We start from the raw sequence: 107,442 nt of genomic DNA on the forward strand, positions 1-107,442 counted from the left end.
TCAGGCAGCAATTCAAATGGCCACAAATATTGGAGTAAAAACAAAGATACAAGCATACAGATCTAAGATACCTAAACGTGAGACAATCTGTAAGAAGTAAGATGATTCAGCTAGAGTACTGTATGTCGGAGGACAATTTAGCTGATAATTTTACTAAAGCCCAAGGTGCCAGTAAGCACCAGGAGAGTTGTGAAAAATATGGGATAAGATTGTAAAGGTATTATATATTTATTTCACCCAAAAGGGGAGTATGTTAGGTATAACATTGATACCAAATATGGTTTGGGTGAATAAATATATAAAACTTAGATATCATGGTTTAAGTGCTTATCACTTTAAGCACAATGCAGCAGGCAATTAGCCGATTAAGGGTGCGGTTAGAAGTTACAATATAAGGAAGCATTAGAAGCAGGAAAGCTTACTGCGATCTACTGTGAGCTGGCTGTAACTGTGTGCTACTGTAACTGTGTGCTGCTGCGACTAACTGTGATTACTGACTGTGAGTGCCTGAGACTGAACTGTTATTGTTTGCTACTGTTTGCTGAATATCCAGCGTTTGTTTCTCTGGAGAGTGAAACCGGAGGAGGAGAAGATATCTTTATCGGCTGATAAAGATATTGCAAGGACTCTTAACTTGGACTATACTAGTGAGTCTTACTGGATGGAAATACTGTGAATGACTTAATGGACTGAATGACAATGCTTAAACTCTAACTGGATTAAAAACTATTTAAACTACAAACAGTGTTTGTGTTCAGTGTGTGTATACTCATTGGGCCCTTCCTGGCTTGACTACTGCTGCAATACTCTGCTAGGGGTTAATTCCCAAACCCTAACACTGGTTGAGCAGGGGGTTGGACTAGAAGACCTCCAAGGTCCCTTCCAACTCTGGTATTCTGTATTCTCTTAGCTCCTCCCCACGCCCGAGATAAGCCGGCTCCCCTCCTAGAACCTTCCCCCTGAGCTAAACCTGAGGAACATCTTCTCTCCTGCTCCAGGTGGGATGGAAAAGTGTCCATATTTCGGGGCTGGCTCCCCTTGCGAACACCGATGCCAATTCTCCCCTCCCCGTCTTCAGTGGCTCTTGGTGACCGAGGCAGGAATGCAAGGGAGGCTTCGGAGGGAGGGAGGGGGCGGCCAGCTGAAGCCGGCTTTGTTCCAGGCAAGAATAGGTCCTTTGAGACCAGCCATCTCTCTCTCTGGCATCCATTGTGCGGAGTTAATAGGATGTCCAGCCCAGCTGGTGGAGAGTTGGCTGCTGACCGGTTGCTGCCTTCTGGCTGGGCAGCGGCACGCCAAGGAATGTTCTCCTTGGAGCAAAGAAAGGCCTTTTCAGCGAATGCCTCACGACTGCCTGCCCACCGATCGGTCTTGTTAGGTTTCTTTGGTTTATTTATCTCCTGCTTGATGACTTAGATGAGGGAATAGAAAGGGGAACTGGCCAAATTCGCTGGCGATATTAAGCTGGCAGGAAGAGCCAACACCCTAGAAGATAGGCTCAAGATCCAGATGGATCTTGAGGGACTCGAACACTGGATCGTATCTCACAAAATGAAATTCAATGTAGAGAAAAGTAAAGTCCTACACTTAGGGAAGAAAAGGGGCGTGCATAAGTGTACCATAATGCCTCCCGTCCCTGTCCTATTGTCCCCTTTTAATCGTACCTATTTTCTGTATTCTTACTCATGTTTATACTTATGCCTATTATTTTGTAAGCGATTGACAAATCAAATAAATAACTAAATAACAAACAAACAAACAAATAAATAAATAAATAAATAAATAAATATCAAAAGTACCCATATAGACTGGATGAAACCAGGTTCAATAGCAGTAACTGGGAGAGGGATCTTGGAGTCTTAGTGGACAATCAGCTAAATAGGAGCCAGCCGTGTGTAGCAGCAGCAGCAGCCAAAAAAGTTAATGCAATCCTAAATTGCATTAACAGAGGGATACAATCCAGATCAAGGGAGGTACTAATACCACTCTATAAAGCCTTAGTAAGGCCACACCTAGAGGACTGCCTCCAGTTTTGGTCACCACACTATAAAAAGATGTTGAGACTCTAGAAAGAGTGCAGAGAAGAGCAACCAGGTTGATTAGGGGACTAGAGACTAAAACATATGATGAACGATTGCAGGAACTGGGCCTGGCTAGTCTAGTGAAGAGAAGGACCAGGGGAGACAGGAGAGCTGTCTTCCAGTATCTGAGGGGCTGCCCCAGAGAGGAGGGAGGGGTCAATCTGTTTTCCAAGGCACCTGAAGGCCAGACAAGGAATAATAGATGGAAATTGACCAAGGAGAAATTCAACCTGCAAATAAGAAGAAACTTTCTGACAGTGAGAACAATCCACCCATGGAACAGAATTTGCCTTCAGAAGTTGTGGAAGTTTCATCACTGGAAACTTTCCAGAAGAGTTGGACTGCCATCTGTCAGAAATGGTGTAGGGTCTCCTGCTTGGGCGGGGGGGTTGGACTAGATGACCTACAAGGACCCTTCCAACTCTGTTAATCTTTATCTGCCTATATTTATTATTACTTTTGTTGACATAAATTTCTGAGTAGCCCCTCTCAGTCCATGACTTTGGGCGCCTTACAGTTCAAATATATGTATATATTCCGGTTAAAAATGCTACAAACCAGGGGTGGGATTCTACCAGTTTGCACCTATTCGCTAGAACTGGTTGTTAACATTCTAAGCAGTTCGGAGAACCGTTTGTTAGAAGAAATTACTGGGCTAATCTTGTAAGGAAGGCAGGAAGGAAACATTCTGGTGTTGCTTACAGAAACTGCCTCTCCGTTGACCGTTATTACATTCTTGGCAGGACTGGACTTCCTATCTCAGGAACTTCTGTGGAGTCTTTTTCCCTCCTTTGCTGGTACTTTGCTTGTGTGGAGTGACCATTCAAAGTTACAATGGCACTGAAAAAAGTGACTTATGACCATTTTTCACACTTATGACTGTTGCAGCATCCCCACAGTCATGAGAGGCCAGGCGAGGAGATGCGTGCCTTGATGTTAGGGATATTGAGTTGGCCACACCCAGCCAATAACATGACCACCTAAGCCATGCCCACAGAACCGGTTGTTAAAAATTTCGAATCCCACCCCTGCTACAAACAGTTTAAAACAATAAAAACCCTTTATTCCCTTTATGAGCAACTCAAGGAAGCGAACATTGGTAATCTTTTTTCCTCCTCCTTTTTCCTCTTTAACAACAACCCTGTGTAATGGATTGGGCCGGGAGAGGGAGGGAGAGACTGGCCCAAAGTCAGTTAGCCTAAAGGTCAGCTGGTTTTAATGTGGAAGACAGAACTAGAACTCACCATCTCCTGGTGATACTCAGCTGGCTTCCATGCCTAACCCAGAACTAGAACTCCCAGTCTCCTGGCGATTGGCCCAAAAGTCTCCTAGCCGGCTTTGATGCATAAGGCAGGACTAGAACTCACCATCTCTCAGTTTCTACCTGGTGCCTTAACCACTAGTACAAACTGGATTTCATAGAATTGTCGAGTGATACCCAGCTGCATACTGTTTCCCATCTTAGCTAATTTTTCTTAATATGTTAACATTTTATATTGTTGATTTTGTCATCCTGTAATCCTCCCAGAGTCACTTGACAGCTAAAATGGGCGGCATATGAATTTAATAAATAAGTAAAATACATAAGGATCGTTCTAGCCCAATGTTTTTCAACCTTGGCAATTTTAAGATGTCTGGACTTCAATTTCCGTAATTCCCTGGTCAGCACCAACTACCTTGCTGGCTAGGGAATTCTGGGAGTTGAAGTCCACATACCTTTAAAAAAAAAATGAGGTTGAGAAACACTGTCTTTAATCCAAAGCAAGATAATTCTAGATGTTTGCTTCCAGATTTGCTGATATCCTGCAATCCTAAACTCCAAATCGAAAGCTGTTGACAAACACGCATCCTGGAGTGCTAGGAATATTTCATCACACACACACCTACCCACACACAGTTTGTGGAATTGTCACACAGAGCCAGGAATTCAGTGCGAAATACATTCTGGCTTGCCACCAGCTTTAACATCAGAAGGGCTTGCCAGAAAATAAAATTCATTTCATTTCCCCAGAATTTCGGAAAGTTGGGTGCTGGCCATGGTTTTGGCCTCTCGATGGACCTAGTTGATGTGCAGAGTCAGATTAGATTAGATTAACAGAGTTGGAAGGGACCTTGTAGGTCATCTAGTCCTACCCTCCAACCCAAGCAGGAAGCCCTACACCATTTCTGACAGATCCAGGGATGAAGCTCCCACAACTTCTGAAAGCAACTTCTGTTCCATTGATTGATTGTTCTCACTGTCAGAAACTTTCTCATTTCCAGGTTGAATCTCTCCTCGATCAGTTTCTATCCATTATTCCTTGTCTGGCCTTCAGGTGCTTTAGAAAATAGATTGACCCCTTCCTCCTCTCTGGGGCAGCCCCTCAGATATTGGAAGGCTGCTATCATGTCTCGCCTGGTCCTTCTCTTCACCAGACCAGCCATGCCCAGTTCCTGCAACCATTCATTGTATGTTTTAGTCTCCAGTCCCCTCATCATCCTGGTGGCTCTTCTCTGCACTTTTTCTGGAGTCTCAAGATCTTTTTTATAGTGTGGTGACCAAAATTGGATGCAGGACTCTCAGTGTGGTCTAAGGCTTTATAGACTGGGTATTAGTACTTCACTTGATCTCGAGTGAATCCCTCTGTTAATGCAATTTAGGACTGCATTAGTTTTTTTGGCTCAGTCAATGTTTCCAGTACTGTGGTAAGCTAGAATAGAATAGAATAGAATAGAATAGAATAGAATAGAATAGAATAGAATAGAATAGAATAGAATAGAATAGAATAGAATATACAAAATACAGAGAATATGCAATGCAATGGAATAGAATGGAATAGAATATAGAATAGAGGATTCAGAATGAATAGAATAGAGAATAGAATAGAATAGAATAGAACATACAAACTACAGAGAATAAAATAGAATAGAATATACAAAATACAGAGAATAGAATAGAATAGAATAGAATAGAATAGAATAGAATAGAATAGAATATTCTTTATTGGCCAAGTGTGATTGGACACATAAGGAATTTGTCTTTGGTGCAAATGCTCTCAGTGGACATAAAAGAAAAGATACATTTGTCAAGAATCATCAGGTACAACACTTAATAATAGTCACAGGGTACAATAAGCCATCAGATCATACTAGGAAACAGTCAATATAGATCGTAAGGATAAAAGCGACAAAGTGACAGTCATACAGTCACAAGTGGGAGGGGATGGGTGATAAGGAGTGATGAGAAGTTTAATAGTGATAGTAATGTGGATTTGTAAATAGTTGAACAGTGTTGAGGGAATTATTTGTTTAGCAGAGTGATGGCTTTCGGGTAAAACTGTCCTTGTGTCTAGTTGTTCTGGTGTGCAGTGCTCTGTATAGCTTCGTTTTGAGGGTAGGAGTTGAAACAGTTTGTGTCCAGGATGTGAGGGGTCTGTAGATATTTTCACAGCCCTCTTTTTGACTTGTGCAGGATATACAGGTCCTCCATGGAAGGCAGGTTGGTAGTAATTGTCTTTTGTGCAGTCCTAATTACTCTCTGGAGTCTGTGTCTGTCCTGTTGGGTTGCAGAACCGAATCAGACCATTATAGAGGTGCAGATGACAGACTCAATCATTCCTCTCTAGCAGGGGCCTCCAACCTTGGTAACTTGAAGCCTGGCGGACTTCAACTCCCAAAGCAAAGCTGGTTGGGGAATTCTGGGGGTTGAAGTCCGCCAGGCTTCAAGTTACCAAGGCTGGAGACCCCTGCTCTGTAGAACTGTATCAGCAGCTCCTTGGGCGGTCACTAAACAAACTGTTGTAAGTCAAGGACTACCTGTAGCCAGGCGGGAGGCTTGGAGAGGCAACTTTGGGTTGTGGACTCCAACTCCCAGAATGCCTCAGCCAACCTTGGCCACTTTAAGGCAAGTGGACTTCAACTCCCAGGATTCCTCAGCCAGCAAAACGCCGCCCCTCCCCCATTCATCCCTGGAATCTGCAACCCCCCCCAGCCCCCCCACCTGCCCTCCCAGTCAGGGTCGCCTTTGCAAATCCCTGGAGAAACCCCCTCCCCAAAACTCCCCCTGCGGGTCCGCGCCGGAGAAGACAAAAAACATGCAAATCACAGAAAGAATAAACGATGCCCGGGCTGCGGACTTCAACTCCCAGAAGTCCCATCAAAGCGTCGCCCGGCCGAGGCATGCCGGGAGGTGAAGTCCACGTGGACCAGGAAGCGGTTGATCGAGACAAGGAAATCTGCGAAGGAAAGCGAAGGGCTCCGCCGCGGTCCTGGGAACTCAAAAAGAGTTACGTGTTAGGCAAAGGTGGTCGTCTGGATGGAGGGCTGGTGGGGAAGGGGGAGGCTGGGGTCGGGCTGTTGGGAAAAAAAAGGTGGGGAAAGCTGTTTCTGAACCCCCCCCTCCCTCCCTCCCACCCCCAGATCCTGATGCCTTTGAGGCGTAAGCGTGGGTGGGTGGTCTACCTTGCAGGGTCGTTGTGCAGGAGCAATCGGGAGGCAGGGAGAGCTTCCCGCTCTTCCCTTGGTCAGAAGGGATTAAAATGCAATGAAAGAAAGAGGGGGGTATTTGGGGGGGAGGGGCGCAGGGAGGGGGTTGCTTAACTGTTGCCAGGAGCAAAATTAGGGGTTAGAAATGATTCCTGCACTTGAACAATCGGGGTTAGGCTGGCTGGTGACTCGGTGGTTGGTGTGAGTTCTGTAAACCAGGGTTCCTTGAGGGTGTTGGGGGGGAAATTCGCCCTTTCGTGACCCCCCCCTCCCTTCCCAATGCCCCCCCACCCACCCATTTGATCTCCTGGTTAGAAGGATAATTGAACATGCCCAGAGCGCTAGGAGGGGCTGGTTACCTCCACTCCTCCACCCCATCAGAAGCAGCTGTGCAACCTTGGTTTAGAAAGAAACTTCCATTCTGGTTTCTTCTTAGCCAGCGTCTGCTGAAGACCAACCTGCCTTTTGGGCAATGGCTTAATGATGATTGGTCTTGGCTTGATTTAATCCTATGGAGCCATCGATTGAGGGCAGAAGATCCCCAAAACTGAACCCCCTTTTAAAAATCTCCCTCCCTCCCTCATCTGTCTGTCTATCTATCTATCTACCTACCTATCTACCTATCTACTGTATGTATCTGTATCTCTCTCTCTAACTATAAATCACTTCTATCTACCTACCTACCATCTATCTATCATCTCTTTTATCTCTATCATCTCTTTCATCTCTACCTACCTACCTACCTACCTATCCATCATCTATCATTTCTATCATCTCTACCTACCTACCTATCATCTATCTGTCTGTCTGTCTATCTATCGTATGTATCTCTCTCTCTCTCTATAAATCACCTCTACCTACCTACCTACATACCATCTATCTATCATCTCTTTCATCTCTATCATCTCTACCTACCTACCTATCTTTTATCTATCATCTCTATCATCTCTACCTACCTACCTACCTACCTATTGTCTGTCTGTCTGTCTGTCTGTCTTGTCTGTCTGTCTTGTCTGTCTATCTATCTATCTATCTATCTATCTATCTATCTATCTATCTATCTATCTATCTATCTATCTATCTATCATCTATCTCTATATGTCTGTCTGTCTGTCTGTCTGTCTCTCTCTCTCTCTCTCTCTCTGTATTATATATATATATATGTCTGTCTGTCTGTCTGTCTGTCTGTCTCTCTGTCTGTCTGTCTGTCTATCTATCTATCTATCTATCTATCTATTTATCTATGTGTCTGTCTGTCTGTATGTCTGTCTGTCTAGAAATCATCTATATATCTCTCATCTATCTATCATCTCTAACATATCTATCTACTTTCCTACCTACCTACCTACCTACCTATCTCCTCTGTGCAGAACTCGTATTGATGGCTGAGCCAGAAAAGCAGAAACGGATCCTGGTGACCGGAGGCTCCGGCCTGGTGGGAAAGGCCATTCAGAAGGTGATTGCCGACGGAGAACAGCGGCCGGACGAGAAGTGGATATTTGTGTCCTCCAAAGAGGCTGACTTAACGTGAGTGCGTGGGGACGAGGAGTCGGCTCCATGATCTTGGGAATGTGTGTCCTCTGCCCTCCATCCTCTCTTCCCTTCCCTCCTCCAGAAATGCTGCGGAGACCTCGGCCCTCTTCGAGAAACACAAGCCCACCCACGTCATCCACCTGGCGGCCACAGTCGGGGGGCTCTTCAGGAACCTCAACCACAACCTGGAATTCTGGGTGAGGACAGCGTGGACCCAAACAGCTCTCCTTAAACAGAGAACCCCAAATAAGCTACCGGAGGTTTTGGCCCGGCCATTTCTGACTGGCTGGGGGTTTTTGACCGAAAGGAAACAACCTGCTTTCATCCCTAATCCCTGGACTCTTTCCAAACGGAAGAAATGACCCAGGAAAGATCACTGCAAGAGGGCGTGATGACCCGGGGGGTGTGGCACCCAAAGGCAACACGGTCAGATAACTTCTGCACAACTTCTGGAGGCAGGTCATTCCACTGGTTCATTGTCCACCCTGTCAGGAAATGTCTTATTTCTTTCTTCAGAGTTGATGTGATGACCCAAAGGGGCGTGGCACAAAGGCAACACAGTCAGATAATCAGTTGAAGTCCCTTTATTAGCTCCAACTTTGCCCCCCCGTGTCCAGGTTAACCTTCTGGCTGGAGAAAAAATTCTCCCAGGAACAGCCTGTGGCTGCAGAGAATCAAGTCCAAAACATGGTCAACACAAACTGCAACTATAAGTCCACAATCAAGGCAAAATGAGGTAATTTTAGTTTGGCAGGGCAGGAGCAAGAATTCCAGATGTTGAAGGCACAGCAATAACTCAACACGATTGGGAAGACACCAGGAACACAGATAAGCAAAGTCAACACAAGATAAACCATGGTTGTTTCAGGTTTGGGCCAAAACAAAATGTGGGGGTGGTTTTGCAAGGCAGGTGGGCAGGGATCCTGGACCGGGCACCGGTACCCACCCCTTGTCCCCCCCAGGAAGGCCCTTGGCTTGGTTCATGTAACACTCCATGCTCCCAAACCATCTTTGCTTGGAAGAACCAGGTTTTGGTCTAAATCCAGAACCAAACAGCTTCTTTTCATTCAGTACAATGACAAAACAGGCGTTAATATGACAGGCTCCCTCGTTATATTATTGTACAATTGATCAGCAAAGGAAAACCATGGGAAGCTGATTTTTATCTTCCTTCCTTCCTTCCTTCCCTCCCTCCCTCCCTCCCTCCCTCCCTCCCTCCCTCCTTTCTTTCTTTCTTTCTTTCTTTCTTTCTTTCTTTCTTTCTTTCTTTGTTCCTTTCTTCATTTTTTTCTATTCCTTCCCTCCTTCCTTCCTCCCTCCCTCCCTCCCTTCTTTCCTTCTTTCTTTTTCTTTGTTTTTATATTCCTTCCTTCTCTTTCTTTTTCCTTCTTTTTATATTTATCCCTCCCTTCTCTCCCTCCTTTTTCCTTCTTTTTATGTGCCTCCCTCCCTTCCTGTCCTCCCTCCCTTCCTTCTTCCTTCCTTTCTTCCTTCTTCCTTCCACCTCCTTCATCCCTTCCTTCTTCCTCCCTCCCTCCCTCCTTTCCTTCCCTTCCTCCCTTCTTTCCTTCTTCTTCCTTCTTTCCTTCCTCCTTCCTTCCTTCCTTCAATCCTTCCTACCTACCTACCTACTACATTTAAAAATTATTCTGCAAAAGAAAACTTCCAAAAAGATGGAACTGGAATGGGAGTCTGATGAATTTGCTCAACCTAAAAAGGTTGAATCTGATAGGTGACATATTTGCTTGTTCTTTGCTTGCATTTATATTTTTTTAGGAACTCTCTGGATGAAAATCCCTCCTTTTTTAAAAAGTCCTCTTTGAGACCTCTGGAGGACAGTTATCCGGGCTTCTTGCCTTTTCTCTGTCCCATCTCCTCCTGGGTGGCTGACTTTAATTGTAATTCACATCAATTAAATACCATCAAGAGGGTATCTTCAGGAAATATTTTTTTAAAAAAAACAAGATATTGACTATGACTGCTTGACTTTTGGAAGCTCTGCCCTTCCCTCCCCAAAAAAACTTTCAATCTCATAGTCATGGCCGTTATCGCAACTTTTTTGACCCCCTGTGGACCAGGTTAACCAGCATCCTGTCTTTAAAAAACTTGGTTGAGATTGCGAGTGCGATGCCCTCCTCAACTCCTAGCCGAACTTACTCACAAGGTGCCGGCTTGTGAATCCTTTAAGCCCCGTGGTTTTCCTCTTGGGGGAACAGCCGCCCGGAGCACATGCAGACAATCTCTTAGTCTTCTCCCAAAGGTGCTTTATTTTTTTTCTCCAAGAGGCAACTGGACTTTCTTGTTTTTTTCTTTGAAGACGTTTCTCTCCTCATCCAAGAAGCTTCTTCAGTTCTGACAGGATGGGTGGGGAAGGGAAGGATTGATACTCCTTGCAGACAGCTGGTCATTTGCATCCTTTTTAGAGGGTCTTTGAGGCCACCTGGAAGTTTATTGATATCTTCAGTTGTCCCAGAGGTGCTTTTTTCAAGGGGCAACTGGACTTTCTGCTTTTTCTTTTGAAGACGTTTCGCTTCTCGTCCAAGAAGCTTCTTCGGCTCTGATTGGATGGTGGGGAACGGAAGGATTTATATTCCTTGCAGACAGCTGGTCATTGCATCTTTTTAGAGAGCCATTGAGGCCACTTGGAGGTTTATCTGTGTCTTCAAAGAAAAATACAAGTCCAGTTGCCTCCTGAAAAAGTACCTTTGGGACAACCATGACCCGGAAGACTGAGACTCTCCATAGACTCTTAGTCTTCCCCTTTCTCCAGAGAAGCCCCCGCGAAACCCCACCCAATCACGATTCTAGTCTCCACGTCTTGTCCACATTTTCGGAGGCGTTCAGTCTGCCGTTTCCTCCTACTGGCAACAAACTACAACCACATTTGAGGCCTGCATTTCACCGTCGTAAACACGAGTCTATTGCCAAGCGTCTGAATTTTGACTATAAAGGTGCTGCAACCGTCGTAAGTGTGAAAATGAGCCTGTTTGAGTGCCGTCGTAACTTCGAATTGTTGTAAGTCGAGAACTAGCTTCTTCCTATTGCAGCAGACCACAAAACCCCAGTCCCTGAGCAGCAGATTTCTGCTGGCTGGGGATGATGGGAGTTCCATTCCTGCCCCAATTTGGGTAAGTAATTGCTTCAAGAAAATCTGAGCTGCCGAGAAGCTGTGGAGCCCGTCAGCCCTTGTTAGTTCTGCAAAATCCCTTTCTTTGAACGCTGATCGTTCTCCTATACTTTTTTTAAAATTTATGGAAGGCTAAACAAATCGTCCTGGCAAGGAGAGAGGCATGGAATAATCAGCAGTGGACCTGTGTGACGGAGATAACATTTGAGCTGTTCCTTCCAGCGAGCTGCATAATTTACGGCGTGCATAAAGAGCAATTCTTTTTTGGGTTTAGTTTTATCCATTTCCGGGGCTGAATTTTTTTTTGCCTGTCAGAAAATGGTGGACGAGGAGAAGAATGAAAAGCAGACGCTTCAAAACTCCTGTGTGGTCCGCAGGCTGCCTGCAGAGCTGGCAGCAGAATCGGACGGTGGAGAAGAACATGGGCCAGTCCTGGAATCTGGGGAGGAGGACTCGGACGATGGTCATGCGTCCGATACAGAGATGGAGCCAGGGCCATCTGGGAGTTATATACCAGATTCCGGAGCCTCCAGAATCTGACATCAGCGAGGCAGAGGAGCAGGGGGAGCCTGTTCCCAGTGCGCACATGCGCAGAGCTGCCAGAAGGCAAAAACAGTTAAGACAAAAGGGGCGACTCAGGAATAAGGCTTGGAGGTGATTGGCCCCTCCCATAAGACCTGAAGGAGGAGCAAAGGGACAGGAGCCTTTGCAGGAAGCAACTTTGTTCGTTTGCAGGATGCAAATGACCAGCTGGGTCTGCAAGGAGTATAAATCCTTCCCTTCCACACCATCCAGTCAGAGCTGAAGAAGCTTCTTGGATGCGAAATAAGCAAAATGTCTTCAAAATAAGCAAAGTATCTTCCCTTTCCGTTGGCGACTCTAAAAAAGACCATAGACCTAATTTATGAGTTGACATTCAGCCTTGATAACATTTTGCAACACTTAATTGTGGGCCTCTTCCCCCTTTGTGTGTCCTCAGAGGAAGAACATCCACATCAACGACAATGTCTTGCAAGCAGCATTCGAATCCGGCGTCCAGAAAGCTGTTTCCTGCTTATCCACCTGCATATTTCCAGACAAGACCACCTACCCTATTGATGAGACCATGGTAAGGGCGATAAATCAAATCCCCTTTTCTCCATTTACAGGTAGTCCCCGGCTTACAGCCACCGTGGAGCCTGATATTTCCATTGCTAAGTGAGGCAGTTCTTCAGTGAGTCTTGCCCCCCATTTTACCACCTTTCTTTTCCCCGGTCGTTAAGTGAATCGCTGCAGTTTTTAAAGGTAGGGATGCGGTTGTTAAATTAATCTTGCTTCCCCCGTTGACTTGGCTTGTCAGAAGGTCGCAAAAGGGGATACGTACGTCCCCGGGGCACTACGGCCATCATAAATATGAGCTGGTTGACCATAGGGATGCTGCAGTGGTTGTAAGTCTGAAACGTTCAGATTTTCATCCCCTGGAGACGTGCTGTGGGATATTATGAGTTGCAAGCAACCAAGATATATGGGAGTTTTTCTTCTCCTATTTCTCACCATTTGGCTGAAGTGGTATAGAGCCAGAGCAGGGGGTTGGACTAGAGGACCTCCATAGTCCCTTCCAAATCTGTTTCTCTGTTAATTAGTGTAACGACTTGCCTCCGGAAGTTGTGGCTGCTCCATCGCTAGAGCTTTTCCAGAAGAGAGTGGGCAGCCAGGATGGTATTGAGCCGGAACAAGAGGTTGGACTAGAACAGGGGTCGCCAAACCTTTGGACCTCAGGGACCACCAAACTCATAATTTTAAATCCCGGGGACCACTAATATGAATTTTGACTGACGGTGGCTTGCTGACATTGGTGGGAGAGAGAGAGAGAGAGAGAGAGAGAGAGAGAGAGAGAGAGAGAGAGAGATCTTATCTAACCTCCCTCCCTCCCTCCCTCTCTCTCTTTCTCTCTCTCTCTCCCTCCCTCCCTCACACAAACACACACACACACACAGGCAGGGTGGGATTCAAATTTCTTAACCGGTTCTGTGGGCATGGCCCTAATTTGTGGGTGTGGCTTGGTGGTCATGTGACTGGCTGGACATGGCTGGTATGTAAATATTATAAATATTTATGGAAATATTGATTTTTTTTTATTTAAAAAAAGAGCAAATTTTACCCCAAATCAGGCAAAGTAGGCAGGCAGATTGAGTTGCTCACAGAAGCACAGATTCACTCAGAGATCTATCTTTCTGCCATCGGCTACCCGAGTCTGCACTGAATAGAAGCTTCAGGCTCAGCTCTGCTTTTGGATTAGTTAGAAAGCAAGAAATCCAACAATTTCCTGCTTTCTAGCTAATCTAAATCTCCCGGCACAGCAGAACAGCTGATGGTTGGGAAGAAGATTAATTGCTTTTGTGGGGGTGCTCTGGGGTGACCATTTCTCTGCAGACCACCAAAATTTTCTCGTGGACCGCAGCCCACCAGTTGGCGACCCCTGGACTAGATGACCTCCAAGACCCTTTCCCAGTCTTTGTTATTCTGGGGGCAGAGTCGGCTGGAACCGTATCCTTTTTAGATGTATCTCTAGGGCAGTTTTTCTTGATCTCAGCAACTTTAAGACAGGTGGACCTCAAGTCCCAGAATCCCCCAGCGAAGCAGGGGAATTCTGGGATTTGAAGGGCTGGCTGGGGAATTCTGGGAATTGAAGTCCACCTATCTTAAAGTTGCTGAGATAGAGACGCCCTGCTCTAAACGACCCTTAATGTTTCTCTGTGTCATAGAATATATGCAGGTATATGCCTAATTTTTTTATTTATTTGTTTGTTTATATTTTTGTCACGTTCATATAGCATCTATTGGAAGTGGTGACCCTTGGAGAGCTGCGTGCAACAAAACTTCATGTCAATGCATGCCGCTTAATGTGCATTTAAAGTGACAACCAAGTTATTCTAAGTCTAATTTCTTTCTCCCATGTTCCTTCTAACCCTAAATTTGGAGTTTGGCCCAGGTCTCACTCTTCTCCATCATCTTTGGTCTTTCTGCTGGAACCTGGAGCTCTCTATGTCCTGCCCAGAGGTGGCCTTCAGAGGAGAACCGGAATGCTCCATTTTCAGAACTTCCGCGTGTCGCTTGGGCTTCCTAACGTGCAAAAATTTCCCTTCCAGATTCACAACGGCCCTCCGCACAGCTCCAACTTCGGGTATGCGTACGCCAAAAGAATGATCGATGTGCAGAACAGGTAATCCTGATCATCCCCTAAGAGTTCTAGGACCGGTCAGGAAATTGTAGTGGCATAACTGAAAGTTAGAACTGGGATGGAATCGGAGAAGGGGAAAATAATGGAATACACTTCTTTAATAATAAGATGATGTAAGAAAAAGAAAGGAAAGTAGAAGTTGAATGAAGGTGATATTAAGTATATTTGAATAACATCAGGATTGGCATAAAAGAACTAATACAATGAAGTTGTCAGGATTCCCGCAGTTGCCCCCATTTGAATCCTGACTCTTGAGCCAAACTTCCAAAACTTCAAAAGGATTTATTGGGAGTTAACATGCCGGCACTGCCTGGGTGTAGCTGACTCTGAGGCACATCATTCACTGTCAACCTTGACCCTGGTTTTCCCTCCACCCCCTGCGTGTATCGTAATTCATATTCTCCAATGGGACACCTCCATAGCCCAGAGTCATCAATCGTGCTCTCCAGTTAGAATTTTGCACAGCAGAAACTTCAGTGACCTAGTTACTATCTTTGAAAACATTTATGGAATGCGCGTTCGGTTTGCAAGCTGCCACACTGCTCCCCCTCCCTTTCTGTTATGGCCACTCTAAAAAGACCAGAGAAATATCTTAGGAGTTGACACCCAATTCCTTTTCTTCTCCCAGGGCATACTTCGAACAGCACGGCTGCCACTTCACGGCTGCCATCCCCACGAACATCTTCGGGCCCCACGACAACTTCAGCATCGAGAACGGCCACGTCCTGCCGGGCCTGATCCACAAAGTGTACCTGGCCAAGAGTGAGTGACAGGTGGGGGGATGGGGTGGGGGGGGCGAGCGTCCCTTGTCCTAACCCTCGAACACAAAATAATTTGTGACAGTCAGTTTCATGTAGTGGTTCAAGCTCAGAGGTAAAACCCAGGAGGTGGTGAGTTTTAGTCCCACTTTAAGCCTGAAAGATGGCTATGGAGACTCTGGGCCAGTCACCAGGAGACAGTGAGTTCTAGTCCTGCCTTAGGCATGGAAGCCATCAAGGTGACTTTGGGCCAATCACCAGGTGACTGTGAGTTCTAGTTCCATCTTAGGCATGAAAACCTGCCGGGTGACTTTGAGCCAATCAGCGGGAAATTCTGAGTTCTAGTCACTCCTTCAGCATGAAAACTAATTGGGTGACTTTAAGCCAGTCTCTCTCTTTTTCTCTCTCACCCCAACCCACCTAACGGGGTTGTCGTTTTTGGCAAAAATAGCAAAAGGAAGGTGTGTTGGCTATGTTCGCCACATTGAGTTATTTGTAAAAAAGGTGAGATGCCAATAAAAATAATAATAGAATAGAATAGAGTAGAATTCTTTATTGTCCAAGTGTGATTGGACACACAAGGGATTTGTCTTGGTGCAAATGCTCTCAGTGCACATAAAAGAAAGACATTCGTCAAGAGTCATCAGGTGCAACACTTAATGATAGTCATAGGGTACAATAAGCAATCAAATGATACTAGGAAACAGTCAATAAAAATTGTTAGGATAAAAGTGACAAAGTTACAGTGATACAGTCACAAGTGGAAGAGGATGGGCGATAAGGAGTGAGGAGAAGATGAATAGTAATAGTGCAGACTTTGTAAATAGTTGGACAGTGTTGAGGGAATTATTTGTTTAGCAGAGTGATGGCGTTGGGGAAAAACTGTTCTTGTGTCTAATTGTTCTGGTGTGCAGTGCTCTATAAAGAGAAGAAGAGAACAGAAGAGACAAAGAGAAGAAGAGAAAAGAATAATAAGAGAAGAATAGAATAGAATGGAATGGAATAATAAAATACAGAATGGAATGGAGTGGAGTAGAATAGAAATAAGAATTAGGAAGAGGAGAGGAGAGGAGAGGAGAGGAGGAGAGAAGAGAAGAGAAGAGAAGAATGGAATAGAATAAGGAAAGAATAGAATAGAATGGAATTGAATGGAATGGAATGGAATGGAATGGAATAATAAAATACAGAATGGAATGGATTGGAATGGAGTAGAATAGAAATAAGAATTAGGAAGAGAATAGAAGAATAGAATGGAATAGAATAAGGAAAGAATAGAAATAGAAATAGAAATAGAAATAGAATAGAATAGAATAGAATAGAATAGAACAGAATAGAATAGAATAGAATAGAATAGAATATTGTTTATTGGCCAAGTGTGATTGGACACAGAAGGAATTTGTCTTGGTGCATATGCTTTCAGTGTACATAAAAGAAAAGATACATTCGTCAAGAGTCAAGAATCACAAGGTACAATACTTAATAATAGTCATAGGGTACAATAAGCAATCAAATCCTACTAGGAAACAGTCAATATAAATCGTAAGGAGACAAGTGACAAAGTTACAGCCATACAGTCACAAGTGGGAGGAGATGATGGGTGATAAGGAGGGATGAGAAGGTTAATAGCGATAGTAGTGCAGACTTTGTAAATAGTTAGACAGTGTTGAGGGAATTGCAGAATAATAACAGAATAACTGAGTGGGAAGGGCCCTTGGAGGCCTTCTAGTCCAACCCCTGCTCAGGCAATAAAGAAAAATAAATAAACAGAGAGCTCCTGCGATTTGGCTGAACGGGAGACGTGGCAGGGGAGGGGGTGCCTTTTAACAGAGGGGCTCCCGGGGCATTCCCCACCACCTCTGCGGCTTAAGGGAAGGAAAGCGATCGATCCGAAGAGAGCAGCTCTCCAAGATTCCTGGCTCCGTCTGTCTTCCTCCCTCCTCCCCCTTCGGGCAATCAAGAATCATCAATAAATCAGTGGCTGCCTTGGAGACGTGGCTGGTGCAGACGGGGGTCCTGGCGGACGCTCTGTCTGAGCGAGCAGCCCGGCTTAAGCGCTGAGCCCTCCCCTCTGCTCCCGTCGGGGCCGAAGCTGACACAGACGCTGCCAAAGGCCTCCTTGCGCTCTCGGAGGCCAAGTTGGGCTATATGCAGGCTTTGGAATTGGGGCAGGGGGAGAGCGACCCCTCTCTGCTGTCCCTAGAAGGGCCCAGCCTTCCAGGGGGGCTCTGGCGGGGGGGGCTGGAGGAGAGAAACAAGACCTCTCAGAAATACAGGTGGTTAGTTCTGGGCTTACAGCCCTTCGCTTAGCGACGGTCAAGAGTTACAGCAGCACTGAAAGAAAAATGACTTGTGACTGGTTTCATTTCGTTTTGTTTTACTTTATGTTATTGTTTTATTTTTATCTTTATCTTTATTTTTATTTTATCATTATTATTTTATTTATTTTATTATTTTATTTTATTTTATTTATTTATTTTATTTTATTTTATTTTATTTTATTTTATTATTTATTTTATTTATTTTATTTTAATTCTATTTTAATTCTTTTATTTTAATTCTATTTTAATTCTTTTATTTTATTATTATATTTTATTTATATTATTATCTTATGTTTCTATTTATTTTATTTTATTATTTTATTTATATTATTTTAATTCTATTTTAATTATTTAATTATTATAATTTATTTTATTATTTTAATTATTTTAATTCTTTTATTTAATTATTATATTTTATTTATATTGTTACGATTTATTTTATTTTATTTTATTATTTTATTTTATTTATTTTATTTTAATTCTATTTTAATTATTTTGCTTTATTATTATATTTTATTTATATTATTATCTTATGTTTCTATTTATTTTATTTTATTATTTTATTTATATTATTTTAATTCTATTTTAATTAGTTTATTTTATTATTATATTTTATTTATATTATTTTAATTCTTTTATTTAATTATATTTTATATATATTATCTTGTTACGATTTATTTTATTTTATTATTTTATTTTATTTATTTTAATTCTATTTTAATTAGTTTATTTTATTATTATATTTTATTTATATTATCTTATGTTTCTATTTATTTTATGTTATTATTTTATTTTATTTATTTTATTTTAATTCTATTTTAATTATCTTATTTTATTATTATATTTTATTTATATTTAATTCTTTTATTTAATTATTATATTTTATTTATATTATTATCTTATGTTACTATTTATTTTATTTTAATTCTATTTTAATTAGTTTATTTTATTACATTTTATTTATACTATTATCTTATGTTACTATTTATTTTATTTTATTATTTTATTTATTTACAGGTAGTTCTCAACTTACAACCACTTGTTTAGTGACCACTTGCAGTTACAGCAGCACTTAATGACCTTTGCAGCATCCCCATGATCACATGATCAAAATCCAGAGGCTTGGCAGCTGACTCATATTTATGACGGTCACAATGTCCCGGAGTCACATGATCCCCTTTCGGCTCGTTCTGACCAGCCATGTGGAAGCCAGATTCACTTAACAACCATGTGAAAAATTTAACAATTGGGGTGATTAATTTACTTCATCACTGTGGCAGGAAAGTTCATAAGTTGCATTTTTCAGCGCCACTGAAACTTAGAACGGTCACTAAAAGGAATGTCGTAAGTTGAGGACTAGTTGTGCTAAATCTATCTATATAAAAGCAAAATGCAACTCACACATCATCGCAAAATCTCCAGAACCGTAAAGCCTACAAACTTGAAATTTGGCCCGTGTGTTCCTCTTGGCTTTTAGGGGCTCACTAAGAAAAGATTTTTCCAAATGACCATCAGAGCATTTCTTATATTATTATTATTATTATTATTAACACGCTCTGAGGCTAAGGAGTTCTACTCCCCCTCCCCTTCTGAAAAGAAATCTGCTCCAAATGCAAAACACAAGCAGAGGAGAGGAGTTTCGGTTTCAGTTTAGCAAGCAGCTTTAGTACAGAACAGTTGAGCTAAGCCACGCCCAGGCTCCTTGCTGTCTCCTTGCTCGCACAGCAAATACTGCTTCAATTTCCAAACAGCCCTCAACTCTCTCACACACTGACAGGACACTAGCCAGATGAATACCGATGGATGCTGGTAGGCAGAGGCAGAAATATTTTCTCCTTATTTTCCTCCCCCAAAACTAAGCCCAACCACATAGTTTCGTAGCGAAGCATAGGCATCGCACTAGTGAGAAAATAAAATCACACCTCCAAGGAGGTTTATGGAAATGACCTGCAAAGGTGGAAATTTCTTGTAGGGAGAATCGAGGAAGGCAGGAGATGATGTATCTAACGGCCAAATTTCTCCGTGCTTTTCCTCCAGAAAACGGCACCAATGTCACCGTCTGGGGCACGGGAAAACCTCGGAGGCAGTTCATTTACTCTCTGGTAAGCCTAATCACCACACTGCATGTCAAGGAAAGGAGGGAGAAGCTCAAGTATGTTCAGTCTGGGGGTGACCAGTGCGAAACGTGGCTTTAAAGGGTCCCACAAAAGTTTGAGGTACAGCTTCTCCTCCCACCAATGACTAATGGAGGCTCTCCATTACTGACGTGTTGACAAGCGCCTGGGAAATTGGGAGTTTAAATGGGTATAAAGATAAACGTACGATGGACGGTTGCAGGACCTGGGCCTGGCTAGTCTAGAGAAGAGAAGGACCAGGGGAGACAGGAGAGCAGCCTTCCAATATTTGAGGGGCTGCCCCAGAGAGGAGGAGGAAGGGGTCAAGCTATTCTCCAAAGCACCCGAAGGCCAGACAAGGTATAATGGCAACTGTTGGCAACTCTAAAAAGACCAGAGAGATATTTTATGAGTTAACTGAGAATCAGAGGTGGAAGGGACCTTGTAGGTCAGGGGTCTAAAACTCGCGGCCCGGCGGCCAATTTGCGGCCCGCAGGACAATATCCTGTGGCCCCCACCGTGATATGAAAGTATAATATTAGTGCGGCCCGCAGGGGGAATGGACCTCTGAAGGAAGTCCCGCCCACCGTTCCTCGTCGTGGCTTCTTCTCCACCCTGAACTTTAACAAGTCCAAGAACAGGTCCAGATCATCTTCAAGCCATAACTGAGGGTCTCAAGTGCCGCCTCTCTCAAGCCAAATGTGGCTCAGATATGTGAGAGGAAGCGTTGTCAAGTCTCTGGCAGCAAGGAGTAAGCTGGAGAAGCCATGTTCTGAGGAACTGTTCATGATCTTCATTCAATGTTCCATTCATGTGTTCAGGACAGTTCATGTATTGGAGAAATCATTAACTGTTGATGACATTTGAGGATATTTTTTTAACAACGTTTTTTGTGGAATCCCTTATGCGGCCCAGCCTCAACCAGACTCTGCCTCCAGCGGCCCCCAGGTAAATTGAGTTTGAGACCCCTGTTGTAGGTCATCTAGTCCAACCCCCCACCCAAGCAGGAGACCCTTCCCCATTTCTGACAGATGGCAGTCAAATCTCCCCTTAAAAGCCTCCAGTGAAGAAGCTCCCACAACTTCCGAAGGCAACTTCTGTTTCCTGGGTTGATTGCTCTCACTGTCAGAAAGTTTCTCCTTATTTCCAGGTTGAATCTCTCCTTGTCCAGTTTCCATCCATTATTCCTTGTCTGGCCTTCGGGTGCTTTGGAGAATAGCTTGACCCCTTCCTCCTCCTCTCTGGGGCAGCCCCTCAAATATTGGAAGATGCTCTCCTGTCTCCCCTGGTCCTTCTCTTCAGTAGACTAGCCAGGCCCAGTTCCTGCAACCATCCATCATATGTTTCAAGCAGATTGTACTGGCACAAAGCAGAAAGCACCAGCCTGAGGATGGTGAGCGGTACCTCGCCGAAACGTCACCAAGATACTCTTAATCTTACATGGGAAAATACCCGAACACACCTAGACTTACATACCTGTACCCGTGAAAATCTACAAAAAGAAATATATATATGTATGTATGTATGTATGTATGGCATTCAGCTTTGTTCGGGTATTTTCCACGTCATTGTAGTTGTGCTTTTAAAGTTAGGCGCGTTTGGCAGAATCTCATCTGCCATCATCAGGCTTCTGTGCGATGATGGCAGATGAGATTCTGCGAAACGTCGCTACAACTTTAAAAGCACAACTACAATGACGTGGAAAATACTCCGAACAAAGCTGAATGCCATACATGTAAGTACCGCGAAAACTTAAGAAAACATACACACACACACACACACACATTTACACAAATATTTACAACACATGACCACCAAGCCACACCCACCCAGTCACATGACCACCAAGCCACACCCACAAATTAGGCCATGCCCACAGAACTGGTTGTTAAGAAATTTGAATCCCACCCCTGCAGAGAACCCCTTGCTAAAATTTTTGAAACCCAGCCCTGCTTAGATCTCTTCCAGGAGCGCAAGGACTCATGACTGATGACACATTTCACTCCCCTCCCTCGGGCTCAGCTAGGTCACCTCGTACATGTATGTTTGTAATGGGTTTTAAACAGGCCGGTCATGTGACCGACCCAATTTAAATGCTGTTTTTTGCGGTGGCTAAGCTAAGATGGCGAGTGTGAAGCTTTTCCATGGATGCGTTTTTGCTGAAAACTGGTACTGTGTTTCTCACAAAATAAGGCCAGGCCTTTTTTTTTGACCCCCAAAAATGGCTAGGCTGTCTTTTCGGGGGTGACTTAATTCCCCCCTTGCATCCTCGGGCAGGTGGGTGGTGATGGCTTGGATGTTGACCTCGGCGTTGGTGGGGCACTTCATATCAGGAAACCTTCCGCCACTGTTGCTTTCCCTTCTCCCCGTGCTGCCATGGCATTTAAAGCAACGCCACGGCGTTTGGCGCAGCCATGCGTGGGCAGCCAGGGCTCCTCCCTGCAACCGGAGCCTGGCGGAGACACTCAGCTTCAGGTGCTCCTGTCGTCGCCTTCCCTTCGCCTTCGAAGGCAAAGCCCATTCTTTTAAAAACGACGTCCTACTACCGGTACGACAAAGACTCCCCTGCCCGAGAGGACAGCCCAACCCCACGTGGGGAGGGGAATCTCCCGGGGCTGCAGCGCAGGATCGGCCCACCCCGGGAGAAGCGCCCAGCCGCCATCCCTGCCTGGTGCTGGGCAGAGCGCGAAGAGCTTCGCTTGGGGCGCCAGCGCAGCTGACAGGCGGGTCCTCCTGCCCAGCGGCGGAGCTCTCACCAAGGCAGCGAGCGCCTCCCTGCCGGACCCTCCGCTCATCCCGCCAGAGCTGTGCAGGCTGGGCAGAGCTGGGAAAGCGAGCCACGGGTGCGCGCCTGCCTGCCAAGCAAAAGAGCCGGGCCGACCCGAGCTTGGCTTCCTTCCCAAGTCCCTCCAGCCCGAACCCGAAGGGGGCCACCGGGAGAGGCCGCCCGAGGCAGTGATAGCGCCCACCCATCTGTGGACAGGAGGCAAGGCAACGGCCTGCGCCGCGTCCTCCTCCAGCTGAGCCCCACCGAGTGAGTGCCTCTGCCCGATGCCCATGCTGCTGCAGCGTTTGGAGCTGCCGGCGCGTTTGGAGATGCGTGGGGACAGGGACGGGCTGGGTGAAGGGTGGAAAGGATGGGCGGCTTCAGGCTCTCTCCACTGGACCCGCCGGCCAGAGAAGCAGTGCTGCTGTCGCCTCGCCTCCCTGTCTGTGGACGGGTGGTCGCTATCATTGCCTCGGGCAGCCTCTCCCAGGGGCCCTTCGGGTTCGGGCTTTGAGGGACTTGGGAAGGAAGCCAAGCTCAGGTTGGCCCGGCTCTTTTGGTTGGCAGGCGGGCGCGCACCCACGGCTCGCTTTCCCAGCTCTGCCCATCCCGCACGGCTCTGGCGGGATGAGCAGAGGGTCCGGCGGGGAGGCGCTCGCTGCCTTGGTGAGAGCTCCGCCGCCGGGCAGGATGGCCCGCCTGTCAGCTGCGCAGGGCGCCCCAGGCAAAGCTCTTCGCGCTCAGCCCGGAGCCAGGCAGGGATGGCGGCTGGGCGCTTCTCCCGGGGTGGGCCGATCCTGTGCTGCGGCCCCGGGAGATTCGCCTCCCCACGTGGGGTTGGGCTGCCCTCTCGGGCAGGGGAGTCTTTGTCGTACCGGTAGTAGGACATCGTTTTTAAAAGAACGGGCTTTGCCTTCGAAGGCGAAGGGAAGGCGACGACAGGAGCACCTGAAGCCGAGTGTCTCCGCCGGGCTCCGGTTGCAGAGAGGAGCCCTGGCTGGCCGCGCATGGCTGCGCCAAACGCCGTGGCGTTTCTTTAAACGCCACGGCAGCACGGGGAGAAGGGAAAGCAACGGCGGAAGGTCTCCCGATACGAAGTGCCCCACCAACGCCGAGGTCAACGCAGGCAGCACCATATCCGGGTATGCAACAAAAGTACTTCCTAACGGCCAGCCCCCCACTGCCATTCCCTCCCATTTCGCATGTTTAATATAGGCCTTAATTTGGGGGGAGGGGCTTAATTTGATTTTATGCCTATAAAGCATGCTGGGACTTCCTATTGGGGGAGGCCGTATTGTTGGAGAAACACGGTAGTAGGTGCCAGTTTTCCTCAAAGCTATCGTAAAACACGATATTGTGATCACAGGAGGCTGCGAACAGCGGTAAATTCATCTGTGTTGCTATAATTGTCTGAACTTTGATCACAGGGGTGCAGAGGGGTCCCAGCTGTATATGAACCTGGGACATAAGTGCTCTTTTTTCAGGTCGGTCGTAACTTGGAATGGTTACTAAGGAATGTCTAGGACTATCTGTATTACAAATTTTGTATGTCTAGGACAGGGGTCCCCAACCACCGGTCCGCGGACCGGTACCGGTCCGCGGAACAAGTCCTACCGGGCCGCTGGCTTTCTGGGCGCCGCCATCTTTTTGATGAAAAAGTGCTTCCGGTGAGCTTTTCTGGGTAGAAAGCTCACCGGAAGCACGCTTCCATCAAAAAGATGGCGGCGCAGCGCTTCTGGTGAGCTTTTCCGGGTGAAAGCTCACCGGAAGCACGTTTCATCAAAAGATGGCGGCACAGCGCTTCGGTGAGCTTTTCCGGTAGAAACCATTTCTACCCGGAAAAGCTCACCGAGCGTGATGCCGCTATCTTTGATGAAAAAGTGCTTCCAGTGAGGTCACCGGAAGCACTTTTTCATCAAAAAAGATGGCGGCGCCCAGCTGATGCCGGTCCGGGCGGCGCCCAGCTGATGCCGGTACCGGGCCGCGGCGTAAAAAAGGTTGGGGATCACTGGTCTAGGACTATCTGTCTTACAAATTTCTTCTCTTAATGTCTTTCAGGACCTGGCTCGGCTGTTTGTTTGGGTGTTAAGGGAGTACAGTGAAATAGAACCCATCATCTTGTCAGGTAGGTGCCGTCCGTCACAAACACCGGAGTTTGGATCTGAAATCCTTTTTTTAAAAAAAAAAAAAATATCCGATTGTTTGTGATGATGCATCTACTTAAATGCTTCTCACCCAAGTTTGGAAGTTTCAGAAGAACGTAAAGGAGAATAAAGAGGGAGACTATCGGGTTCCAAAAACCAAGAAGGACCCACGGAGTTGTTTCTAAGCAAGTTCCTTTATTGTTCCTGACCTCTAGACAGAATCTTGCCAAACTAACGCAGTCTGTTTGCATTATCAAAGATGTCCTCTGAGAACTTCTATGGGAGGAGCTGTGTTACCTCTCTTCCTCCCAACCATACAATCTAGGAGGAGGAGGACAATCACTGTGAGGTCCTTGGTGGTCTCTGAGCTTGGCTGTTGTCTTGCAGGCGTTTCATTATCCAACTAGGTAACATCATCAGTGCTAATAAGGAGTGGCTCTCTATTTAGTTTCTGTCGTCTCCTCCTCCTCCTCCTCCTCCTCCTCCTCCTCCTCCTCCTCCTCCTCCTCCTCCTCCTCCTCTGTTTATATTCTCCTCCTCTTCCTCTTTTTCCTGCTGCTGTCCCCACCACACTCTCTCCTAACACTGATGACATTACCTGCTTGGGTAATAAAACGTCTGCAAGAAAACAACCAAGCTCAGAGAGCGCCAGAAACCCCCACAGTTGTCCACCTCTTCCTTCTATCTTCCTCCCCCTCCACTCCTCCCCCTCTTCTTCTTCTTCTTCCTCCTCATCCCTTCTGCAAACACCCCTCTTTTCCAGCACTGATGATGTTCCCTAGTTGGGTACTGAAACATCTGAAAGAAAACAGTTGAGAGATCATCCAGGACTCCATATTCCTCCTCCTCCTCCTCCTCCTCCCTCCCTTCTCCTCCCCCCCTCCTGCTGCTGTCCACAAAGCTCACTCCCTTTTAGCACTGATGATGTTACCTACTTGGGTAATAAAACGTGTGCAAGTAAACAGCCAAGCTCAGAGAGCACCGGGGATCCCTCCACCCAGCCCACATATTCCACCCCAAAGACCAGCCCACATTCCTTCCCATGTCAAGGAGAGGTTGAGGGAAAGGGAGCTCGGTGGACAGCCTAATGACAGGATGGATCCAAGGAATGATGGGGCATCTCTGGACGTGGCCTCACCGTCTTATTCTGCTTCTTCTGTCCCAGTGGGAGAAGAAGAAGAGGTGTCCATACGAGAAGCCGCTGAATGCATCGCGAAAGCCATGGACTTCAAGGGACAACTCCTGGTATCCTTTGTCAATGATTCCCCAGGCATCGGAGCTGTTAGGGATATATCCTAGCAGAATGTGCACAGCAGTCAGGCAGTCAGGCGAATATGAGAGAAAACGTTTTTTTAGTTTACACACTCAGTAAAAACGGATACACTGTCTTAGTTGAATAGTTTATTCCATTAAGAGTTTAGCAGGGTCAAACAGTCCAAATATCATTTACTAGTGTTCAGTCAGTTCAGTCTGGAGATTGTTCAATTGCAAAAATCCAGTGTCAAAAAAAACCAGTTAACTTACAATGTCAATCCATAAATCAGTCCAGTAAATATCTTCTCACAGTAGATTAGATGTGCAGCATTCAAAACTCTTTCCTCCTTCGACGTCAGCAACAGGGAACACGCAGAACAATCAACCATCAATCCAGTAGCAATCCAGGTTCTCTAGCTCCCTCTTATGGCAGTTTCTCAACCGCACCCAAATTATATCATTTAGAGTTTAAAGTGAAAAACACATTTAAACTTTGTTATCATGGTTTATATATTATTTACCCAAACAACGTTAGGTAACTATGGTTATTCCTAACAGGAGCAGACCAAAATCTCAGGTCCTTTCTACAGTACGGATACTCCTTGATTTACGACATAATTTCCATTGCTAAGCAATGGAAAGTCTATGGAGATTCTCAGTCATCCAAGTCATAGATATCCTGCGGATGCTTTTTTCCAAGAGGCAACTGGACTTCCTTGTTTTTTTCTTTGAAGATGTTTCACTTCTCCTCCAAGAAGCTTCTTCAGCTCTGCCTGGATGGTGGGGAAGGGAAGGATTTATACTCCTTGCAGACCCAGCTGGTCATTTGCATCCTTTGAGAGGGTCGTTGAGGCCAATTGGAGGTTTGCCTGAGTCCTCAGGGTCACCTGAGTGGTGCAAATGGTTCTTGTAGTCTGCAATTACTAAAAAATTAGGAGCGCTACTCAGCTGACCCTGAGGACACAGATAAACCTCCAAGTTCTTTGAAGATGTTTCACTTCTCATCCAAGAAGGCTTCTGCATGCTTCTACAAGCTTTGTAGGCCGAAAACTAGCCCTGTTTAGTCACTTCCGGTATTTTCAGAAAAACAGGAAGTGACGAAACGGGGCTAGTTTTCGGCCTGCAAAGCTTGCAGAAGCCTTCCTCAAGCCTTTGGGAGGCCGAAAAAGGCCTCAAACCCGCCGAAAATCAGGTGTGAGGCGTAGTGCAGGTAAGGGGGCAGCGGGGGAGGGGGGTGGGGATTGCATGCACATGCATAAAGGGCGTGGGGGGCATGCATTGCCTTCTTGCCAGCCCAAGCATGCCAGTGTGAACACAATTTTTGACACAGGAACCCCAAAAGGTTAGCCACCACTGCTGTAGGGTTCCTGTCTGAGCGGAGGGGCTGGACTAGAAGACCTCCACTCTGGTTCTGACTCATCAAATTTGAGTTTCTGGGATGGATCAAGAACAGCCACTTCTTGGCCCTAACATAATCAGCAAGAATAAATCCTTCCATTCCTCACCATCCAGTCAGAGCTGAAGAAGCTTCTTGGATGAGAAGTGAAACATCTTTAAAGAAAAAAACGAGAAAGTCCAGGTGAAAAAGCACCTTTAGGACCTGGATGGCCGAGAATCACCATAGACACCATAGACTTTTAGCTATACAATTTGGGATGAAGACCTTTGGAATGGTGTGGGGGTAGGAATGGATTTCCAGAAGGAAAAAAAGAAACCAGGATCATCACTCAGGTGACCCTGAGAGGACACAGATAAACCTCCAAGTGGCCTCAATGACTCTCTAAAAAGATGCAAATGACCGGCTGTCTGCAAGGAGCATCAATCCGTCCATCCCCCACCATCCAGGCAGAGCTGAAGAAGCTTCTTGGAGGAGAAACAAAACTTCTTTAAAGAAAAAAAACCAGAAAATCCAATTGCCCCCTGAAAAATAGCACCTTTGGGACACACATCAAGTTCTCAGGATTTGGAAACACAAGTTGTCAGTTGTTTCTGTAGACATCTGTCACATGTTCCCAAAAGCTCCCGTTCTCTCTATGAACCACAGCCCTGCAAGGTGGCCACCTAGTCCCACCTTCCAAAAATCTGGGTGAAGTTTTTAATCCTACAAACTTGCCTGTGATGACCTGGGGCGCGGCATAGAGATAACACAGGCAGCTGGCAGTTCAAACCGCCCCTTTATTGCTCCAAATTTTGCCAAACGCTCCCAAATTTCTGGCAAGTCCCAGAGGAAAGTGAGGATTAATTCCTACACATATCTCAAGCAGACTCTGGCTGCAAATAGTCCAGCCCAATGCTGTGTACGCCAAGGCTGCACAGCAATAAATCCAGCAGGGCAAATCTAGGAGTTCAGGAAGCAAAGGATCCAGGTGATTAGTCCAGAAAGCCAGAAAGAATGCAAGGACCCTTGGAAAGTTGAGACATTGGCACTCAACACTTCAGGGACTCAGCGTTTTTTCCCCGACAAATGTGTTGTGGTCTGTGGGACAGTGGGAAGGAACATGGGCCAGTCCAGGAGTCTGGGGAGAGCTCGGACGAGGGATCTGAGTTCGACACAGAGATGGGGCCAGGGCCAACCAAGAGTTATGTGCCAACTCCGGAGCCTCCAGAATCTGAGAGCAGCGAGGCAGAGGAACAGGGGGAGCCTGTTGCCAGTGTGTGCTTGCACAGAGCTGCCAGAAGGCAAGAACAGCTAAGACAAAAGGAGCGACTGGGGAGTAAGGCTTGGAGATGATTGGCCTCTCCCATAAGACATAAAGGAGGAGCAAAGGGACAGGAGCCTTTGCAGGAAGCAACTTTGTTCGTTCTGGTCAGTTTAAACTCTGAAGCTCCGTGTCGACTTTGTGCTCCGTTTAGCCTTGTAGTACAGCTAATGGGCAATTTAGTCATTGGCAGCATTTCAAGGGAGATAAAGGTGGGTGCTTATCAGCCTTATCCCGAAGGACTGTGGCAGAACTTCTATTGGACGATTCATCAACTGTTTGGGACACATTACGGGCTGGGAATGCATATAATTCACAGCCGTTGAAATAAAAACAAAGGTTTTGGGGAACAGTGTGTGATTGTTACTGTTTCAGGAAGCCTTGGTAAAAACAAAATGCCCCTCCCTACAGTGTATCCTTAAGCCTCATTCCCCAGATGTGCCTTGTGAAGAGGGGCGTTCTCCAGAGTAGCTGGCTCAGTCTGCACTGTTCTCGCCTTCTCTCCACTCTCCAAGCTCTCGGATCAGGAGGGGATGGTCCCTGTTCCTCACCTGAGCTCTTGTGTCTCCTGTTCCTCCCTGACTACAAGCTGTCCTAATCCTGAAAGGCCCTTCCCCATTTTCCTCCAACGCCAACAAAGCCGCCCCCTCAATCTCTTGTCGGCTCAAGTTCCAGCTATGATCTGTCTTAAGATTGATCTTAGGGTCCTTTTCTTTAACCTCATCCCCTACTTTGAGTTTGACGAATCCAAATCAGATGGTCAGTTCAAGAAAACGGCCAGCAACGCCAAGCTGAGGAAATATCTGCCTGACTTCCAGTTCACACCGTTCAATCAAGGTAAGATAACCACGTCCGATGAGGCCTCTTGGGTCATGAGGCCTTGGGAGATTTGGCCAAATTGGGAGTGGATCTCCTTCACCCAATGAAGGTGTCCCGATCATGTTGAAGACAACCCAAACACAACAGCCCTGAGAATTACAATTGGATGTCACATTGGTCCATGGCTGCCTAGTCCTCCTTTGTGCATTGGTTACAACGGGCTGTACAATTGTGCAAAGCTGACATTACCAGGAAAATCCTATATCATCTATATCTATCATCTTATCTATCTATCTATCTATCTATCTATCTAATCATCTCTCTCTCATCTATATCTCTATCCATCCTCTATTCTCTTCCCTTTTACTCCACTCCATTCTGTATTTTATTGTATTGTATTGTATTCCAATTTGTATTCCAATTTCTATTGCAAGTTTTATTGTTCTGTTCTATTCCAATTTCTATTCTATTCTATTCTTTTCCTATTCTATTCTATTCTTTTCCTATTCTATTCTATTCTATTCTATTCTATTCTATTCTATTCTATTCTATATTCTGTTCTATTCTACTCTACTCCAATTTTTATCCTATTCTACTCCAATTTCTATTCTATTCTTTCCCTATTCTATTATACTCTATTCCAATTTCTATTCTATTCCAATTTCTATTCTATTTGAATTTCTATTCCAATTTCTATTCCATTTCTATTCCATTCCATTCCATACTCTACTCTACTCTATCCCATATTTTATTCATTCTTTTCCATTCCATTCAGCAAATCAGAACATATTTTTCTCCAGCTGGAGTCTTCCCAAATCCCACTTGTAAAACTCGTGACAAAATTCCAAATTAGCCAAAAATTCACCCCTGCGGAAGGCTGCCCCTCAACTTTTCCTGCTCAGGGAGGGGAAAATATGGTTCTGTCCCTTCTTTGGATTTCATTGCCTCCGTGTCGTCTTCTCTCTCCCCTGCAGCGGTGAAGGAAATGTGCGACTGGTTCTCCGCTAATTACGACCGCGCCCGGAAATGATCGAAGGGCGCCCACGATGGTAGTACCTTAAATAGGGGCGGCTGCACCCTCATCTCAATCTCAGGTAGCTTTTTGGTGAAGGAGGAGAAGAAAAAAATAAAAGAAAACCCGCGTAGAGTACCAAAACCGGATCTGTTTCTGTTTCTTTTTTTAACAAAGCAAAAAACTCGGCTTCACTTTGGCCATTTAAAGGCGGACATTGTATAGTTAAGCAAAAAACTGGGCGTGTCAGCAAAACCCATCTCCAGGAAGTCCTCGACTTACAGCTGTGCATTTAGGGACCGTTCAAACCTATAACAGCACTGACGTACACCCGTGATTGTAGCATTCCCAACGATCATCGTGTGGTTCAAGTTCAGACGCTTGGCGATTGATTCATACTTACGACCGTTACTGTGTCCTGGGGTGGGGGCTGGTGGCTTTGGCAACACTCGCTGTATAAGATGTACAGACATTTCCACCCACTTTTGGGGGTGGAAAAAGTGCATCTTATACTCTGGAAAATACGGTAAATCAAACTTATCAGGAATAAGCTGGCAATTAGCATTATCCCAAGCTCAAGAGACCTGCCAGATGTTGCTAAGGGACTTTCCTGCATCAAACAGCTGCTGTTGATGCTTCCAGCAAGAACAGCTGGAGGGCTGGGAACAAAGCTTGTGTTTTGCTCATGGTGCCACAAAAATACAGTGGTGCCACAATCCTTTTCAGAGGACTGATAGAATCGAGCTGGAAGGGACCTTGGAGGTCTTCTAGTCCAGCCCCCTGCTCAAGCAGCAGACCCTACATCATTTCAGACAAGTAGTTGTCAAATCTCTGGTTCATTGTCCATGTTGTTAGGAAATTTCTCCTTAATTCCAAGTTGCTTCTCTCCTTGATTAGTTTCCATCCCTTGTTTCTTGTCCTGCCTTCCTGGTGTTTTGGAAAATAAGTTGACCCCCTTCTTCTTTGTGACAGCCCCTTAAATATGGGAACCCCACTATCATGTCACCCCAATCCTTCTTTCCTATAGACTAACCAAGCCCAAATCCTGCAGCTGTTCTTCGTATGTTTTAGTATCCGGGCCTTTAATCATCCTAGTTGCTCTTTGCACTTTTTCCAAAGTCTCAACATCTTTTTTTTGTAACGTGGTAACCAAAACTGGATGCAGCGCTCCAGGTGTGGCCAAACTAAGGCTTTACAAAGCGGTACTAATACTCCATCTGATTTTAATTCTATGCCTCTATTTATACAACCAAGAATCGCATTGGCTTTTTTGGCTGCTGCTGCACACGGCTGGCTTGTGCTTAAATGATCGTCCATTAAGAGTCCCAGATCCTAGATTTTAAATCTGTCACCCAGAGATCTTTTATTCAGAAGTGGCATTTCCTAGTTAAGGAAGAGGAGAAAAACCAAAAGGACACATATAGACTGGGTGAAACCAGGCTCAACAGCAGTCACTGGGAGAGGGATCTTGGAGTCCTCGTGGACAATTACTTAAATATGAGCCAGCCGTGTGCAGCAGCAGCCAAAAAAGCTAACGCAATCCTAAGTTGCATTAACAGAGGGAAACAATCGAGATCAAGGGAGGTACTAATACCACTCTATAAAGCCTTAGTAAGACCACACCTAGAGTACTGCATCCAGTTTTGGTCACTACACCATAAAAAAGATGTTGAGACACTAGAAAAAGTGCAGAGAAGAGCAACCAGGATGATGAGGGGACTGGAGATTAAAACATACAATGAATGGTTGCAGGAACTGGGCTAGTCTAGTGAAGAGAAGGACCAGGGGAGACATGATAGCGGTCTTCCAATATTTGAGGGGCTGCCACAGGGAGGAGGAAGGGGTCAAGCTATTTTCTAAAGCACCTGTAGGCCAGACAAGGAATAATGGGTGGAAACTGAAGGAGAGATTCAACCTGGAAATAAGGAGAAACTTTCTGACAATGAGAACAATCAACCAATGGAACAGAAGTTGCCCTCGGAAGTTGTGGGAGCGCCATCACTTGAGACTTTCAAGAAGAGAATGGACTACCATTTGTCAGTAATGGTGTAGGGTCTCCCGCTTGGGCGGAGGGTTGGACTAGATGACCTATAAGCTCCCTTCCAACTCCGATTACCTGTTTTCTGTTCGGAGGAGTCAGTCTTGGGAGAGAAAATCTGAAACGACCTTTGGATGTGCGATTGGTAGGTAGCACTGAAGTCCTACAAGGAAGGTACAGATGATCTGAATTCAAAATAGAGACAATTTGTTTAGTGACCAGTCAAAGTTGCAACACAGCACTGAAAAAAGTGACTTAGGACTGGTGTTTTTCACTTACGACCGTTGCAGCCTCCCCAGGGTCATGTGATCAAACTTCAGACACTTGACGGCTGACTCACATTTTTGACAGCTGCAGTGTCTTGAGTGTCAACTCATTAAAATATTTCTCTGGTCTTTTCAGAGTTGCCAACAGAAAGGGAGGGGGGAAGCAGTGCAGCAGTTTGCAAAGCGAAAGCGCATTCCATAAATGTTTTCAAAGATAGTCACTAGGTGACTGAAGTTTCTGCCGGGCAAAATTCTAACTGGAGAGCATGATTGATGACTCTTGGCTATGGATTCTTCCCATTGGAGAATATGAATTATGATACACCCAGGGGGTGGAGGGAAAACCAGGGTCAAGGGTGACAATGAATGATGTGTCTCAGAGTCGTCTACACCCAGGAAGCGCCGGCATGTTTACTTCTAATAAATGTTTTAAGTTTTGGAAATTCAGCTAGAGATTTATGATTGAAATGGGGGTAACTGCCAGAGCCCTGACAGCTAGCCGACACCGGAGTTGTGTGGTCCCCTTTTGCGACCTTCTGACAACCAAAATCCAAGGGGAAGCCAGATTTCACTTAACAACCGTGTCACTCCCTAACCATCGCTTAACCATTGGGGCAAGAAAGGTGTTGTGACTCGGAGGTTTGAGCCTGCTCTGTTAGAAGACACAGGCTCGAGTAATGAGGAAGAGGAGGATTTGGCTCTGAGGTTTGAGCCTGCTTTGCTGGAGGATTCGGAATTGCCTTCCTCCCCAGGACCTTCCTCCCTGGTTGTGCCTCAGGTGTCGGCAGTTAATCAGGAGAGAGTGCCGGAGTCCTTGGCTGAGGATCAAGCCGAGGAATGCTGGTTTGATGCAAGGCAAAGACGCAGGCAGAAGCGTGAAATGCAACGTAAAAGGAAATGTCAAATCAGGGACTGACTTGAGAGACTGACACGCCCCTCAGGAAATAAAAGAGGGCGTGTTAGCTCGGAATACTCGTTCCGGGACAATTTGTTTATTTGGAATAGAAGCTTTGACAAATTCTCTGTGTGGCGTTTGCCTTTGATTTATGGTCTTGTCTTGTTATCGGACTTGGCAGGCAGCTTTTGGAAGACTGCCAAGGACTTCTCCAGCCAAAGGAATTTAACTCTGTCGTTCCTGGTCCTGTTTATTTATATTCCTTTGGAAATTTGGACTCTCACCTCGTGATCACAGGTAAGACAGAACAAAAGGTCATTAAATGGGACCAAAATTCACTTAACAAATGTCTCTTAGCAATTTTAAATTCTGGGCTCAATTGGGGTCCATACGTCAAGGGCTGTATTAATTTAACCGCAGTGATTCACTTAACGACAGTGGGAAGAAAGGTCGTAAAGTGGGGCAAAACTCACTCCACAAACGTCTCACCGGACAGCGGAAATGTGGGTTTCAATTGTGGCCGTTTAATTTTATTTTTCACGAATTTTATTTGTAATTTTATTTTTCACACGAGTTTCACGAATGAAGGCGAATAGATTTTTTTAAAAAATTTTGCTTATTGCCTTGGCTGCATTATTATTTATTTTTTAAAAAACATGTTTATTCAGCATACACACACACACAGCAATTATCAAATTTTAAAAAAGAAGGCACTATAGACTTGTTAGCCAAGCATTTTTTGGGGTGGGTCAGCGGTAAAAATTTCCCCGTCAGCTAAAACTGTCATTGGAGCAGGATTCCAACCAGACTTGAATTTGGATTTTCTTTCTGCTGTTCTTCTTTTTTTTTTGGGGTGGGGGGGAGGATATCCAAAAGTGGAAAGTTATATCTTCAAGGGGGGAAAGGGTTTAGGTTTAGGGTTTTTTAAACATTTAAAACTAAATGTTTAAATGGGACAGCTGCCATGTCGCCTCTTAAGAAAAACTGTCGCTTTTTGAAAAGTGCCTTCAGTTTAAACGTAGGCATGAAAAACTGGAGCAGAATGTTCATTGTCCTTAACCCCAATACATCAGGGCATTATTTGAAACTAGATTCTTCAGCAGGGTACAAATGTTGAACCAAGAGGGATCGATGTTATTCCCCTGAAAATGGGCTTTGGGTCTTGGCCTGGAAGCCCTTAAGCTTTTGAGTCCACCAGAATTCCAACAAGTAGGAAAGGCAGAGATCCTTGCTGGATCAAGCCAGGTGGCTCTGTCCGGCCACGTGTAAGTGGCAGAAGAGGTGGTCGGTGAGGGCTTTTTTCCGGCATGGGTGACCACTCCTGGTGACCCCTTGGCAGAAAGGCCTAGGAGAAGCTGAGCAGCTGGACCTGCAGTGGAGAAAAATGGGACGTGAGAATTGCACCTGGGTATCTGCTCAGGAATTAAGCAAGCATTAGCTTGATTTCTCAAAGTCTTCCCAAAGTCACCCAGCTGCCTTTCATGCCTAAGGCGAAACTAGAACTCCCTGTCTCTTGGTGATTAGCCCAAAGTCACCCAGCTGGCTTCTGTGACTAAGGTGAAACTAGAACTCCCAGTCTCCTGGTGATTGGCCCAAAGTCACCCAGCTGGCTTCTGTGACTAAGGTGAAACTAGAACTCCCAGTCTCCTGGTGATTGGCCCAAAGTCACCCAGCTGGCTTCCATGCCTAAGGTGAAACTAGAACTCCCAGTCTCCTGGTGATTGGCCCAAAGTCACCCAGCTGGCTTCCATGCCTAAGGTGAAACTAGAACTCACTGTCTCCGGATGATTAGTCCAAAGTCACCCAGCTGGCTTCCGTGACTAAGGTGAAACTAGAACTCCCAGTTTCCTGGTGATTGGCCCAAAGTCACCCAGCTGGCTTCTGTGAGTAAGGTGAAACTAGAACTCCCAGTCTCCTGGTGATTGGCCCAAAGTCACCCAGCTGGCTTCCATGCCTAAGGTGAAACTAGAACTCCCAGTCTCCAGCTTTCTCACCAGGTGCCTTAGCCACTAGACAAAACTGGTTGAACAGCTACCGTGCAAACAGGAATGCAGCCGTGTGGAGATTAAGAGGATGGGGATAAACAGGTATACTGTGTGAGCCCATCTATCTGTTAGTTCAGTGATGGCGAACCTTTTTGTTGTGGTGTGCCGAATGCAATGTGCCCCGGCTCCCTCCTGCCCATGCGCACACAACACCCCCGCCCTGCCCCCTTACCTGCACTGCACATGCGCGCACCTCCCAGCTGATTTTGAGCCCGTTTTCGTCTTCCTGGAGGTTCGAGGGAAGCCTCTGCAGCCTCAGGAGGCCGAAAAACGGGCCTTCCGGAAATACCTGAAGTGCCCGTTTTCAGCCTCCAGAGGGCCTCTGGAGCGCAGGGAAGGCTGTTTCCGGGAGGCTGAAAATGGGCCCGTTTTGGCACTTCCGGTATTTCCGAGAGGCCCATTTTTCAGCCTCCCGAGGCTGCAGAGGCTTCCTTCGAACCTCCAGAAGGGCGAAAATGGCCTCAAACGGGTCCAAAATCAGCTGGGAGGCGCACGCATGCGCAGTGCAGGTACATTTGGCTGGGGCTCGCGTGCCCGCACAAATGGCTCTGCATGCCACCTGTGGCCCACGTGCCATAGATTCGCCACCACGGTGTTCGATCTTGGCTTAATACGATGTACGGATGCAGAGAGAACATTGGTCGAGAGATTGCTTTGACTCACACACTGGTCACTGCCTGCTCCCATACTTACACGTCGCTGAGCAAGGAATCGTTTACCAAGGAGACTTGTGGGTTGGTGAATGAGCTGAACACTGATCCCAGGTGAGGCCTGGATAGTTTCTCCAAGGTGGCCTGTTGGGGAATGAAGAAGGACACGTGATGCCATGCTCCGTCTCAGCTTATCACTGGCCCGTGGGGGGCAGAACTCAAGAGAAGCAGAGGCAGGTTAGGGGGCACTGAAAGACGGAAAGACCCCTCTGAGCTCCATGGACACCAGGGAGGGTCACGCAACAGGCAGCAGCCCAGGACACGAACCCTGGTTTGATAGGATGGCCTGGTTCCCAGGGGCTTCTCCAAGCAGGCTTAAGCATGAGCTGCCCACGTGAGTCTCCAAGATAGCACTAGCCCTCTTAGACTTATCTACCGCTTCCCAGTGCTTTACATCCCTCTCTAAGCGTTTTACAGAGTCAGCCTCTGGCCCCCAACAATCTGGGTCCTCATTTTATCCACCTCGGAAGGACGGGAGGCTGAGTCAACCTTGAGCCGGTCAGGATCGAACTGCTGACAGTGGGCAGAATTAGCCTGCAATACTGCTTTCTAACTATTGCACCACTATGGTTCCTTCCTTCCTTCCTTCCTTCCTTCCTTCCCTCCTTCCTTCCTTCCCTCCCTCCTTCCTTCCTTCCTTCTCTCCCTCCCTCTTTCTCTCTTCCCATCCCTCCCTCCCTCCAATATTCATCCATCTTCCTTCTTTCCCTTCCTTCCTTCACTCCCTCCCTCTTTCTCTCTTCCCATCCCTCCCTCTCTCCAATATTCATCCATCTTCCTTCCTTCCCTTCCTTCTCTCCCTCCCTCTTTCTCTTCCCATCCCTCCCTCCCTCCAATATTCATCCATCTTCCTTCCTTCCTTCCCTTTTCTTCCATGCTATTCTCCCTCCCTCCTTTTCCTCTCTTCCCATCCCTCCCTCTCTCCAATATTCATCCATCTTCCTTCCTTCCTTCCTTCCCTTCCTTCTCTCCCTCCCTCTTTCTCTCTTCCCATCCCTCCCTCTCTCCAATATTCATCCATCTTCCTTCCTTCCTTCCCTTCCTTCTCTCCCTCCCTCTTTCTCTCTTCCCAACCCTCCCTCCCTCCAATATTCATCCATCTTCCTTCCTATCTTTCCTTTTCCTCCTTCCTATTCTCCCTCCCTCCTTTTCCTCTCTTCCCATCCCTCCCTCTCTCCAATATTCATCCATCTTCCTTCCTTCCTTTCCTTTTCCCCCTTCCTATTCTCCCTCCCTCCTTTTCCTCTCTTCCCATCCCTCCCTCCCTCCAATATTCATCCATCTTCCTTCTTTCCCTTCCTTCCTTCACTCCCTCCCTCTTTCTCTCTTCCCATCCCTCCCTCCCTCCAATATTCATCCATCTTCCTTCCTTCCTTTCCTTTTCCTCCTTCCTATTCTCCCTCCTTCCTTTTCCTCTCTTCCCATCCCTCCCTCTCTCCAATATTCATCCATCTTCCTTCCTTCCTTTCCTTTTCCTCCTTCCTATTCTCCCTCCCTCCTTTTCCTCTCTTCCCATCCCTCTGCCCTCCAATATTCATCCATCTTCCTTCTTTCCCTTCCTTCTCTCCCTCCCTCTTTCTCTCTTCCCATCCCTCCTCCCTCCAATATTCATCCATCTTCCTTCCTTCCCTTCCTTCTCTCCCTCCCTTTCTCTTCCCATCCCTCCCTCCCTCCAATATTCATCCATCTTCCTTCTTTCCCTTCCTTCCTTCACTCCCTCCCTCTTTCTCTCTTCCCATCCCTCCCTCTCTCCAATATTCATCCATCTTCCTTCCTTCCCTTCCTTCTCTCCCTCCCTCTTTCTCTTCCCATCCCTCCCCTCCCTCCAATATTCATCCATCTTCCTTCCTTCCTTCCTTTTCTTCCATGCTATTCTCCCTCCCTCCTTTTCCTCTCTTCCCATCCCTCCCTCCCTCCAATATTCATCCATCTTCCTTCCTTCCTTCCTTCTCTTCCTTCTCTCCCTCCCTCTTTCTCTCTTCCCATCCCTCCCTCCCTCCAATATTCATCCATCTTCCTTCCTTCCTTCCTTCTCTCCCTCCCTCTTTCTCTCTTCCCATCCCTCCCTCCCTCCAATATTCATCCATCTTCCTTCCTTCCTTTCCTTTTCCTCCTTCCTATTCTCCCTCCCTCCTTTTCCTCTCTTCCCATCCCTCCCTCTCTCCAATATTCATCCATCTTCCTTCCTTCCTTGCAATAGCACTTAAGACTTATATACCGCTTTCCAGCCCTCTCTAAGCGGTTTACAAAGCCAGCCTCTTGCTCTCAACAAACTGGCTCCTCGTTTTATCCACCTTGGAAGGACGGAAGGTTGAGTCAACCTCGAGCCAGTCAGGATCGAACTGCTGGCCGTGGGCAGAGTCAGCCTGCAATACGGCATTCTTGCCACTGGGCCACCGCAGCTCTTGCTTTTCCAAAAGGGCTTTCATCGACTTTTTCCCTTGGAAACATGTCGCTTCTCATCCAAGGAGCTTCTTTGGTTCTTCTTCAGCTTTTTGGAGGAGAAGCAAAACGCAAACCCAAGAAAGTCCAGTTGCCTTTTTGGGGGAAAAAAAAAACATCTTTGGGACAACATCTTTGGATGATGGAGCGTTTCCATGGAGCTGTGTCTAAGGTGACTTTAGCTTTTGCAAGCGCAATCTTTTTCAGATTTGCAAGATTTTGTTCCTGTGACCTTAACAATAAAATAGAACGGATCTACCCGCTTGGATTTGGTTGCTGGGCTTGACAAAAACCCCACACACAAGAGATATCCCTCGGGCTGCATTGTAAAGTCATCCCAATTGGGATGACTTCTTTTTTAGCACCACGACGCCTGAGAACCTGGCCTGCATCCCCCCCAAAAAAACCTCAATGAAGAGCGACCCTTCTCAGACGCTCCATGCTCCAACCGCTGGGTTACCTCTGGTTTGTTGCCACGGCTCAAATTCAGACGGCGCAAAGCCGAGCCAGGGGAGGAGAGGCCGGGTGCTCTGGTCTCCTGTCCGCTTCCCTGGGTGGAAGTAAGGAGGTGCCCGTCTTTGGGCAGGTCGTCTTTTTTCAGTGGGAACCCATCTGCAAAAGACAAACGGAGGGGGGATTCTTTTCCTTGGCGTTCCAGGAACCGAACGAGTTTCTTGCAGACGTTTCATTACCCAGTTCGGTAACGTCATCCGTGCTAGAGGGAGAGGGGTGTGCGGAGAGGAGGAGGAGGAGGAGAACTGTGGGGTCCTTGCGGCTCTCTGAGTTGGGTGGTTTTTGTTGCAGACGTTTCATTACCCAGCTAGGTAACATCAGTTAGTCACCTGGTTGTAAAGTGAATCTGGCCTCCCCAAGGACTTTGCTTGCCCAAGGGTCGCAAAAGGGGATCGGTTCATCCCGGGACGCTGCAACCGTCATACATATGAGTCAGTTGCCAAGCGTCGGAATTTTGATCAAGTGATCCTGTTGAGAAGCTACGATGGTGAAAAATGGACCTTCCTTCCTTCCTTTCTTTCCTTCTTTTCTTTCCTTCTTTCCTTCCTTCCTTTCTTTCCAACTTTCCTTCCTTTCCCTTCCCTTCCCTTCCCTTCCTTCAAACCTAGCAATAAATCTTATACACAGCTTCAAAGTCTCTTGCCCCCAACCATCTGGGTCCTCATTTTACCCACCTGGGGAAGGACGGAAGGCTGAGTCGACCTTGAGCCCATCAGGATCAAATAAGAGTAAGCCCATCAGTAAGAGACTATCATGTTTACCGATCAGATCGTGAAATCCGTAGAGGAGGTGGTGTAGCTATCTTCTATAAAAAGTCCTTACATCTAAAACACATCCAAGTTACCCAGGAGCTTGCTCTTCCTGAGACCATCATCTGTGAACTATCCTTAAATATCACAATTCGATTCTTACTATGTTACAGAGCCCCTGATTATGACATCGAACATATAAACAAGCTAAATACACTACGAACATGGGCAGCATCCTGCCCACATGCTTTTATCTTTCTTGGAGATTTCAATCTACCTCATATTGACTGGACCCTAAATGAATGTACAACTGAACCCATACACACAATCTTCTACAATGCTGTTACAAATCTGGGACTGGAACAACTAGTAACCAACAACACTAGACTAAACAACTGCCTCGATCTCATCTTCTGCAATAGTTTGAATTTAATTTACGGAATACAAACTAAAGAACCCTTTTCCAGCAGTGACCACAATATGATTGACTTTTGTCTCAACACACGCCCACACAAAAATCATCACAATGACGTAATCCCCAATTATAACTTCAAGAAAGGCAACTATGATCTTATAGACAACAATCTCTCATCCCTTGATTGGCAATCTCTATTCGCTGGATGCAATACTGTTGAAGACCATTACAACATATTTTTACTTGAAGTCAAAAGAGTCATCAAACTATATGTTCCAACAACAACTCCCAAAACAAAACAAAAAAGCAGATTACCCATAACAATAAGGAAACTTCAATCCAAAAAGAGATCATTCTGGCGGAAAAACAAATCTGGTCACATTGCCAATTTCAAAAGCCAATACAAAAATTTATGCCACCAGATAAAGACCGAATGCACCAATTATCACATTAAACAAGAGGAAAACCTTCTAAGCACCAATTCCACCCGTGCTTTTTACAATTTTGTAAACAACAAACTAAAAGACTCAAGGTCCATCCCTCCCTTGATAGGACCTGATGGTAAAGATTGCAACGACAACACCATTAAAGCCAACATCTTTAACACATTCTTTGGCTCAGTATTTGTAAACAGCAATGGATCAAGCCCAGTACTTCCTAGTCAAACCACAGACAACTACAATGATCTAATACATATTGATTTTACAGAAGACAGTGTTGAAAAAGCACTACGCAATCTAAAACCATCTCTATCTATTGGACCGGACGGAATATGTGCCTACTTCTTAAAAATGCTATCCACTGCCATAGCCAAACCTCTAAGCATAATCTTTGAAAAATCTTTCAGGACCAGCTCCTTGCCTAACCTATGGTCACAAGCCACAGTCATCCCCATCTTCAAAAAGGGAGACCCCAGCCTAGTTGAAAATTACAGACCAATCTCCATATGCTGCGTCACCTGTAAAGTCATGGAATCAATTATTAACCAATTCATTATCCTCCACTTAGAGACAAACAAGCTACTCTCTAGTAAACAATTTGGTTTCAGGAAAAAACTATCCTGTAATTTGCAACTCTTACACTGCAAAAACATATGGATTACACAACTCGATCAGGGCAAAACAATAGACGCAATCTACATAGACTTCTGTAAAGCCTTTGATTCAGTGGTACACGACAAACTACTCCTAAAACTAAAATCTTATGGTATATCTGGACAACTGCATAACTGGATAGAAGCATTCCTGTCAAACAGACAACAAATGGTCAAAATTGGGAGTGTCCTATCAAATTCTGTACCTGTCAATAGTGGTGTCCTCCAAGGCAGTGTTCTAGGACCAACTCTCTTCATACTCTACATAAATGACCTCTGTGATCATATTAAGAGCAATTGCGTTCTTTTCGCTGATGATGTAATGCTATTCAACACCACAGACAATACTGCTACCCTTCAAAAAGACTTTGACTATGCATCAGAATGGTCAAACAAATGGCAACTTCAAATCTCAACAAATAAATGCTCTGTCTTACATATTGGCAAAGAAAATCAGAAAATAAAATACAAGCTGAATAGTCAAGACCTTGTTGATGATCCAAACTCTGTCAAGGATCTTGGAGTACTCATCTCAAATGATCTAAGTGCTAGAGCCCACTGTAACTACATAGCCAAAAAGGCATTAAGTTAACCTAATCCTACGTAGCTTTTTCTCTGGTAATATCACACTACTAACTAGAGCATACAAAACGTTTGCTAGACCAATACTCGAATACAGCTCATCAGTCTGGAACCCTCATTACGTATCTGATATTAGCACAATTGAGAAAGTCCAGAAATATTTCACAAGAAGAGTTCTCCACTCCTCTACTCGTTGTAGAATACCTTATGCCACCAGACTTGAAATTCTAGACCTAGAAAACCTTGAATTACACCGTCTTCGGTTTGATCTAAGTATGGTATATAAAATCATACATACTTACCTGTCAATGAATACTTCAGCTTCAACCATAACAACACAAGAGCACACAATAGATACAAACTCAAGGTTAACCGAACCAAACTTGATTGCAGGAAATGTGACTTCAGCAACAGAGTGGTCAATGTCTGGAATACTCTACCTGACTCTGTGGTTTCTTCCCCAAACCCCAAAAACTTTAACCTTAAACTATCTACTATTGACCTCACCCCTTTCCTAAGAGGTCTGTAAGGGGCGTGCATAAGCGCACCAACATGCCTACCGTCCCTGTCCTATTGTTTCTTTTATTTTTCTTATATGTACCCATTTCATGTATTCATAAATATGTTTATACTTATACCTATTATCTTGTAAGCGATTGACAAATCAAATAAATCAAATCAAATCAAATCAAGGATCGAACTCCTGCCAATAGGCAGAATTAGCCTGCAATACTGCATTCTAACCACTAAGCCACCACCAGCTCTATGAAAGTAACAATAGTTCTGCACGAATCACTAAAATGCCATTTTGCATGTCAAACCTTTGCGGCTAACTTGCTGGTCACAACTGTCCTGAGAGCACCTCTCAGCCCCCCCCCTACCCCACCCCAACCCCCTAAAGACCCTCAGTCCGCACCTCCATCCCAGCAGACTTGCTCACCTGACAGGTAGCTCACCTCTTCCAGCTTCTCCAGTTCATCCAGGAGGCCCACCTCATCTTCTCTGCAAAGAGGAACAAAGACAAAGGGGAACTAAGAACGGGTTTCGGTTGCTGCATTTCCAGGATTTTTGCAAGCAGCTTGGAAAATATCACCCATCGTTTTAAGTGGCAGACCAATTTTTCAGAAGCTTGCAGTAGAATTGTCCCAAAGATGCTTTTTCAAAAGACAACAGGACTTTGTTTTTCCTTGAAGGTGTTTTCCTCATCTAAGAAGCTTCTTCTGAAAAAGAACTGAATCTATTATCTATTATCTATTATCTATCTATCTATCTATCTATCTATCTATCTATCTATCATCTATCTATCTATCATATCATTTAGCTATCATCTATCTATCCATCTATCTATCATCCATTCATTTCTATTTAGCTGTCTATTTGTATAATCTATGAATCATTTATTTAGTCTGTCTATGCCTTTCATCTATCTATATCATCTATATCTATGTGTGTGTGTGGGGGGGGGGGGGGAGGATGGTGTGTGTGTAAAAAAAAAAAAAAAAAAAAAAAAAAAAAAAAAAAAAAGAAAAAAAAAAAAAAAAAAAAAAAAAAAAAAAAAAAAAAAAAAAAAAAAAAAAAAAAAAAAAAAAAAAAGGGGGGAAAGAGAAAAAGAAGGGAAAAGGGAGTGAAAAAAAAAAAAAAAAAAAAAAAAAAAAAAAAAAAAAAAAAAATTATAAAAAAAAAAAATAAATTTATATTTATATTTATATATATTAATAATATTTATTATTGTTATTTTTTTTTATTTTTTTTGGGTTTTGAAGTTTTTTGGGGGGTTGGGTTTATTGGGGTTTTGTTTAAGGGAGGGGGGGGGTTGGAATTGGGGGGGGGTGGAGGGGGGTGGGTGGGGGGGGGGGAGGGAATGAAGAAGGAAAATAAAAACTATTAAAGGGAGAAAACAACAAAACAAAAATAAACATATATATAAAAAAATTCTATCTATCTAATCTATGTATCTCTTATTTCATCTATCTGTCCATCATTCATTTACCCATCTCATCTGTCTTTCCTATCCATCTTTTATCTATCACTCTGTCTATCACTTTCTATCACTCTATCTCTATCATTTATCTCTCTCTCCCTATCATATATCAACTCTCTCCCTATCATCTCTCTCTCTCTCTCTCTCTCATCCATCTACCTACCTACCTATCTAGCTGTTCTCTCTACCTATCTCTCTCTCTCTCTATCTCTATCTCTATCCATCATCATCCATCCATCCATCCATCCATCCATCCATCCTATCAATCAAATTTATTTGTCACCCATCTCATATCCAAGGACTCTAATGGACACCCAACAACTGAAACAAACCAGCCTTCCCAGGGCAGCATGGAGAGCCCTGGCTTGTAAAATCTCCCAAGAGTCGGACGCAAACTGAACGGTTACAACCACAAGGCCATAGAATTCTTTCAGTGCCAATGCTAAGGCTGACTTATACGGGCGACGGAGCAGGCAGTTCAGCAACAAACTCTAGAAGTTTACGAAAATTACAACCGGTGCATTCTCGCCTCCCGTTTTCCTACCTATCCGGAGTGGAGGTAACTCGGCAGCGCTTGGCTGGCTTAAGCCCCCCTTTGCAAGCGGGGGTCTCTGGAGCCTTGTGGGGAAGCGCCCGGAGGGGTCTCCGTTGCCTGTCTTTCAGCGCATGGCGGCAGATTCTTTCTAGGAGTAGGTTGACTGCAAGGAAGGAGGACATGAAAAATGTTGTTCCTTCGATTTCCAGCCCATCTGGAATTCACTTTTCAAACTTCTAGTTTTTGGTTCTAATCCTGCTTTTGGACATGAAAGCCAGCTGGGTGCCTTTGGGCCAATCACCAGGAGACGGGGAGTTCTAGTCCCGCCTTAGGCACAAAATCAACTGGGTGACTTTGGGCCAATCACCAGGAGACGGTGAGTTCTAGTCCCGCCTTAGGCACAAAATCAACTGGGTGACTTTGGGCCAATCACCAGGAGACGGGAGTTCTAGTCCGCCTTAGGCACAAAATCAACTGGGTGACTTTGGGCCAATCACCAGAGACGGGAGTTCTAGTCCCGCTTAGGCACAAAATCAACTGGGTGACTTTGGGCCAATCACCAGGAGACGGTGAGTTCTAGTCCTGCCTTAGGCACAAAATCAACTGGGTGACTTTGGGCCAATCACCAGGAGACGGTGAGTTCTAGTCCTGCCTTAGGCACAAAATCAACTGGGTGACTTTGGGCCAATCACCAGGAGACGGGGAGTTCTAGTCCTGCCTTAGGCACAAAATCAACTGGGTGACTTTGGGCCAATCACCAGGAGACGGTGAGTTCTAGTCCTGCCTTAGGCACAAAATCAACTGGGTGACTTTGGGCCAATCACCTGGAGACAGTGAATTCTAGACCAACCTTAAACATGAAAATTGGCTGGGTGACCTCAGGCCATTCACCAGGTGACTGTGAGTTCTAATTCGGCCTTAGCCATGAAGTCCAACTGGGTGACTTTGGACCAGTCTCCCTCTCTTAAAGCCCAGCCCACCTTAACAAGGTTGTTATCATCGTTGTGGGGAAAATAGGGAGGAGTATTAAATATGTTTGCAGCCTTGAGTTATTTATAAAAACAATCGAGGCCAGATTTTTTTAAAAAAATATAATTAAAAAAATCAAATGTGTCTATGTAGATAGCTAAAGAAATCTAACACTGATTTATTAGCCTTCTTAAAATGTTGAGTCTGTAAACCCACAGTCAACCATGGATGAAAACCTAGCACGGGGGCTTTAACTGCTCTGAGAACATCAGATCAATTTCCCACCCACTCACCTGAGGTCTCTGGAAGACGTAACCAGGTATGCCCCACTGCCAAACTCTTGGCTCAAGCCCAAGAGCCCAGCAAAGATTGATTAACAGGATCCCAAAAAGGTTAGCCACCCCTGGGCTAGGCCGAAACCAAACCAACCCTGTCTCGAAACCCTGCCAACTTGCCTGCCACGGACAACGCCAAGAGGCTGGTGAGTGACTTGAACCCCAAGGAGACAGTGTGGTGGAGCTCCGAGAGGGCGTTCGCCACCACCACGACCAGCAGAAAGGCACGGGAGGCCCCAGGGACCTGCAGGAAAGTCATGAGGAGGGCAGCCAGGAGGAAGTAGACCAGGTGCAGGAGACAGGTACAGACAGCGCTCAAGCTGAACCCTGCAAAACACAGGAGACACACAACGTGTTTTTTTTTCATCAGGGGTTGCCGTGTGGGGTTTTGGTGTAGTATCTCAGAGCCACACATAAACTTTGGGAGGTCAGGAAACTAAGCCAGCAGGATTGAGAAGGTCTTAAATAATATTTCCCCACCTGCAAAGCCTCTTCGTTCTCGTGGTTTTTTGCTTGCAGACGTTTCATGACCCTACTAGGTAACATCATCAGTGCTCGAAGGGGGTATGGTTTGCAAAGAAGAGGAGGAGGAGGAGGAGGAGGAGGAGGAGGAGGAGGAGGAGGAGGAGGAGGAGGAGGAGGAGGAGGAGGAGAACTGTGGAGTCCCTGGTGCTTTCTGAGCTTGGCTGTTTTCCTACAGATGTTTCATTACCGAACTAGGTAACATCATCAGTGTTCGAAGGGGGTAGGATTTGCAAAAGGAGGAGGAGGAAGAGGAGGAGGACAAGGAGGAAAGGGGGAGGAGGAGGAGGAAGAGGATTGTGGAGTCTCTCATTCTCATGGAGTTTGGTTGTTTTTCGGCAGACATTTCATTACCGAACTAGGTAACATCATCAGTGTTCGCAAGGGGTAGGATTTGCAAAAGGAGGAGGAGGAAGAGGAGGAGGACAAGGAGGAAAGGGGGAAGGAGCACGAGTCCCTGGTTCTCTTTGAGTTTGGTGGTTTTCCTGCAGACGTTTCATGACCCTACTAGGTAACATCATCAGTGCTGAAAGGGGTTAGGGTTTGCAAAGAGGAGGACAACCACAACAGCTGTGGGTCCTTGGTGTTCTCTGAGCTAGATCGTTTTCTTGTAAACATTAGCAAATTTGGCAACGTTATCTGTGCTAGTGCTGTGTAATATAGCTAGAGTAGTTTACACTACACCAGGGTATCTGTGTGCAGTGTAGCTAGCTACAAACGGCTTGTGTGTTTGTCCACATTGTACACGGGCCTTTTTTTTCATGGAACCTTAGAATCTGGAAAGATGGTTTGGTGATGATGTATTCCTTCTTGTTCCTTTGAGAATATTTGAACAATGTTGGATTATAAAGCATTTTTTTTGGCGGGGGGTCTAACTTCCCTTATTAATTCAACTCTTTTGTTTTTGAATCCAAGGCGGATTTTCAGCAAACCAACCAAAATTGTAGATCAGTGATTTCCCCTCCATGGCAGCTGAGGAAATTTTGGGAGTTAAAATCCAAACACCTCCAAGTTGCTAAGGTGGAGGGGGAAAAAATGATGTAGGAGAGAGATAACTTTCCTTTTTTTTTTTTTTCAAATTTTAAAATATATTTTATTTACAAAAAAAATAGAAAAAACACAAACATACAATTATACAGAAATAAAAAAATGTGTAAATAGAACGCTATACCTATTTCTTTCTATTACATTCAATAATAGATTGGGTATTTCATAATAAACTGTTAGGGATAACATTGTTTACTCTAACTGGTTTGGGTAAAAAATAATAAATAAGTTATCATGGTTTGTTGGTTAAAGTGTGTGTAACTTTAACTACAAGAATGTAATTAAGGGTGTGGTTGTAAAAGCACCATAAAAGAAGCAAGTCAATTGCAGCTCACTCTCTCTGGCTTAATGATCCCTAATTACTGGATGGATTGATGACTGCGTTTTTCCTTACTGGAACAGAGGTGAGAAAGGAGTGTTTATTTCTCAACGGAGAGAAGAGAAAATACGGACTGATTTATTGTAAGTGAACTGACATTGGCTATTCAACACGGACTTTGCAAATTGAGTATCCCCGACTGGACTGACTGAAATGATACATGACTAATGGACCGTATATTTTGACTATGCTATAATTCCTAATGGAATAAACTATATTTTTGATAGCACAAGCGTATCTGTTTTTTACTGCGTGTTAACTAAAATACAAACTTATCTCACACATTTACCTGTCTGCCTATCTGCCTACGCTACACATTCTGTTTAGTTTGTTTTCCTTAACACTCGTTGGGGAATTCAGGCTTAACACAAACAATAATAAATAATAATTGGCAAGTATTCCTTATCTCTTGTAGATTACATATTAATTAATAAGTAACAATAAGATAACTTTCCTTTCAGTGAGGTTGTCACCACACACATAAACCCAGGCGGAGCTTCAGTTGTGCCCGTGGTAGCGGCCATGTTGTCTTCTATGACATATCCTGTGGTTTCTGTGCCTCTTTTCAACTGATTGCAGGCCTGTTGCTCACAGGTAACCTTACCTGCCCAGGTTATGAATCTTTGGATGTGTTGTAAACGCCCTTCCACCTTGGTCTCCATCTTCTCCATGGTTTGAAGGACCAGCCCAAAAGTCTCGTTCATCTTCCTCAGTTTCTCCAGTAACTCATCATGGTACAAGGCGGTTTGTTTCTGATAGGCCAGGAACAAGCCCACGTTAGTATCTGGAAGAAGAGAAAGGAGGTGTCAGGCCCGGTGGAAAGGCAAGCGGGCCTCAACTCAGCTGAGTGTTCTCCGACCTTAAGGTTCTTGCAAGCATGGTAGACTTCCATCCTTACCACCACACTGTGTAGGAATGAGAGCGACTGTGGGGTCCTTGGTGCTCTCTGAGCTTGGTGGTTTTCTTGCAGATGTTTTATTACCCAACTAGGTAACATCTTTAGAACGAGAAGGGAGTAGGATTGGCAGAGAAGAGGAAGAGGAGGAGGTGTACACAGCCCTCGGTGCTGTCTAATCTCGGTTATTTTCTTGCAGATGTTTGATGACCAACCTAGGTAACACCAGCAGTGGTAGAAGGGAAGAGGGCTTGTGGAGGGATGAGGAGGGGGAAAAGTATGGGGTGCTTGATGTGTCATTACCCAACTAAACATCATCGGTGCTAGGAGGGAGAGGGGTTTGTGGAGAAGGAGGAGGAGGAGTAGAACTGTAGGGCCTTGGTGCTGTCTAAGCTTGGTGGTTTCCTTGCAGATGTTAGTAGGTAACATCTTTAGAACTAGAAGGGAGTAGGATTGGCAGAGAAGAGGAAGAGGAGGAGGAGATGGATGGAGTCCTTGGTGCTCTCTAATCTTGGTTATTTTCTTGCAGATGTTTGATTATCAACCTAGGTAACATCATCAGGAGGAGGAGGAGGAGGAGGAGGAAGAGGAGGAGGAGGAGAAGTATAGGGTGCTTGATGTTTCATTACCCAACTAAACTTCATCAGTGCTAGGAGGGAGTGGAGGAGGAGGAGGAGGAGGAGGAGGAGGAGGAGGAGGAGGAGGAGGAGGAGGAGGAGGTGGAAAAGTACTGTAGGGCCTTGGTGCTTCTGAGCTTGGTGGTTTTCTTGCAGACGTTTCATTACCAAACTAGGTAGCATCATCAGTGCTAAGCTTGAGAGGAATGGATTTTGAACTGCTCCTACCACAAACCTATTTTGGAGTAGACGTCTTGAGCCCGTTTTTGGACTTGACCCAGGTCCCTCAGGATGGACTGGTGCCCTTCTTGAAGCTCCACATCCTGCTGGTTCAGATGACTGCTGACATTTTCTGCGAGAAGAGAAACAGAGGCAGGGTTGTTCCAACGGTCGGTGGCAACACATTGGGGCTACAGAACACACAAGGTCCAGTTGGCCCAAGGTAAGTTGAGAGTCATTGCTCTTGGGTCATCCTGAAAAGCTTCTCCAACCAGTGTTTGAAGACACCTAACTTATCCCCTTGGTCACCTTTCATCCTGCAAACAACTTTTCTTCCCTGGATTCCAATTCCAGGGTTGCCCAATAGAAAAATATTGCTAGCTCAGGGTTCTCTGAGCTTGGTTGTTTTGTAGATCTTTCATTACCTGACCAGGTAATATTGGTGCTAGAAGGGAGGGGGTTTCTGGAGAGGAGGAGGAAGACCATGGAGGTAATCTCCGAGGTTGGTTGTTGTTGTTTTTGCAGATGTTTCATGACCCAACTAGGTAACATCATCAGTGCTAGCAGGAAGTGGGATTTGTGGAGTGGAGGAAAAGGGGGAAAAAGAAGGGAGGAAGAGTAGGACGACTGTGGGGTCCATAATGCTCCCTGATCTTGGCTGTTTTGTTAGAGACCTTTCATGACCCAACTAGGTAACATCATCAGTGCTAGAAAGTGCAAATTGCCCATGCTTCTAACGCTAATAATGCTACCTGACTGAAACCCTCAAACATCTGCAAGAAAACAACCAAGCCCAGAAAGCACCAAGGATCCTACAGCCCTCCTCCTCCTCCTCTTCCTCCTGCTCTCTCCAAACCCCTGTCTCTTCTAAGCACTGATGAAGTTCCTGAGTTGGGTCATGAAAGGTCTGCAAGAAAACAACCAAGCTCAGAAAGCACCAAGGATCCTACAGCCCTCCTCCTCCTCCTCTTCCTCCTGCTCTCTCCAAACCCCTGTCCCTTCTAAGCACTGATGAAGTTCCTGAGTTGGGTCATGGAAGGTCTGCAAGAAAACAACCAAGCCCAGAAAGCATGTGTGCGCATGCGTTGTGCAGTAGGGCTCTTCTGGGCAACCTCCCGCCTGCTGGGGAAAATGGTTCGGCGTGCCACTTCCGGCACGCCTGCCATAGGTTCGCCAACACAGACCCAGCCGATCCGCTGGGATTCAATGGGAGGCGGAGAAGAGATGGGGTTGGCGGGGCCAGTCAGAGGTGGCATTGGCCGGTTCTCTGAACTACTCGAAATTCCAGCTACCGGTTCTCTAGAACCGGTCAGAACCGTCTGAATATACCACCTCTGAACTACCAGTATATATATACCACCCTCTGAACCACCAGCATCCCTTCCCTCCAGCCTTCTCCCAAAGCCCTGCCCCGAGAGATTGAAGCAGACCCAAAGTTCTGGAAGTTCTGCCCCCAATTCACCCTGCATAACCCCCCCTTTCCCCCCAAAAAAGAGGGAAAACTCTCTGCAGCCACACAAACGTTCGTTGCAGGATTCCGGCCCAGGGGGCCCTAAATATAAAGAGAAATTGCAAATAAAGAATAAATGCAAATAAAAATGCAATATAAAGAAAAAGGCAAATAATTTCTCTGCAAAGTTTTCCCGCGGGACCACCGGTTGGCGACCGCTGGCTTAGCCAATGGACGTCCTGAGGCCGAATCGTGGTCGTAAGCTGAGGACTCCCCCGGAGGAAGGCCGGAGGTGCCCGGGGATGGGTGGGAGGAAATCCTCGCTGCTCGCTCTCTCACCCATCCTGCGCGTGATGCCCTCCAGCAGATCGGCCACCTGCTGCTGCCCGCTGGCAATCAGGGCCTTCTCCTGCACCAGGTGCTCCAGGTTGCTGGACAGGGAGTCCTCCATCTGCGCCTGGCCGTCTCGCAGCGTCTCTTGCCGGGTGAGCAGCTCCTCCTGGGCGCTAACGACGCGTTGCAGGGACTCCGAGGTGAGCAGCTTCAGCTCCTCCTGGCTCCTCTGTCGTGGGAGGGGAAAAAAAAATACAACAACATAGGAACAAAACTGAAAAAAACACACCAAAAAAAAGGCTCACGAGACAAGTTCGAACTTCCTTTTCGTCGTACACAATTTAATTTTATTCAGCGCTAGCTCGGGACCCGTGCTTCGCTACGAAACTATGTGGTCGGGCTTAGTTTTAGTGTGTGTGTATGGGGGGGGAATTCCGCCTCTGCCTACCAGCATCCATAGGTATTCATCTGGCTAGCGTCCTGTCAGTGTGTGAGAGAGTTGAGGGCTGTTTGGAAACTGAAAGAGTATTTGCTGTGTGAGCAAGGAGACAGCAAGGAGCCTGGGAGTGGCTTAGCTCAACTGTTCTGGACTAAAGCTACTTGGGGCTGGGAAACTGGAACTCCTCTGCTTGTGTTTTGCATTGGGAAGATATTTCTTTTCAGGTGGGGAGGGGGAGTAGAACTCCTTAGCGTCTGTAACGACCCAGGTCGTGGCACAAAGGCAACGCAGTCACATAAGTTAGAAAAGTCCCTTTAATACCTCCAACTTTGCCCCCAATGTCCAGTTACCTTCGGCTGGGGAAAAAAACTCTCCCAAGAACAGCCTTTAAGTGGAAAAAAATCAGTCCGAAAATAAAGTACATATAAACTGTAACTAAAAATCCACACAAACCACGCTGCAGCGATTAACTGGACAGGGACAGGAGAAGGAACTGCAGACATGAAAGGACAGCAAAACACGCACAGTTGGGAAGACGCCAGGAACCCAGATAAGCCTCGACAAAAAAAGACAACTCACGGTTTGCTTCCAGCAACTTTGCTGCACTCAGCTTCCCTTTTTAAACACTGAGTTCCCAGCTGCAGCTAATGAAGGGAATCAGGGCCCTTTCCTCCCCTGTAAGCCATGGAACTCACGTTGCTCCCTTCTCCCTTCCTCCCTGCGTGCCCTAGGATGAAGAAGGGGTGGGCCTGGGTCTTCCTCTGAACTCCCTCTTCCTTCTTCTACCTCTCTCCTGCTCTGCCCAGCTGGACTTTGCCCTTCCCCAATTTCTTCCACAGCCAACGGAGCCACACTCCCTGTCAGCTGCTCGGCCTCCCCCTCCGAATCAGATTCCAACAGGGAATTGTACGTGGTTGTTGTTGTTTCACAATTACGACATTGGCAGCATCCCCATGGTCACGTGACCAAAATTTAGATGCTTGGCAACCGACGCTTGGGGACTGACTCATATTTATGGCGATTGCAGTATTCCAGGGGTCACGTGATCCCCTTTTGCGACCTTCTGACCAGCGAAGTCAGCGAGGAAGCCAGATTCACCTAACAACCGGGTTGCTAACTTATCCACTGCAGTGACATGACAAAAAGCAATAAAACTCACTTAAGAAATGTCCCACTTAACGGCAGAAATTGTGGGCTCAATTGTGGTCGTAAGTCGAGGACTACCTGTATATATTTTGAAATCGTTGTGAAATTGACTGTGGAGATTCTCAGTCATGGTTGTCCCAAAGGTGCTGTTTTTTTTTTCAAGAGGCAACTGGACTTTCTTGTCATTCCATAAGTCGCTGGAATACCGGAAAAGCTCAGGAGGATCTTCAGCTGACACAACACACGTGCAAATTTCAAACCCAAGAATACAACTAAGCCAGCAGCTTGTCCACCCCAGGGATAAAACACCCAGACACAAACTGAGCAATGTGGTATGAGCAGTACAGTGCAGCGAGCTATGCGCAGATCTGTACATTGGGGAAACAAAACAGCCACCTCACAATCGCATGGTGTAACATAGAACAAACCCACCAGGACAAGGGTAATGACCCAGGGCATGACACAAAAATAAAAAAAGTCACAAAAGTAGAATAAATTCCCTTTAATGCCTCCAACTTGGGTGTCAATGTCCAATTATCCTTGGCTGGAGATCAAACTCTTCCAAAAACAGTCTACAAATGGAGTAAATGCAGTCCGAACCCAAAATAAAGATAATTAGAAATAAATAAAAAAACCAACCATGCTGAAGTCATTAACCTGGCAGGCCAGGATGATAAATTGCAGACTTCCACAAGATAACGCAGCAACCACAGTTGGGAGGACGCCAAAACTCAGATAAGCCTCGACCTAGATAATGCACGCTTTGCTTCCAGCAAGGAGTCGTGTGCAAATGCCCCTTTTATATCCTCTTCTCCCAGCTGCAACTAATGAAAGGGATCAGGGCCCTTTTCTCTCCCGTAAGCCATGTTGCTCCCTTCTCCGTTCCTCCCTGCGTGCCTTAGGATGAAGAGGGGGTGGGCCTGGGTCTTCCTCTGAATGCCCAGCCGGACTGTGCCCTTCCCCTGTTTCCTCCACAGCCACCGGAGCCACACTCCCACTCCCTGTCAGCTGCTCAATCTCCCCCTCAGAATCGGACTCCAACAAGGGCAGACAACAAGATTCAGCACTTCCATCTGCATTTCAAAGACAAAGGCCACTCTTTGGAAGACAGCAAAGTCCACCTTTTGGACAGAGAGGACTGCTGGTTTGAAAGAGGGATCCAAGAGGCCATCTGTGTCCACATTGAAGGGCCCTCCCTCAACAGATGGGGCGGGATGCGACATCATCTATCTCCAGTCTACAACATACGATTTGCACCAATCATGTGGACAGGAACACTGTTCTCTTCCCACCGAAGTGGTACCTATTTATCTACTTGCATTCGCATGCTTTTCGAACTGCTAGATGGGCAGGAGCTGAGGCAACAAATGGGAGCTCGCCCGGTCGCGTGGAGCTCGGGTCTCGAACCTGGGCTGGTAAAGGCTGCCCAGAAAACTCAACGTTAGCTTGGAATAAAAGTCTATAGAGATTCTCGGTTATCCAGGTCATGGTTGTCCCAAAAGTGCTTTTTTCAGGAGGCAACTGGACTTTCTGAGTTTTTTTTCTTTGAAGACGTTTCGCTTCTCATCTGAGAAGCTTCTTCAGCTCTGATTGGATGGTGGGGAATGGAAGGATTTATACTCCTTGCAGGCAGCTGGTCATTTGCATCCTTTTAGAGGGTCATTGAGGCCACTTGGAGGTTTATCTGTGTCCTCAGAGTCACCTGAGTGGTGTTCCTAGTTCTTTAGTAATTGCAGACCACAGGAACCATTTGCATTACTCAGGTGATCCTGAGGACCCAGATAAACCTCCAGGCGGCCTCAACGGCTCTCTAAAAGAACGCAAATGATCAGCTTTGTCTGCAAGGAGTACAAATCCTTCCATTCCCTGTCATCCAGTTAGAGCTGAAGAAGCTTCTCGGATGAGAAGTGAAACGTCTTCAAAAAGAAAAACAAGAAAGTCCAGTTGAAAAAAAAAAAAAGCACCTTAAGTTGTGAAATTGAACGCCGCCAGTTTCGACATTCACCCCAGCACACGCACACACACACATACCAATCTCCAGACTAAAACTGAGGAACACAACAGTTGGTCCAATCCGAACCTTGAGCGTTTTCATCGCCTCCAGCTGGCCGACTGCGGTGGAGACCAGGGTGTTCACTGTATGCTCCGCCCGGCGCTTGAACTGCATCTGGCGGGTGGCGTAGCAGATGGCCCGGGCTCGGTTGCTGACGATGTGATAAGCGTTCCAGGTATCCGGATCCATCCCGGATGTGCACTCCGCCAGGGCCTTTTAGAAAAGAATAGAAATTGGAATAGAATAGAAATTGGAATGGAATGGAATAAAAAATATGGAACAGAGTGGAGTAGAGTAGAGTAGAGTAGAGTAGAGTAGAGTAGAGTAGAGTAGAATGGAATAGTGGAATAAAGAATAGAATAGAATAGTGGAATAAAGAATAGAATAGAATAGAATAGAATAGAATAGAATAGAATAGAATAGAATAGAATAGAATAGAATAGAATAGAATAGAATAGAATAGAATAGAAAATATGGAATAGAATAGATTCGAATAGAATAGAAAATATGGAATGGAATAGAGTGGAGTGGAGTGGAATGGAATAGAATAGAATATTCTTTATTGGCCAAGTGTGATTGAACACACAAGGAATTTGTCTTGGTGCAAATACTCTCAGTATAAGTGAAGGGTAGGGAGAATGGAATGGAATAGAATAGAAATTGGAATAGAAATTAGAATAGAATAGAAATTGGATGGGATTGGAATTGAATGGAATGGAATAGAACAGAATTCTTTATTGGCCAAGTGTGATTGGACATACAAGGAATTTGTCTTTGGTGCAAATGCTCTCAGTGTCCATAAAGAAAAAATAAAATACATTCATCAAGAATCATAAGATACAACACTTAGTGATAGTCATAGGTTACTAAACAAGCAGTCAAATCATACTAGGAAACAAAACAATATAAATTGTAAAGATACAAACAACACACTTATAGTCATAAGTGGGAAGAGATAGGTACTAGGAAGGATAAGAGGAATAATAGTAATACAGTATTAGTAAATAAGTTGACAGTGTTATTTGTTTAGCAGAGTGATGGTGTTTGGGGGAAAACTGTCCCTGTGTGTAGTTGTTCTGGTGTGCAGTGCCCCATAGTGTCGTTTTGAGGGAAGGAGTTGAAACACTTTATGTCCGGGATGTGAGGGGTCTGTAGATATTTTCACAGCCCTCTTTGTGACTCGTGCAGGATATACAAGTCCTCAATGGAAGGCAGGTTGGTAGTAATTGTCTTTTCTGCAGTCTTAATTACACTCTGGAGTCTGTGTCTGTCCTGCTGGGTTGCAGAACCAAACCAGACAGACGACAGACTGAATAATTCCTCTGTAGAACTGGATCAGCAGCTCCTTGGGCAGTTTGAGCTTTCTGAGTTGGCGCAGAAAGAACATTCTTTGTTGTGCTTTTTTGATGACGTTTTTGATGTTAGGTGTTAGGTGTCCATTTTAGGTCATGTGATATAGTACAACCTATAAATTTGAAGGTTTCTACTGTTGATACTGTGTTGTCTAGTATTGTAAGAGGTGGACGTATGGGAGGGTTTCTCCTAAAATCTACCACCATTTTTACAGTTTTGAGTGTATTTAATTCAAGATTGTTCTGTTGCACCACAAGGCTAGTTGTTCAATCTCCTGTCTACATGCAGATTAATCGTTGTCTCAGATGAGACCAATCAGAGTTGTATCATCTACAAAACTTCCGTACTTTAACAGAGGGATCCTTTGAGATGCAGTCATTGGTGTCTAGAGAGGAGAGAACACACAGCCCTGGAGGGCTCCTGTGTTAATTGTACAGGTATCAGGTGTGATTCTATTTATTTTATTTATTTATTTATTTATTTATTTGATTTGCCAATTGTTTACAAGATAATAAGTATAAGTGTATACATAGTTGTGAATACATGAAATGGGTACATATAAGAAAAATAAAAGAAAAATAAAAAGAAACGATAGGACAGGGACGGTAGACACGTTGGTGCGCTTATGCACGCCCCCTACAGACCTCTTAGGAAAGGGGTGAGGTCAATAGTAGACAGTCTAAGGTTAAAGTTTTTGGGGTTTGGGGAAGAGACTACAGAGTCGGGTAGAGTATTCCAGACATTGACCACTCTATTGCTGAAGTCGTATTTCCTGCAATCAAGTTTGGTGCGGTTTACTTTGAGTTTGTATCTATTGTGTGCTCTTGTGTTGTTATGGTTGAAGCTGAAGTATTCATTGACAGGTAGGACATTGCAATGTATGATTTTATATACCATGCTTAAGTCAGACCGAAGACGGCGTAATTCAAGGTTTTCTAGGTCTAGAATTTCAAGTCTGGTGGCATAAGGTATTCTACAACGAGTAGAGGAGTGGAGAACTCTTCTTGTGAAATATTTCTGGACTTTCTCAATTGTGCTAATATCAGATACGTAATGAGGGTTCCAGACTGATGAACTGTATTCGAGTATTGGTCTAGCAAATGTTTTGTATGCTCTGGTTAGTAGTGTGATATTACCAGAGAAAAAGCTACGTAGGATTAGGTTAACAACTCTTAATGCCTTTTTGGCTATGTAGTTGCAGTGGGCTCTAGCACTCAGATCATTAGATCTTGACTATTCAGTTTGTATTTTATTTTCTGATTTTTTTTTGCCAATATGTAAGACAGAGCATTTATTTGTTGAGATTTGAAGTTGCCATTTGTTTGACCATTCGGATACATAGTCAAGATCTTTTTTGTAGGGTAGCAGTATTGTCTGTGGTATTGAACAGCTTTACATAATCAGCGAAGAGAACGCAATTGCTCTTAATATGATCACAGAGGTCGTTTATGTAGAGTATGAAGAGATTTGGTTCTAGAACACTGCCTTGGGGGACACCACTATTGACAGATACTGGATTTGATAGGACGCTCCCGATTTTGACCATTTGTTGTCTGTTTGACAGGAATGCTTCTATCCAGTTATTCAGTTGTCCAGAGATACCATAGGATTTTATTTTTTAGGAGTAGTTTGTCGTGTACCACTGAATCAAAGGCTTTACAGAAGTCTATGTAGATTGCGTCTATTGCTTTGCCCTGGTCGAGTTGTGTCGTCCATATGTTTTTGCAGTGTAAGAGTTGCAGATTACAGGATAGTTTTTTTCTGAAACCAAATTGTTTATTGGAGAGTAGGTTGTTTGTCTCTAAGTGGAGGATGATGGATTGGTTAATAATTGATTCCATGACTTTGCAGGTGACGCAGCATAAGGAGATTGGCCTGTAATTTTCGACTAGGCTTGGGTCTCCCTTTTTGAAGATGGGGATGACTGTGGCTTGTGACCATAGGTTAGGCAAGGAGCTGGTCCTGAAAGATTTTTCAAAGATTATGCTTAGAGGTTTGGCTATGGCAGTGGATAGCTTTCTTAAGAAGTAGGCACATATTCCATCCGGTCCAATAGATAGAGATGGTTTTAGATTGCGTAGTGATTTTTCAACATTGTGTTCTGTGAAATCGATATGTATTAGGTCATTGTTGTTATCTGTGGTACGGCTAGGAAATACTGGGCATGATCCATTGCTGTTTACAAATACTGAGCCGAAGAATGTGTTAAAGATGTTGGCTTTAATGGTGTCATCGTTGCAGTCTTTACCATCAGGTCCTATCAAGGGAGGGATGGACCTTGAGTCTTTTAGTTTGTTGTTTACAAAATTGTAAAAAGCACGGGTGGAATTGGTGCTTAGAAGGTTTTCCTCTTGTTTAATGTGATAATTGGTGCATTCGGTCTTTATCTGGTGGCATAAATTTTTGTATCGGTTTTTGAAATTGGCAACGTGACCAGATTTGTTTTTCCGCCAGAGTGATCTCTTTTTGGATTGAAGTTTCCTTATTGATATGGGTAATCTTCTTTTTTGTTTTGTTTTGGGAGTTGTTGTTGGAACATATAGTTTGATGACTCTTTTGATTTCAAGTAAGAATATGTTGTAATGGACTTCAACGGTATTGCATCCAGAGAATAGAGATTGCCAATCAAGGGATGAGAGGTCGTTGTCTATAAGATCATAGTTGCCTTTTTTGAAGTTACAATTGGGGATTACATCATTGTGGTGATTTTTGTGTGGACGTATGTTGAGATAAAAGTCAATCATATTGTGGTCACTGCTGGAAAAGGGTTCTTTAGTTTGTATTCCGTAAATTAAATTCAAGCTATTGCAGAAGATGAGATCGAGGCAGTTTTTTAGTCTAGTGTTGTTGGTTACTAGTTGTTCCAGTCCCAGATTTGTAATAGCATTGTAGAAGGTTGTGTGTATGATTTCAGTTGTACATTCATTTAGGGTCCAGTCGATATGAGGTAGATTGAAATCACCAAGAAAGATAAAAGGGTATGGGCAGGATGCAGCCCATGTTAGTAATGTATTTAGCTTGTTTACATGTTCGATGTCATAATCAGGTGCTCTGTAACATAGTAAGAATCGAATTGTGATATTTGAGGATAGTTCACAGATGATGGTTTCAGGAAGGGCAAGCTCCTGGGTAACTTGGATATTTTTTAGATGTAAGGATTTTTTATAGAATATAGCAACACCACCTCCTCGACGATTTTCACGATCTGATCGGTAAACATGATAGTCTCTTACTGTGGTAATGGAGTCGGGGAGAGATGCATTGAGCCATGTTTCACAGACAGAAATCAGAGCCATGTTTCACAGACAGAAATCAAAACACAATCAGAGTTGTATCATCTACAAAACTTCAGTACTTTAACAGAGGGATCCTTTGAGATGCAGTCATTGGTGTCTAGAGAGGAGAGAACACACAGCCCTGGAGGGCTCCTGTGTTAATTGTACAGGTATCAGGTGTGATTCTGCCTACCTTCACCTGCTGCTTCCTGTCTGTTAGGAAGCTTATGATCGACTTACAAGTGTGGTCAGGTACAGCTAGGAAAGGAATGCAGGAAAGAGATGCGTTTGAGAATCCGGCGTTGTGATTAACAATTTTCTATTAGTTTATATTGTAGCATGCAAAGAAAATACAAAAGCAAATAGTAGGAAAAATGGGGAAGGGAAGAGTGTGGAAAAGAAGAGAAAAAAAAAGGCATTGATTTCTGACTCCTTTCGGTGCATTAGAATAAGGCATTAACATCAAGCCACAACGTTTTACTTTTACATAATAGTTTAAACGAGCCCTTTTTAATAACAAGAAGTCTATCTAATCGGTAAAAAACAAAGTCAAAGTTTCATTTTTTCTCCCACCTCAAGCACAAAGTCCAGAAGCGGTTTCCAGGAAGAAATAAAAGTTTTTGGTTTTTTATCAGTGTTATGGCCGTCAGCGGTCAGCGGAGCTGGCAGCAGATTCAAACAGTAAGGAGGTTGGGGAGGACCATGGGCAGGTCCTGGAGTCTGGGGAAGGCTCGGACGAGGGCTCTGCGTTGGAGGCAGAGATGGGGCCAGTGCCGTCCGATAGTTATCAGCTGCCTTCAGAGTCGGAGATCAGTAGGGAAGAAGAACAACTGGAGCCTGTTCCCAGTGCAAAGCTGCCAGAAGAAGGGAACAGCTGAGGAACAAGAGGCAGAGATGGGGCCAGAGCCGTCCAACAGTTATCAGCTGCCTTCAGAGTCGGAGATCAGTAGGGAAGAAGAACAACTGGAGCCTGTTCCCAGTGTGCACATGCGCAAAGCTGCCAGAAGAAGGGAACAGCTGAGGAACAAGAGGCAGAGATGGGGCCAGAGCCGTCCGATAGTTATCAGCTGCCTTCAGAGTCGGAGATCAGTGAGGAAGAAGAACAGCTGGAGCCTGTTCCCAGTGTGCACATGCGCAAAGCTGCCAGAAGAAGGGAACAGCTGAGGAACAAGAGGCAGAGATGGGGCCAGAGCCGTCCGACAGTTATCAGCTGCCTTCAGAGTTGGAGATCAGTGGGGAAGAAGAACAGCTGGAGCCTGTTCCTGATGTGCACATGCACAGAGCTGCCAGGAGAAGGGAACAGCTGAGGAACAAGGGTCAACTCGGGAGTAAAGGCACAGGTGGATGGTGAATGGCTCCTCCCATAGGGAATAAAGACGAGTGAAAGGGGAGTGGGGCCTTGCAGGAGACAATTAGTTCATTTGGGTGAAGATCTGTTCCTACATTCTTGCCAAGTAATTGCTGCTACAGCATGGCATTTGGAAGCTATTAGCCTGGCAATTCTCCAAGCCTGATAAAGGTCTGTAGTTGTGAAATCTCATGAAAGACTGTTTGCCGGGACTTTGCTGGAGAGGAATTCCCTTTAACCTTAATAAAAAGGGGTTTTATTGGGACGAGGAGTTGGCTTCATGATCTTGGAGAAGCCTAGGTCAGAACACAAAGCAGTCAATTTAGCCGACTCTGCTAACTTTATTTTACTAACCTTGGAAGGGTGGAGGGCTGAGTCGACCTTGAGCCAGTCAGGTTCAAACTGTTAACAGTTGGCAGAATTAGCCTGCAATACTGCATTCAGACCACTAACTCTACAGCTCTAGTCTTTTTCATGGGAATTAAAACAAGAATTTCAACCTGAAGTGGAACCGGTGCTGGAGCAGTCTTCCAGCCACTGGCCAAGGTGCCTGAAGCATTGCTCAAGGGTGCCCAGGTATGCCTACGTACCATGTCCTGAGTGCACAGGTAAATCCTCCGACCTTCGGCACTGGCCTGGCAGTTGAAGAGTGCCACTCCCAGCTTGGCCAGTTCCTCTTCCGTGAGATCGGTGCAAGTGGAGCGTAGTTGTGAAATGACCTGGATCGGGAAAGGACAAGAAAAAGCACCCCCCCACACACAGACCATCAATTCACAGGTGCATTGGCCAATGGTGTCAGAGCAACCCAGGAGCAAAACACAGCACACCGAGACTTAGACGTTTAACAGAAATATATGTGGTAGGCAAATACCTGACAATCAATCAATCTTCTTAACTCTGCACGGAGAATTCTACAGTGAAGACAGGACACAAGGAGAAACACGACCTCTAATGACTGCCCATATATAGATACCTCTTAAAGAGGTAAAAACTTCTGTGGACCCATTCTTCATCTTAAAAGGGCAATACCCATGCTATGCCAATTCATCTTCATTGCATCAGCCTTATATTACATCAGCTTTACATCTGGCCACCTCTTAAATCCCAATACCTGAACAAATGGGATGGGGGGAACGGCTGCAAAGGAGGAAAGGGAGAGGTAGTCCTTCCATTGCTAAGGGAGGCATTCCTTAAATTAGTTTTGTCCCATTTTACAACCTTTCTTGCCATGGTCGTTCAGTGAATCAGTGCAGTTGTTAAGTCAGTCACATGGTTGTTAAGGGAATCTGCCTTCCCCAGATCAGGTGACCAGGGGAGGCTGCAACTGTCATAAATATGAGTCATTTGCCAAGCGTCTGAATTCTGATCACGTGTTCATAGGGATGACATCGTTAGTGTGAGAACCAGTCATAAGTCATTTTTAGAATACAAAAGAATACAAAAAATTGATTAGACTAAACTAGAATAAGAAAAGAATGGAGGATTGGAACAGAATAAGAATAGGAATAAAATAGAATAAGAATAGGAATAGAATAGAAATAGAAAAGAGTACAAAAGAATTGATTAGACTAAAGTAGAATAAGAAAAGAATGGAATAGAATAGAATAAGAATAGGAATAAAACAGAATAAGAACAGGAATAGAATAGAAATAGAAAAGAATACAAAAGAATTGATTAGACTAAACTAGAATAAGAAAAGAGTAGATTAGAATATGAACAGAATAAGAATAGGAATAGAATAAAAATACAAAAGAATTGTTTAAACTAGAATAAGAAAAGAGTAGATAAAATTAGGAATAGAATAAGAATAGGAATAGAATAAGAACATGAATAGAATAAGAATAGGAATAGAATAAGAATACAAAAGAATTGATTAAACTAGGTTAGAATAAGAAAAGAATAGATTAGAATTGGTGTAGAATAAGAATAGGAATAGAAATAGAATAGAAATACAAAAGAATTGCTTAGACTAGAATAAGAGTAGATAAAATTAGGAATAGAATAAGAATAGGAATAGAATAAAAATACAAAAGAATTGATTAAACTAGAATAAGAAAACAATAGATTAGAATAGGAATAGAATAAGAACAGGAATAGAATAAGAATACAAAACAATTGATTAAACTAGAATAAGAAAAGAGTAGATTAGAATATGAATAGAATAAGAATAGGAATAGAATAAAAATACAAAAGAATTGATTAAACTAGAATAAAAAAAGAGTAGATTAGAATAGGAATAGAATAGGAATAGAATAAGAATACAAAAGAATTGATTAAACTAGACTACAATAAGAAAAGAGTAGATTAGAATTGGAGTAGAATAAGAATAGGAATAGACATAGAATAGAAATACAAAAGAATTGCTTAGACTAGAATAAAAAAAGAGTAGATTAGAATATGAATAGAATAAGAATAGGAATAGAATAGAAATACAAAAGAATTGATTAAACTAGAATAAGAAAAGAGTAGATTAGAATATGAATAGAATAAGAATAGGAATAGAATAGAAATACAAAAGAATTGATTAAACTAGAATAAGAAAAGAGTAGATTAGAATAGGAGTAGAATAAGAATAGGAATAGAATAAAAATACAAAAGAATTGCTTAGACTAGACTAGAATAAGAAAAGAATAGAATTGGAATAGGAATAGAATAGAGTTAGAAGGGACCTTGGAGGTCTTCTAGTCCAACACCCTGCTCAGGCAGGAAACGCTATATACCCTTTCAGACCAATGGTTGTTTTTTCAGTGTCGTAGTATTGGTCATTAGACAAACCGCTGTAAGCCGAGGACTTGCCTGTACACACACACACACACACACACACACACACACGTCTACAAAGCGCCAGAGACCTTGTGATGGCAGGAATCCAGAAGGGACCGATCCACTGCTTGAGCTTCAGCGAGGAAGCGCTCATCAGCCGTATCCATCTCGAAAGGCACTTTTGCGAGGCCGGCTGGGTCTAGGGCAGCAGCTGCGGGCTCAGGATTGGGAGTTGGGGAGGCCTTTTGGGTGAGCCAGCCAAAAAACCCAGAGGAAGGGGCAACGACCAGAAGCAGGGGGAGAGGGAAAATGAGGGCCCAGCTGTGAACGGGCAGCATCTTCCGAAGGCGCCTGCAAGGAAAGAAAAGAATAAAAAGCATTTTGTACCCATGAAAGAGAGTATTCGTAGCTGAGGGTTGAACCCCGGGGTCCTTGGTGCTCTCTGAGCTGGGTGGTTTCCTTGCAGATGTTTCATGACCCAACTAGGTAACACCATCAGTGCTAGAAGGAAGAGATGTTTATGGAATAGAGAAGAGGAGGAGGAAGAAGAGGAGGAGGACTGTGGGGTCCTTGGTGCTTTCTGAGCTTGGTGATTTTCTTGCGGAAGTTTCATGACCCAGCTAGGTAACATCATCAGTGCTGGCAGGCAGTGGGGTTTGCAGAGAGGAGGAAGAAAAAAGGAAAGGAAAGGAAAGGAAGGGAAGGGAAGGGAAGGAAGGGAAGGGAAAGGAAAGGAAGGAAGGGAAGGGAAGGAAGGGAAGGAAGGGAAGGAAGGAAAGGAAGGAAAGGAAAGGAAAGGAAGGGAAAGGAAAGGAAGGGAAGGAAAGGAAAGGAAAGGAAGGGGAAGGGAAAAGGAAGGGAAGGGAAGGGAAAGGAAGGGAAGGGAAAGGAGAGGAGAGGAAAGGAAGGAATGGAAAAGGAAAGGAAAGGAAAGGAAAGGAAAGGAAGGGAGAGGAGAGGAGAGGAAAGGAAAGGAAGGGAAAGAAACAAAAAAAAAAATGCATTTCTCCATGCAATTCGTTGCCCAAAAGCAAACACACATCTCCACTTCATGGGTTAACGGAAGAGATATCCCACTGGGACCTCATTGCTGTTTCATATTTTTTTTAAAAAAAATAATAAATTTAAGAAATAATAATAAAAAAAAGACCAAAGTTCTCCACCAACTTAGTCAAGCTGCAGTTCCCATCAACAGATCTCGAGGCTTCATAGCAGATGTTTCAATTTGACAACCTTGCAAAAGAAATTGTGATGCAATGCAGGGAGATCTGCCTGGGAGATTCCGCCCCCCCGCCCAGTAGTTGGAGAACCTACTTGATTACAGAAGATCCACAAATACACCCTGAAGCAAGGATGGCGACATGAATACACCTTGGTGACACGAAGACTTGTGGACTTCAACTCCCAGAGTTCCCATGGGAACTGGCTGGGGAACTCTGGGAGTTGAAGTCCGGAATTTTTTATTTTTCAACCTAAACATACATATTTTGTGGACAGTGTATTGACTGGGTCAAGTCTTTTTTAAACAACAGTAACCATAATAAGTAGAGACCTTCAAATTTCTAGGTTCTATCATATCACATGACCTAAAATGGACACCTAACATCGAAAACATCATCAAAAAAGCAGAACAAAGCTTTGTTCTTTCTGCGCCAACTCAGGAAGCTGCCCAAGGAGCTGCTGATCCAGTTCTACAGAGGAATGATGGAGTCTTGTCATTTGCACCTCTATAACTGTCTGGTTTGTGCTGCAACCCAACAGGACAGACACAGACTCCAGAGGGTAATTAGGACTGCAGAAAAGACAATTACTTACCAACCTGCCTTCCATGGAGGACCTGTATATCCTGCACGAGTCAAAAAGAGGGCTGTGAAAATATCTACAGACCCCTCACATCCTGGACATAAAGTGTTTCAACTCCTTCCCTCAAAACGACGCTATAGAGCACTGCACACCAGAACAACTAGACACAAGGACAGTTTTTTCCCCAATGCCATCCCTCTGCTAAACAAATAATTCCCTCAACACTGTCCAACCGTTTACAAAGACTGCATTACTATTCATCTTCTCATCACTCCCTATCACCCATCCCCTCCCACTTATGACTGTATGACTGTAACTTTGTCGCTTGTATCCTTACGATTTATAAGGACTGTTTCCTAGTATGATTTGATTGCTTATTTGTACCCTGTGACTATCATTAAGTGTTGTACCTGATGATTCTTGACTCTTGATGAATGTATCTTTTCTTTTATGTACACTGAGAGCATTTGCACCAAGACAAATTCCTTGTGTGTCCAATCACACTTGGCCAATAAAGAATTATATTCTATTCTATAATACAAATAAGTATCTTCCAACTTCAACAATGCTAGTCTCTTTTCATAATCCATTTATCATTTTCCCATTAATTCATTGAAACGTAAACATTTCTTTGCGACCTATATTTGTAATTCCCTAAATACTATTACTTAATATTTGTAAAGAATTACTCATTATTCCACCATAACTTCAATATTCCAAATCTGTAGGATTACTAATAAGGCCAAATATTAACAATATTTAATCATTCCCGGGAGCATATCTCAAAATCCCACACAATTTCTAGTCAATATGTTAAATACACAATATACTTTAAAACACTATTAATATATTAATAGATGGGAATTTAGGATTAGGTAATTAAACTGTATTATTATTAAAAGTCCACAGTCTTAAAATGATCAAGGTGGGACACCCATACCTTAAAGGGAACAATCTGCTCCACTTGCCACCATCAATTAGCATTCCAAGATAGACTGCCATGGAGCACAGAAGCTCTACTTTAAGGAGGTTTTAAGAACTCCAGACCCTTTCGCTGCCCGTTATTTATTTATATATTACAAGTTTGAACAAGCAAACTAAGAACAAGAAACCGTGGCAGGCACAGTAGGTGCATTAGTGCAATTACGCATGGCCCCTTAGGGATCTCTTCAAAAAGGAAGTGAGGTGCACAGAATGAAAACTGTGGAAATAAGTGGCTGAGAGAACTGAATCGGGAAAGATATTCCAAACTTTTGTTAGGAAAAAAACTCACTTCCTTTTTTGCATGGCTAACATTTTCCCTAAGCCAGTTTTTAAGAACTCCTGGTCATAAGCAATATAGCAATTATTGCTTTGCATTTTAAAACTTACAAGGACGCCTCTCTTTAACAAAGGCCTTTATCGGCCAAAGAGCCTCATTTGTGTTGTATTGTCATACATCAGCTTCTTACATTCCATGCTGTCTTCTTTGAAACCTTAAGCCCGCTTCTAGAACAGAAGAACGCAGGGGAAGGGACCCGAGAGGTCTTCTAGTCAAACCCCGCCAGGCAGGAGACCCTATACCATTTCAGACAGTAGTTCAATTCAATCAGAATAGACTTGGAAGGGACCTCAGAGATCTTCTAGTCCAACCCGCTGCTCAGGCAGGACACGCTATACCGTTTCAGACAAATGGTGGTCCAATCTCTTCTTAAAAGTTTCCGGCGTTAGAGCACCCACAACTTCGTGGGGCAAATGCTCCTTTTGGAGGGAAGTCTACTGCTCATTCTAAGCAAGGAAAACTGAAAAGGAGATCCTCAGTCATCCTAGGTTAGGCCCCCAAAGGTGGTTCCCCACCCCCCAGTTTTTAGGAAGTCCAGTTGCCTCTTGAAAAAGCCCCTTTGGGGAAAAAAAAAACTGAAAAGCTGCCTTCCTTGCTCTTGCTGACTTCGCAGAGGTCCCCAAACTTGGCACCTTTAAGACTTGTGGACTTCAACTTCCAGAATTCTCCAGCCAGCACAGTTGAAGTCCACAAGTCTTAAAGGTGCCAAGTTTGGAGACCTTTGTCCTAAAGGCCACACCTGAGACTTGCTTTTGCAACCTTTCCCCTAAATGTTTTTTTAACCACATATCTCCTTGTGGTACCCCATCCATAGACGAACTATGCTGGCTGGAGAATTCGGGGAGTCTAAGTCCAGCAGTCTTAAAGTAGCCAAGTTTGGAGGCCTCTTGTCCTAAAGGCCACACCGGAGACTGGCTTTTGCAAACTGCCATTCCCTTTTCCCTAAATGCTTTTTAACCGTTAGATCTCCTCGTGGTCCCCCATCCATAGACCAGCATAGCTCGGCTTGGCCAAACGAGCCAAAAGTCGGGCAGGTGCAAAGGGAAAAATAAAACCTCCTCGGAGAGCGGGGACCCAAGCAAGGCGACGCACCCGGAACCTACCGACCGACCCTCCAATTGCCCACAGACGAACTTCGCACACAACGCCGAGCGAAGCCCCCGCCTCCCCCCGTGGGTGGCTTTTTTAAAAACCCGCCGCGTGACGTCACGGACGTTTAGCCAATCGCCGCCGCGCCTCACCGCCGCGCCTCCGAAAAGGGGCGTGGCGGATCCGCCCTCCCCTCAGAGCGAGGTTCCCGAGCGGAGCCGAGCGGGGATTGGCCGTCGGGCGCGTCGGGGGCGTGGCCTGGGGGCGTGGCCGGTGCCAAAGGCAGGGGCCTCCAGCGGATCCGGCAGAAGAGCCATGGAGGCGCCGCTGCGGAGGTGCGCGTGGGCTTCATCGGCGCGGGGCGCATGGCCAGCGCCGTGGCCCGGGCGATGCTGCTGGCAGGTAGGAAAGGGCCCCGAGGGACGCCGCGGGGGCCGCCTTGGGCACGCACGGAGACCCCCCCACCCCTTCCCAGGTGGAAGAGCCGGCGGGGGGGCTGCACCCCACCTTGAGGGGCTCAGACGCAAGGGCGGTGGGGCGCAGGAGGGGGAGGGACTCTGGTGCCTAAGAAGGAGTCCCTTATTGGGAGGGGCCCCAAGAGGGATCCATTCTTTTGTGGCCTTCCTTCTTTAGATGGGCTCCCTTTGAAGAATGGGCTCCCTTCTTTAGAGAGATCCCTAAAATGGGTCCCTTATTTAGAGGGATCCCTAAAACGGGTTCCTTATTTAGAGGGATCCCTAAAACGGGTCCCTTATTTTATTTATTTTGTATGAAATTAAAATAAAAAAAAGATTTTAGGTTTGAAACTTTTCGCCCAAATCTAATCGAAGTACACTCTTAAAAAAAAAAATTAAACAGCACGAAATAATAGGTTTGGAGTATTTACATTCTCTTTGGACGTGCCTAAAATGCAAGTGGAATTACCAGAAGAAAAATATAGTTGGTCCTCGACTTACGACAATCATTGAGCCCCAAAATTGACATTGCTAAGTGAGAAATGTGTTCAATTTCCCTTGTTTTATGACTTTTCTCCCCACATTTGTGAAGTGAATCATTGCAGTTATTAAATTAGTAATACAGTTAAGTGAATCTGACTTTATTTATTTATTTATTACTTATGACTGATCACGTCACCATGGGGATGCTGCAACGGTTGTCGGTGTGAAACATGGTCATGTCCCCTTTTTTCAGTGCTGTTGTAACTTTTTTTAAAAAAAATTTTTTTAAAAAATTATTGAAATTCAAAATATTAAAAAGTTTACAAAAATTTCTATAATAGAAGATGTATCAATACCTTTCAACATCGTTTTCTTGACAGTACAATAAGTACAGTACATACAATTAATACTTGACATTTATAGTATTAGTAATGCTAATTTCACAGTGCCTTAATATTAATCAAAAAGTAATCAAAAAGTATATATATGTGCAGGTCTTGGCGTGTTCGGGTCTTTTCCCGTGTAAGATTGAGAGCATCTTGGCAACGTTTCGACAAGGTCCCACTCGCCATCTTCAGGCTGGTGCTTTCGGGTTCGTGCTTGTGAGAGCAAAGCGTGATTGGAGGTGCCCTCTATATATACTGGTGGGGAGGTTGGCTGTGTTGTCATTTCTTGATTGGTTGATGGAGTTGATGTTTGCAGATTGGCTGGCTTTTTCGTAAGAACATGTGTGGCTGAGGAGATTACAGCACAAGACCCAGAATGTCACAACAATAGAACTCAGAAGGTCATCACACAGCCCATTACCCAGCTCGTTACAACACAGGAGGCTGATAGACACACAGCCAATACTTCAGCCACACATGTTTTTACGAAAAAGCCAACCAATCAGCAAACATCAACTCCACCAACCAATCAAGAAATGACAACACAGCCGACCTCCCCACTGGTGTATATAGGGAGACAGCAGCTCCGATCACGCTTTGCTCGCACAAGTACAAAGCTGAAAGCACCAGCCTGAAGATGGCGAGTGGGACCTCGTCAAAACATTGCCAAGATGCTCTCAATCTTACAAGGGAAAAGACCCGAACATGCCAAGACCTGCATACCTGTACCCGTGAAAATCTTTCGGCACATTATATATATAACAGAACACACCTCCAGCCAATCAGAACACGACCAACCCCCAACCAATCAGAACACAGCCAAACCCCCAACCAATTAGAATACACCCCCACCCAATCAGAACACAGCCAAGCCCCCACCCAATCAAGTCACACCCCCACTAGCAGTTAAAAGGAAGAAGCAGCTGCAAGCTCACATCACTCTGAGAAGCACAGAGCCAAAGACACAAGCCTGAAGATGATGAATGAGACTTCATCGAAACGTTGCCTAGATACTTCCAATCTTACGCGGAGAAAACCCGAATAACCAAAGATCTATCTATCTATCTATCTATCTATCTATCTATCTATCTATCTATCTATCTATCTATCTATATACACATACATACACACACACACACACACGTGTATATATATATATACATACACGTATGTATGTATGTATGTATGTATGTATGTATGTATATGTATGTATAGATGGTTCAAAGAAGAAAAAGAATATATTAACACTAAGTACATCTTTTTATCTAAAAAAGGTCAGAGATAAATCTATATAATTATAGTCTGTACTATGCTCTATATTCCATAGCCATAAGAGGAGATACCCATGATGGCGAACCTATGGCACGCGTGCCACAGGTGGCATGCAGAGCCATTTGTGGCAGCACGTGAGCTGCAGGCAAACTTACCTCACTGCGCATGCGCGTGCCTCACAACTGATTTTTGGTTGGTTTGAGGCCGCTGCCCCCCAGAGGCTTTTGGCAGGCCGAAATTAGGCCCGTTTCGTCACTTCCAGTTTTTCCAAAAATACCAGAAGTGACAAACGGGCTAGTTTTCCGCCTGCAGAAGCCTTCCTCAAGTCTCTGGGAGGCCGAAAAAGGCCTCAAACCAGCCAAAATCAGCTGTGAGGCGCAGTGCAGGTAAGGGGCGGCGGTGGGTGGGGATTGTGCACATTGCCTCCTGGGTGCTGCCACCGAGCGTGTAAGCGCGCACATAATTTTTGGCACAGGAGCCCAGAAAGGTTAGCCACCACTGTTGTATACATTTTTAGCTATACAATATAAGTATAACTACATAAATATTACAAATCTAAACATGAATATTTATATAAATCTCCATTCTCTGACAGTTTCTCAATTTCAGCGTTTCTCGTTGATCCTACCTACATACCAATATGCCTCTTTTGGCCTATATATATCCTGTTTTACTGTCTACCCATTGATACCAAATGTTCCAGATTGAGTAATATTCTGAGTCTTCTTTGTCCTTTAATTTCATCGTGAGTCTATCCATCTCTGCACATTCCAAGATTTTACCAATGAGGACTTCATCTGATGGAGTGGAAGACATCTTCCAAGCCTGAGCTAGCGCAATTCTTGCCACCGTTATATGTATAATCAGGCATCGGATCTTTGGGGGGTATTTAGTTTTAATGATTCCCAGGAAAAATAATTCCGGCTTCCACTAAATGAACCAGTGAAACAGATGCTGATAACCCCGTATTGCTTTTAAATTAATTTTCTTTTCTTCCATAAGAAACACTGGGGGGTGTCATTGCTGTGACCCAATGACTCATGACCATTTTTCACACTTATGACAATTATACCTTCCCGTGATCATGTGAATAAAATCCAGACACTTGGCAACTGGTTCATGCTTTACGACGGTCTCAGTGTCCCGTCATCCCCTTTTGCGACTTTCTGACCAGCCAAGTCAATGGGGAGCTTCAGATTTGCTTAACAACCGGGTTACTAACTTATCAACTGCAGTGAATCACTTAACGGAGGCAAGAACGGTCGTAAATGGGACAAAACTTCACAAATTCTCACTTAGCAGTTTAAATTTGAGGCTCAGTTGTGGTTGTGGTTCTAATCCGGTCGTGAGATGACCAGGGACTGAATGACTGAGATGAGGGAATCCTGGTCCAGGAAAAGCTGTGACTGGCACGCAACATGAAATTGTGCGAAGGCCCTCCTGGCCCTGAGTGCCACCTGTTTCTCCAACAGGACTTAATCGTCTCCTTTTAATGACCCCATAATCCCTTGCATTGAGGTGGAGTCTGGGCAACTGAATGGAGTTAGCCGAGTTTTTTAATGGCCAGATGCCCTTCCTGTTTCCAGGGTGGAGTCATATTCGGCAGGTATATTCTCCTTGTGTTCAGAAAGAGAAATATCTGTCTCTACCTAGGATTGAACTCACTCTCCAATGGGAGTTAATACTTTATGCGAATGTTAATTAAGTCCAGAAGGCAAGATAGAGGGGGGGGTCTCTCGAGGAAGAGTACTATTTCTCTGGAATCTGCTCTTCAGGATCCACTGTCCTGCAGCGTCCTGAGGCCTTATCCTTGCGAGATAATCCAGAAGGACGTGGAAGCCGCTGGCACCCCAAAGTGGTGGGAATTCAAGCGGAAGGCACGAAGAGAGGCCTCCCCGGCTCGTGTCCCGATAGGAAACATCCCACCAGACAGAAAAGTCTATTTGAGTTCCAGAGACACCTTGGAAGCCAGGCTCAAGCGGAACCCGCGGATAGGTTTAATCCTGCGAATCCTAGAGATGGTTCGCCATCGCGGTCTGGAGTGCCTTGGCCAAAAACGGAATATTGGAGATCAGATGGTAACTGTCCAATCTCAAGGGTTTCGTGGGTTAGAACAGAGGTCTCCAACCTTGGCAACTTTAAGACTGATGGACTTCAACTCCCAGGATTCCCAGCGACAGAAGTCCCAGCAATGCTGGCTGGAGAATTCTGGGAGTTGAAGTCCACCATTCTTAAAATCGCCAAGGTTGCAGACCCCTGCTTTAAACCACAAGCTTCACATATTCATGTAGCCAGGATTTGCAAAGCGTGATTTAATAATGCCAGGGAGCCATTTTAAGATAGATTGACTTCAACTCCCAGAATCCCCAGCTACGGAATTCCCAGCAATGCTGGCTGGAGAATTCTGGGAGTTGAAGTCCACCAGTCCTAAAGTTGCTAAGTTTTGGGACCTCTGCTTTAAACCGCAAGCTTCACATATTCATGTAGCCAGGATTTGCAAAGCGTGATTTAATAATGCCAGGGAACCATTTTAAGATAGATTGTCTTCAACTCCCAGAATCCCCAGCTACGGAATTCCCAGCTATGCTGGCTGGAGAATTCTGGGAGTTGAAGTCCACCAGTCTTAAAGTTGCCAAGGTTGGGGATCCCTGGGTTAGAAGATTAACCACCGCAAGTTTGGAAAGCTGGAGGTTGAAGGAACCTCTTTCAGACATATTAACCTTCCTCAAGGCTAGTGTTGCTGAACCGTGGACATTTTAAGAGGTCTGGACTTCGACCCTCAGAATTTTTTAAGACTTCAGTCTTAAATTGCCATGGTTGAGAGACGACAGCTGTGCACCCTGCTGACGTCAATCAGCAGGCCCGTTTTTCTGAAGGTTTCTATTCCTAATGGTGTAGAACCAATGGATTTGCTTCTCCTCCTCCTCCTTTCTTTCTCCTTCCACCTCCACCTTCCTCCCCTTCCTCACCAAACCCCTGATGATTTTCCCTACTTGGATCATGAAACATCTGCAATAAACCAACCAAGTTCAGAGAGCACTAAGGATCTCACAACCCAAACCTTGAACTGCAAACCTTCTTCTCCTTCTTCTCCTTCTTCTCCTTCTTCTCCTTCTCCTTCTCCTCCTCCTCCTTCTTCTCCTTCTCCTCCTCCTTCCTCCTCCTCCTCCTCCTCCTTCTCCTTCTCCTCCTCCTCCTTCTCCTTCTTCTTCTCCTCCTCCTCCTTCTCCTTCTCCTTCTCCTCCTCCTCCTCCCCCTGCTTCTCCTTCTCCTTCTCTTCCTCCTCCAAAACTAAAAGAACTCAGTCCAGTTACCTTTTGAGAAAAGAACCTTTGACAATTGGAATTGGATTTTCTCACCTTGACCTTCATCCAACTTACGAGGCCTAGCAAGAAACCTGGACTCTGCTCTTCATCGGAGTTGGTGGGGCGTCCTGCCCAGCCTTATTAAATATTTAGGTTTTAGGGAATGTATAGCTTTAAAGTCAACTTCTCGTAGCTTTATTCCCCTGTTGGGAATCTTGGGAAGTTAGAACTCAACGAGTTTGCAATCCATTGACGGGTTCCCCTATCATTGTCATCTATCCTCCTCTCTCATTGCAGGAGAAGTCCAGGCCGTAAATATCCTGGCCAGTGCTCCATCCAGCAGGAATCTGGACAAATTCCAGGTAAATTTGTACAGGTAAAGTTTCCCCCTCCCCCTGATCGTTTCTGCCTCTAGGGGCAGTGCTCATCTCTTGTTTCTTGGCTGAGGGAACCAGCGTTGTTTGAAGACCTGTTCCATGGTCATGTGGATAGGAACGCTGTTTCCCTTCCCACCGAAGTGGTACCTATTTATCTACTCGCATTTGCATGCTTTCGAACTACTGGATGGGCAGGAGCTGAGGCAAGGAATGGGAGCTCGTGTGGTGCTCAGGTCTCAAACCTGGGCTGTACCAGGCGGCAAAGGCTGCCCAGAAAACTCAACGTTAGCTTGGAATAAAAGTCTGCAGAGATTCTCAGTCATCCAGATCTTGGTTGTCCCAAAAATGCTTTTTTTCAGGAAGTAACTGGATTTCCTTGTTTTTTCTTTGAAGACGTTTTGCTTCTCATCCAAGGAGCTTCTTTAGCTCTGACTGGAGAATAGAGAGGATTTATACTCCTTGCAGATAGCTGGTCATTTGCATCCTTTTAGAGAGTCGTGGAGGCCACTTGGAGGTTTATTTATGTCTTTAGTTGTCCACGAGGTGCTTTTTTCAAGAGGCAATTGGGCTTTTTGTTTTTTTCTTTGAAGAGGTTTCATTTCTCATCCAAGAAGCTTCTTCAGTTCTGACTGGATGGTGGGGAAGGGATGGATTGATACTCCTTGCAGACAGCTGGTCATTTGCATCCTTTTAGAGGGTTGTGGAGGCCACTTGGAGGTTTGCCTGTGTCCTCAGGGTCACCTGCTCCTGGTTCTTTAGTAATTGCGGACTAAAGGAACCATTTGCACCACTCAGGTGCACTCAGGACAACCATGCCACTGCAGTGATTCACTGAACCACGGTGGGCGCGAAAAGTCGTAAAATGGGGGCAAAACTCACTTAACAAATTTCTCGCTGAGCAACCTAAATTTTGGGCTCAGTTGTGGTCATAATTCGAGGACTCCCTGTCACCCAGGTTTGGAATCTTCCTTTGAACCTGCTGGAACTTGTAGAGAGGAATGAGTTCATTTGTTGGGCAGAAAAGGGGCCCCGGGAGGGTGGAGTTTGAGGATGGCAGGCAGTGGGGTTTGCAGAGAGGAGGAAGAAAAGGAAAGGAAAGGGGAAAGGAAGGGAAGGGAAGGGAAAGGAAGGGAAGGGAAAGGAAGGAAGGAAGGGAAGGAAGGAAAGGAAAGGAAGGGAAAGGAAAAGAAAGGAAAGGAGGGAGAGGAGAGGAAAGGAAAGGAAGGGAAGGAAAGGAATGGAAAAGGAAAGGAAAGGAAAGGAAAGGAAAGGAAGGGAAGGGAAGGGAAGGAAAGGAAGGGAAGGGAAAGGAAAGGAAGGGAAGGGAAGGGAAAGGAAGGGAAAGGAGAGGAGAGGAAAGGAAGGAATGGAAAAGGAAAGGAAAGGAAAGGAAAGGAAGGGAAGGGAGAGGAGAGGAGAGGAAAGGAAAGGAAGGGAAAGAAACAAAAAAAAATGCATTTCTCCATGCAATTCGTTGCCCCAAAGCAACCACACACCTCCACTTCACGGGTTAACGGAAGAGATATCCCACTGGGACCTCATCGCTGTTTCATATTTTTTTTTAAAAAAATAATAAATTTAAGAAATAATAATAAAAAAAACCCCAAAGTTCTCCACCAACTTAGTCAAGCTGCAGTTCCCATCAACAGATCTCGAGGCTTCATAGCAGATGTTTCAATTTGACAACCTTGCAAAAGAAATTGTGATGCAATGCAGGGAGATCTGCCTGGGAGATTCCGCCCCCCCGCCCAGTAGTTGGAGAACCTACTTGATTACAGAAGATCCACAAATACACCCTGAAGCAAGGATGGCGACATGAATACACCTTGGTGACACGAAGACTTGTGGACTTCAACTCCCAGAGTTCCCATGGGAACTGGCTGGGGAACTCTGGGAGTTGAAGTCCAGAATTTTTTTTTATTTTTCAACCTAAACATACATATTTTGTGGACAGTGTATTGACTGGGTCAAGTCTTTTTAAACAACAGTAACAATAATAAGTAGAGACATTCAAATTTCTAGGTTCTATCATATCACATGACCTAAAATGGACTCCTAACATCGAAAACATCATCAAAAAAGCAGAACAAAGCTTTGTTCTTTCTGTGCCAACTCAGGAAGCTGCCCAAGGAGCTGCTGATCCAGTTCTACAGAGGAATGATGGAGTCTTGTCATTTGCACCTCTATAACTGTCTGGTTTGTGCTGCAACCCAACAGGACAGACACAGACTCCAGAGGGTAATTAGGACTGCAGAAAAAACAACCTGCCTTCCATGGAGGACCTGTATATCCTGCACGAGTCAAAAAGAGGGCTGTGAAAATATCTACAGACCCCTCACATCCTGGACATAAAGTGTTTCAACTCCTTCCCTCAAAACGACGCTATAGAGCACTGCACACCAGAACAACTAGACACAAGGACAGTTTTTTCCCCAATGCCATCCCTCTGCTAAACAAATAATTCCCTCAACACTGTCCAACCGTTTACAAAGACTGCATTACTATTCATCTTCTCATCATTCCTTATCACCCATCCCCTCCCACTTATGACTGTATGACTGTAACTTTGTCGCTTGTATCCTTACGATTTATAAGGACTGTTTCCTAGTATGATTTGATTGCTTATTTGTACCCTGTGACTATCATTAAGTGTTGTACCTGATGATTCTTGACTCTTGATGAATGTATCTTTTCTTTTATGTACACTGAGAGCATTTGCACCAAGACAAATTCCTTGTGTGTCCAATCACACTTGGCCAATAAAGAATTATATTCTATTCTATAATACAAATAAGTATCTTCCAACTTCAACAATGCTAGTCTCTTTTCATAATCCATTTATCATTTTCCCATTAATTCATTGAAACGTAAACATTTCTTTGCGACCTATATTTGTAATTCCCTAAATACTATTACTTAATATTTGTAAAGAATTACTCATTATTCCACCATAACTTCAATATTCCAAATCTGTAGGATTACTAATAAGGCCAAATATTAACAATATTTAATCATTCCGGGAGCATATCTCAAAATCCCACACAATTTCTAGTCAATATGTTAAATACACAATATACTTTAAAACACTATTAATATATTAATAGATGGGAATTTAGGATTAGGTAATTAAACTGTATTATTATTAAAAGTCCACAGTCTTAAAATGATCAAGGTGGGACACCCATACCTTAAAGGGAACAATCTGCTCCACTTGCCACCATCAATTAGCATTCCAAGATAGACTGCCATGGAGCACAGAAGCTCTACTTTAAGGAGGTTTTAAGAACTCCAGACCCTTTCGCTGCCCGTTATTTATTTATATATTACAAGTTTGAACAAGCAAACTAAGAACAAGAAACGTGGCAGGCACAGTAGGTGCATTAGTGCAATTACGCATGGCCCCTTAGGGATCTCTTCAAAAAGGAAGTGAGGTGCACAGAAGTTAATTTAGAATGAAAACTGTGGAAATAAGTGGCTGAGAGAACTGAATCGGGAAAGATATTCCAAACTTTTGTTAGGAAAAAAACTCACTTCCTTTTTTGCATGGCTAACATTTTCCCTAAGCCAGTTTTTAAGAACTCCTGGTCATAAGCAATATAGCAATTATTGCTTTGCATTTTAAAACTTACAAGGACGCTCTCTTTAACAAAGGCCTTTATCGGCCAAAGAGCCTCATTTGTGTTGTATTGTCATACATCAGCTTCTTACATTCCATGCTGTCTTCTTTGAAACCTTAAGCCCGCTTCTAGAACAGAAGAACGCGGGGGAAGGGACCCAGAGGTCTTCTAGTCAAACCCCGCCAGGCAGGAGACCCTATACCATTTCAGACAGTAGTTCAATTCAATCAGAATAGACTTGGAAGGGACCTCAGAGATCTTCTAGTCCAACCCGCTGCTCAGGCAGGACACGCTATACCGTTTCAGACAAATGGTGGTCCAATCTCTTCTTAAAAGTTTCCGGCGTTAGAGCACCCACAACTTCGTGGGGCAAATGCTCCTTTGGAGGGAAGTCTACTGCTCATTCTAAGCAAGGAAAACTGAAAAGGAGATCCTCAGTCATCCTAGGTTAGGCCCCCAAAGGTGGTTCCCCACCCCCAGTTTTTAGGAAGTCCAGTTGCCTCTTGAAAAAGCCCCTTTGGGGAAAAAAAAACTGAAAAGCTGCCTTCCTTGCTCTTGCTGACTTCGCAGAGGTCCCCAAACTTGGCACCTTTAAGACTTGTGGACTTCAACTTCCAGAATTCTCCAGCCAGCACAGTTGAAGTCCACAAGTCTTAAAGGTGCCAAGATTGGAGACCTTTGTCCTAAAGGCCACACCTGAGACTTGCTTTGCAACCTTTCCCCTAAATGTTTTTTAACCACATATCTCCTTGTGGTACCCCATCCATAGACGAACTATGCTGGCTGGAGAATTCGGGGAGTCTAAGTCCAGCAGTCTTAAAGTAGCCAAGTTTGGAGGCCTCTTGTCCTAAAAGGCCACACCGGAGACTGGCTTTTGCAAACTGCCATTCCCTTTTCCCTAAATGCTTTTTAACCGTTAGATCTCCTCGTGGTCCCCCATCCATAGACCAGCAGAGCTCGGCTTCGCCAAACGAGCCAAAAGTCGGGCAGGTGCAAAGGGAAAAATAAAACCTCCTCGGAGAGCGGGAGCCCAAGCAAGGCGACGCACCCGGAACCTACCGAACGACCCTCCAATTGCCCACAGACGAACTTCGCACACAACGCCGAGCGAAGCCCCCGCCCCCACCCCGTGGGTGGCTTTTTAAAAAACCCGCCGCGTGACGTCACGGGCGTTTAGCCAATCGCCGCCGCGCCTCGCCGCCGCGCCTTCGAAAAGGGGCGCGGCGGATCCGCCCTCCCCTCAGAGCGAGGTTCCCGAGCGGAGCCGAGCGGGGATTGGCCGTCAGGCGCGTCGGGGGCGTGGCCGGGGGCGTGGCCGGTGCCAAAGGCAGGGGCCTCCGCGGAGTGGGGGGGAGCGGATCCGGCAGAAGAGCCATGGAGGCGCCGCTGCGGGAGGTGCGCGTGGGCTTCATCGGCGCGGGGCGCATGGCCAGCGCCGTGGCCCGGGCGATGCTGCTGGCAGGTAGGAAAGGGCCCCGAGGGACGCGGCGGGGGCCGCCTTGGGCACGCACGGAGACCCCCCCACCCCTTCCCAGGTGGAAGAGCCGGCGGGGGGGCTGCACCCCACCTTGAGGGGCTCAGACGCAAAGGGGGGGGCGGAGTAGAGAGGCGGTGGGGCGCAGGAGGGGAGGGACTCTGGTGCCTAAGAAGGAGTCCCTTATTGGGAGGGGTCCCTAAAACGGGTTCCTTATTTAGAGGGATCGCTAAAACGGGTCCCTTATTTAGAGAGATCCCTAAACGGGCTCCCTTATTTAGAGAGATCCCTAAAACGGGTTCCTTATTTAGAGGGATCCCTAAAACGGGTTACTTATTTAGAGAGATCCCTAAAACGGGTCCCTTATTTAGAGAGATCCCTAAAACGGGTCCCTTATTTAGAGAGATCCCTAAAACGGGTCCCTTATTTAGAGGGATCCCTAAAACGGGTCCCTTATTTAGAGAGATCCCTAAAACGGGTCCCTTATTTAGAGAGATCCCTAAAACGGGTCCCTTATTTAGAGGATCCCTAAAACGGGTCCCTTATTTAGAGAGATCCCTAAAACGGGTTCCTTATTTAGAGGGGTCCCTAAAACGGGTTCCTTATTTAGAGGGGTCCCTAAAACGGGTCCCTTATTTAGAGGGGTCCCTAAAACGGGTTCCTTATATAGAGGATCCCTAAAATGGCTCCCTTATTTAGAGGGGTCCCTAAAACGGGTTCCTTATTTAGAGGGGTCCCTAAAACGGGTTCCTTATTTAGAGGGGTCCCTAAAACGGGTCCCTTATTTAGAGGGGTCCCTAAAACGGGTTCCTTATTTAGAGGGGTCCCTAAAACGGGTCCCTTATTTAGAGGGGTCCCTAAAACGGGTCCTTTATTTAGAGGATCCCCAAAACGGGTCCCTTATTTAGAGAGATCCCTAAACGGGTCCCTTATTTAGAGAGATCCCTAAACGGGTCCCTTATTTAGAGAGATCCCAAAACGGGTCCCTTATTTAGAGAGATCCCTAAAACGGGTCCCTTATTTAGAGGATCCCTAAAACGGGTCCCTTATTTAGAGATCCCTAAAACGGGTCCCTTATTTAGAGGGATCCCTAAAATGGGTCCCTTATTTAGAGGGATTCCTAAAACGGGTCCCTTATTTAGAGAGGTCCCTAAAACGGGTTCCTTATTTAGAGGGATCCCTAAAACGGGTCCCTTATTTAGAGAGATCCCTAAAACGGGTCCCTTATTTAGAGGGATCCCTAAAACGGGTCCCTTATTTAGAGAGATCCCTAAAACGGGTTCCTTATTTAGAGGGTCCCCAAACGGGATCCTTATTTAGAGGGGTCCCTAAAACGGGTCCCTTATTTAGAGGGGTCCCTAAAACGGGTTCCTTATTTAGAGGGATCCCTAAAATGGCTCCCTTATTTAGAGGGGTCCCTAAAACGGGTTCCTTATTTAGAGGGGTCCCTAAAACGGGTCCCTTATTTAGAGGGATCCCTAAAACGGATCCCTTATTTAGAGAGATCCCTAAAACGGGTCCCTTATTTGGAGGGGTCCCTAAAATGGGTCCCTTATTTAGAGAGATTCCTAAAACGGGTCCCTTATTAAGAGGGATCCCTAAAACGGGTCCATTATTTAGAGAGATCCCTAAAATGGGTCCCTTCCCACAGCTGGAAAGGAAGGTATTTTAATTGGGCTACGTTAGGAGGGGTGGCTTCCACTCCCAGAACTCCTCATTGCTAGCTGGGGGAATTCTGGGCGTTGAAGTCCACAAGTCCTAAGTTGCCAAGGTTGGAAAAAATAACATGCTAGAACTGGAAGCTCTTGAGGTCATCTAATCCAGGGGTCCCCAACCACCGGTCCGCGGACCGGTACCGGTCCGTGGATCACTTTGCACTGGGCCGCAAAGAAAATAAAAATAAAATAAAAATGGTGGCTTTCTTCGCCTTCGGTGAATGCTGCTGGGATCGGGGATCAAGGACACAAATGAAAGAAGGGGAGGGAGGAAGCAACCAAAGCCTGTCCTGCTCTCTGGCTCAGTGGCTTCGGTTTCCTCCCGCCTCGTTCCTCTCTCAGTTGCTCTCTCGCTCCTCCACCAGCCCAGGAAGAAACTGCTTCAAAGGAGCCGGCAGGGTGGCTTTTCCTGTCGGCGCAGCTCCCCCGAAGCGCCCGTTCACCCCCACCCCCGCCGCCAATCAATCCAGGTTCAATCCAGTGCTCCGTTCTGCCTGCCTGCCTGCCTTTGTTTGTTTCGGAGCAGCTTCAGCTGAGAATAATAACTATTCGCCTTTTTACTCAGCCGAAGCTGCTCGAAAAAACCAGAAACGCAGGCAGGCAGGCAGGCAGGCAGAGCGGAGCACTGGATTGAACTGCGGCGGCGGGTGGGGGTGAACGGGCGCTCGGAGGAGATGCGTTCAGAAACCACCAGAAACGAAGGCAGGCAGGCAGAGCGGAGCACTGGATTGAACCGCGGGCGGCGGGGTGGGGGTGAACGGGCGCTTCGGAGGAGATGCGTTCAAACCACCAGAAACGAAGGCAGGCAGGCAGAATGGAGCACTGGATTGAACCGCGGACGGCGGGGTGGGGGTGAACAGGCGCTTCAGAAGAGCTGCGCCGACAAGAAAAGCCACCGTGCTGGCTTCTTTGAAGCAGTTTCTTCCTGGACTGGTGGAGGAGTGAGAGAGCGACTGAGAGAGGAACGAGGCAGACACCTGAGGGATGAGGCTGAGGGAGGGAGGCAGACACCTGAGGGATGAGGCTGAGGGAGGGAGGGAGACACCTGAGGGATGGGGCTGAGGAAGGCAGGGCCGAGAGGTGGGGCTTCTCAGCCGTCCTGTAGGGACTTGTCCTGAGCCGCGGAGACAGCCGTGGGCCGCCGCCACCCAGCGCTCAGTTTTGAAGGCGCTCCTTAGCCAGGCGCAGTTTCTGAATCTGCAGCTGAAACCCTCCGTTTTAAATGTCCCAATAGAAGAGAATATCTGTCGCTCAGGGTTGCAATGAGGAGGCATTGGCGCTCCTTGAACTTGGTGGTTTGCTGGCAGACGTTTATTACCCGACTAGGCAACAACATCAGATGTTACCTAGTCAGGTAATGAAACGCCTGCAAGCAAACCACCAAACTCAGACTTCCCCGGTCCTTGAAAAAGTGTTTCTGTGTGAAACTGGTCCCTGGCACAAAAAGGTTGGGGACCACTGATCTAATCCATCCTCTGTCCACTCAGCAGGGGGCTGATTGGGTCTACTGTCAAGTGGTTTTTATTGTTGGGAAGTGTCCCCCCCGTTGAAAACCTGCCTTTTTTTTCCCATTTAAAATTGTGCTTAAAAAAGTCAAGAGCATTTCCACCGTGTCTCCAATCCCAGAAAAATAGAAAATCCCATCTTATCCTGCCCAAAACATGAATTCACCTCTCAGTTCTGGTCTCTGGGAAGTTGGCTTTTGCAGAATAAAGCTAGTCCTCGGCTTGGGACCACAACTGGGCCCAAAATGTCCATCGCTAAGCAGTACGGTTGCTAAGTCAGTTTTGCCCCATTTTTGCCATGTGACTGCGGTTGCTACAGCGGTCAAAAGTGTGAAAAACAGTCATCCGTTACTAATTTCAGTAACGTTGCAACTTTGAACAGTCACTAAACAAATGGTTGTAAGTTGAGCTGTAACTATGCAAACTATGTTTCAGATCCCTCTTTGAAGCATCAATTGTTTCATATAATTTGCTCCAAGAAATCAGGATAACCAAGTTGGAAGGGACCTTGGAGGTCTTCTAGTCCAGCCCCCTGCTCAAGCAGGAGAATCTATACTATTTCAGATAACTGACTGTCCAGTCTCTTCTTAAAAACTTCCAGTGATGGAGCATCTACAACTTCTGGTGGCAAGCTGTTCCACTGGTTCATTGTTCTCACTGTTAGGAAGTTTCTGCTTAATTCCAGGTTGCTTCTCTCCTTGGTTAGTTTCCATCTGTCGTTTCTTGTCCTGCCCTCTGGTGCTTTGGAAAATAAGTGGACCCGCTCCTCTTTATGGCAGTCCCTCAAATACTGGAATATTCTGTCACCCCTGGTCCTTCTCTTCTGAACTTTTACAGAATATAGAAAGCAAGACTTGAAAAGACCTTGGAAGGACGTCTAGTATAGAATGAGAATTGGAATAATAAAATACAGAATAGAGTGGAGTGGAAGGGAAGGAGAGAAGACAGAAGAGAGGAGAATAGGAATAGAATTAATAAAATATGGAGTGGAATGGAAGGTAATAGAATAGAATAAATGAAATGGAAAAGAAAAGAAAAAAAATTAATGTGGAGTGGCATGGAATGTAATAGAATAAATAGAATGGAAAAGAAAGGAAAAGGAAAGAAAAGAAAATTAATAAAATATGGAGTGGCATGGAACGTAATAGAATAGAATAAATGGAATGGAAAAGAAAAGAAAAATAAAATATGGAGTGGCATGGAATAGAATTGAATTGAATTAATAAAATATGAATGGAATAGAACAGAATAGAATAATAAAATACAGAATGAAGTGGAGTGGAAGGGAAGAAGAGAAGATAGAAGAGAGGAGAATAGGAATAGAATTAATAAAATATGGAGTGGAATGGATTGTAATAGAATAGAATAAATGAAATGGAAAAGAAAAGACAAGAAAAAAAGAAAATTAATGGGGAGTGGCATGGAATGTAATAGAATAAATGGAATGGAAAAGGAAAAGGAAAGAAAAGAAAAGAAAATTAATAAAATATGGAGTGGCATGGAACATAATAGAATAGAATAAATGGAAAAGAAAAGAAAAATAAAATAAAATATGGAGTGGCATGGAATGGAATTGAATTGAATTAATAAAATATGAATGGAATAGAACAGAATAGAATAATAAAATACAGAATGACGTAGATAGTCGAGTGGAGGAAGGGAAAGAGAAGAGAAGAGAATAGGAGAATAGGAATACAATGTGGAATGGAAAGGAAAAGGAATAGAAATAGGAATAGAATAGCAGAGTTGGAAGGGACCTTGGAGGTCTTCTAGCCTAACCCCCTCCTACATCATTTCAGGCAAATGGTTGTCTAATCTCTTCTTAAAAACCTCCAGTGATGAAGTTTGGAGAAAAGTCGTTCCACTGATTAATTGTTCTCACTATGGGGAAATTTATTTTTAGTTCTAGGTTGCTTCTCTCCTTGATTAATTTTAGATTACAGGTATTCCTTGAGTTACAACAGTTCATTTCGTCACTGTTCAAAGTTACAACAGCACCGAAAAAAAGGGGACTTACAACCACTTTTCCTATTTACGATGGTTGGGGGGGCATCCTCACGGTCACGTGATCAAAATTCGGAACCTTGGCAAACTTGACTCATATTTACGACGCGATCCCCTTTTGCGACCTTCGGACAAAGAAAGTCCATGGGGAAACCAGATTCAAATAACAACCCTGTTACTAGCTGCGATCAGAAATGTAGTAAAAAGCGGCAAAAATTCACTTAACAAATGTTTCACTTGGCAACAGAAATTTTGCGCTCAGTTGTGGGTCGTAAGTGGAGGACTAACTTGTACTCAAAAGTAAATGAGGGAGAGGATATTGCTACAAAGGAAGAGGCAGGTTTGATCCTGTATGTATGCACGTTTTTACAATTTTACTGCCTTCGTGGAAATTTACTGCGGTCATGGAAAAATGTCAATTTGTTTTTTTTCCCTGCTCTGTTTTTCTCCGTGATCTCACTTACCTGAGTCTAAATCTCTGGAAATTTTGCTTTGATCTGGAGTTTAGGGCAGGAAACTTTTTTTTTTTAAGGGAACCCAAGTTTAACCTGATTCTTGACCTTTGGGCTGCTTTTCACCAAACCTTATTTTTAAACCATAGCATCAAGTCTGTTTTCTTAATATTTCCCGAATGCCCAATTTTTAACTCCAGGAAGAAACTAATTTTATTTATGGGGGTAATGTAATGCTCAGGAAAAAAAGGTGCGCGGTGCTGGGGAAACGCATGTTTGGTTAAGGAATTGACAACATGGCTTGTAAGTGTAAACTCTGAACCAAACTATTTAACAGATTTAAAAATGCACTTAAAATGTATTTTTAAAGACAGCCTATTTAAAAATGTATTTTCATCTTTCAAATTTGGTTTTACAACACAAAATGGCATCTTGCCTAAAAAAACTGCAACGTTCTTGTATTTATTTGGAGAATTTATATAAATGGATCGCCTTGAGCACATAACAAGGTTTTATCTGGACAGAGAATTAAAATTAGAATTGCACATATATATATTTTTCCCAGTTCAAAAACAAGCTGTTTCATTCTCCTGGGAAGTGTTCCAAAGGTGCTGCGATTTTATTTTGTATGAAATTAAAATCAAAAAAAGATTTTAGGTTTGAAACTTTTCGCCCAAATCTAATCGAAGTACACTGCTAAAAAAAAAAAAAAATTAAACAGCACAAAATAATAGGTTTGGAGTATTTACATTCTCTTTGGACGTGCCTAAAATGCAAGTGGAATTACCAGAAGAAAAATATAGTTGGTCTTCGACTTACGACAATCATTGAGCCCCAAAATGGACATTGCTAAGTGAGAAATGTGTTCAATTTCCCTTGTTTTATGACTTTTCTCCCCACATTTGTGAAGTGAATCACTGCAGTTATTAAATTAGTAATACAGTTGTTAAGTGAATCTGACTTTATTTATTTATTACTTATGACTGATCACGTCACCATGGGGATGCTGCAACGGTTGTTGGTGTGAAACATGGTCATGTCCCCTTTTTTCAGTGCTGTAACTTTTTTTTTAAAAAAAAGATTTTTTAAAAATTCTTTATTGAAATTCAAAATATTAAAAAGTTTACAAAAATTTCTATAATAGAAGATGTATCAATACCTTTCAACATAGTTTTCTTGACAGTACAATAAGTACAGTACATACAATTAATACTTGACATTTATAGTATTAGTAATGCTAATTTCACAGTGCCTTAATATTAATCAAAAAGTAATCAAAAAGTATATATAAGCGCAGGTCTTGGCGTGTTCGGGTCTTTTCCCGTGTAAGATTGAGAGCATCTTGGTAACGTTTTGACGAGGTCCCACTCGCCATCTTCAGGCTGGTGCTTTCGGCTTCATGCTTGTGGGAGCAAAGCATGATTGGAGCTGCCCTCTCTCTATATATACTGGTGGGGAGGTTGGCTGTGTTGTCATTTCTTGATTGGTTGATGGAGTTGATGTTTGCAGATTGGCTGGCTTTTTCGTAAGAACATGTATGGCTGAGGAAATTACAGCACAAGACCCAGAATGTCACAACAATAGAACTCAGAAGGTCATCACACAGCCCATTATCCAGGTCGTTACAACACAGGAGGCTGATAGACACACAGCCAATAACTCAACCACACATGTTTTACGAAAAAGCCAACCAATCAGCAAACAAACTAACAGAAGAATAAGTGCACACATTGAAGAACACAAGAACTCAATCAAAAAAGAACCGACCTCTGGTCCAACACCTCAAAGCCACAGGACATGAGATTAACTTTAAAAATACCAGAACTATCGCCAAAACCGAACACTTCAACAACAGAATAATCAGAGAAGCCATAGAGATAGAAAAATGCCACACAGCATGAATAAACGAGATGATACCTCCCGCCTACTAGTCATTTGGAAACCCGCCCTCATGAACAAACGAGTACCTAACATGAAGAATGACACCAGACCCATACACGAGGGCCACACAAGATGCTACCGCCACACTTCCACGTAGAAAGCAGACTCACACCCACACAGAAGATGAGACATGACCACGGACCAGAAGCCGACTCGCAGCTGCATCACTACCCACTTCAAACCCTCCGACCCATACATGAAGCCAACGGACGCCCACCATGAAGATGTGGCACTACCACGACGTGAAGCCAAACAGCAGGATCACAGCTCACCAGCTCAAATCCCCAGCAACTAAGACTAACCTGAGCACAACCAAGCCCCCACCTGAACAGAACACACCCCAGCCAATCAGAACACAGCCAACCCCCAACCAATCAGAACACAGCCAACCCCCAACCAATGAGAACACCCCCACCCAATCAGAACACAGCCAAGCCCCACCCAATCAAGTCACACTAGCAGTTAAAAGGAAGAAGCAGCTGCAAGCTCACATTCTCTCGAGAAGCACAAAGCCGAAGAGACAAGCCTGAAGATGATGAATGAGACTTCATCGAAACGTCGCCTAGATACTTCCAATTTTACGCGGGAGAAAACCCGAATAACCAAAGATCCATATATATGTGTGTGTGTATATGTATATGTATATTTATGTATGTATGTATGTATATATATATGTAGGTCGATGGTTCAAAGAAGAAAAAGAATATATTAACACTAAGTACATCTTTTTATCTAAAAAGGTCAGAGATAAATCTATATAATTATAGTCTATGTACTATGCTCTATATTCCATAGCCATAAGAGGAGATACCCATGATGGCGAACCTATGGCATGCGTGCCACAGGTGGCATGCAGAGCCATTTGTGGCAGCACGTGAGCTGCAGGCAAACTTACCTCACTGCGCATGCGCGTGCCTCACAACTGATTTTTGGCTGGTTTGAGGCAGTTTTCGGCCTCCCAGAGGCTTTTCGGCCTCCCAGAGGCTTTTGGCAGGCCAAAAACTAGGCCTGTTTTGTCACTTCCAGTTTTTCCAAAAATACCGGAAGTGACAAAACGGGGCTAGTTTTCGGCCTGCAGAAGCCTTCCTCAAGTCTCTGGGAGGCCGAAAAAGGCCTCAAACCAGCCGAAAATCAGCTGTGAGGTGCAGGTAAGGGGGCAGCGGTGGGTGGGTGGGGATTGTGCACATTGCCTCCTGGGTGCTGCCACCGAGCGTGTAAGCGCGCACATAATTTTTGGCACAAGAGCCCAGAAAGGTTAGCCACCACTGTTATATACATTTTTAGCTATACAATATAAGTATAACTACATAAATATTACAAATCTAAACATGAATATTTATATAAATCTCCATTCTCTGACAGTTTCTCAATTTCAACGTTTCTCGTTGATCCTACCTACATACCAATATGCCTCTTTTGGCCTATATATATCCTGTTTTACTGTCTACCCATTGATACCAAATGTTCCAGATTGAGTAATATTCTGAGTCTTCTTTGTCCTTTAATTTCATCGTGAGTCTATCCATCTCTGCACATTCCAAGATTTTACCAATGAGGACTTCATCTGATGGAGTGGTAGACATCTTCCAAGCCTGAGCTAGCACAATTCTTGCCACCGTTATATGTATAATCAGACATCGGATCTTTGGGGGGTATTTAGTTTTAATGATTCCCAGGAAAAATAATTCCGGCTTCCACTAAATGAACCAGTGAAACAGATGCTGATAACCCCGTATTGCTTTTAAATTAATTTTCTTTTCTTCCATAAAAAACACTGGGGGGGGGGGGTCATTACTGTGACCCAATGACTCATGACCATTTTTCACACTTATGACAATTATACCTTCCCCGTGATCATGTCAATAAAATCCAGACACTTGGCAACTGGTTCATGCTTACGACGGTCTCAGTGTCCCGTCATCCCCTTTTGCGACTTTCTGACCAGCCAAGTCAATGGGGGAGCTTCAGATTTGCTTAACAACCGGGTTACTAACTTATCAACTGCAGTGAATCACTTAACGGAGGCAAGAACGGTCGTAAAATGGGACAAAACTTCACAAATTCTCACTTAGCAGTTTAAATTTGAGGCTCAGTTGTGGTTGTGGTTCTAATCCGGTCGTGAGATGACTAGGGACTGAATGACTGAGATGAGGGAATCCTGGTCCAGGAAAAGCTGTGACTGGCACGCAACATGAAATTGTGCGAAGGCCCTCCTGGCCCTGAGTGCCACCTGTTTCTCCAACAGGACTTAATCGTCTCCTTTTAATGACCCCATAATCCCTTGCATTGAGGTGGAGTCTGGGCAACTGAATGGAGTTAGCCGAGTTTTTTTAATGGCCAGATGCCCTTCCTGTTTCCAGGGTGGAGTCATATTCGGCAGGTATATTCTCCTTGTGTTCAGAGAGAGAAATATCTGTCTCTACCTAGGATTGAACTCACTCTCCAATGGGAGTTAATACTTTATGCAGATGTTAATTAAGTCCAGAAGGCAAGATAGAGGGGGGGGGGGTCTCTCGAGGAAGAGTACTATTTCTCTGGAATCTGCTCTTCAGGATCGACTGTCCTGCAGCGTCCTGAGGCCTTATCCTTGCGAGACAATCCAGAAGGACGTGGAAGCCGCTGGCACCCCAAAGTGGTGGGCATTCAAGCGGAAGCCACGAAGAGAGGCCTCCCCGGCTCGTGTCCCGATAGAAAACATCCCACCAGACAGAAAAGTCTATTTGAGTTTCAGAGACACCTTGGAAGCCAGGCTCAAGCGGAACCCGCGGATAGGTTTAATCCTGCGAATCCTAGAGATGGTTCGCCATCGCGGTCTGGAGTGCCTTGGCCAAAAACGGAATATTGGAGATCAGATGGTAACTGTCCAATCTCAAGGGTTTCGTGGGTTAGAACAGAGGTCTCCAACCTTGGCAACTTTAAGACTGGTGGACTTCAACTCCCAGGATTCCCAGCGACAGAATTCCCAGCAATGCTGGCTGGAGAATTCTGGGAGTTGAAGTCCACCATTCTTAAAATGGCCAAGGTTGCAGACCCCTGCTTTAAACCACAAGCTTCACATATTCATGTAGCCAGGATTTGCAAAGCATGATTTAATAATGCCAGGGAGCCATTTTAAGATAGATTGACTTCAACTCCCAGAATCCCCAGCTACGGAATTCCCAGCAATGCTGGCTGGAGAATTCTGGGAGTTGAAGTCCACCAGTCCTAAAGTTGCTAAGTTTGGGGACCTCTGCTTTAAACCCGCAAGCTTCACATACTCATGTAGCCAGGATTTGCAAAGCGTGATTTAATAATGCCAGGGAACCATTTTAAGATAGATTGACTTCAACTCCCAGAATCCCCAGCTACGGAATTCCCAGCAATGCTGGCTGGAGAATTCTGGGAGTTGAAGTCCACCAGTCTTAAAGTTGCCAAGGTTGGGGATCCCTGGGTTAGAAGATTAACCACCGCAAGTTTGGAAAGCTGGAGGTTGAAGGAACCTCTTTCAGACATATTAACCTTCCTCGAGGCTAGGGTTGCTGAACCGTGGACATTTTAAGAGGTCTGGACTTCGACCCTCAGAATTTTTAAGACTTCAGTCTTAAATTGCCATGGTTGAGAGACGACAGCTGTGCACCCTGCTGACGTCAATCAGCAGGCCCGTTTTCTGAAGGTTTCTGTTCCTAATGGTGTAGAACCAATGGATTTGCTTCTCCTCCTCCTCCTTTCTTTCTCCTTCCACCTCCACCTTCCTCCCCTTCCTCACCAAACCCCTGATGATAGCACTGATGATTTTCCCTACTTGGATCATGAAACATCTGCAACACACCAACCAAGCTCAGAGAGCACTAAGGATGTCATAGCCCAAACCTTGAACTGCAAACCTTCTTCTTCTTCTTCTTCTTCTTCTTCTTCTTCTTCTTCTTCTTCTTCTTCTTCTTCTTCTTCTTCTTCTTCTTCTTCTTCTTCTTCTTCTTCTTCTTCTTCTTCTTCTTCTCCTTCTCCTTCTCCTCCTCCTCCTCCTTCTCCTTCTCCTCCTCCTCCTCCTCCCTCCTCCTCCTCCTCCTCCTCCTTCTCCTCCTCCTTCTCCTCCTCCTCCTCCTCCTCCTCTTTTCCTCCTTTTTCCTCCTCCTCCTCCTCCTCCTCCTCCTCCTTCCCTTCTCCTTCTCCTTCTCCTTCTCCTTCTCCTCCTCCTTTCTCCTCCTTCTCCTCCTCCTCCTCCTTCCCCTTCCCCTTCCCCTTCCCCTTCCCCTTCTCCTTCTCCTCCTCCTTCTCCTCCTCCTCCTCCTCTCCTCCTCCTCCTCCTTCCCCTTCCCCTTCCCCTTCCCCTTCCCCTTCTCCTTCTCCTTCTCCCCCTTCTCCTCCCCCTCCTCCTCCTCCTTCCCCTTCTCCTCCCTCCTTCTCCTTCTCCTTCTCCTCCTCCTCCTCCTCCTCCTCTTTCTTCTCCTTCTTCTCCTCCTCCTCCTCCTCCCCTCCTCCTCCCCCCTGCTTCTCCTTCTCCTCTTCCTCCTCCAAAACTAAAAGAACTCAGTCCAGTTACCTTTTGAGAAAAGAACCTTTGACAATTGGAATTGGATTTTCTCAGCTTGACCTTCATCCAACTTACGAGGCCTAGCAAGAAACCTGGACTCTGCTCTTCATCGGAGTTGGTGGGGCGTCCTGCCCAGCCTTATTAAATATTTAGGTTTTAGGGGATGTATAGCTTTAAAGTCAACTTCTCGTAGCTTTATTCCCCTGTTGGGAATCTTGGGAAGTTAGAACTCAACGAGTTTGCAATCCATTGACGGGTTCCCCTATCATTGTCATCTATCCTCCTCTCTCATTGCAGGAGAAGTCCAGGCCGTAAATATCCTGGCCAGTGCTCCATCCAACAGGAATCTGGACAAATTCCAGGTAAATATTTACAGGTAAAGTTTCCCCCTCCCCCTGATCGTTTCTGCCTCTAGGGGGCAGTGCTCATCTCTTGTTTCTTGGCTGAGGGAACCAGCGTTGTTTGAAGACCTGTTCCATGGTCATGTGGATAGGAACGCTGTTTCCCTTCCCACCGAAGTGGTACCTATTTATCTACTCGCATTTGCATGCTTTCGAACTACTGGATGGGCAGGAGCTGAGGCAAGGAATGGGAGCTCGTGTGGTGCTCAGGTCTCAAACCTGGGCTGTACCAGGCGGTAAAGGCTGCCCAGCAAAACTCAACGTTAGCTTGGAATAAAAGTCTGTAGAGATTCTCAGTCATCCAGATCTTGGTTGTCCCAAAAATGCTTTTTTTCAGGAAGTAACTGGACTTCCTTGTTTTTTCTTTGAAGACGTTTTGCTTCTCATCCAAGGAGCTTCTTCAGCTCTGACTGGAGAATAGAGAGGATTTATACTCCTTGCAGATAGCTGGTCATTTGCATCCTTTTAGAGGGTCGTGGAGGCCACTTGGGGGTTTATTTATGTCTTTAGTTGTCCACGAGGTGCTTTTTTCAAGAGGCAATTGGACTTTTTGTTTTTTTCTTTGAAGAGTTTTCATTTCTCATCCAAGAAGCTTCTTCAGTTCTGACTGGATGGTGGGGAAGGGAAGGATTGATCCTCCTTGCAGACAGCTGGTCATTTGCATCCTTTTAGAGGGTTGTGGAGGAGGCCACTTGGAGATTTGCCTGTGTCCTCAGGGTCACCTGCTCCTGGTTCTTTAGTAATTGCAGACTAAAGGAACCATTTGCACCACTCAGGTGCACTCAGGACAACCATGCCACTGCAGTGATTCACTGAACCACGGTGGGCGCGAAAAGTCGTAAAATGGCAAAACTCACTTAACAAATTTCTCACTGAGCAACCTAAATTTTGGGCTCAGTTGTGGTCATAATTCGAGGACTCCCTGTCACCCAGGTTTGGAATCTTCCTTTGAACCTGCTGGACTTGTAGAGAGGAATGAGTTCATTTGTTGGGCAGAAAAGGGTCCCAGGAGGGTGAAGTTTGAGGATGTTGCTACAGCTCCCTCCCTCCCTTCCTTCATCTTCCTTCCTTCCTTCCTTCCTTCCTTCCTTCCTTCCTTCCTTCCTTCCTTCCTTCCTTCCTTCCTTCCTTCCTTCCTTCCTTCCTTCCTTCCTTCCTTCCTTCTCAACCATAGACCTTTGCCTGCCGGACGACCCACTGCAACCTGGAGGTGCTGGAGAAATGCTCCTTCGTATTCCTGGCCACCAAACCCCACATCCTCCCGGCCGTTCTGCGAGAGATTGGCCCTGCGGTCACTGCCAGCCACGTCCTTGTTTCCATGGCCGCCGGAGTCCCACTCCGGACCCTGGAAGAGGTGAGTTCCCCGAAGAGCAAACCTGTAGGTGTCCCAAAGGTGCTTTTTTTCAGGAGGCAACTGGACTTTCTGGTTTTTTTTTTTTCTTTTGAAGACATTTCCCTTCTCATCCGAAAAGCTTTCTCAGCTCTGACTGAATGGTGGGGAATGGGAGGATTGATGCTCCTTGCAGACAACGGGGTCATTTGCATCCTTTTAGATCAGGGGTATCAAACTCAATTTCATTGAGGGCTACATCAGGGCTGTGGTTATCCACGGGGGCTGGGTGGGCGTGGCCAGGTGGATGCCACTTACTGGGTGTGGCCAGCTTGATGCCACTCCTGAAAAGAAATCTGTTCCAAATGCAAAACACAAGCAGAGGAGAGGAGTTTCAGTTTCACAGCACCAAGCAGCTTTAGTACAGAACAGTTGAGCTAAGCTACGCCCAGGCTCCTTGCTGTCTCCTCCTTGCTCACACAGCAAGTTTCAGTTTCAGTTTCCAAACAGCCCCCCACTCTCACATACTGACAGAATGCTTGCCAGATGAATACCAACGGAGGCTGGTAGGCAGAGGCAGAAAATTTTTCCCCCCTTATTTTCCTCCCCCAAAACTAAGCCCTACCATATAGTTTCGTTAGCAAAGCACGGGTATCCAGCTAGTACTATAATATATTATGAATGTATCTTAAATAGAAAACTCTCTTGAGATAGATTTTTTTTTTTACTCCAAGGGCATTTTATTAAAATAAATCTGATAATTTTTTTAAAAAAATTCAATTTAATTTTTTTTAAAAAAATTCAATTTAAATTTTTTTTAAAAAATTCAATTTAAATTTTTTAAAAAACTGATTTAAAAATTTTTTTAAAATAGATTTTTATCCATCCTGATCCAGCAGGGTGAATTTGCCGTGTGTGTGTGTGTGTGTGTGTGTCTCTCTCTCTCACCGTATGCCCCTGTCTCCTTCCTCGGCAGCTGCTCCCTGCGGGGACGCGAGTCCTGCGCATGATGCCCAACCTTCCCTGCGAGGTCCGGTCGGGGGCCATCCTGCTCTCTCGGGGGTCGTCCGTGGGAGAAGAGGAGGTCTCTGTGCTGAAAACCCTGCTGGCCGCGTGCGGCTTGTGTGAAGAGGCCCCCGAGTCCTATATCGACATCCACACAGCGTTGAGTGGCAGCGGCGTAGCTTACGTGAGTCTCCTTCTCCCCCCCCCCGCCAGTTCCTTCATCGGCCTCCTTAAAACAGTCCTCGACCTATGACAGATTAATTTAGTGACCGGCACTGGGGGGAAAAAGCGACAGAGGGATGTTTTCTTTTAATTTAGTTTAATTTATTGTCATTGCACCTCGTACAACGAAATCAAACACCATCTTCAGTGCACATCATGACCATGAAAATAAACACAAAACACACATCCTTCACACTCCACACATTGAATTGAAAACCCCTGATATTGCATTGATATTGCACTATACAGTAGAATCCAATAGAGCTACTGCCCTGGGATAGAAGCTGTTTTTCAGCCTATTTGTCCTTGTTTTTATTATTATCCTGTACCGTCTGCCAGATGGTAATAGTTCAAAGAAAAAAAAAGGGAACCCAGGATGAGATGGATCTTTGAGAATGTTTTGAACATTCTTAAGGCAGCGGGAGCTACAAAGCTCTTCCAAAGAGGGGAGAGGGCAACCCGTGATCCTCTGGGCAATGATGTTCACCCTCTGGAGTGCCATCCTATCTGTCCCTGTGCAAGTGGCAAACCAGACACAGGTGCAGTAAGTTAAGATCCTCTCTCTGGTGCAGCGGTAGAAGGTCACCAGCAGTTTTTCCATTTAGTTTTTTCCTGAGAAGCCTCAGGTACTATAATCTCTGCTGGACCCTTTTGACCAGGGCTGCAATGTGGGCACCCCAAGCCAGGTCCTCTTTTAGGATAACATCGAGAAACTTAAAAGTGGCCACTTGCTTCATTCAGTCTCCATTGATACGCAAGGGCTGGATGTCTGATCTATTCCTTCTATAGTCCGCTGTCAGCTCTGTTAAGGTAATTCCCCATTAGGAGAATGAGCGCACACAGGGAGACGTAGTGAGAGTGGTGATGAATAATACACAACCAGCACACAGATACACTGAATAGTAAAATGTAGGTTTTACTTCCAGTAAATGGTTAAGCAAAGTCCAACAAACAGTCCAAGTCATACATGGTTATAGCAATCAGTTTTCAGTCCAGGGATAATCCAATTCTCACACAGCCCTGGAGATGAGTCTCACCATTGTTGTATCATCTGCAAATTTAGTAATTGTATTACTAGCGTGAATGGGAATGCAGTCATGCCCATACAGAGTACAGAGTAAGGGACTCAACACACAACCCTGTGGTGTACCAGTGTTAAGAATAAGGGCTATTTATAATGATAGATAGATAGATAGATTAGATAGATAGATGGATAGGTAGATCGATAGATCACTATCCCTTTCTCTTATTTCTCTCCTCTCTATAATCTCTATCAATAGAGAGAGAAGAGAGAGAAAGGGATAGAGATGGATGGATGTAGATAGATGATAGAAAGATGATAGAAAGATGATAGATGTGGATATATATATATATATATGTGTTTTCTTATATATATATATTCTTAGATTTTCAAGGGTACAGGTATGTAGGTCTAGGTGTGTTTGGGTCTTTTCCCGTGTAAGATTAAGAGTATCTTGGCGATGTTTCGGCGAGGTCCCACTCGCCATCCTCAGGCTGGTGCTTTCAGCTTCGTGCCAGTGCAAGCAGTGTGTGATCGGAGCTGCCGTCTCTCTATAAATACTGGTGGTGGGGTACAAGAACTCGCAAGCCCATCACACAACCCATTACCCAAGCTGTTAAAACACGGGAGGCTACTGGAAAAAAGATCACTACAAAACAAACGACCCAGGAGATGACAGCACAAGATCCAGGATATCTCCACAACAAAACTCACAAGGCCATCACACAGCCCATTATACCAACATCAACTCCATCAACCAATCAAGAGGCAGCAGCCTCTTATACATACACACAGAGAGAGAGAGAGAGAGACAGAGAGATGAGAGAGAGAGAGAGAGATATACAGATATATAGATATAGATCGATCGATAGATAACAGTAGGTAGGTAGGGTTAAGAATAAGGGCTGAAGAGGCATGATTATCTAATCTGACCCTCTGTGAGCAGCCAGACAGGAAATCCATAATCCAAAGGCAGATTGAATAAGAAAGGCCAAGGTCCAGAAGTTTAGACACTCGTCTACGTGGAAGAATTGTGTTAAAGGCAGAACTAAAATCTACAAAAACCATCCTCACATATCTCCTTATTTTCGCACTTGGTGAACTTTGCAGCATCCAGGCAGTCACGGGATCAAAATTCGCACGCTGACTCGTATTTATGACGGTTGCACTGTTCCCCGGGGTTGTGTGTATATGTGTGTGTGAGAGACGTGATCCCCTATTGCAACCTTCCAACAAGCATAGTCGGCGGGAGAAGCCAGAGTTCCTTAACAACCGTGTTACTATTGCAGGGATTCACTTAACAACAGTGGCAAGGAGAGCCGTAAAACGGGGAGAGACTCACTTAAGGAATGTCTCACTTACCAACAGAAATGTTGGGCTCTGCTGTGGTCATAAGTGGAGGACGACCTGTATTTATTGCAGATAATGGCATCTGGCCTCCCGCAGTCCCATCAGGAAGGGGCTTTCTTTTTTAAAAAAAAGAATCTTAAGTTTCTAGTCCACATGCAGGAGTTTCCATCGGGTCCTCTTCATTTCTTTTTCTGCTACCTAACAGATAATCAGAGTTGGAAGGGACCTTGTAGGTCATCTAGTCCAACCCACTGCCCAAGCAGAGACCCTACACCATTTCTGACAGAGGGCAGTCCAGTCTCTTCTTGAAAGTCTCCACGGATGAAGCTCCCACAACTTCTGAAGGCAACTTCTGTTCCATGGGTTGATGGTTCTCACTGTCAGAAAGTTTCTCCTTGTTTCCAGGTTGAATCTCTCCTTGATCAGTTTCCATCCATTCTTCCTTGTCTGGCCTACAGGCGCTTTAGAAAATAGATTGACCCCTTCCTCCTGTCTATGGCAGCCCCTTAGATATTGGAAGGCTGCTCTCCTGTCTCCCCTGGTCCTTCTCTTGACTAAACTAGCCACACCAAGTTCCTGCAAACATTCATTATATGTTTCAGCCTCCAGTCCCCTCATCATCCTGGTTGCTCTTCTCTGTACTTTTTGTAGAGTCTCAACCTCTTTTTTATAGTGTGGTGACCAAAACTGGATGCAGTACTCTAGGTGTGGCCTTACTAAGGCTTTATAGAGTGGTATTAATACCTCCATTGATCTGGATTGTATCCCTCTGTTAATGCAACTTAGGATTGCATTAGCTTTTTTGGCGGCTGCTGCACACGGCTGGCTCCTATTTAGCTGGTTGTCCACTAAGACTCCAAGATCCTTCTCACAGTTACTGCTATTGAGCCTGGTTTCACCCAGTCTATTTCACCTGTCTTTGTCCTTAGCCTCCCCCCACAAAATAATTAGAAACCTAACCTTTGGGCAACCTCCCAAAATAATCAGTATCCCTCAACCATCCTCATCATGGTTTCCAGCGATGTTGGCTTGTTTGCCGTGGGTTACTAGGAATTCTGGGAGTTGTAATCCGACACTTAAGTAGTCATCAGTCTGTGGAAGATTGAAGGAAGTACCGGTAAGTTCTTGACTTACGACCCCAATTGAGACCAAAACTTCTCTTGCTGGGTGAGACAGACTCTTGCTGCCACTATACGACTTTCCTTTCCCCAGCCGTTAAGTGAATCACTGCAATTGTTAAGGTAGTCATACAGTTGTTAAGTGAATTGGGCTTCCCCGTTGACTTTGCCTGTCACAAGGTCGCAAAAGGGGATCGCGTAAACCCCGCCCCCCGGACGCTGCAACCGTCATAAATAGGAGTCAGTCCCCAAGCGCCTGGATTTTGATCCCGGGGCCACGGGGATACTGCAACAGTCATAAGTGTGAAAAATGGTCATAAGTGTTAAAACGGTCATAAGTTCCGGTTTTTAGTGCCGTTGTAACTTGGAACGGTCAGTAAGTGAACTGTTGTAAGTCGAGGACTACCTGTATGTTATGATGGAGGTGGGTGAGATTTAAGAGAGGCTTTGTAAGGTGAGAAAGGACGTGCAGTGCGTTTGATGAGTCCTGATCTCCAATCTCTTCACATCTCCAAAGCTTTATTTTACCTTTGACATGTCAGAGTAAATTACATGTGGATTGCCCTAATTCAATGGTGGCTAACCTTTTTGGACTCCTATACCAAAAACTGTGTGCGTGCTTGCACTCGTGTGCCAGCACCCAGAAGGGCAGTGCGCGCCCCCCTCACGCCCCCTACGCATGCGCGCGCAATCCCCACTCGCCCCCTCCGCCGCTCCCTTACCCGCACTGCGCCTCACAGCTGATTTTTGGCCGGTTTGAGGCCTTTTTCGGCCTCCCAGAGGCTTGAGGAAGACTTCTGCAGGCTTCTGCAAGCTTTGTAGGCCGAAAACTAGGCCCGTTTCGTCATTTCCTCTTTTTCAGAAAATACCAGAATTGACAAAACGGGGCTAGTTTTCGGCCTGCAGAAGCCTTCCTCAAGCCTTCGGGAGGCCAAAAAGGCCTCAAACCGGCCGAAAATCAGCTGTGAGGCGAGCACATGCGCAGTGAAGTAAATGCGCCTGCAGCTCATGTGCCGGCACAAATGACTCTGCGTGCCATAGGGTTCGCCTAATTAAAGCATGAGCCTTGAGCCAAGCTTCAAAAGAATCCAAAAGATTTATTAGGAGCAACATGTCCAGCATTAACTCCGTATGAAGCCAACTCTGACACATGTAATTTACTGTCACCTGTGACCCTGTTTCCCTCCCCGGGTGTGTCAGCAATCAGGTTTTCCAACGAACGCAGCCGGTGCCTAGGCTGCAATCTTTTTAAGATAAGCATGGAATGCACTTCTGGTTTTAATTTCCTATCTGCTCCTTCAGGTTCTCTCCCCCCCGCTGCTTATGGCTACTCGGAAACAAGTATAGGAATGTTTTACGAGTTGACATGAGGGTCCTCTCCCCGTTTGGGGTACCTACCTGAAGACTGTTCAGTTGTTGGAAGCTCTCCTAGGGGATAGTTTACCCACGAGGATGCTTAGCTTAGATCGTGGTTCCTTTCCTCCCCTTGCGGCAGGTCTACATGTTCGCGGAAGCCCTGGCGGAAGGTGCGGTCAAGATGGGAATGCCCGGCCCGTTGGCCAACAGGATCGCAGCTCAGACTTTGCTGGTAAGGGGCTGAGGATGGCAGTTTATTTTACTTTATTGTCATTGCACCTCGTACAACAACATTCCGTGTCCATTAGAACTATAAAAATAAAACACAAACAAACACCCTTCCCATTCTATACATTGAATTGAAAACCCCTGATATTGCATTAATATTGCACTATACCAGTGATGGCTAACCTTTTCAGCTTGGTGTGTCAAAAATCGGGAAAAAGTGTAGCCTTCCTCGGGTCGTGTGTCACTTCAAGAACTATCAGTAATTTGGTTTATGACGGACTGGGCTGGGGTGATCACACAGGGCTGTGAAACTCGTCTCCCTGGTCTCAGGGCTGCAGGTGCAGGATGTGGGGATCGGAAGGCCACCTTACAGGGCTGTGAACCTCATGGATCTCCTTTCCTCCTGCAGCGTTCCTGAGGTAATGAAACTGACAAAGCTCAGTTTATGGCGGTTAAAACTGGTTCTCTGCTGCAAAGATCTCCCGGCAGCGGTGACACCACGCCTCCACGCAACAAGCAGGGAGCAGGGATTGGAGCAGAGCACAGGCAGCCTCTAAGTGTGCAGGTTTTCCCCACACCAACAGGCGTGTCAGTCAAAGTGCCTCGGCGTGTCACGCGTAACACGCGTGTCATAGGTTAGCCATCACTGCACTATACAGTAGAATTCAATACAGTTTCTTGCCCTGGGATAGAAGCTGTTTTTCAGCCTGTTTGTCCTTGTTTTTATTATCCTGTACCGTCTGCCAGATGGTAATAGTTCAAAAAAAAAGGGTGGCTGGGATGAGATGGACTATAAAAATCAACCTTTCATACAACTAGAGATTCTTGAACAATAAATAAGAGCTTTATTATGGAATTTGTGCAAAAGGGAATTCTGTGCTCATGGGCGCAGCCACGGAAGACACATTTTGTGAGAAGGCTGGGGTTTATATACGCTTTCAAATATACAGTCTTCCCCTTTCCGGGTTCACAATCTATCCAGCTACGCATCACCCTATGCAATACCCTTATTATTGTAGCATACCATCTGTTTCCTTGTCCTGTTTACCAGTTTCCATTTTCAGTCATCTCCATCCTTAGCATGTCACTGGACAGCATGACCTGCCAAATATATAACCTTTATACAAAACAATAGAGAATTCTTACATAATATTCCAGTAATTTATCTTAGGTTAACACAGAGGTTAAAAGGGGCGTTACCGTTGCTTTATATATTCACAGGTGTAATTTTACATATCAGAAGATGGATCTTGAAGAATGTTTTGAACTTTCTTAAAGCAGCAGGAGCTATAAAACTCTTCCAAAGAGGGGAGAGGGCAACCCGTGATCCTCCGGGCAATGATGTTAATCCATGGGTGGGATTCAAAAATTCGCTGCCCGGTTGCTGGGTGGGTGCAGCCATGGTGGGCGTGGCCTACTGGAACTTCCGGGAGGGCCGTTTTTCCCCTGCACTTACCTGCACCCCAAACGGGCCATGTGGAGACTCCTGGGCAGGGCCAGGCAGTCAGTTTAACTATGAGTTCGGCGAACCAGATGTTACTTTAATGTCCGGTTCGCCTGAACCAGCCCGAACCGCCTGAATCCCATCCTGGGGTCAACCCTCTGGAGCGCTGTCCTATCTGCCCCTGTGCAATTGGCAAACCAGACACAGGTGCAGGAAGTTAAAAGGCAGGACCTGACTTCCAATTCACGCTCCGTGGTTTTTCCTTTAGACCCCCTCTGTCAAAACCCAACCTATTTCCGCACCCTTTCGTCTTGACTGTTGCAACGCGCGGCACATGGAGCCTCCGTTGTAACTTGGAACGGCCCCTAAAATGAGCTGTCGTAAGTCGACTTGTGACTATTCATTGAGTGACCGTTCAAAATTAACGCCGGTGGTGAAAAAAGTCAACGGGGAGGCCAGATTCACTCCACAACCGTTGTGCTTCTGACTTCACCTCCGCCAGGATTCACCTAAAGGCTGGGGCAAGGAAAGTCGTAAAACGAGGCAGACCAACCTACTTAACAGATGTTTCGCTTAGCAACATAAATTATGGGCTCAGTTGTGGTTGTAGATCGAGGACGAGTTTGTACCCAATAGCACACATCACCTCTCCCGTGTGTCGTGAGGAAGCGTTCTCCCAAGTCCGTGCCATCTTTACTTATCTGCCAAGAATCTGGCTTCAAGTTAATTCTGGCCCAATTGAAATAAATCATCTTGATTTTGCATGATTTCTATTTAAATTCCCATCCTACTATCAGATCAGAGTGTGCATTGCCGTCGTGTCGGTTGCCAGAGGTTTGCATTCTGAGGCACTAAAGACATACTGAAAGGGGGAAAGGCCTATGGCAGGGGTCCCCAAACTTGGCAACTTTAAGACTTGTGGACTTCAACTCCCAGAATTCTTCAGCCAGCATACTGGGAATTCCATAGCTGGGGTTCTGGGAGTTGAAGTTCACAAGTCTTAAAGTTGCCAAGTTTGGAGACCTCTGCCCTAGGGACATATTTTCACCCTCCAAAAATTTCTGCAGTCCTGATTCAACTGCATCTTCACAACGACCCACAACGACCCAGTTCTAGCAGAGTGAGATTGTGAGTTTGTACCCTGTGCTACCAGCTGAAACAAGAGAACAGGAAACAACAACCCAATCAAGGAACCATCAATAACTCCCCTAGCCACACTGGCAGGAAAGCCACTGCTGTACTATATAAAGAGAAAGCAAATCCCATTCCTTTATAGCATTGATGATGTTTACCTAGTTGGGTAATGAAACGTCTGCAAGAAAACAGCCAAGCTCAGAGAGCACCAAGGAGCCCACAGTCCTCCTCCTTTTCCTCCTCTTCATCCTCTGCCTCCTCCTCCTCCTTCTTCTCCCCTCCCTTCCAGCACTGATGATGTTACCTAGTTGGGTGATAAAACATCTGCAAGAAAACAGCCAAACTCAAGAGAACATTAAGGACCCCATAGTCCTTCTTTTCCTCCTCCTCCTCCTCCTCCTCCTCCTCCTCCTCCTCCTCACAAACCCCACTCCTTTCTAGTACTGATGATGTTAACCAGATGGGTCATGAAACATCTCCAAGAAAAAAACCAAGCTGAGAGAGCACCAAGGACCCCACAGTCATCGTCCTCCTCCTCTTTTCTCCTTCCTCCCTTCTTCTCCTCTACGCAACCCCTCCTCCCTTCTAGCACTCATGATGTTACCTAGTTGGATAATGAAATTTCTTCAGAAAACAACCAACAGCCCCAAATCCTCTTCTTCCTCCTTTTCCTCCATTCCACTGATGATGTTCCCTAGTTGGGTCATGAAATGTCTCCCAAGAAAACCACCAAGCTCAGAGAGCAGCAAGGACCCCTCACTACAACCGCGATCTCCAGATCTTCTCTTCTCTCAGTACTTTACACTCTGTCCATCCTGTCCCTTAATTTGAAACCTCCGATTTCTCTCCTCTACTCTCCAGGGAGCAGCCAAAATGATGCTGGAAACTGGAGACCACCCCGCTGTTCTGCGGAGCGCCGTTTGCACGCCAGGCGGCACCACCATCCACGCCTTGCACGAGCTGGAAAAGGGGTCCCTGCGAGCCACGGTCATGAACGCCGTGGAGGCGGCCACCAGCCGGGCTCGCGAATTGGGCAACAGGTAGCCGGTGTGCCTGGAGGACTGTGGTGGTGCCAGGTTTCTTGCCAAAGGAAAGTCCTTCTGGGTGCGTTTTGCCTCCTTCTTGTGGACCGGGTCCATATCCCCAGCTAGATGGGACCATAGCTTTCCACCGGAAGAAAGTTGCCAGGACTCTGGCACGTGGTGGGTGCTCACGGGCATTTGCCCCTGGGGTAGACGGTGCCCTGCCTCCTCACTGTGCACATTGTCGTTGACCAAATGCTATAATTCTGCAAGGCAGGAGGATGTCGCCAAATGCAGGTGACATTGTGCCCAATTTTCAGGTGCCCGGTTATTACAACCTGGGATTATGATCCATTCCAAATGTTTCCCGTTGGCGGAATAAACCATGGTGGCTCCATTGCTGGCTATGAGTTGTTGTTTTTTGTTTTCTATCTCTGCTTGGTCTTCTTTCTTCGGCCTTTTGAAGGCTGTAGCTATTTTGTAGCTGGAGGTAGCTACCATGGAGGTCAGTAGTGGTACACTACCGGTTTGGACCGGTTCAGCCGAACCGGTAGTAAAAAAGGAAGGAAAAAAGCGCATGTGCAATCACCCACCAAACCGGAAGCAAGTAAGGTAGGATCTGATTATTGATGGAGGTTTATTGATAGAAAAGCTCTCTGTGAACCCGAGAAACCCTGGTTCTTGTCTCATCGGATAAATGAATGAAATTGAGAAATTTGATTTGTTTTCAGAATTTTTTTTTAAAAGGCAGACTATTATACTGGGTGAGAAACAGAGAAAAATGCTCTTGGAAAGCAGCCCCTGCCTTCCTTAATAGCTCCCAGCAGATGTCAGCACTTAATGAATAGAATAGAATTCTTTATTGGCCAAGTGTGATTGGACACACAAGGAATTTGTCTTGGTGCAAATGCTCTCAGTGCACATAAAAGAAAAGATACATTCGTCAAGAGTCAAGAATCATCAGGTGCAACACTCAATAATAATCACAGGGTACAATAAGCAATCAAATCATACTAGGAAACAGTCAATATAGATCGTTAGGATACAAGTGACAAAGTTACAGTCCTACAGTCACAAGTGGGAGGGGATGGGTGAAGGAGTGATGAGGAGATTAACAGTAATAGTAGTGCAGACTTTGTAAATAGTTGGACAGTGTTGAGGGAATTATTTGTTTAGCAGACCAATGATGTTCGGGGGGAAAACTCCTTGTGTCTAGTTGTTCTGGTGTGCAATGCTCTATAAAGAGAACAGAAGAGAAAAGAATAATAAAGAGAAGAAGAGAATAATAAAGGGAAGAATGGAATGGAATGGAATAATAAAATACAGAATGGAATAGAATGGAGTAGAATAGAAATAAGAATTAGGAATAGAAGAATAAAGAGAATAGAATTAGAATTAGAATTAGAATTAGAATTAGAATTAGAATTAGAATAAGAATAAGAATAAGAATAGAATAGAATAGAATAAAATTCTTTATTGGCCAAGTGTGATTGGACACACAAGGAATTTGTCTTGGTACAAATGCTCTGTGTACACAAAAAAAGATACATTTTTCGAGAGCCAAGAATCATCAGGTACACTTAATAATAATAGTCATAGGGTACAATAAGCAATCCAGATAGATAGATAGATAGATAGATAGATAGATAGATAGATAGATAGATAGGAAGGAGAAAGAAAGAAAAAAAGAAAGAAAGAGAAAAAAAAAAAGAGTAGAATTCTTTATTGGCCAAGTGTGATTGGACACACAAGGAATTTGTCTTTGGTGCAAATGCTCTCAATGTACATGAAAGAAAAGATATATTCGTCAAGAATCATCAGGTCCAACACTTAATGATAGTCATAGGGTACAATAACCAATCAAATCATACTAGGAAACAGTCAATATAAATCGTAAGGGTACAAGCAACAAGGTTACCGTCATAAGTGGGAGGGGATGGGTGAAAGGAAGGATGGGATAAAAGATAAAGAGATGGGTAGTTCTATTCATAGGCAAAAATTCCTGGCAGCAAGGTCTGAACAAAGGTAGGATTAGCCCTCAGCCACAATAGGAATTGCCCAACAAGCCCCTTCATTGCATGAGCCAAACTTCAGCCAAACCTAGCTCAGACAAACATGACCCCTACATGGGAATCTGACAACAGCCAATAGAATACATGTTCTTGCACAGGAACAGGAAGCTCAAGTGTAAAGCCCCATAGAAGGTATCAATACTCGCCCTCAGTCTCAACTTCATGTGGTCAGCTGCACCAGAGAACTACGGGCTTGGTGGTTCTGCTTCAGCATTAAACCCTCTTTCCAATGATCCTCCATGTTTCCAGTGTCTTTCTGGGCCAGTCCTGCGAGTCTGGGGAAGGTTTTGATGAGAGCTCTGCGTCGGAGGCAGAGATGGGGCCAGGGTCGTCCGACAGTTATTAGCTGCCTTCAGAGTTGGAGATCAGCAGGGCAGAAGAACAGCTGGAGCCTGTTCCCATGTGTGCGCATGCACAGAGCTGCCAGAAGAAGGGAATAGCTGAGGAACAAGGGTCGACTTGGGAATAAAGCCACAGATGGATGGTGAATGGCCCCTCCCTGAGGGAATATAAGAGGAGGAAAAGAGGAGTGGGGTTTGCAGGAGACAATTAGTTCAGTTCATTAGGGTGAAGATCTGTTCCTGACCTCTTGCCAAGTAATTTCTGCTACAGCATGGTGTTTGCAAGATATCGGCCTGGCAATTCTCCACGCCTGATCAAGGTCTGTAGTTGAGAAACCTCATGAAAGACTGTTTGCCAGGACTTTGCTGGAGAGGAATTCCCTTTAACCTTAATAAAAGGGGTTTTATTGGGATGAGGTGTCGGCTTCATGATCTTGGGAAGCGTTGGTCAGTTATGCCTTGGAAAGCCTTGGTCGTCAAACTAGACCTTGGCTCAAATTAGACGTTGCAACGCGCGGTCATATATTTATTCCTAAAACAAAACAAATGCCTTTAGACCTACAAGATGGGCACGGTAGCAGTTTTTTTTTGGAGGAACTTCTCAGGGTGCTGATTCTAGGGTGACACTTAAGGGGCATGTGTGTATGTAGGTAGGTATGTTCATGCAGGTCAAGAATGGGATACGACAGGGTTAGCTACCGGTTCGGGATTTACGAGCTTCCCTGCACGCTGGGAGCTGCGCGCCTGTAAATCGGCATCAGCACACTGCGTGCAGAGAAGCAGCCTGCGAAACAGCCCTCTTTTCCTGCTTTTTTAACTGCAGCTGTGTCTCGCACAGCAGCCGAAGTTGAAAAAAATCAGGAAATAAAGATCAGGTAACAGCCCAGGTGGGCAAAAACATCAGCAGACATAGAACCGTCTGACTTAAGCATGGTATATAAAATCATACATTGCAATGTCCTACCTGTCAATGAATACTTCAGCTTCAACCACAACAACACAAGAGCACACAATAGATACAAACTCAAAGTAAACCGCACCAAACTTGATTGCAGGAAATACGACTTCAGCAATAGAGTGGTCAATGTCTGGAATACTCTACCCGACTCTGTAGTCTCTTCCCCAAACCCCAAAAACTTTAACCTTAGACTGTCTACTATTGACCTCACCCCTTTCCTAAGAGGTCTGTAGGGGGCGTGCATAAGCGCACCAACGTGCCTACCGTCCCTGTCCTATTGTTTCTCTTATTCTTTTATTTTTCTTATATGTACCCATTTCATGTATTCACAACTATGTATACACTTATACTTATTATCTTGTAAACAATTGGCAAATCAAATAAATAAATAAATAAATAAAACCGGTTCTATGTCTGCTGCTTTTAGGAGCTACCAGTTCTACAGATGTGGACAGAACCGGTAGAAACCCACCCCTGATGCAGTTCCTCTGGGAGATCTAATGTAATTAACTCTGTATTTGCAGCCCCTATCCTTTGATATATAGATTGGGTCTGGTCAACTTATTTCGGTGGGTTTGAGGAAACCATTGTGGATTCTGGTAACATTTTAAAGGGAAGAGTATAAAGAGTAATACATGTTTGGATTGTAATACTTCTCACTCTGCTTTTTTTCCCATTTGGATGCTTCTGAACAGGGTTTGGGAGGAGTGAGGTTAATGCAGAAGTCGGGGGTATCCAGATGTTGGCACCTTTGCAGAAGGTGCCCATCTCTCCTGCCAACCAGATTCAGAATCAGGCCAGATTATTCTCAGCTCTATTGCTGGGAGCTCTCTTCCCCCCCTTCTCCTTTTGCCGTAGTGGACCATTCCATTCATTTCCCTCCCCTTCACTGGCGCTGCATTGGTTTCCTCCAGGCGCCTTTGGACGACTTCAATATAGCAAAATGGAGGGGGGGGGCGCGAGAAAATAGTGGGTTTTTCCTCCCCCACGAAATCCCGCGGGATTACTCCCCGT

At 45.1% G+C, this 107,442-nt stretch overlaps 3 protein-coding genes across 5 annotated transcripts; 2 read left to right on the plus strand and 1 right to left on the minus strand.

The window, feature by feature from the left end:
- The first annotated feature begins 6,267 nt into the window (after positions 1 to 6,267).
- Positions 6,268 to 30,454, plus strand: GFUS (GDP-L-fucose synthase). Of its 2 annotated transcripts, none has more exons than XM_026687725.2 (11): positions 6,268 to 6,363; positions 7,916 to 8,072; positions 8,161 to 8,275; positions 12,185 to 12,313; positions 14,334 to 14,407; positions 15,054 to 15,187; positions 19,539 to 19,603; positions 24,441 to 24,507; positions 25,692 to 25,771; positions 29,217 to 29,316; positions 30,273 to 30,454. In XM_026687725.2, the coding sequence occupies exons 2-11, from the start codon at positions 7,927 to 7,929 to the stop codon at positions 30,326 to 30,328; spliced, it is 966 nt and encodes a 321-aa protein (XP_026543510.2). In that variant the 5' UTR covers positions 6,268 to 6,363; positions 7,916 to 7,926; the 3' UTR covers positions 30,329 to 30,454. The 2 variants fall into 2 exon arrangements, with proteins under 2 accessions (XP_026543510.2, XP_026543508.2); XM_026687723.2 differs by having other exon boundaries at positions 6,268 to 6,345.
- A 3,686-nt stretch (positions 30,455 to 34,140) lies between these two features.
- Positions 34,141 to 64,070, minus strand: LOC113425536 (protein brambleberry-like). Its single transcript, XM_087960089.1, is given in 15 exon segments — positions 34,141 to 34,878; positions 36,248 to 36,348; positions 38,559 to 38,684; positions 38,686 to 38,749; positions 39,156 to 39,318; positions 42,999 to 43,060; positions 44,584 to 44,788; positions 45,837 to 45,880; positions 45,953 to 46,205; positions 48,431 to 48,610; positions 49,574 to 49,690; positions 51,347 to 51,569; positions 55,006 to 55,191; positions 61,545 to 61,673; positions 63,807 to 64,070. Coding segments are annotated over 15 exon segments (2,235 nt in total). The 5' UTR covers positions 64,056 to 64,070; the 3' UTR covers positions 34,141 to 34,745.
- Positions 64,071 to 79,073: 15,003 nt separating this feature from the next.
- On the plus strand, positions 79,074 to 103,454 carry PYCR3 (pyrroline-5-carboxylate reductase 3). Of its 2 annotated transcripts, XM_026687726.2 has the most exons (7): positions 79,074 to 79,287; positions 89,469 to 89,771; positions 91,724 to 91,788; positions 93,002 to 93,181; positions 94,134 to 94,346; positions 99,369 to 99,461; positions 102,897 to 103,454. In XM_026687726.2, exons 1-7 carry the CDS (start codon positions 79,200 to 79,202, stop codon positions 103,077 to 103,079), a joined length of 1,125 nt encoding a protein of 374 aa, XP_026543511.1. In that variant the 5' UTR covers positions 79,074 to 79,199; the 3' UTR covers positions 103,080 to 103,454. The 2 variants fall into 2 exon arrangements, with proteins under 2 accessions (XP_026543511.1, XP_026543512.1); XM_026687727.2 differs by lacking the exon at positions 89,469 to 89,771 and having other exon boundaries at positions 79,137 to 79,287.
- Positions 103,455 to 107,442: the final 3,988 nt, after the last annotated feature.

Source organism: Notechis scutatus, chromosome 3, assembly GCF_049901735.1.
Source record: "Notechis scutatus isolate UNSWTSFEM ecotype Mainland chromosome 3, rNotScu1.2, whole genome shotgun sequence".
NCBI lineage: Eukaryota > Metazoa > Chordata > Lepidosauria > Squamata > Elapidae > Notechis > Notechis scutatus.

Coding starts and splice junctions, on each gene's coding strand:
- PYCR3 (XM_026687726.2), top strand. CDS start 79,200: ATGGAGGCGCCGCTGCGGGAGGTGCGCGTGGGCTTCATCGGCGCGGGG. Junction 89,772..91,723: donor GGAATATTGGAGATCAGATG/GTAACTGTCCAA, acceptor CTCTCATTGCAG/GAGAAGTCCAGGCCGTAAAT. Junction 93,182..94,133: donor CACTCCGGACCCTGGAAGAG/GTGAGTTCCCCG, acceptor CTTCCTCGGCAG/CTGCTCCCTGCGGGGACGCG.
- GFUS (XM_026687725.2), top strand. CDS start 7,927: ATGGCTGAGCCAGAAAAGCAGAAACGGATCCTGGTGACCGGAGGCTCC. Junction 19,604..24,440: donor GGCAGTTCATTTACTCTCTG/GTAAGCCTAATC, acceptor AATGTCTTTCAG/GACCTGGCTCGGCTGTTTGT. Junction 24,508..25,691: donor AGAACCCATCATCTTGTCAG/GTAGGTGCCGTC, acceptor CTTCTGTCCCAG/TGGGAGAAGAAGAAGAGGTG.